A 144,179-nucleotide genomic window follows, 5' to 3' on the forward strand; every position below is an offset into this window, starting at 1 on the left:
AAGCTAATGATTATGGATATGTAAAAATCAGGGGAATTTTAAGAGGATATTGAAAAAGTGAGGAGGACCATCTCTATAGTGGATGGATGGAATCACTTATGATCCATTGGATGGTAGGGACCATCTCTATGCCATCCACTGAATGGGGAGGACCAGCTCTCTACCGTGTTCAACTACTGTCCTGATTGAACTTATGAGTCCTTTCTAAGTAACAATTGTCCAAATTTACCCTATCCTATTTTCAACCAGGAATTGACAGGACATATAAATGCTTTGAAAATATGTTGCAAAATACAACCCGCACAAAATTGGATTAAGATCAATTCCTATAATCAGAAGAAAATTCCATTAATTTTACTGTCGGCAGACAAAATACTGCAGGTGTGCTACATACATCCCATTCATCTTCAAGATGTTTCAATGTGAATGTAGAGCTTGAGGCCTCTGCAATAAAAAATCCTATATGTATTCTTGTAAATTCTTGTTTTCTCTTATCGCAAGGTATATTTACTAATTAGTAAATGAATTGCGAGTTCTCAGCATCCATGCGGTCAAGCACCCGCCGTGCCTCCTCTTCTGTTGCTGGCACAACACTCCGAATCCTCAGTCCATTTTTCATGGCCTCTGGACGCACAGTGAATGTGAAGTGAAATGTATTTGATACCTGTTTATAACATAAAATGCATAAAAACGTAAGCTACTGTTGGAAGAATCTGAAATTTCACATCAAAAGTGTGACAGTTTATAAATAACTACTAAACCAGCTGGATTGTTGTTATACTGCTTCATCTTTCAGGATCTCACCTCACTAGATCGAAGTTCAGGCCTTGTAACATGAGCAACTACTTCAATATTGATGAGTGGCAGCTCCGGGTTGTCAAGTTCTGTGTAGAGCACACATGATTTGAGACGCAGAAAGTCTCCAACGTCCACCTGCATCAGCAGAACATTGTGATCCCTTCTAATATGTACTTGTTCTGAATGACTCCTAAAGCAGAACATGGTAATGTAAACGCTCCCCAAGAAGCTCGCAAAAATGGTAATCAGTAATATCCTTTTGAATAGATATATCAATGCAACATTTTGCTGATCAAGCAAGCTGTGCTAAGGAAATCAACCATGAACTAGCTAAAGTGTAAACAGAAAATCATAAAATGTATGCATTCTTTCAAATGTGTTAATTTTTGGTGTCAATGCCACATGGGTAGAATCCAACAATTTCCTTGTCAAAAAGGGCATTACCCAATGTTGGTCCCAGCTACCTGGGGTCTTGGGAGGGGTACACTGGCTACGGTCCTTGTCACATTGATTAAATTTGATAGCTAGGAGCTTATGACTTCACAACACTTCCTAGTAGAGATTCCAAGTGAAAGTTTCAAAGATAATCTTATGCATTCTTGCCTTTGGACATAATGGAAACATGTGGAGATTGGGGAGAGGAATAACAATTGGCTACTATTATTCTGGAGTTTCTGATTCTTTTTTTTCCCTTCCGAACTTGTGAATAGTTTATACACTGCAATTTGCTGCATGTCCATGGAGGTGGGGGGATGGGGGGTATGGGAAATTTGGTTTCCTCGTGGGAGTAGAAGTTTAGCCAAATCCTAATGATCCGAAGTATGAGAAGTGGATGCAAGAGAATCTCCTATTGGTGTCGTGGTTGGTGAACTCCATCATGGTTTCAAATGTTGCCAAATGTCGTTAATGTCGCTTGACATATGTCGATGTCGAGGCTCACCGACGTGAAAATGGATGGTAATATAAAAATTACATTATGTCGGTTGACATTTCCTATATTTCGGAAGTGTCGACCAAATCGGTCCAAATAACAAAAAAAAATACAGTTTTTCCTATTATGTCGACAAGATGTCGACTAATGTACATTAAAAATATAATATATTAGTATATTATATTAATATAATACAGTATATTAATATAGATTATTCCATTAATAATTTCTATTTAATATTTCAAATAAAATATTTATAAAAAGGAATTAACAAAATATAAAAACAAAAGAATAAATTAATTACTTTATAATATAAAACATAAAATATTTTTCAAGTAATAAAATATTAACTAGTTAGTATTTTTTAAAATATTTATTAAAATCAGAAAATGTTTATTAAATTTTATAATAAACCATATTCTACATTTAATATAAAAAATCAGAATAAATTTAATAAATTTTATACTAAATATTATAAATTTAGTATTAAAAATCACAATAAATTCATTAAGTTTTATAAGAAATCAGAATTTATCATAATCTTAATACTACAAAAAGGAGAATCAGTTTATTAAATTTATAATAAAACATAATGTATTATAATTTTAATATTTAAAAAATCAGAATAAATGTATTCCTATTTACTAGTGTGAAATAAATATATTAGAATTTATAATAAATCAGAATTCAAAATAAGAAAAGAAAATATCAGATAACCTTGTAAAAACATCAAAATGCATAATAAATCAGTAAATCCTCATTTACTACTTTGTTATTGATCTTAGTTTCTTAGCTATATATAATGGTTGGGAATAAGATAATAGTCTAGAAATATGTATTAATGTTTCTTTTATCATTTTACAAAATCCCCCTGCATATTTCTACAATGTCTCTAATTTTTATAATATTTCCCCTCAGCATTTCCGACATATCCGACATATGTCCTATACATCAGCATTTTAAACCTTGAACTCCATACATAAGTAGGAACTATCTGTGATGAGAACTGCCAAAGAAATTTGTGGAGTGTTGTTTGGAGACCATGGAGTGCAAGAGCTCCAAAGAAGCAGCTACCTACAAGAGGGAAGCAGGGTGTTTGGGTTTTAGGCGTCTGAATCCTGAGTACAACATTTTTTTTTTATAGTAAAACAAAAATTTTACAGAAATTACAAAAAAAGGAGAGAAGCAGTCACCCGAGAGAAGAAAGTAATCCTACACCCTACCCCAACCCAGCTCCAATCCCTCAACAAACAACCAACAGAAACACCCCAAAAGACATAAATACCAACACCGAAACAAGCTAAAGCATCAAAAAAATACCCAGGCACACAACCAATATTTTGATAAACAACTTACAAGTTACAACCCAAAAGGCAAACACATACCAACGAAACAAAACTTGACTCCATTACTTAGTTTCACCAATGGCTTGAACAGAAAACTCTTTGCTTCTCTTGGAAAATTTCTTTGATTTCTTCACCATTTTTAAAGGACCAACACCAAATAAACCCCCTTTCAACCTGGCAAAAACTTTTGAAATCTGCACTGTTTGATGAATTTTCTGCCTTCAAAAACGTCTTAGTGCATCACGAGTTTTCTCGGAATGATATATCTCTTTTACAGGCATATAGAGAGTAGAAGGATGATCATGTTACAGTAGTCAACATCTGATAATTCTACTGTTACTCTTGTCACATCTAGACTAAAAGTATGGTCCTTTTTAAGAAAGAGTGGTTCATCAATCCATGAAAACAAATGTGTGCAATTATTATAAAAAGTCCAAGTACAGGAAACTTTACCCACACCTAGTTATTTCCCAGTTTAAAAAGAACAACAGGAGAAGCATAAATGAAGAAACTTAGAAAATGCACACACCTGAGCTGAGGTGCCTGGATTGAAGTAAATGTATGCCTTTGAAAGAGGCTGTGCCTGGATTGAAGTAAGGTGCACGTCTTAAAATGTGCCTCACCTGTGCACCTAGGTGTGCAACTGTGCATTTTAAAACACTGATCCAAATGTTCAACAACATTAACTACACCTTTTTGCATAATAAATGGAAGGACACTTTATTAATAGTGATAGTGTTCCCTTTAGGATACATGGTATGCACAAGTGGTGGAACCAAAATGCCATTTTGATTTTAACCACTCATCCAAAATTCCAATTATCATATGATCATATTTTCTCTAACATGGTTTTAACCACTCATCCAAAAGAATGCAATGGATGGGATAGCTAACAGTATATGTTAGCCGGATATGACAAGGGCATGACTGGAAAAGGAGCCAGATATATAGAATTTACACTAAAAACCAGAAACTGTGAAGTCTGTTTTCTCCGGTGAAGGGTTTCTTGTCTGAAGTTTTGGTGGAGAGTAAAGTCTCTTACAGGTGGAGGTAAGCGAAGATGGGAAGCCTTCAACTGGTACCGTAGATTGGAGAACGAAAGGAGGGCAAGGCGCAATCTTTCTTACAGTGAAGCGGCGGCTGCTGGGGTTTGGCCTGCTTTTGGGGCGTCGGAGGTGAAATGGGTGGATGGTAAAAGGGTGGTAGCTACGGACGCTCAGGGGGTGACTGCAAGAAGAAAATTCTTGAGGAACTGTTTGGTGAGCAGGTTCCGTTGGGGGGAGGAGATTAGGGAGGTAGAGAGATGGGCAAACAGATTTTGGAGGGAGGTAGGGGGTGTGAGAGTGAAGAAAATGGCGGACGGACTTTTCACCTGTCCGTCGAGAGCTGGTGCGGAATGGGTCTTAAGGCAAGGTCCTTGGCAGTTGGGAAGAAACCCCCTTTTACTGTACCGGTGGGGGGCGAGTGCGGGTTGTCATTACCCTAACCCTTTCGCAGTAGGGGAGGACTTAGAGTCGAGTTGGATTAGGGTTTTTGGACTTCCACTTCTGCTCTGGTGCCCAAGTGTAATAAGGGCTATTGGGGATGGGAACCAAATCCCGAACAAGGTTGAAGTGGTGGCGGGGGAAGTGGTCTTCACTGTCCAGATCTGGCAAGAGGTGCTGCCGTCTGCTCGAAGATGGAGAGGTGGAGAAGAGCTGTCTCGTGATGACCAGATAGAAGAAAAGGGGTGTTCAAACTGCTCCAAAACTTTGGTCCTGGAAGACTTGGGCGAAAGCGAGCTCCCCTGTTTTTCTGAAGCAGTGCGTAGCCAGAAGACTGGGACGCGAGTAGCTTCTCCGGCGGCCGGTGATAGAGAAGAAGATGCAGGTTTGAGGGATCCTTTGAACCGTCCGATCTTGGCGACTTCGAATGGTCCGATGGGCACGCCCAGGAATCTGCTGTAAAGGATATTCGAGTTTCAAATTTGGGGGCAGCGGGCAGGCTTTGGGAGTTGAAGCTATTAAAGACTTAATTAGAGAGTGCCTTGTCGAGCTCCAGCTGGCACCTAGGGAGGGCCGCGTGCCAGTGGGTCATCACAAGGTCTACCAGCCCCCCCTCCTCGAGTCTCAGGGGGGCCGTGGCAGTTCGGATGAAGCTACTGGGCCTAGAGTGCTTTACCCAGCCCAGCCGGCTCAACAATCTTTTAACCTGGAAGTTGGGCCTGGGCCCAATGGTTATAATGAGTCCAGTTCCCCCTCTGATCGATGGGCGCATATGTCTCCAGAGCTCAGTCCTCCAGTTGGGTGTGGGTTCTGGGGCTGCTCGGGATTCTCAGGAACGACGGGGGATTGCTTCACGTAGGGAGAAGAAGGGAGGAGGGGGAGCTTTGGACCCCGGCTCTGGGGTTGTGAAGTTTTTGCCTTCCCATTCTACTGCTTTGGAAGGTGAGATACAGTTAAAATCCAACCAGCTAGCGGTGCTGAGAGAGGAAGAGGAGCTGATGGAGGTAGATCCGATAGTGATGGTGGCTGCAGATTCTCAAGTTATAGGCGGTGGAGGTGAACTAGAGGGTGCTGGGTCACAGGTGGAAGGTAGGAAGTTCAGTGAAACCGCTAGGGGTGCTGTTTCGGATGGGCGGCCTTAGAAGTGCAGCAATCTGTTATTGGTTTAGCCGAACCTAGTAAGGGAGCATCTTGAAAGTGCTTTTGATTCTTCTTGGGTTTCTTCTAAGTTGATGGGTTTGGGAAAGTTTCTGGGGATCTTGTTAGAAGGTTTGGAAGAGGAAACAATTAAGTAGTTGGAGGGGGTAGAGAAAAGAATGCATCTAGCCAGGGGGGAAAGCTACAGTAAAGAAGGGGGGTAACAAATCCAAAAGAAGTAGAGAATTGCTACGCTTGACTTGGAACCTTAACGATAAAGCAGGCAGTAGTGGTTGTTTTTTGGTTTTGTTGTTGAGTTCAAGGTATTATCCTGGAATGTTAGGGGATTGGGGTCGGGGAGGAGGCGTGTAGTTTGTGACTCTCTGAAAAATTCAGGTTCAAAAGTGGTTTTGATTCAAGAAACTAAGTTGGAAAGTGTGGAGGCTGCAGTGGTTAGAAGTATCTTGGGGGGAGGGGGAGGTTAGGGCCAGCAGTTGGTAGTGCAGGGGGGTTACTGAGCATGTGAGACCCGACAGTTTGCAGCTTGATTTCTCATCAGTTAGGAAATTTTTCAATTTCCCTTGTCTTGAAATTTGCAGATGGTAATGTGTGTCGAATCACTAATGTGTATGGTCCTAATGACAGAAGTTGGAGGGAGTTTTGGGAGGAATTGGTCGTGGCTAGGGGAAGTCTTGCTTTTCCTTGGGTCATTGGTGGGGACTTTAATGTCACTCTTTTTGCAGATGAGAGAAGCTCGGGTGGGAGAAGATCGAGGGATATGGTGCAGTTTGCTGATCTTATCAACAGATTTGAACTTCAAGATTTACCTCTCCATGGTAACAGGTTTACTTGGACCAACAATCAAGATCTTCCTACCCTAGTGAGGCTGGACAGGTTTCTAGTTACTTCTAATTGGGAAGATATCTTCTCGGAGTTTAAGCAGGCTGCCCTTCCAAGACCAGTGTCAGACCATATTCCTATTCAGCTGGTTTGTGGTGTTAGAGTGAGAGCAAAAATTCCTTTCAAATTAGAGAATGCTCAGTTTGAGGATGATTCTCTTGTTCCTTTGCTGAAGTTTGTTTGGGAGGACCTACAAGTGGGGGGTACCAGTTCATTCATCTTAGTAAAGAAATTGGGGGCCATTAAAGCAAGACTAAAGATTTGGAAATTGGAGAAAAGTTTGAGTTTAGATACTGATAAGAAGGCTCTCCTGAGTACCATAAAGGAGATTGACACAGTTGAAGAGTTAGGTCCTATTACTGAGGAGCTCAGATTAAAAAGATTTCAGGCTAAGTTGAAGTTTGACAAATTGGCAGTGGAAAAATAAATTAAATGGAGGCAAAGAGCCAAATTGGCTTGGCTGAAAGAGGCCCTATTACTGAGGAGTTTAAGTTTGACACATTTTTTTCACAAAATGGCAAATGCTAAAGCTAGAGCTTCTGTAATTACCAAACTGGAGGGAGAGGGCAGGGTAGGTATCACTGAGACTGATATGAAGCTTGTGGCAACTAGCTTTTACAAGAAGTTGTATAAGGAATCTTGGTCCTTCAGACCTTTTCCTAGATCCCTTTCTTTTAACCAGTTGAGTGATGAGCAGTCTTCACTCATTGAGAGACCTTTCTCTAAGGAGGAAATTAAAGAAGCTATCAAGTTGTTGGCTGATGAGAAGTCTCTAGGGCCTAATGGTCTTACAAATCTCTTCCATATTAAATGCTGGGATGCGGTGAGACAGGACATCTTGAATGTTTTCCAGGATTTTTTTGAGAGGGGTTCATTGTAGAGAAGTCTGAACACTACCTTCATTACCCTCATTCCAAAGATTGAAGGTGCAGTGAATATTAAGGATTTCAGGCTGATTAGTCTTCTGCATAGCTTCTATAAAATCCTAGCTAAAGTGCTTGCTGAAAGATTGAAAGCAGTCCTTGGTAGTGTTATCTCAAATAACCAAAGTGCTTTTATTCCGGGTAGGCAGATGCTGGATTCTGTTCTTATTGCCAATGAGCTCATTCATTCCAAGAAAAAAGAAGGTTCCCTAGGGTTGATTTGTAAACTTGATATTGAGAAGGCCTATGATCATGTTAATTAGAGATGTGTGGACCTTGTGCCTCATCAGATGAATTTTGGGCAGAAATGGCGGAATTGGATTAAGGTTTGTATCACTTCCCCAAAGTTCTCAGTTTTGGTAAATGGCCAGTCTGCAGGTTTCTTTGATAGTTCCAGGGGTCTTAGGCAAGGTGACCCTCTATCTCCTCTTCTATTTATATGTGTAATGGAGATCCTCACACTTTTCTATAAGAAGGCTGTTGTGTCAAGAGAATGGGAAGGTTTTGCAATTGTGCCGGGGGGAGAGAAAGTGAATATTCTTCAATTTGCAGATGATACATTGTGTTTTGTGGATGCATCCCCCTCTCAGGTGGAGTTAATCCTTGGGATCCTGTCTTGGTTTGAAGTGATTACAGGCCTAAAATTCAATTGGGATAAGAGCCAAATTATCCCAGTTGGACTTGTTCCCAATTTAGCAGAGTGTGTTGGTGCTTTGGCTTGTTAGATTGAGTCCCTTCCAGTCAAATATTTGGGACTCCCGCTAGGGGTGAGTGGTGGTTCCTCTGCTATTTGAGACCCAGCTATTGAGAGATTGTAAAGGAAGTTGGCTTCTTGGAAGGCAAAATACCTATCATTTGAAGGGAGGGTGACTCTGATTAAGAGTACTCTCTCCAATTTACCTACCTACTTCCTATCTCTATTCTATATTCCTAAGAATGTTGCAAATTAAATTGAAAAGCTTCAAAGGAATTTTCTTTGGAGAGGATGGGAAGAGGAGAAAAAAGTGCACTTGGTGAATTGGGAGCAAGTCTGCCTCCCCAAAATTGAAGGGGGGTTAGGTATAAGGAAGCTGAAGTATTTTAACTCTGCTCTCCTCGGTAAATGGATTTGGAGATTTGCTGTAGAATCTGATGCTTAGTGGAGATCTCTCATTGCCAGCAAATATGGTGTGAGTTGGGGCAATTGGAGAACTAGGGACCCCCCTCTTAACTGGGGTAACTCTCTATGGAAAGGGATAATGAAGAACTTTTCAGATCTGGTCAGGGGGTCTCAATCAGGGTTGGTAATGGTAATAAGACCAAATTCTGGAAGGACCCTTCGTGCTCAGATGTTCCTCTTGCTGAGTCCTTCCCACTTCTTTTCCAGTGTGCTTCAGATCAAGAGGCCTCAGTTGCTGAGTGCTATAGTATTTCTGGTGGTTCAGTTCTTTGGACTCCCTCTTTTCAAAGAAACCTCTTTGGTTGGGAGGTGGAAGAGGCAGTGGATCTCTTGATCTGTCTTCAATATCAAGAGTTGGATTATAGTTCGGAGGATAAGAGGATAAGTGGCATTGGAAGTGGAATTCTGATGGGATGTTTTCAATTAAATCTTTGGCTGCTATGCTTGGTAGGAGGGGGTGTTCCTGATTTTCCAGTTCAGCAAGTGTGGAATCCCATCAGTCCGACTAAAGCCAGCTTCCTAGTTTGGACTATGGCTCTTAATAAATGCCTTTCCAAGGAGAACCTTGTGAAAAGGGGATTTCAGATTTCGGACCTGTCTTGCAGTTTATGTGGGTGCAGTGCTGAATCTACTGATCATTTGTGTATCCACTGCCCGTTTTCTGCTCAGTTGTGGAACCACTTCCTCAATGCTTTGAAGGTTTGTTGGGTGATGCCGAGGTCGGTAAAAGAGCTGTTATGTTGCTGGCAGATATTGGGCTTGAGCAAGAAAAAGAAGACTTTATGGAAGATGATTCCAATTGCTGTAATCTGGTGTATCTGGACTGAGAGGAATAGAAGAGTGTTCGGTAACAAGTTTCTAAGTCTAGAGGACTTAACCCAGAAGTTAGTGGGCAAGCTGATTTCTTGGTTGTCTGTGGCAGCAGATTTTAGAAACTGTAATGTGTCAGATGTATTATTTTCTTTGTCTTGATGGCTTGTGTAATTGCTGATTAGATCGGTCAGCCTGTTCTGGGACTCATCTCAGCCTCTTGTGTGCATTTCATTCTCAATAAATATTACTTTACCTTTTTCAAAAAAAAAAAAAAAATTGATGTATCAGACATGATAGAGATAGACTACCTTTGTCTAGGTATCTAAGTGTAATAGCTCACAGTTGTAGCATAAATGATTAAAATTAAAAGAATTACTTGTCAGCACTAATGCTAGTAAAAGGAATAAGAAATAGCCTTATCACTCACAGGTTTTAGGAAATCAACATGGTCAACTTCTAGAAAGCAGGGCACCATGCCAGCAAAGGCATAAGCTGTTGAGAATGCCAGCTCAAATGCTCTGTTCATCAAGAACCCTCCAAATATTCGACCATGCATGTTCCTTTGCTGTGGCTGACAAATCAAAGAATTCTGAAGGCGGGTATCCCTCATAAGAATGCTATCTCTGTTCGCCAAAGCTGGCATATCACAGAAGATTCGTCCTTCAGCCAACAAAGCTTCAAGCCGATCAACCTCCCCATTTGCAAGGTCCTTTTTATGTTGTCCTCTCTTCAATTTCCTCAACTTATTTCTTGCCTCTGCTTCTTCCCAAAGCTTCTTTTCTTGTTGAGTTTCAGGTGAAATCCGGTTCACTGGAGCAGATTTTCCGGTCTTAGAGTCACGAGCTACAAATGTGAAGTTTGCTGTAAGAGCTATTGAATTTGAAGGATGTGAGCTCTCTGCAAGACAAAAGTCTTCATATTATAATATGGAAAGAAAATACAGACAACACTAAGAAACTTATGAGAAAAAGTATCAAAATACGATAAATTATGGGTAAATACCCTTGGTTATAGTATCATACTATTATATCAGTCACATATTAATAGGATAAGGAAGCATACACATATGTCAACATACTTATTTAAGACAAGGAAATGCATATGTCAAGATGGAGGAACAAGACTCGTATAGCCAACACCAAATAGGTTGGATATGGCTTTGTTGGGTTGATGAACAGACACATGCTTTGCAGTATCACAAGTTGAACTGCATCAGGAAATATGTGAACATCTTAATCAGATTTCTGGAAGAAATAGCATACAATTTACCAGAGTTTGAATTTATTAAGTCCTAGAAATTGGTGTAAACTCTACTAGTACAGATTCTCAGATTTTATTCTGAAAAATATTAGATGCCTGTAAGCCAATTTGAAAGGAATGTAAAATATAAAAAAAAAAAAAAAATTCTAATAATGAGTCCAAGTACCTTCTATAGGTTGAGTCACTTCAAGTTGAATCTCGATGGATGAGCGTCCAACCCATACGACAGAACCCGCTATTTTCAGATCAGTGTCAACACGGATTGGCTTCTTCAGAATTATTTTGTCAACAGATGCAGTGACTAATAAGAGAGGCCTTGTTAAGCTATCATCATTGCAACAGTGCTGATTCAAAAAAAAAAAAAAAAGTAATCAGGAAAAAAGGTCTGTTTCTATAAATTCAGGATTTTCTAATTACACAAAAATCAATTATATTGAAAACAACAAAAGATCAACATGATGGTATAGCAAGCCACAATTGCTGCACCTACTATGTAAAATTGCAAAATGGCCTACATCTTGGGTATTTGAGTTGTGGTATGCGATATAGTCCATTAAAGTGATCTAGGTTCAAATTTGAGTGGACAAGTGAGGTTCAAAATTGGCTCAATAAAATAAGCATAAGCATCTAAAATCTAGAGTTTTAATCCAAACCCAAAACAAAATGTCATTGGTGGGCTAAAGGATCTTATGTCGGTTTCAAGGTCAATCTTCTTCTTTGAATCCACTGAATGGTTGATCTCACTGTTCTAGTTTGTATTAAAAACTTGAAGAGGCGGCAAGGATGTTATGATTGAATCACTTCTAGTTAAAGCTCAATGGATGAGCATCCAACTCATATGACAGAACCAGCTATTTTCAGATCAGTGTCAACACGGATTGGCTTCTTCGGAACTATTTTGTCAACAGATGCATTGGTAAAAAGGGAGGTTTTGTTATGCTATAATCATTGCAATAGTGCTGTTTCACAAAAAAAAAAGTAAATCACGAAAAAAAAAGGATTATTTCTATAATTCAGGGGTCTAATTACACTAGTCAACTATATTGAAATCAACAAAAATAAACATGAAGGCATGGCAAGCTGTAATTCCTTTACCTATCATGTAAAATTGGAAATGGATTCAATGGAATCTAGCATCTAGGTTCAAAATTGAGTAGACAAGTTAGGTTCAAAAATGACTCAATAAAATAAGCATAAGGATCCAAAATCTAGTTGGAGCAAAGAAATGCATATAAAATCTAGAGTATTTTTCAAACCCTAAAACAAAATGTTATTGGTGGGCTGAAGGATCTTTGGTCACAGTTCAATCTTCTTTGTTTGATTCGTTTAAGGGTAGAGCTCATTGCTCCAGTTTGAATTGCAAATTTTGAAGAGGAAGTAAGGATACCATGACTTGAGTATTACTCTTGATCCAAACATACTTCTTCAATACTAGTCAAAGTAAATAGAAAATAAGGAGCAAGAGCTGAATAGGGAAATGATGATATAAGCCATGGACCATGGAAACAAATGGAACTATCAAAAACCAGAAGCTACAACAATGTAATCCAATTTCCAGAAACTGGCTCTACACACTAGCAATTCAGGAAACCATCTTTCCAATTGCCATGCCAAATCAAAAACATTTCACAAATCCACTTTGTTTTTTTCTACTAACAAATTTGAGCCCCAAAATAGCACTTGTGGAATCTAGGGACTTTGACCGTGGTGTCAGCAACCTTATAAGAAACAATTAAGAACCCAACATTTCTGCGGGAAACTACAAAGAAAAACTAGCTTCTTAACTGATTCAATCATTTCATAATAGAAGAGTAGCAAATTGAGCGAAACTGATTCAATCATTTCATAAAATCGTATTTCAAGCACAAACCATTAATATAAATCTTGCAAAACTGCAGTGGAAGAGCTCGCGTTACCTTGACAGATATGGTCCCCGCGAGGGCATCAAGATCCTCCAACAATTTTCCAATCCTGACTTCGTTCCATGGGTCTCTGTACTGCTCTCTCAGGACGTAATCAGTGGAAAAATTGTAGAGAATGCTGGTCCGGCTCTGTGCCGGTGTTTTTGTGAGCAATTCACTCTGTGGAGGAGCGTCTTTGGGCGGGTCGATCAGCCTCTCGAAAATGCTTGATCTTGCTTCCCAAAGAGCATTTGTAACAGGAGAATTATACATTCCGGGCCATAGGCTAAGTGGTTTTCTTATGGAAGAGCTCGCGTCGATTGATGGAGAATGCTCAAAAGGAGAAGTGAAGGTGGAAACAACAGGGATGGTATTGGAAGGGGAGAATTCAGAACCCATTGAACCCTCTGGTTTCTGAGATGGGTCCGATGTTACAGAAGAAAAGGCCTTTATTTGAATTGAGTTGGGTGGTTTTAGTTCAACGCTTTTGATTATCTGAGAAGATGAGGTTGCAGTTTTGGTGAGTTGCTGAACAGGGTTTGGTGATTTCTGCTCGGGCGTAGAAACAGAATCAATTAAAAAGGAAGAATGAATGGGTGTTCGGGTGGTTTTCTGGTGGAGTTTGATGGCGTTAAATGCAGTGGAGACGGGTCTGCAGAAATGGAGAAATGGCTTCACGGATTGTTTCATGGCTGGAGAGTGGAGAGACATTCAAATAATTCTTGGTTCATATGATGTCATGGCAATTGGAGGTTATCAACCATTGTTGATTCCTTCATGGCCGGAATCATTTAAACATGGGTAAATTACAAAGAGCCCCCTATGGAATCCGAGTCCGAGACAAATACCCCCTAACTTTCATTTAGAACAAAAACCCCTAAAGTTTTACTTTACAACAAATACCCCCTCCGTTAAAGTTCCGTCAATTAATTTCCAAAAAGACTCTTATTCAGCTGTTTATTTTTTTTAAAATACCCAATTTAGCTTTTATCTTATTTATTGGAATGATTTATGATTCGATTAGTTTTCTAAATATAACATTGAAGTCTTAGTTGCTCCAGTAGATTTTTTTACAAATTTCTAGTTGGATTCAATAATCAAATGAGATGGCAGAGGTTTCTTTCTTAGATATAATTTTATGGTTTTGTTTGGTTTTTCTTGATTCATTGGAGAAATGAGTGTTTTTTTTTTATATTTTAAGATGAAGAGAGACATTTATGTCAATAAAATGAATCAAGATTTACAAAAGAAAAACATTTTTTCCATGCCAGCAAAATGATTCTTGTTATTTTAACTAGTTTCATTTGAAGAAATAGAGGTATTTAGGGTTTGAGAGAAAATGGCAAGAAAAAGAAAATAAGGAAAATTTAGGTGGGCATTTTGATAATTTAATGGGCTCTGCCATCTGACTTAATGTCTAGGGGTACTTGTGGTAAAGTGAAAGTTGAGGGGAATCTTTTTTGCAAAATAAAGTTGAGAACGTATTTGTCACTAACCCCATAGCACAAGAGAGTCTGTAATTTGCCCTTTAAATATTTAATTCCTTCAAATAAAATAAAATAGGGATAAATACACTGCACTCCACCTCAGAATTGGACCCTACATGTAATGTTGATGTGGCATTAGCCATAGATGTTCATGCCAAATTCCTTGACTGAATAGTTCAGCAATGGAGAGGTTGGATCTACTCCCAAGAATAAAACTATTCCAATACACTCCAACATGATATGTGTCCTCGCATCCCACACATAATGGGTCTCTCAGTCTCATGGTGAGATGTGCAGATCATGTTAGATCCCTCTTGGAACAGTGTGTGCATGAAGAGTTTTCGCTTGAGGCTTGCCGGGAATCCCATGGCAAATGTTGTCATACTCTAAATCTCTAATCGGACAGAAGACCAAAGTAAAAGTGATCCACAGGTTTACCGGTTAATCAGGTGGTTGAATTGTTCAACCCATTAAAAACGTTAAATAACGAGGATTTTGATTTGACATTAGAGTCTGATTACGCCATCTAAGGCATTCAAGGAAAAAAAAAATACCCTTTACAAAATAAATGACATAGTTTTAACAAATAACAAATTCAGTGATGTTTTGAAAATAATGTTGAATTAGGTGAATGAGAGAAAAACTTGAACTGCATTTGGATGAAAACTATAACACAAAAGCAAAATAAAGGAAAGCCAAAACAAAGTTAAACCAGAATTTACATTATTTATTATACATATTCAAATATTAAATTGAAGAATAATAAACATATCACTTAAATATTCAATGGTCAAGTGAGACCAGTCTTTATAACTATGAGTGCTTGGGTTTAAATCTTTACATCCTCAAAATTTTTTGGGATTTATTTCCAAACAAGTTAGACTGGTTCTATTAAGATTAACCAAGGCCAGTACTTTGAGTTCGTTCTTTTTTTTTAAGGCTGTGTTTGGAAACGATGTAAGTAAGTGTGAATAGAAATATGTAGTGTAAAATGGTTCATATAAATTGCAAAATTGGGTTAGCTTTGCACTGACAAATTTACCTTTTTACCAAACAGACTTTTAGTTGCAATGGATGCAAACATGAATTCCAATAAAGCATATGCTTTTTTTTTTTATCAAAAGCCCACTTGAATGCAAATCTACTTCTTTTTTATTGATGTACTTTTACATCTTATTATCAATGTAAATATGCATTGATTTGTCATTTATCAATGCATAAATGTAATGTTGCCAAATACAGGCAAAAGTGAACCATAGTACAAATTTACCCTGAACCGGTATTTACACTCCATTTGCATCGTTTCCAAACGCAGCCTAATGGTTCAAAGGGGTTACACAATGGGGAGTAGCCCATCCCCCAAACCCATAAACCCCCCAACCCAAGTGCAAGCAGAATTCAATCATAAATCTCCACTACAACCAACAAGAGACCTTACCAACCAACCAATTGAAACCTTACCATTCTTTGAATTGATCCAAATAGGATAAACCACTAGACCCTGGAACCAGCCTGAGAGCAATTGGACAGGGTCAGTTCCAGGTCGATTCCATTCAGTTACCAGGATAACCTACCCATTTGATCACCCCTATTATAAGGTCATTTGTTGCTCAGAAAGATTTGCTAAAGGATGCTAAAATGCTGACCTTTGATGGATGGGGAACTGATGTCTATTGTGATCTTTGACTAGTAAACATCCTTACACTACCTCCTAGTTCACCTACTACATTGAAAGATGCTGCCTTGATTGACGGAGGTGGATGTGGCTGGAATTTCAAACATGCTGTCTATAACATTTGAACCTAATGTCATTGGCAGATTAAACAAATTGAACCACCTCTTTAGCCTTTGCAAACTGAAGATAAACTTGTGTGGGCACTTACACCACATTGCCAATTTACATGTCCATCAGCCACGCATTATTATAGAGTGAATGTGGTAGCTCCTCTTCTTCTGTGCATAATTGTTTTCTTGGTTTCACTTGAAACAATTTTTGGCTACAAAGGAGCTTCTCATAGGGTACATGTTTTTATGTGGAGGTGTATCACACATGCCCTCCCTCTTCGAGGCTACCTTGCACGTTTTTCTAAAAGGATTGATCCTTGTGCCCTTTGTGCTGCTGCTACAGAAGATTATGTGGGTGTTTGACATCGACCACATACATGCTACATCAGAGAAAGCAGTGCTTCAAATAACGTCTTTTTGTCTGGTATCGTTTTTCTAGAAAAAAACGTTGTTCCAAATCATGCTTTAGAAATTGGGAAGTGTAGTCTAGAGCAACGCCAAATTCAGTCTGTATTTAGTTCCGTGGTTGTTTATGGGTAGGGTGTTTATTTGTACTTTTTCACTTTAAGCATTTATTTATACTTTTTCACTTTAAACGGTTCATGTTTTTGTTGTTTGGTTGAACTTCACTTTAAAAGTTTTTTTTTCTACTCTCCACCTCAGATTAATATCCATTAAAGTGTGTCACATCAGCATTTAGTTTCATTAAACGTTGTAGTGTTTGGGGAAACATGAATTTGACGTTTCCCCAAATGCCCCATGCACAGAAATCAAAGTGTTTCAATTTTCTACCATTTATTTGATAAACGGCGAAACCAAATAATTGTTTCATTTTGTTTCATCTGCAATAAACGTCAACGCCTATGTGGTATTGATGTGACGATGTTTTTTCAATAAACACCAATAGAACCAAACACCCCCTCAATGTTTTCTGAGAAAACGGTGCATTTCTGCCAGCGGTGCAATAATGTGGCATCATCTTGGACGTTGGATAATATAGACCATGTTGATAACGTTGCTGCCAGCACTAGTACCAAACAAAACCAATGTTGTTTTCTCATAAAACAACATGTGACAGCACCGGTTCCAAACAAAAAATAACTACCATTTAAAAAAAAAAAAAAAAACAATGTTTATAACTCCACATGCCCAGTACTGTTTTTCTCAAAAAACGGTACAATGTTCCCAGCACCAATGCCAAACACCTACTATAATCATTTGTTTTTCTATTGTCCATTCATGAAATCTATTTGGTTCGGGTCCACGACATGGCTCTTTTGCGTTGATGAATATGCTCAGAAGCTTTGACGAATAGCTAACATTATGGTGGAATCACTCCACTGAGACTACTCTTGATGATATTAGTGTGTTCAGTCAATGTTCTATATTTCTTTGGACTATATATGTGTAAGGCTATATATATGTGGCAAGTTTATGGAAGATACTGATGTTTCCCCTGATGAAGTTCTCCATGCAGCACACTCTAAAATAAATGAATTGGTCAGTATGAAACAACTTCAAAGTTCAGCTTCTCAACAACCTTCACCACCAATCCCACAACCCCAAGTCACCTGGACTCTGCCATTCCATCCATTCATTAAAATCAATGTTGACAATGCACACAATTGCACCGCTTCAGGTATGGGCATAATGCTTCGGGACCATCGTAGTGTTCTCTTGTTGGCTACATCTATTCATTCTCATCTGGTTGACTTAGAGCTAGTAGAGGCTTTGGCTTTCCAAGCAGATTTGTCAATGGCTCGAGATCTTCAGCTCAGCCATGTTCACTTGGAAGGAGATGTGCAGAAGTTCGTTTTGATCTTGTTGGATGTTAATTTGGACATCCCATGGCGTTTACACAATGCGTAGTAGCCGATTTCACATCCATTCTGCATTCTTTCCAACAGTCTCTCATCTCCTTCGTCCCCAGTACAGGTAATACTATGTAGTAACTGATTACACAATGTAGTAGCCGATTGCACATGACACTCCAGACTTGGTTACTACTGCTTTCACTGGAAGCGTTTTATTCAGTGGGCGGACAGTTTGTGCTCCCACACAATTCATATTTCTAGGAGGAGGTATATGGCTGGCCTCCTACATACATGTGACCTTTCAAATTCAGATCATGGTTTTTGGAAGGAGTTTACCATGGCAATTGCTATCACCAAAACCTTAGTTGGATTTTCTAGTCTGATGTAGGCGCATGTGGCAAGGCCCAGGATGGCATCACATGGCATTGGCCGGATGCAATCCTGGCTGTCCACTGCCAACCACTCCTAAGGTAAGGTCAAGTATAAATAGGGGTGTCCCTCTCCAGGTAAAGCATCTTGTTCACTCCTGCTCTCTTGCTAGCTCTTGAGTGACTTCGTCTGAACCCTCACCTTGGACAACCCCTCTTACACACTTGACTAGTTTGACCATCGGAGTCTCTTCCCCTAGGATAACACCTGGGGCTTCTGATGTGCGATCTCTTGCTCTCAAGTTGGACACATCAGCCTCAATTAAGCAAACAGATTTACCTTGTTGCCCTCGACCCATCCTTGGCAGAACATGGTCTATTTGAGGGATTCAATGGTTGCTGAACTTATCTCTGTTGGAAGCTGTTTTTTTCCTCTTTGGCATTCCTACATTTTGTATCGCTTGCAGAGGCTTCTCGAGCTAGTTTCTCCTTGTGCTCATAATTAGGTTTTTTTTCTCAGCAAGTTTGGTCTGGTTTATCTTGGAGTTGCATTTTTCACCTTTCTTGCTGCTTGTGCTACTTGCACATTGTATTATGAGCATTTATGAAACGAGTTTTACCTAAAATTAAGAAAAAAAAAAACAAATCTCATGTTTTCTTCTTCGAAATGCTGCTACCATCAGTCTCCGCTGATAGCCATTGCTCTCCAGTGAACAACAGAACATGATGATGATTGAGGTTCTAGTGGGCCTCTACATATAGTTTCAAAGGGTGATAACTGGTTCTAGGTTGGGTTAATAGAGTACATCATCATGTCTGATGATTTTCAACGACTGCCTACTGCGATCATCAGGTCACAGATTGTCTGTTCCGCGGACATGAAGGAAATGGATGAAGTGATGGAGTTTTCGTCTAATAGTGGGTGTGAGTGTGACATAAAGTAACCCGTTTCTGGTCTTCCCAAACTCTTTTGGATATCCATAGACTGTCATCTCTATGTTGTAGGCACGATGTTTATGACTCAACAGCTTCAAACAGTACGTTGGAGAATGGCATACTCGAGGTACATACAGGTAGAGGAGTTGGAAATTCTGAGGAATAATGGAGAACAAAATTGGCACATCATCATTTCCAATAATATTTAACAAGGATGTCGATTGTTAAAAAACTTTGGGGTAATTTAAGGAACTTTTCAAACAGTAGAATAAATTTGTCCATTTCCCAAAACTTAAAATGGGTGGTTCAAGTATTTTACCCAAAATTTATCATCTCCAATTGCATTCAAAACGCCAGCTTTAACAATGAAGATTAATAAAAATTATCAGCTTCAATTTCAGAAACTAATTTTACAGGCATATTTAGTTATTTACATATGAGTACAAAATCAGCATTACATTACAGGCGACTGCCCATCCCTTCGCGTGTTAATCTACCAGTTACATGAAGAAAGAGAAGGGGGGAAAAGAATAGAAACCCATAACTTAAAACGATAAAAAATAAACATAAATCAAGGGGATGGTTGATTTTATGAGGGGAATCGAGCATCAGCCTAGCAGAACTAAAAGGGGCAATTTGTAACTGTCCGTATAACCTTACTCCGCGTGCAAGATCAGAAATCTGACTTCATGAGCTTTACTTTGGGCTTTATATTAATCTTGTCGAAGGGGTTTCCCTGTTCAACATGTATATAATCTCTTGTCTTTAGAACCTGCATGTAACACAAACAGGCCACTAATAAGCTGTTTGATAAATATAAACCAGTATTTGCAGTTTGATTCTGAAATTAGGCTCAGTTTGGGAAGAATACAAATACATACAAAATAACATAAAGTAAAAGGTTCTGCACTCTACATATTTGTATTTGTACTCCTTCCAAATGGAGTCTTAGGCTCAGTTTGGAAGGTGAACAAATACAAATATGTAGACTGCAAAACATTGTATTTTATATCTATTTGGACTGTACATATATTTGCATTTGTACTCCTTCCAAAACTGAGCCTCTTTAAGAATAATAAATGAGTTTGACTATGATAACGGAAGGACATGATACCAGAAATGGTTTCAATTTGTAACATAAAATACTTCAAAAAAAAATTGGTAACATAAAAATGGTAATCAATCAGGTGGTTATTTATCAAATTCATGGAAGTGTTTTGATTGGTCAAAGCCCTTTTGGTATTATGTCTTTTCAGCAGCATAGCTTTTTCTTGAATAAATATAACAGAACGAGCAATTCTCTTATATTGCTTGATAAATTAGATAGAAATAATATAATTCGTGCTTGATAAATTACATGGGTTAGAATGTGAACTGTGATTAGATCTCAGAAGCCCCATTCAGTGGAGTCTGACTTAAAAAAGCTCTATATCAACTATTTGGTGTGAACTACATAAATCCTGTTTCACAATGCACTCCACCAGTAAATGTACCTTTATTAAAATATGTAATTTCTAACATCCTTTTCATTTCAGCCTCCTTTTAGATCTATTTTATGTTCTAACTTGCATGAGATCAGTGGTCTTTCTATGCACATGGATATGTTGTTATCAAGGCAACATGACAGTATTAGGTGATAGGGTACGGGGTACCACCATATTCCCTATGCATTACTTGATGCATGTACAAAGGCACCGGTTATGAAGTATTTTTGAATTTTAAAACCTATAATTTATTAGGTATAATCCAATGCTGACACGTGCACACTCCTTAAGGACCACAAAATTTAGTTTGACTATGACTAGAAAGACATGATACCAGAAAAACTTCCAACCAATCAACCGGTATCATAAAAGTGATAACAAATCAGGTGGTTATTTATCAAATTCACACTTTCACAGGGGGTTTTGATTCATCAAAGCCCTTCCTTTTGATTTGTCAAAATGATAACCAACCAGCAGCACACTTTTTTCCCACAAATTTGTATTAAATTAAGCAAATAATAGAAAACCTGAACCAGTAATCTGGTTCAAAATGACAACAGGAAATAAACCATGCAGGAGATAACTCGTATACCCTCCTTGATAACTATATCCATGTGCCACACTCCAGCAAATATCTAATAAAAACTTCCTATTGTTGTTTGGGGGCTGTAAAGGCCTTGCTGTTAGACAATGTATGCTCTCAGCAATATGATTATGAATAAAAGTTTGTTTTCTTGTTTTATTATAAAACTTCTTAGTATAATAGCCCTTGATCTACATTATAGAGTTATGAAAATCATTAATTTGGTAGGAGACATTCATGATTGATATGTAAACTAAAAGTTCTCAACCAGTGGATAAACTTGGATATTTTATCCTAACAAGGTTGCCATGACTTATACCACCCAAGGATGGAGCAATATGTCTCAACTGTTAGGGTTACCCAAGGTATAAGTATAGGTATTTTTGAAACACTGAACTGGACCAATTCTAATGTACTCTAGACCTCTTGATTGTCGGAGCAATTGGATTGTTGCTTGTGGTCCAAGACTTGATAGTAATACTATGCCAAGCATCAAACTAGTCTGCTTTTGACATACCAACCAATGAGGACCTTCTAGGGTCAATACCTGAACATGTTGGAGCAGAGTAGGATGATATTTTGGAAAGTGATCATTGTGATAGGATCTACCACTTTGTCAGACAGAGAATATCCCCATCCATACTCCCTCTGATAGAAACTAATAAATTGCTAGTATGGGTTTCAAAGTATTTTGTAATCGTTTTTGCAAAATAAATATTATATAAATATATAGTTTATTTTGAAAACTTGTTTGCAAAATATTTTTCCTAGGTTCCATCGTAGAAAAGAGCACGACTCTAGGTATTTTCTAGTAGGGGAAGAAGTCCTTCCCCAATTCCCAGCGTTGGATATTAACGAAAGAGAAAGTATACTGCAAATATTCATTTAGGTCTTTTTACCCATGGTTTTAAAAAACGACCTGAAAATGGAACCGTTCTAGCCACCAGTTTTCGGGTCGACGGTTCAACTGTCTGGTTTGAACGGACGGCCCGTTCTAACGAAAATTTAAAAAAAAATAATTAAAAATAAAAAACGGCCACAAACTGTTGAACGGGTCAATAGATCGACAGTTCGACCGCCCGCGTCAATGGGTCATTGACTGATTCAACAGTTTTTGGCCAGGGACCGGGTTTGGGGTAAAATGGAACAGGTTGCCTGGACGCTTCCCGGGCCGAACGGTGCAACCGTCCGGGTCAACGGCAGTTCGAAAACCATGCTTTTAGAGTTGACCCACTGAAACTTGATTTCCAGTCCTCTGGTTAGCCATTTAATCTCCCTCCTCTCATTAGAAAATTTCCAAAAGTCCACTAACTTCTTGTAACCAACTTAAAAGCAGTTTTGAGTCCCCTTCAATGACTAACTTTTGTATATTCAATTCCTTAGACTTCCTTGTACCCTCCAGTACTGCATAGACCTCAGCTTTAAGAGAGTCTTCAACCCCAATGGGACCACTTGTCTAGTAGAGACTGATCAGTCCTACTCTAGAAGAGAATTCAACAAGAAAAAAAGAGAATAGAAGAGGAAGAAGAGGGAGAGAGAAAGAGAAGGAGAAAGAAGTTGAAGAGAAAGAATTCAGAAAAGGAGTGAGTTATAGCTTATATTGCCACCCCACTCAGCTATTTATATTAAAGATTTAAAAGATAGCTAACTTACAATAATGCCCTTACTAACATAACTTATCAGGAACTAAAGAAGAAACTGAAATAACTAACATACTGACACTACTAACATGCTAACAGCAACATAAAAAGGACATTATTGCCCTCCAACTCTACAGGACCTGAAAACAAAGCAAGCACCTTCCCATCCTCATCTCTGAAAACCCCTCCTACACCTGATGAACCTGGATTTCCCTCACTACTTCCATCAAAGTTCAACTTTATAAGTCCACTTCCTGGTGGTGACCACACAGGACAAACTAAAGAGTGGGCAGGAACAGAATTTGCCACCTCCAGCCAGCTATTCAGCAACCCGTTATCATCATCTCCAGAACATTATCATTTGTTCCTCATCTCCTATCTCATTTTAATCTTCTTTTCTTTTTCTTCTTCTTCACCTTTTAATCTAATTTCAAACAAATAAACTTCCACTGTGTTACTTTAGGGACTTCAATGTAATATCAACACCTTTAGAATTTTTTAGTAATTTTTTTTATAGTTTTAATATATGAAGTTTTTTTTTCTTTTTGATAAGCAACAGATAACCTCATTAAGAAGAAAACCACTGCAAAAACACAGTAGAAAGAAGAGGAAAAATAACAGCCAAACCAGCCCCAAAAGAAATTTACTCGAACAAAAACAACCAAAAAGAAAGAAAAAGGAAAACAGCAAACAAAAGGAAATCAAGTGTTACGAATTGCTGCCAGTCCTGGACATCCCCAATCAAGTTGACTCTTCTGTACCCCAGCCTTGGATAGGGAATCAGCCAGACCATTAGCACTTCTAGGTACCCACTTGAATGAGCTATTCAATAAGGATCCTAAGTGTTGTGCCTGTCTCACCAGATGTCCAACCCTCCAGGGGACCAACTCCTGCTTCTTCAGCCAACTAATTAGAGTTTGACAATCACTTTCCACCTTGAGTAAGGCCTGCAGTTCAACTCTTTGGAAGTAGCCAAAACCAATGGGCCCAAAAAAGCATAGCAAGATACATCCATTATGATCTCTGACTACACCCCCATACCTGAATTACCTGGGTTTCCAAGGCTGCAACCATCAAAATTCAGTTCCATTTTATCTGCTGCTGGAACACCCCAACTGAAAGTCAGCCACAGATTTCCTATCCTTTAACAAATCATTTAGGGAGATACCTTTGAATTCTTTACACACCAAGGCCCAGTGGGCAGCTCTGACCATAGTTAGCTCAATGAACTTCTCCACACTCCTTTCCTTCTCAAAAACTCTGGTGTTCCTTTCTTGCGAAATACTCCACAGCGCAAAACCTCTAACACATTGCCATGAAATCTTATGTCTCTTTGTGCTACAATTCACCCAGTTTGTAATAAACAATTATTTGATTTCTGAAGGAGGCACCCAAACACGCCCCATCAGCAAGAAAAAATGGGCTCACAATAGGGTTGTAAAAGTACAAGGCATCAAGAGGTGGTTAGTTGTTTCCCCATTTCTGAAAAAAAAGGATGCAAATATGGGGCAAGAGAAACCAGTCCTTCCACTTCTTCTGAAGTCTTTCACAGGTGTTAATGATTTGTAAAGCAGCTTCCCAACAAAAAACCCTTACTTTTGGAGGAATAGGACTGCCCATTTTTTCTCTCATTAGAGAGACAGAATTGGTGTGCAGCATTGTTAGACCAACAATTTCTACTATTTTCTCTTCTAAATTCTCTTTCTCATTATTCACAACAAGATGCTACATCAATAAAATCAAAATACTATAACCCTTTTGTTGAAATAATTTAGTTATTTGTGTTAGGGTCTGTTTGGCTAGTTAAAGCCTTTTTTTATTTTCTGTTATTGTACTCACTTACAGCAGGGGAACAAGAGTCTTTTCCCTTCTTATTTATGCCGCCCTATATAATATAATAGAAGCTGGCACCGCCAGTACTGTTCCATTGCTCCAAACCTTTTCTTCTTCCTTTCTTTCTTCTCTTCTCTCTTCTTCCCTTCTCTTCTCTACTTCCTCATATTTCAATCGGATTTATTGCCAAGATGGTATCAGAGCAAGGTTCTTGAATCTGGGCGACCAAGTTCTCTTCAAGTTGCTGAATCTGGGCGGAACAAAGGATTGAATCTGAGCTGATCAAATCAGATCTGCAACTGGTACAACCCTAAAGTTTTCTTTCTTCTTTTATTTCTTTCCTTGGTCGTGTACCAAGTGGAGAACAAATGAATCCAAACCACTGAATGTCGGCAGACTTTTGTGAGGGTTATACCTCTTTTATTTGTTGGATCGTGTGATCCTATACCTGTGAAAAAGTGACTGTAGGTCACAGATGACCTGTTTTCTCTGCTCGTTAGTCTGATTTCATGTGTGGTAGGATCTTTCTTATTGATTAATGCTGTGGTGGAACTTACTGGAAAACCAGTAGGCTGGGACTGTTCTCCATGCAGATCTGAAAATCAGTCTCGTCATAGTTCTTCTTTGGAAATTGGTGCTGTTTTTTGTGCTCAGATTAAGTCCAGAACTGAATTGTTGTGTGTGGAGCTTTTGTCGATATGAGGGATCCTAAGTTGAGAGTTTAGATAAAAAAACTGTGTTTACCATGTCGTCTAAGAATTCTGCTACTTCAAAGATTTCAGGGAGCCACAATTGATGGTCTGAACTACCTTGAGTGGTCTAGGGGAATAAAACTCAAAATCACTGCTAGGGGGAAAATAGGATACATCAATGGGAGAGTGAAGGAACCGAAGAACGGAAGTGCTGAATATGATAGGTGGAACCAAGAGAATAGTATGGTGATGTCATGGCTCTTGGTTTTCATGCTGCCACAGGTAAGGAAGACTTTTATGTGGGCTGAAACTGCTTGTGAGATATGGGAACAAGCAAAGCCCACCTATTCAGAGCAGAGACACTATGCCAAGATATACCAACTGCAAGCTGACTCCTCTACTTGCAAGCAGGGGGAGAGGAGTCTCTCGATGTACTATTCTGATTTGACATCGATATGGAAAGAACTTGATCACTACCAGAACGTGAATTGGAAGTGTGATGAAGATGTAAAGGCGTATAAGTCACTTGTATCTCAGCAACGGGTCTTTGCCTTCCTCCTAGGGCTGAATCCTTCATATGAGTCCATCAGGGTGCAGATCTTGGGTAGTAAAGACTTGCCATCAGTTCAGGAGGTGTATGCCTTAATGCAGTCAGAAGAGAGTAGAAGAAGTGTGATGAATTGTGTAGAGGGAGAGCCAGTTGCCCTATATGTCCAGGGAAATTCAGATACAAATGTCGGAGGTGCTTTTAAGAAAGGTCTCTTAGAAGAGAACAGATGATAAGAGTAAACTTTGGTGCACTCACTGCCAGAAGACAAGACACACCAGAGATACATGTTGGGATCTCCATGGAAAACCTAAATGGGCACAGGATTTTGGTAAGAAGTCAACACCTAATCAAGGCAAGAAACCAAATCAGCAGAATCAGAAAAAGTATAACTCAGCTAATATGGCATCTCCAGAGACTAGCCCATTGGTAACTCAGGAGAGGCATCCCAGTTCTGACCCTAAGGAAGAAATTATCAACTCCTTTCTTGACCATTTGGAATTGTATGGTAGGACTCTCCGCCAGATGGATTCTGGTCCTACTCCCTCTACCTCTTTCGCGTCTACATCAGGTAACGTTGCCACTGCCTTCCATGTGTCATCTCATACCATTGATTCTCCTTGGACTATTGACTCCGGAGCCTCAAACCACATGACCGGTAAGTCAAATTTATTTCAAACATATAACCTTCTCTCTGGAAGAGATAAGGTGAGACTAGCTGATGGTTCTTTCTCTACCATAGCTGGCCAAGGTACCATACCTCTCCCACTCGGCCTTACCCTTTCTAATGTACTACATGTTCCGAAATTACCTATAAATTTGTTGTCTATTAGTAGTATAACTCACTCCTTGAACTATTCAATCACTTTCTTTCCGTCTTCATGTGTGTTTCAGGATTTGGCCTCGGGGAAGACGATTGGTAGAGGAAGCATGGCGGATGGTCTCTACGTGTTGGAGAATAAAGTTGGTCTTGTGGTTACAGAGCCATGAGTTTGTCCAGTGAGAGTCAAGCCTATTTATGGCATAGTCGTCTTGGTCATCTTTCTTTTGAGTCATTAAAAGTTATGTTCCCAAAATTGTTTGAGTCCTTGTCAATGAGTCAGTTACAGTGTCAGACATGTCAATTGAGTAAACATTGTAATTCTTTTCCTTTGAGAAATAAAAGATCTGAATTTCCATTTCATATTGTTTATTCTGATGTTTGGGGCCCTGTTACTCTACCTACTGAGGCTAGATATAAGTACTTCATTACCTTGATTGATGATTACTCTAAATACACTTGGGTTTACCCTATGCGATCTAGAGATGAAGTGCCAAAAATTGTGAAAGACTTTCAACGCATGGTGTTCACTCAGTTCCAAACTGAAATCCATATCTTCCAGTCGGACAATGTGAAGGAATACTTCCATAGTGATCTCATGGAGTTTTTTGCTTTGAGTGGGTCACTTCAACGAAGCTCTTGTGCTAGGACATCCCAACAAAACGGTATTGCTGAACGAAAGAATCGTCACCTTCTCGAAGTAGCTCGTGGCTTACTAATTCATATGAATGTGCCAAAACGTTTTTGGATGGATGCAGTTTTGTGTGCTACATACATCATCAACCGTATACCATCTCGGTTACTAGAGTATAAGGCCCCACATCAGCTTTTGTTTCCTGTAGCTCCGTTGTCCACCATTCCGATGCGTGTTTTTGGGTGTCGTTGCTTTGTCCATAACTTGTCCCCTACTCGAGGTAAGCTTGATCCTCGGGCTATTCCTTGTGTTTTCCTTGATTACCCTTTATCTCAAAAGGGGTATCGTTGCTATGATCCTACCTCTCACAAGTACACTGTCTCCATTGATGTATCCTTCTTTGAGAATCAACCTTTCTTCCCAATTTCTCATCAGGGGGAGAGTAGGGTTGAGGAGAAACAAGTGGCTGAAACTCAACTACCTCCTTTACCTGATCCTCCTTCATTCTGTGTCTTTCATCGTCGCTATAAAAGCCAGTAGAGTTCAAGAGCCGTGGAACCTGACACTATGCAACCAACATCATCAGATTCGCCAGAGGCAGATCCTTCTCATCAGCCAGGTACACTTGCTCCTATTGATATGCCTGTTCCTCTCAATGTTGATTCCCCTGTCATCAATGATCTTGATGCTCCTATTGCTAAGAGAAAGGGTGTTAGATCTTGTACCACTAATCATCCTATCTCCAATTTTGTATCCTATAATCACATTTCACCTTCATTCCGTGCATTCTTCTCTTCTGTGGACAGTGTCCCCATTCCTAAGAATGTGGTAGAAACTTTATCTAAACCTGAATGGACAGATACAATGCAGGAAGAAATTGATGCATTACACAAAAATGGCACTTGGGAGTTGGTGGATCTTCCTGAAGGGAAGGAACCAGTGGGTTGCAAGTGGGTGTTCACAGTGAAACACAAGGCTGATGGAACTGTTGAAAGGTACAAGGCTAGACTGATAGCAAGATGTTTTACACAGGTATATGGAGTGGACTATGCAGAGACTTTTGCTCCAGTAGCCAAGATGAACTCTATTAGGATTCTTCTTTCATTGGCAACAAATCTTGACTGGGAACTTTACCAATTGGACATCAAAAATGCTTTCTTGAATAGTGACTTGGAAGAGGAAGTGTACATGACTCAACCTCTAGGTTTTTGTGCCAAAGGCAATGAACAAAAAGTGTGCAGGTTAAAAAAATATTTATATGGGTTGAAACAATCACCTCGGGCTTGGTTTAGTAAGTTCCACTTAGCAGTTCAACAGATGGGGTTCAAACAATGCCAGTCAGGTCACTCTATTTGTGAAAAAAAGGTGAAGGGAAAATTGTAGCTCTAATTGTGTATGTGGATGACATAGTGATCACAGGAGATTGAGAGGCTGAAATACAGAGACTAAAAATATTCTTAGCCACTCTATTTAAGGTGAAAGATCTAGGACCTTTACGTTATTTCCTTGGAATTGAAGTTGCCCGCTCTCACAAGGGCATCTTTATTTCCCAACGGAAATATGTACTAGATCTACTAGAAGATACAGGCAAGTTGGGGGTAAAACCAATTGACTCACCAATTGAATCTAATCATCAGCTGGGAGACAGTTAGGGAGAGTTTTTGAAAGATGTGAAGAAGTTCTAGAGACTCGTAGGGAGACTCTTGCATTTGTCTATGACCAGGCTTGATCTTGCTTATGCAATGGGTGTCCTTAGTCAGTTCATGCACAATCCTAGGGCAACTCACTTTGAAGCTGCAGAGAGGATCCTTAGATACCTCAAGAAGTTTCCCGGAGCTAGTTTGTTGTTCCAAAAACATTGACACTTAAAAGTGGAAGTATATACTGATGCTGATTGGGCAGGAACAGTTGATGACCGTAAATCTACCAATGGGTGTTGTGCCTTTGTAGGAGGAAACCCGGTCACATGGAGAAGTAAAAAACAAAGTGTGGTGGCTAGATCTAGTGCTAAAGCAGAATATAGAGCGATGTCTCATGAGGTTGCTGAAATCATGTGGATAAGAAATCTGTTAGGTGAATTGGGTTTTGCAATGAGAAACCCTATGTCACTCTACTGTGACAATAAAGCTGCCATCAATATTGCTGCTAATCTAGTCCTGCGTGATAGGACGAAACACATTGAAGTGAACAAGCATTTTATTAGAGAGAAACTTGTAAATGGAGAAGTGTGTACTCCATATGTCAGCTTAGAAGAACAACTTGCAGATATCTTCACCAAAGGTCTTCATCATGTGCAGCACAATGATTTGTGTAACAAGTTGGGCATGATTGACACCTATGCTCCAACTTGAGGGGGAGTGTTGAAATAATTTAGTTATTTGTGTTAGGGTCTGTTTGGCTAGTTAAAGCCTTTTTTTATTTTATGTTATTGTACTCACTTACAGCAGGGGCACAAGAGTCTTTTCCCTTCTTATTTCTGCCGCCCTATATAATATAATAGAAGCTGGCACCGCCAGTACTGCTCCATTGCTCCAAACCTTTTCTTCTTCCTTTCTTCTTCTCTTCTCTTCTTCCCTTCTCTTCTCTACTTCCTCATATTTCAATCGGATTTATTGCCAAGACCTTTCATTCCTTCTTATCAAAGTAAAATTCTCCAAGCAAATAAATCTAAATCAAAATGCAGTTGTTTAGAACTCTACAGAACTGAAACAATATCCCTTTGTCAAAATTAATATGGAAATTCACACACTAACAAAACTGTGTAGAACAAACAAGCAAAGAACGTCCACAAAGAATAACCAAAAATTTACTTTTCCTTATTGAACCATCAGTTCTTTAGCATAATCACAAGTACCTTTAATATGGAATGTTTATGCACAACTGAGATGCTACATAAATGAGTCTAGAAAATATATTACATGTTTTAAACCTAAAGTAAGATTGGATAACTCACCAGTGTCTCAAAAAACATCCTTGATGCTTCCTTTCGTGTTTTACCAGCCAATAGGTTATCCATTGAAAGTTCCCTTCTTCCATGTCCAGCTTCATTATCAAACAAGGTTTGGAGGTACCTTGCAACAGCTCTTCAAGAAACAGAAATCCAAGAAGACAAGATTCAGAAACATATCATGAATTATGAGATGAACAACTAAGAAATCAAATGAGTAATTACAACAGATAAAATATAAAAGATAAAGAAATAACTAAAGAAGCTTTTTCCCCAAAAACAAGGGAAATAACAAAAAGATAATAATTTTTTCACTTGGACAGAAGAGAAAGAAGTCATCAACGAAATCTGCCATAAATTTGGCAACTGCAGATCTACATCAGGACCAACCAACTTGATGGGCAAACCTAGCTTATACTGTCAATCTATTTTTATTTATTTCATTAAAAGATAGAAACAGACTACTGTATGATGAATTACATGGATAAATGTTTCATCTCCTGTATACTCTTGGGTGGTTTGAGGCTATATTTAGCTTGTGTATAAATTTAGAAAAGAGAAAGCTAATGTGAATAAGCTACCTCTCTGCTTCAGGTACAACAAGGTTACTCTTCCAAACAGATATTCAACCCTACCCCTAGGAGCCAACTGTAATTCTAAGGTCATTTGGGACCCATCATAGAGAGATTTGAAAAAAGATAAACAGTCGGGATTACCCACTACCCCATTAAAGGAGGCAAACGTAAACTAATTAGAAATGTTCTCTCTAGCCTCCTTTCCTATTTTCTCTCTCTTTGAGCTTCACTTTTGTGACAGATTCTGGGAGTCTCTAAAAACCCCATTGAATAACCCTGAAATCTAGGTTCTGCTTAAAATTACTTCCCGAGCATCCATTGCCTGCAATTCTTCACAAAAATTATAGAATATACTTAGTAGGACTGATATCAAGCAAAACTTAATCTCCAATCTCACCTTAACAATGAAATCCTAAATTGACAACCCAGTAGCAGTTCTGGGGCAAGAGAAAGTGAACAGAACCTTGCAAATACTCTAGTTGTCCCCATAACAGGTGGTGATCTCTAAGACTTTTAAGCCTTGAGCACCAACTTTAATACAGACTCTAAGCTCCCAATCAGGTTTCAAATCAAATCTCTGGATTTCTCCTCAATTTTTGGACAGGTTCCCTAGAATCTTCTTCCAGGCATCTACCCACTAATCTCTCCAAAAGTCTTCCCAAAAGCCAGGAGATCAATGTTAGGCAGATGAGCAACTCAAAACCCCATACACACTGTTGATCCTAGTGATGTATGGGTGTAGACATAGAAAAGGAAGAAAGAAACCTGCTAAAACTGTTGATCCGGTATTTCTTTTACCATTATTTAGTGGCTGACTGATCATCATCATCATCATCTAAGCCTTGTCTCAATCTAATGCTAAAACTTCAACCCTGCAACTTGAACCAGATCGAAGGGATTCGAAGATGAAATCCGTTTAGGATTTTCCTAGCTTGATCCTTATTAAGGAAACAGCCAAGGCACTTTTCCAAGCACCAAGATGTGGTGCCCTGATGTTCCTTCCCAAGTGGCATTTATAGTCTAGTCAGCAATGTTGGGCGAGTGTTAGCAGATCGGCAAATGCTATGGCTGATTCTTTGGCTAAACAAGGGGTCTCAAGGGTTGAATTATTTTGGGCTACATTATGATTATATCCTGTTAATAGTATGGTTATCATCTCATCTCTAAGGGGAGGTAACATCTTGTGCCTTCTCTTATTAATAAGATCATTATTTATTTATCAAAAAAAAAATGTTGGGCAAGTGTCTTCTATAGATTGTGAGTCCTGTTTTTGCATAACAGAAACTCCATCTATTTTTCCATCCACAGCCAAATCATTGCACTATCTCATCTCACCTTTTGGAAATCATTAAGGCTATGTTTGGTTTGAAGGAAAAAGTAGGGAAAGGAAGGGAAAGGTAGGGAAACCTTTACAAATCTTGTATAGGTTTCCCTACCTTTTCCTTCCTTTCCCTACATTTTCGTTCAAACCAAACATAGCCTAAGTCTAAGCTTCATTGGGTAAAGTCCACTGATCTATACAACCTTTGATGATATGAATGATATAGGGTGAAGGAGCTTTTACATTTCCAACCACAAAACTAGTTCTTAGAGCAAATCCGGTGGAGAGCTGTAGGGGTACCTACATGATGCTTTTCAGTTTGACCTCCTTTTGGTTCTCATTATAACATATATCTACAGCTTAGACAATCTACCTTGTACGGAACCTCATTGCACATGGATTCTGATGTGCAAACAAGAAGACAGCTTTATAAATTACCTTCACAAGCAATTCGATAGATCCGTTTCAAACACAGCTTTATAAATTACCTGGGAAGATCTCCAAGTTGAGACCCCCCCCCTCTGAAATGGGCTAGGAGTGTCCAACACAACTTCCTCTATCTCTGATTGAAAAATCCTAGAGTTGGCAAGGCTATGCCAGGCCAAGGTCTACCAAAAGCTGGTCTGATCTTATATGTGCAGGGTGTAAGCTGGACCTAGGTCGAACTTTAGCAAAAGTCATGTTGCCCAAAATTGGGGGGTGGTCATGGAGTACGTCTGATAGTCTACACAATGGCAATAATTGAATTATAATTAACTTTGTGATTAATAATTTTTGTAAACAATATCATTTTACAATTTTCAAAAACAACCTTTTACATAGAAAGATAATGTACTTAATATTTCTATACATATCCCTAAGGCAGCCCAGGGTCAGTTATAAACCATCCTAAACTCAACTCTGGATCTGGCCCTGATTGGTCATTTCCATATATCTTTAGGCTTTCTAAGCCCTACTTCAAGAGTGGAGCAGGCTGGATGACAGATGCACCCCAAGTTGGGGTCCTAAAAAAATTCCAGCAAAGAATTTGTAATTCCACCTATTGGTAATGAGCTTTCAAGAGATGAACCCACACCTTGTACGGGATGACCATCCACTGTTCTCAAAAAATTGAGCTTCTTCAGCTCTTGGTATGCCATTGTCCTCTTCATCATCCACATCCTCATCATCCACATTCAGAAACTCTGCAACACCAGAAAGAGGGAAGAAAATCATTATACTAACTAGTAAGAAAATAAATGTTGGGAAATTAAGAAAACATTAACACAGTTCTAACTTTTGGTGAAGAACTATTATCCATTCCCTAACAAGCAATGGCCCCAAATTCTCAAAAGAAATTGCTACTAGACATTGAAAACTTCATTGTTGCTTTTCTTTGTTCCCATATAGTAATGTTATGGAAGCACTAGCACGCACTAGATAAAGGCATACAGGAAAAAATAAAATAAGTCAGGTTAAAGAGACGCCACTTGTGTTACATGGACACAGGTATGTGTCAAAATCTGACTTGGATGAAGGTTCCTACTTGGTGAATAAAATTGGATATGGAGAATGTAATGTTTATTAAAAAAAGAAAAAAAAAAGCATGTATCATGCATATACAGGAATACAATCAACACTATAAAATTAAATATACCAAATTATCAAGTACTACAAATTCCCAATTAATGCCAAAACGCTTAATTAAGAGTTGAAGGTTATTCCTAAATGAATTTGCACTTAGTGAAGAGAGAAGACTTCCCAATTGTCAATGACAGTGTCAGTTGCACCACAATTTCAACATGGATACAGGCCCTATTTTCAATTGTGCACATAATAAAGGCCCACTCATATTAAGTGTATACCAAATTTTAGGAAATAAGCTAACTCATTTGAACAACAAATTAACATACAGATCAACAGTTTTTTATCTTCTTCAACCACCAATTCCCCCATTTCCAATATAGGCCCAGATACATGTGACCCAACCCAGATTTCATGATAAGTAGAAGAGGAGTTTTTATCAATCTCTAGTTACAGTGCAATTACTAACAATGCATTAATTAAAATGTATAACCATCAGATATAACACAAGGACATGCAATATCACTTATCAATGAAAACCTGCACACCAAATTTTTATGGATAAGGTTATACATCAAATATATGCATTGTTAACCCAATAAGAGGTCCTTCGGTCCTTCAAACAAGCAACACAGTGCAAAGTACTTGGACCTTCAGAGTGAAAGAATGAGGACCAAAAACTTCTCTACAATTTCTAACATACAGAGCTGAAACATATAAAGCATTGACATCTATCTCTTAGGCCAGTATTAACAGTTATAAAGAAGCAATGACGAAAGGAGGGAAAAAAACCAGAAGACAAATTTCTAACATGCATATTTCTTCCAACCAAAATCGACAAACTTACATGCATTTTAAGGTTGAAAAGAATATAACATTTTCAATCTATAATGTAAGGTTGAAAAGGAAAGGAAAACATGCAAAATAAACACAGAAGATAATTGACTTCTGGCCATAAAATGAAAAGGAAAAGACCCAAACCTGTATCATTCCCACTTATTATATTTCCAAAATCCTGCAAACAAGCATAAGGAATAAAAAAAAATGTCATTTAGTGGCTGTACTGACATGAAAATATAAAGGTAAAGAAAATTGAGCATAACAAGTAATGCATGTAATAATTCTTTCATGTCAGAGATTATACTGGAAAAACATTACCAGAAAAACTCATTTAGCATGTATTTCGATTTTACTTGGACTGGATATCATTTTTGGTTCAATTGTATGCATGTATTACTATAATCCGCCACAAACAATATATTACAGAACAATTGTATACATGTATTAGCATTTAGGTCTTTGCAAGCTGTAACAACTTAAAAAATCCCCACCAGCAGTGTATTTTTATGTCAATGCATGTTACTATAAAAGTATATACTGTGCATTTCAGAAGTTTCTACAGAATAATAGTTTTCATTGGTTAAAAGAACAGCTGGAATGCCAAACCAGAGGAGATAAAATATGTTCCCATAGGAAAACCAAGAAGATAGTCTAAACTCTAAACTATAATAACATAAAAGCTCTCAATACGCTTTATGAACCCACTGTAAAAAGAATAAAAAAGCATAGTTCCTATTATTAAAAATAGTATAATGCCCCTTAGAAATGCATCTACACGGCATATCTAAAATAGTGCAGGACCCAACTGCAATGATACCATGTTTAGACACACCTGAAATGATACCATGTTCCAGTCCAAATGTACAGTGTAGAAGGAATTTGTAAAGGATTGAGGAAAAACAAGATTGTATTCTTGGCATTTCTATTAAGACAAAATATAGGATGCTCTCCCAAAAATGCACCTCTTTTTTTACCTTACAAGGGGACCAAAATCCAACAATATAACCTTCTACAGACCCTAATATAGTTGTCTATCAACCAGGACAAATATGGCTTAGTAATAAAATGCTCTCTATACCCCCTAAATACCACAGATCTCCTAACTATGATGCCCAGATACATATACCAATACAGGTATCCATGTCACATACTTACATCATGCTTTTATATATAGTTTTTCAACCACAGACCCTTTCCTCATGCTTCAGAGTTTACACAACATTTGCTAATGTTGCAAATTCATTCATCCTAATAAAAGATACTTTTAAAAGACACTTACAGTTATAAAACCTTTCTTTTTTACAGGGATTAAGAATTTAAGACCCTAATATGGACTTGTTTGGGCTTGCTTCGAGGGGCTTGGTTGGGGATCCAGGGACAGAGCCCCGGGCCCAGCTGCTAAACACAAAAAAAAAAAAAAAAAAACAGAAAATTGCACAGATTTTCAAAAGGTGCACACCTAGGCGCACCAGGTGCGCTCCTTTTGAAAATACTCCGCCTGGAACCTAGGCGAAGTGCATACCCTAAAATGTGCCTCGTCTGTGTGCCTATGTGCACCTTTTAAATCATTGGACCAGAAGATGAGCTGTGCCTCATATTTTTTTCTCCCCTTTTCTCTGCAAGTTACACACCCATACAATCTTTCCCCTATATTATTGCATTCAAAATAACAAGGGTGTCCCTTCGTATGTTTGTTTTCTTTTGTTTTCATTTAACAGACAACATGCATACACACTCTCTACATCTCCCACTTGCATTAACAGACTAGAGATCCATTCCCTAATTTTTCAAAGGCTGTATGATGTTTTATTTCTACTTTTAGTTGTTGATTATTTTATGTTAAATCACTTTTAATGTTTTCTAATTGCTATACCAACCAAAGAAAAAGTTAAGTCATAAGAGAATAGAGATGCAAGAAATATCCATATTAACAAAACGTAGTTTAACAAATCTCAAAAATACATGCGAGTTACCCCTTGTCACCATGCAAGCAATACCCATATGAACATAACGTAACCAACAAGATACTCCATTGTCACCTAGCCTAAAGTTAGCACCCTAACATAATATGAGTACTGCAACCAATACTCATTAAAGTAACTTAGTTTAATAAATCTCAAAAATAATTGGCTTCCCTTTCATTTAATCTAGATAAATAAAATGTGCTACCCACTAGAAAAAAGCTACTTTCAATGCAAAGAAGAATGAAAGAAAAGCACATCAATCCTTCATGGATACAAAATATAAATAAGGGTTCAACCATGAAAACAGAAGACATGATACCGGAAAAAGCTTGTAACCAATCAACCAGTATCATAAAAGGTGGATTCACCTGGGGGGCGGAGATTGATTAGCCAAAGCCCTTCCTGTATCATGTCTTACCGGGAGCAAAGATTTTCCCTATAAAGAACTATATTAATTACACCAATGATGACCATGATCAGAACATAGAAGAATCCAAATGCCCAACTTACATCAGAACCTCTGACATCAGCAGTTTCAAACGCAGATATTTCAGTTTCAGTGTCCATAGTGCTCTTTGAATTGGCTTCCCAATTGCATGGATTTTCCACTCCATCCAAGGAATCATCTTGAATTGCCATATTGAATTCCTTTTCAGATTCTTCACCAGAAACAGGGTTGAAGGAGGGGTTATCCTCATCGTTACCCATCTTTTCCACCATAACCTCAGACTCCATTCGCTCCACAGTTCCATCACCAGTAGTAATAACAGCACCAGTCTGTTCACCACCCTCTGCAGAAACAATTGGTAAGGAAGGATTTCCATTTTCAAAGGGAGTTGAGGAATCTGATAAATGAGATCTGGTTTCCGGTGAGCTGACTGCATACAAGGTATTTTCCCTTATATCAATGCCGCATTCTTGAGGAACATTTGGTCCCATCATATCAACCAACCTGCAATCTTCACATTCCTCCAGTGGAGACCTATCATTAGATTGTGATACACCTTCAGATAGAACTAAATTCACCTCATTTTCTTTTGAAACATCAAAGGCATCAACTTCCTTAACATCAATTCTATCCATGAGAGATGCTTCATGTTCAAAAGAATGACTACCCGACTCCTGGTTTGCAGATGAACACAACTTATCATTCATAGCTTCTGTCCCGCTGCTTCCATCTAGAGGAGATGATTCAATTATCAAACCAGAGGATACATGGCAATTATCTCCAGCAAGAGGATTGGCTGTTACAATATGATCCACAGCCTCAGAAGTTACACCATCTCTTGTGTCAGCTTCCATTGCAGTTATTTGTCCCAAAAGCCCATCTTTTGAAGATTCAAGTTGAGTGACCTCAGCTGGACCCATAGTTTGGTATTGACCTTCACATCCAACAGAACCAGCTGCATGCCCTTCAAACTGCTGGTTCTCAGACAACACAAACATCTCACCAGGTTGTGCTTCCCCATCATTCACAACTGTTACTGGTTCGGAACTATTTTTGGATTCTTTAGTAAGATTTGTGGTAGGAGAATGTTCTACATCCTTCACTGCTTCCAATTCGGTTAGATCATATGTTTGGTTGTGCAAATCAATTAATTCCAGGGACATACCTGACAAAATAAATCCAAAGTAACTGATTATCATTCATTTCAGATGTTAAGACACCACTACATATGTAATATGTGAAAGCACTTCCAATTTTAATTAAAAATTATAAACGCAGAATGAAAACAAAGAAATAAATGACCCAAACCTCAAACAAGTTTGAAACTATGATACCAGGATACAAGGACACATGCACAAAGCTAGATATACAAAATTTATGATGAAGTTTGAAGTATCTGAAACAATACACCCCCTTTGTACAGGTATCCAGTATTGTAGTCGTAAAAATGAATATTATTTGCAAATACTGAAAGTGTTTTTCATTTCAACAGGAAAAAAATTAAAAGGTTCAATTTGAGTGTAACTTCAGTGTACCAAACTTCACAGAGAAAAATGTTTGTACACACAAGCAATTTAACACACAATATGAATATCAACATCCACAGGGTACACCAGGAGGATGGGACAATATCTAAGCTATGCAACTTTTTGGACATAAAAGGGGAAAATTATCAGCCCAAAGACAGATACCACTCTATTGTTCTATTCATCCAGTGAACTCAACTTTTCTGAACTAGGTCATCTCCCATCCCAAGGGTATACCCATTACCAGTCCTCATATGTACCGATACGAACATCCCGCCCATTATGAATACCTAATTAAACATAAATAGAGATCCAGCTTTTGGTCCTGAAAATCTCCAAAAGATAATACCATAGCCAAAGGCACAATTAATATTAATAGCACAACACCTGGGAAGTAATCTAGGACAAAACTCACCAGTAAATATGGGTTCACCGAAAATCTCAGCTTCTAACAAATTCTTCTGTATCATCCAGATTTCAGAAGGAGTACATGGAGCTTTCCTTCTTACACGGCGTATGTCTTCAGTATTTGTCAACTGTTGTCGTATTGTACTTAAAGGAAAAACAGAAAAGCAAATATGTCAAAATGCAAATATTGATTACAAAATGCAGCAAGAAAACAAACATGCATGTAAAACATAAATATAGTCCACATGCCATGGTAAATAATAAGGTGGTATAGGCACCTATCTTTCGTAGAAACCTTCATGGCTGGGAGCTTGAGGAGGTGACAACACTCTCCCAGAGTTTGAAAGCCTCAAGAAAGAAGATTTTTTTTTTTTATCAGCAAGCCTCAAAAAAGAAGATTTTGGTTTGAATTGTTTGTGTACTTTGTCAGACTAATTGTTGTATGAGATCTTAGTGTGGTTTCTTTTCTTGGAGTTTCTTTAGTAATGTTGGGTGGTGACATCTTGTCACCTAAACCATTTTGTACCTTTTATTTTTAATAAAATTTTCTTTTTCATTTATCATCAAAAAACAATATAATGTTTAGCAATCCACAGGGATATGGATACATACTCGCCATGCAATACCATGGTATCATCCAGAAGAATTTTTCTCTTTGGAACACTGTTCCTGGATGCAACCCGAGGGCGCTTTGAAGATGCTGCTTCATGTAGAGGTGGAGTAGGCCTCAACTTCAAAACAGAAGTTCTTCGTCCAACTGAAGCAACAGTAAGTCAGTTAAAATCAAAATCATGTACCAGTAGAATAGTAATCATTAGCAATGAGGATGCAAGATACTATAACTGGGATTTAAAGGTAAACAAGATCTATAGTATCCCTTAACCACTTCAGGAATATGAAACGCAAGAACCAGTCTGATACCTAAGATCGATGACAATAGATCATCATCGTCAGGAATAGACCCCATAGTTCTTTTAGATCGGGGTACCCCAGAAAGCTTAGCTGAGTTGCCACTCTGCAGAATTGGTGTACTTTCCATAGAATGACGTTTCTTTCCAGAGAGGATTTCAAAATCATCCCCATTTCCTATATTCTCTGTCAGGTCTGCTTTGTCTGGAGTGGATTCCACTACTAAGTTGTTTGGAAGGTCAGTAACTCCTGATGGGGCTGAAAGCATTATTTCAGGTGCAGGCATGCCATTATCCAAATGTTCATCTGATTCATTACGATCAACCTGAAGGTCTTCTTCTGGAGGGGGCCCCAAGGTCTCAGTGGTCTCTAATGTTGTGTCCATAAGATTAGTTGGTTGGCACGCTTCACCTGCAAAATGAGAACATGTTAAAAGGAAAAATAATATTATACATACACATATTGCTATATTACTCAGATCCTGTCAAAATACCTTGAACATCTGTTCCAGAAGCCTGAAGCACTTCCTCCCTTTCTGATATCTCACATGAACAAAGCCCAACTCCTCTGGGTGATAACTCAGGTGTATTTTCTACTAAATTACCATCCATGACAGATAATGAATCAGACTGGTTCTGGTTGGAACTGCAAGCCCGAAGCACATGACAGTTAGGACACACTTTTTCAACAGAATTAACTGTGTCCAAATTCTTAAAATCTTGTGATTCTACACAAGTTTTAGCTTCAACTTTATCGAGCTCATGTCCACCATTTGACTCCAACAGAGAATCAATTCTAGATGATGATGCATGGTCCGGGGAATATGCTTCAGTTAAACTTCCTACAGCTACAGGATTCACCTTCTTAAGAGCTTGTGGCTCAGTCTCCTTTGAAGAACAATCAGTGTTTACACCTAATTCTGACTGATGATCACAAGCAGGAGACACAGTTTCCTCCAATGGTAGCCCTTGAGGAGCTTTAGCCTCACTATGAGATAGATCAATAGAGGAATTGTTCTCTATCTTGTTACTTGTGGCTCCAATCTGTAATTCATCTGCCCTTTCATGACCATGAGGTGCATTTACAACTCTATCTGAGCACTCTGATAAGGGAGAAACAGGTTTTGGTTGCTCCACTAAAACTGAAGTGGGTGAGGAAACAGAACGTGAAACATCTGAAGCCATGTGTTCCATGCCCTCTGCAGCAGATGGAGAATCCCTTTGTTGCTTTACTTGAATTGCCTCTTCCACTAATCCAGGAGTAAATGGGGCATGAGCACACTCAACCAAGTCTTTTGAAGGACTTGAGCATGAACCCTCAACTGGATTACAGTGGAAAACATCATTTTGATCTGGGGTCTGAATGGGATCACCATGAAGAATATTAGAATTATCATCTCTCATTGGATCTTGTAGATCAAAACAAATTTTCTTCCCATTGGCATCCTCCATGACTTCAATATCAGTTGTTCTATCCTCATTGTTTTGGTCATCATCAATATACATGGTAAAAGGTGTCATAGGTTGGCCACATGCCTGAAGATCCACACTGGAACCAGAAAATATTAAATTTTAACAAAATGGTCAAATTAATAACCATCAATGACAAACATGGGGCACTGAAAAGAGTCTTGGATGTTATGTAACATGAATATCAAGGCACTCAAGCTATCAATATTTGCTACCACACACCAAGTGTGAGAAGATCATAAACTATAAAAGATTACAGTTAGCTAGCAAAACCATGATACTTGTTCCCTTAATCTGTTGTAACAGGGAAATCTAATAGACAAAAAAAGTTCTAATTGCTATAAACAGTTGCTGCATTTATATTAAATCTATAAAAAATAATACCAATATGTATGTTATAATCCTGACTTGGAATTTGAGTACAAATATAAAATAGAACACGTGAAATGGCCCAAGAAAAACCTTTGTGCATTAGATGATTACAGTGCAGTTGATATAAAATTTTAGATATTTCAAGTGGTCAAGATCAGCTGAAGAAGGGTAGCAATCTGGGGTAAGATGTCTGCCAATCTTGGTGGCTATTTAACAAGGAGATGAGGTACACATGTTAGGGGATACAGCAAATCTTCATTGCCAGCTATCATCAAACATGGTGTTTGCACATCATTCAACCGTGGTCTTTCATATTTTGGCCAACTGTTTCTCAAAAATAGTAAAATATAGAAACTCTCTGAAGTTGAAACTTGTCAAATGCCAATATCATTTTTGGTACTTTTTTGTCAGTAATGGCATTCATTATGTCGTGAAAGAACAAAAGGCAACCATGTGTACAAAAGGAAAAAAAAAATCAACAAAGACAAGGAGAAAGCCAAATAGGAAACAACATTGCTCTCTATACAGAGATGTACAATTGAGCATCCTGACAATACCAAATACAACTGTTACAGACTGTATAATTAAAATAGGAAGATGTTACAGACTGTATAATTAAAATAGGAAGATGTTACAGACTGTATAATTAAAATAGGAAGTAAATACTAGGGAGATATGATGTTACAAACTGTATAACTAAACTAGGGAGATATGATTTACCTTGATTGTAGGACAGATTTGTAGGAATTTGATTAGTCTTCTTTTCTAATATATTCTTTCCTAACATAGAATTTGTAACTTGTATATATACATACGAGATTGATGAATAATACAACAAATTCTTCTTCTTCCTCTGTTTACTCTTATTTTACATGGTATCAGAGCATCTAGTCTCTGCCTGCCCTTTTTGTTTTAAGTAAACAGTAGGTAGAGGAAAATTTCTGGGTGTTTCGGGTCACCTCCTTGGAGAAGTCAGAGCATCTAGTCTCTACAAAGTCCAACAGTCAGCAGCCCTGCGCGTGTCTCACGCACCGCCTGAAGATTCTGCCACAGTCACACGCGTCGGCATGTGGAGGCGCATCTATCGCCGGAAAATTTTTTTTTCGGTCGTTGTCTTTTGGCTCGCCTCGTCCTGTATAGCACATATTTGTGCTTTGTTACGTGCATATCCATTCCGGTGTTTTCAACAGGTGTGCTCTGTTGATTTTCGGTGTTCAAAATATTCTGTTTATTTGAATTTTGAGATTATGGCAGACAAGAAATCAGTAGTTATGTCGGATGTTATTCCAGTGATGTCAAAAATAACTGAGCATAAGCTTAATGGCTCTAATTATCTGGATTGGAGTAAAACTGTGAGTATTGCTATGGATAACCATTTGACTGATGACCCTCCTAATGATGACTCGAGAAAGTCTTGGTTGAGGGAGGATGCCCGTTTGTTCTTGCAGATACGCAACTCCATTGAAAGTGAGGTGGTTGGTTTAGTCACTCACTGTGGATTTGTTAAGGAATTAATGAACTATCTAGAGTTCTTGTACTCCGGAAAGGGGAATATTTCCCGCATTTATGATGTGTGCAAAGCCTTTTACAGGGCAGACAAAGGCGATAGATCTCTTACAAGCTATTTCAAGGATTTCAAGAAAACATATGATGAACTTAATATGTTGCTTCCGCTTAGTATTGATGTGACTGTTCAACAAGCTCAGCAAGAAAAGATGGCTGTTTTGAGTTTTTTAGCTGGCCTACCTTCTGAATTTGAGATTGCTAAATCTCATATTCTTTCCAGTTCAGAGATCTCTTCTCTACAAGATGCTTTCAGTAGGGTCCTTCGTACAGAATGTTCTCCACCTGTTCAGCCTAGTAGTGCCCTTGTCAACCGCAATAATACATCTGAATCAGGGAGACAACAATACAGGAGTGGTAGTGGTAGGTCAAGTAACTATGACAGGAATACTAATACTCGTGGACAGGAGTTAGGAGAGATAGTGTGCCATTACTGTCATAAGCTAGGACATATAAAGCGGGATTGCAGAAAGTTGCAGAATAAGAAAACTCAATCAGCCCATATTGCATCCACCACGGATACTTCTGAGAAGTCTGTTATGATATCTGCAGATGAATATGCCAAATTTGCTCAGTACCAAGAATCATTGAAACCTCAATCTACTCCTGTTACTGCCATCGTCGAGTCAGGTAAACCCAATACATGTCTTGTTTCCTCCTCTTCAAAATGGGTCATTGATTCTAGAGCTACAGATCATATGACAGGTAATTCAAGTCTGTTTTCTACCTTTCAGTCACATAAATCTACCTCTCCTGTTACTTTAGCAGATGGGTCAACATCTTGTGTTATTGGGTCTGGCACAATTAGTCCAACACCATCACTTCCTTTGTCATATGTTCTTAGTTTACCTCAGTTATCATTTAATTTAATTTCTGTTAGCAAACTCACTCGTACCCTTAATTGTTGTGTCTCATTTTTTCCTGATTATTGTTTATTTCAGGATCTTGCGACGAAGAAGATTATTGGTAAGGGACATGAATCTGGAGGTCTCTACATCCTTGATACACAAGTTCCAAGATCCATAGCCTGTTTTGGAGTTGTAACCCCTTTTGAAGCACATTGTCGGTTGGGCCACCCCTCTCTCCATGTGTTAAAGCAAATTTGTCCTCTAATTTCAGAATTTGTCGTCATTAAATTGTGAATCTTGTCAGTTTGCTAAACACCATCGTCTTAGTTCGAGTCCTAGAGTCAATAAACGAGCTAATGCTCCTTTTGAATTAGTCCATTCAGATGTTTGGGGTCCGTGTCCAGTTGAGTCCAAAACTGGGTTTAAGTATTTTGTTACTTTTGTTGATGATTATTCTCGTATGACATGGTTATATTTAATGAAAAATCGTTCTGAGGTGTTTTCTCATTTTTCTGCTTTCTGTGCTGAAGTTAAAACTCAATTTAATGTTTCTGTACAAATATTGAGAAGTGATAATGCTAAGGAGTACTTGTCAGAATCCTTTCAAACTTACATGCTTCAGCATGGCATTCTTCATCAAACTTCTTGTGTAGATACACCATCTCAAAATGGGGTTGCTGAATGGAAAAATCGACACCTTGAAACTGCAAGAGCTTTGTTATTTCAAATGAAGGTTCCTAAACCTTTCTGGGCTGATGCAGTTTCCACAGCATCTTTTTTGATTAACCGTATGTCTTCATCTGTCCTTCAGAGTAAGACTCCTTATCATGTTCTGTTTCCAAATAAAACACTATTTCCTATTGAGCCTAGGGTATTTGGGTGTACATGCTTTGTTCGGGATGTTCGTCCTCAGGTTATCAAACTAGATCCAAAATCTTTGAAGTGTGTTTTTCTTGGGTATTCTCGTGTTCAAAAAGGGTATAGATGTTATTATCCTACTCTTCACAGATATCTTGTGTCAGGTGATGTTAATATACTAGAAGATACACCTTTCTTTCCATCTACTCCTCATTCAAGTTAGGGGGAGGATGATGATTTGTTAATCTATACTGTCACATCATCTAGTTCACATTCTATTGAATCTGCTCCTGCCAGGCCTAAGCCACCTACAGTACAAGTTTATTCTTGGCGACCAACCCCTCCGGATCCATGTCCTGCACCAGCTCCTTCGTCGGCAGATCCAATCTCAACTGATCCTGTTCCTTCGTCATCAGAACCAGTCTCTAATGATGATCTTCCTATTGCTCTTCGTAAAGGTAAGCGTAAGTGTACTTATCTAGTATCTTCATTTGTGTCTTATAATCATTTGTCGTCCTCTTCTTGTTCTTTTATTGCATCTCTTGATTCTATCTTTGTTCCTAAGACTGTTAAAAAAGCCCTTTCTCACCCTGGATGGCGTAATGCTATGATTGAGGAGATGAATGCTTTAGAGGACAATGGTACTTGGACCTTGGTAAATTTACCTGCAAATAAGAAGGCTATTGGGTGTAAATGGGTGTTTACAGTTAAAGTCAATCCTGATGGGTCCATTGCCCAATTGAAAGCCCGTCTTGTTGCTAAAGGATATGCTCAGACTTATGGAGTGGATTATTCTGATACCTTTTCTCCTATTGCTAAACTTACTTCTGTCAGGTTGTTTATTTCTATGGCAGCTACTTATAGTTGGCCCCTTCATCAGTTAGACATCAAGAATGCTTTTCTTCATGGGGATCTTCAAGAAGAAGTTTATATGGAGCAACCGCCTGGCTTTGTTGCTCAGGGGGAGTATGGGAAAGTTTGCTATCTTCATAAGTCTCTGTACGGGTTGAAACAGAGTCCTCGTGCCTGGTTTGGAAAGTTTAGTAAGGCAGTCGAGAATTTTGGTATGAAGAAAAGTAAGTCTGATCATTTTGTTTTCCTCAAGCACTCTGCTGCTGGCATCATTTTGTTAGTTGTGTATGTGGATGATATTGTCATTACAGGGAGTGATACTACAGGGATTTCATCCCTTAAATCCTTTCTCCACACTCAGTTTCATACCAAAGATTTGGGAATGTTGAAATACTTCTTGGGCGTTGAGGTAACAAGAAGCAAGAACGGAATATTCTTATCTCAAAGGAAATATGTACTTGACTTGTTGTCTGAAACGGGAAAGTTGGGAGCTAAGCCATGTAGCACTCCAATGATTCCTAACTTGCAACTCACAAAAGATGGTGAATTATTTGAAGATCCTGAGAGATATAGAAGATTGGTTGGAAAGTTGAATTATCTTACTGTAACTCATCCAGATATTGCGTATTCAGTTAGTGTGGTGAGTCAGTACATGTCCTCTCCAACAGTTAATCACTGGACAGCTGTAGAACAAATTTTGTGCTACTTAAAAGGAGCACCTGGGCGAGGAATTTTGTATGGCAATCATGGTCATACTAGAATTGAATGTTTTTCAGATGCTGACTGGGCAGGATCCAAGGAAGATCGAAGGTCTACTTCAGGCTATTGTGTATTTGTTGGTGGGAATCTAGTTTCATGGAAAAGCAAGCAGAATGTTGTCTCACGTTCGAGTGCAAAATCAGAATATAGAGCTATGGCCAAGTCTGTGTGTGAAATAATGTGGATATATCAGCTTCTGACTGAAGTAGGTCTTAAAACTTCAGTACCAGCCAAGTTATGGTGTGATAACCAAGCTGCTCTTCACATTGCATCTAATCCTGTTTTTCATGAACGAACTAAGCATATCGACATTGATTGCCATTTCGTTCGTGAAAAGATTCAGCAAGGTTTGATTTTCACAGGTTATGTGAAAACAGGAGAACAACTGGGAGATATCTTCACGAAGGCTCTTAATGGGGTTAGGGTTGATTATCTTTGTAACAAGCTAGGCATGATTAATATCTATGCTCCAGCTTGAGGGGGAGTGTTACAGACTATATAATTAAAATAGGAAGATGTTACAGACTGTATAATTAAAATAGGAAGTAAATACTAGGGAGATATGATGTTACAGACTGTATAACTAAAATAGGAAATAAATACTAGGGAGATATGATTTACCTTGATTGTAGGACAGATTTGTAGGAATTTGATTAGTCTTCTTTCCTAATATATTCTTTCCTAACATAGAATTTGTAACTTGTATATATACATACTAGATTGATGAATAATACAACAAATTCTTCTTCTTCCTCTATTTACTCTTATTTTACAACAACCACTAGACCAAACCCAAAATCCAGCACCACCAATGGATCGAATGTTAATACCATTTTATCATCTATCAGATAGAAGTTTTGACAAAACACCATAGACATGTACAAATGGTACTTGTAATTTTTTATGCTAAAACATTAAGGGCCTGCTCGTTTGCCCTGAAGTCTGACATCTGAAAGTGCAATAATTACCTTAAGAGGTATATTGGTATTGGTGAATTTTTCTTTCCTCTGAACACTGAATGCAGAGAATGTTCTGAATTCTGAATTCTGAATTCTGAAAATGATCAAATATCCATATTGACCCCATATATGAGAGTTTTTGTTTGTCTTTTTGGGGGTATCATTTTTTTTATCAATCTTTTTGGGGGTATCATTGGAAAACAAAAAATTGTATGGTTGCACTTTAAGAGATGAGAGATAAGAGGAAACAAACAACCATTTTTCTCTTAAAGTTAAAAGATTCCTCTTAAGAGATAAGAGTTAAGAGGAAACGAACAGCCCCTAAGTTAATACAGTTAAATTTAATTTAAAAGTTAAATACCACTGTTTGTCATCCCCTAAAGAAACTACACCTTACCAAAACACTTTAGTGTGAATTTAGAGGTTAATACAATTTAAATTAATTACTTAACAGAGAATAATTTGGTCAGTGACTTTTTACTTGGTACCAAAAAAGAAAAATCTTTAACGCTCTTTTGACATTTTACAACATTTTAATTAGAACTAGTAACTGCTTCTGCAACTGGACAGTATTAATGGGGTAATAAGCCTTGTTTATAAGATTTGGATTGAAACCCAATGTCTCAAGCATCTTTAAGGTTGCACTGTAAGTCTCCCCCCCCCCCAACCTCTATTCTGGTTGAACATGTAGCAGACATAAATGATATCCTCTATATTCTACACTGCTTCACCATTTTCTTTAATTCACCATTTCTTCTCAGGCAAATGAAGCAAGTCAAGTGCAGTTAAATGTGTATCAGGAATAGAGAATGCATCTTCTCTTATCAAAAGAATCCTGTGGAACCACATGATTGACAATGAACAAGAACCCTTTAAAACTTTATAACCACAATGGAGTAAGAATGACTCAGAATAAGCAGTCACGCAAAGCCTTCCAAACACAACTACTAAGCTACTACAACCAATCAGAACCATTTTTAATCAAGAAAAAAAACGTCATAGTTTACACGCTAACCAATCTGTCAATGAAAATAAAATAAAAGGGGCATAGTTTAAGCAAAAGGCAAGTGACCATCCAAAAGCAAATTAGAAGATGACTACATATTCAATGTTGGCATGAAGCAAGAGAACTTACTCGTCATCTATATCCAATGTGGCTACAGAATGCCCAGATGCTTTATCTTTGTTTAAAAACAAATCCTGCTTGGCACCAACCAAGAACAAAAACTACTAATAAGTATTAGAATAAGAAAGGTAAATTGATCAAATTTCTTTTTCAAATTACACAAAAGTTAGATAAGGGTTATATTTTCTTTTCCTTGTATATCCAACAAAAAAAATGCAATTGTTTTTTTTGATAATTGACAAAAACAATGCAATTTTCAAGCCATCTTTACGTTCTGTAATAAATCATTAAAAATGCCTTCATATATACAACTTTCACAAGAATTTAGTCATTTTACGCATTTGCAATAATTGTTAATAAAAAGGTCAGACTTGACAGAATACAAGTATTACAATCAGGAAATACCCCAAACTAACCACTTCCAGTACCTTGGCTTAGATCAATCATCCATAATGAGGGAGAAATTAAAGCAAATGTTGCCCATGGAATTAGAGTACAGTAGTTTAAGAGGAGGGGTACATCCAATATGTTGTATGCCTACTGTATACCACTGGACTAAAAGGAAAATTCTGTAAGAGATTACCAACAAAAGAATCTACAAGACTTATAAGACCAGTACTAGAATTTGGAAAAAGTGCAAGCCAATCAAGAAATAACATGTTCAAACATGACTGCAGCTGAGTTAAGGATACTGAGATGGTGAATGGCAAGACTGGAAATTTTGATTGAGATGATTGAGATGATCTGGTTCTGGTCATGTTCACAACAACCAAATGACTGCACCAATGAGGAATAACTTGATGGTTGGTGCAAGTAGAAAGCTTTAAAAGAGAAAGAGGAAGACCAGAGAGGTAATAAATATTCTCAGAAATTACAATTTAACAGAACGCAAATTGTTGATATTATTGTTATTTGACTTCTTATTATCTATCAACCTATTATATATAAAGAACTAGGTGTCTCCAGCTTAGATTTTCAACTCTCCAAAATCCCCCCCCCCTTCACTTCTTCTTTTCTCTTCTCTTCTTCATCTTTCTCCTCTCTTTCTTCTTACTTTCTCTTGAATAATAGTTGGGATTAAGGTTGTTTTGAGTTGATTGAACCCCATCCTAGAACTGGAATCCAATTTCACATGAAGAATACCCGAAATCAATGATGAAAAACTAATTCTTAAACCATTCGCTACATAGCAAAGTGAAGACAAACAAAGGATTCTGTGCACAAACCAGGACAAGACATGGATGGTGCTTTCCTTCCATCTTTCTCAAAGGTTTGATAACATAAGTAGCACCAAAAATTTGGAATTTGAACCATTTGAACCATAAAACTACTCAAACATAGACACATATGCATATGGAGAAGGTTTCCTAATCAGGACAAGCGGGGAATTTCTCTACACAATCATATGAATTTCTGCCAAGTGAAATAATACTGTAGCTAAGCCCAACTATCCATTAGAAAGAAAGAACCCTGGATTGGCCATCTACCCAACCCTGCCTTTCATATCAACCCCTATACCCAACCTTGTATTAGAGTTGTGCAAATTGACACAACTGATACTAGCAATCCAGACTTTTTTTAGTATCAAAAGTTGTCCATACAATTTGAACATGTATTATTTTTGGATAAATAAAAAAGATCAACAACACAGAAATGGCTTCATTAATAATAGAAAAAATAATTATAACAAGAGGTTGTGAAAAAGAAAAAACTGCAGCTTCAGAAAAGCTGACCCAACCAACAATTACAATTGAGCCCAACCCATTTAACTTGGATTGGCATGTCTTTTGATAGCCATTTAAATTGCCTGAATTCATTTCTTAGATGCCATGTCACCCCCTCCCCCTTCTTGAGTTCCTTTCCTACCAAACTGTCCAAAGCACCGCTGCTCTAGTATATCTCCCCAAAATGGCAAAATCCTGCCCCTCCTTTTATGACAGCTAAAAACAAGGCTAAACAATCCTTCCAAACCAAACTACCAGGAAAATACCATCTGCACCCAAAGAGAAAAGAAAACCAATTCCAAATAAAGCTAACAAAAGGATGGGAGATTAAGAGATGAAAAGCAGCCTCACTATTTAACTTACAAAGGAAGCACCAGTTGGGGGACAAACATCAGTTTGGTCTTTTTCTTTGAAGCAAGTCAAAGATAGTACTGAATTTTGGGGGGATGGGAAAACACTGAACTTCCTTGACCGGGAAAGAAGGATAAGGGGAGGTGGCTACCAAGGAATTAAAGAACGACTTACATTAGAACAAACCATCGGGATTAAGGCCCCAAACCCTAGAATCCAAACCACCTTCTCCCAGGACCACTGGATTCAGCAAGCCTAGAAGCTCAGACACACTAGGAATTTCAGATTCTCTAAGGTTCTTCTTGAAACCTAAGTTCTAGTTCATCCCTGAAGGATGAGAGTGCTAGCCAAAAAGTGAAGGAAAGCTTTCACCCAGAGGGGTATCCTTAAGACTGGAAAGAGCAAAAAAGTAAAGGAAAGCTTTCACCCAAAGGGATATTTCCAATCCACACATCCTCCCAAAACCTAACTTCCTGACCCAAAGCCAAGTCATACCTGACATGATTGAGGAAAGCAGGAAGAATATCACGAATGGCCTTCTAAGGAGCGGCCAGAGTAATGAAGAGTTCTAGATGACGAAGGAATCGAAAAAATGGTTGTAGAGTTGTCTGGGTTCCATGTGTACATAACAATTCTCCCTATTCATGGGGCAAGCTAGCCCAACAAATGAAGCCTCTTTCTTGTGCATGGTATTTTAACTAGGATTTGCAAATTAGAACTTTAAAACTAGCATCATATGGAAAGTGATCCAACACATGATGCAGTATAGAGCAGACATCAGTTGACAAATGAACAACAATGCAGAAAATCATTTATCTTATAACAGGTATTGGCTACACTAAGCATCCACATGTCTAAAGTAGGAGAGGTTATCCAGATAACAAATGCAGTAAAGAAGTAACCCATCTAGAAAATCATGTCCATTTATGCAGCAATACATATCATTACCCATAACATAGAGCACAGGCATCTATTAAAAAATTATATTAAATAATCACCTCATCAAGGTCTAAGCCAATCTGAGAAGCATCACCATCGCCAAACCGCTCTGGATGAACGTAGCAATCATGGAATCAGATCTAAGTACTACAATATAACCAACCACATCACCAAGCTAGTCAAATGGAAATATGGAATACCCACCATCCAATCCAAACTGTGATGTCGAATAAACAACACCATCCATGGTATCTTGAAGTGTAATCTGCTCTCTTGTACTAATATGGTGATCAACATAGTTACTGCATAAAGTAGAAAAGTTAATTCAGATCAATTAGGTATTATCCTTAACCCAAGTGTCATAAGCAGTATTTCCAATTTATAAATTAAATATCAAAAAAGTAAAGGCACAGTTGCACACATGCAGGAAGAAAATACTACCCATTGGATTACATAATGGATATTTACCATCTTTCAAATCAAAATGATCACATGAGGATAGCTCTCTCTTTCAAATTTAGCATGTCTGGCAAACAGCCCACAGAAAGTAGAGCAGTTTGGATGAAGTTAAACTTTTAAAGAAATTCAGATTCGACTTACTCAATGGTTAACCCAACACAATTGCATTCAAATTTCAAGTAATAATCAGACTATATCTTCTATTCCAAGGAACAAAATGAACATTAGAACTGACCCCTGAAAGAATGCACTATCTGGCAGCTCAAAATCATCAAGATCAAAAGTTTCTGGCAAGGTGATAGAGTGATACGGTGCAGTAGATTCTTCTGGTGGAAGATCAACTGCAGTTGAGCGAAAAGCTTGCTTCACCTTAAGCAGAGCCTCACTGCAATCATGGAAAAGATAATTGACCTTCCGAGAATAAATCCTCACCACACCAAGTAGAAGATGGCTAGATAATCGCAATGCAATTGGTGCTTCAGGAAAAAGAATTGAATCTGCAACAGATAACCATCAAGTAAAGATCAGAAAAAATGAAGGAAAAAGAAAAGGACAAATAATACATTACAAATTTTGCTTGCATGCCTTGCTTGATTTATTTCCTCCTGCATTGGCAGTTAATAGTTTTTTTTCTTTGAGAGAAGCAACTGTTAACCTACTAATTGGTGATTAAAGAATGAAATGTGTACAATGGAAAATGTGTCAAGCAGACAATAGTCCCAAGAAACCCACTATCCCCCTCCCCCAATTTAAGTATACAGCAAGGGATCCAGCAACCCTATCCCACCCCTTGCTTTGCTAGAGAACCTGTCTGGATCCATTAAAATTGAGCTCTCAGTTCTAGCATCAGTTGCCCCTCATGATATGTCCATGTTTCCATGGTCCTTGATTGTTTTGCAGTAATTTTTTTATCAAAAACTGAACATTTTATTAAAGACTAGTGTAAGGACACATGCTATGCACGTGTTCAAGTAAAGACAGGGTAATCCTTATAGAATAGCATACTTTGATTTAACTTTTATGGCCTGCACCAAAACTAAGGAAAGTATTCACTTATATAGCATAGATAACAAGACAATCCAAAGAGCATTACATTCATTCCTTTGCTAGGGTAGCAATAACTATCCTACCACTGCAGAATCCATACAAATTATAAGCATGCCCAATACATTTGATTTCTGCTAACCCCTTGGTTGGCTAAGGTATCAGCTAAACCATTTGCAGATCTCTGCACCCACTGTATCATAATATTCATGCTCCTTGCCAACCATTTGACCTGTTTCAGTTCATTCCTATAGCCCCATACTGTTTTCTCACTGTTTTTCAGCCACCCAATTACAACATTGGAGCAACCTTCTAAATTAAATTAGTCAACTTCATTTCTCTTGCCCATCTTAGTCCATGAAGTACAGCATAAAGCTTAGCCCTTGTGGAGTTCCCTAGGCCAATTGGACTCTGAAACATAGCAATGATATGTCCTTCCGTGTCCCTAAAGACACCACACATACCTGATAGGCCCAGGTTTCCAACATTGCTCCCATCAAAGTTTAATTTAATAAAGCCTTCCTCAGGTGGTGTCCATTGTTTATGGGCTTTTGGTCTCCTCGAGGAGGATGCAGCCACCTCTCCCCACTTCCTCCACAAATCATAATGGAGTAGGATGAGAATAACTCCAAGGACTTGACCCAGTGTACTACCCTAGCCATGACACATTCAAATATTGCTCCCTGATTCTTTCCTCCTACTTGAAGATTCTTGACTTCCTTTCTTCCCATGCTGTCCACACAATTGCTGCCCTTGTACATCTCTATAACACCCTCCCCCATTTCCTTGGCCATGTGAAATCTTCCACACAAAACAACTTTGCCATATTTGAAGGCACTGTCCACCTACAACTGAAGAAAGAAAAAACCTTTTTCCAAATACAAGTAACAAATGGACAAGAGATTAGTAAATGATAACAAGTCTCACCACTAGCCTTCAAAGTGAGCACCAGTTTGGGGATAAACACAAATGTGATCTTCTCTTTTCTAGCAGGTCCAATGTGTCGATCTTTTCATGATACACCAATTTGGTCTTTCTTTAGGAAGAATAGGCTTACCCCATTCTTCTTTAACAAGTAAAGATAGTTGTGGGGTGAGAGTGGGTCCAAGAGCAATAAGAAAGGAAACACAAGTGAAAAAACCCAAAGGATGAGGAGTCCAAATTCACCCAACTAGTTTTTAAAGGTGCAAACAGGCTTCATCTAGGGCTTTCAACAAATAGGTTACACTAGAAGCTTCTTAATCTTTCAACCCTCTTCAAAAACCCAAGTCCCAATCAAAACCCTTGGGTGAGGAGGAGGATGACAAGGACACAAATTTCAAGATAGGTTATCTTTAAAGTGGAGATAGAATAAAAATATGGAAACATGTCCTTTAGATGAGAGTTTCCCACCCATAAGCATGGTTTAAAGTATCAACACGATACGCTCCGTATTGGGCGTATCATATCGTATCTTTTGAAAAAGATACGGTCTGAAATGCCTGTTTCCAGGTGTTTTGGACCCCCAACTTTTTTTAATCATAAAAAACACGTTCTAGGCTTCCCAAAAAACCAAACTTTGAAAAAAAAACTAAAATAAGGTGTTTCGGCCGTTTCTAAGTACTAATACGATACGGCCGAAATGTGTATCGTATCGATACTTTGAACCTTGCCCATAAGTCTTTCCAAAGTCTAATTGTATTCCTAAACAAGCATAATACCATATAAAATTATGAAATTTTGGATGAATACCATGTGTAGCCTTCAGTGAGGAAGCCAAAGTAGCCCAATGTGATATACCTACATCCCAACCATTACCCAATGTCCCATGAACACTTACCACCACTTTACTCCACAATAACCTTTCACTTTCAATAGGCAACCTCCACAACCATTTACCCCAAGAGCACCAAATTCATAGTTCCAATATTTCCAAGTGGTCCATTTTTCCTTCTCTCAGTTCCCATAAGAAACCCCTCGTCTTTGCAATCTTCTATGGAAACCTAAAGACTGACAAGTAGTAGATTGGAAGGTTTACCAGAGTGGATTTTATTAAGGTTATTCTACCGCCTAAGGAGATGCAGTTTCTTCTTAAATCTCTCTATGAAAGGGTTCCAGAATCTACTCTCTTTTGAATTGGTCCCTAACATTATACCCAAGTAACTCATAGGCCACTAACTAAAAGAACAATTTAGGATTCCAGCAAAAGAAGCTAGGAACACACATAGACCCCAGCTAATGCAGCTTTTAGCAAAGTTTATCTTAAGGTTAGCCACCCTGTCAAAATGCTCCACCACCCACCTCAGAATTCTACTTGCTGCTTATCACTGTCCTCACAAAAATTTATTATAACATCAACACAACTGTCTAGGAATCCCCTTCCACCAATAAGTTTCGATCTTCTTTAATTGCCTAAGCTACTGCCATCAAAATTAAGCTTAACCTGAATTTCATTAGGAAGAAACCAAGAAGATGGATATAAAGTTTTGGTTGAGGAAGATTTAGTCAGCCCCTCAATGTATCATACGAGGAGAAAGCATCAAAAAGTGGCAGAGTATTCATCCAATGTGCTTATGACACAGTTGTCAAAGAGAATTTCTTTTGGCCTTGCACACTTCCTTAAAAATTCTGGCATTTCTTTCCTCCCCTAAAAGTAGCTGCTCTAATTCATTTCCAAAGAATTTCCCCTCTTCTCTTAGAGAGGTTGAAGAAGGATTCTTCAAGCAGACATCCTACATTTCCCAAATGAAACCACTTGGAACCAAAAGGAGAAAAACATGCTCCCAAATATTAGAAGTACAGAGGCAGGAGATAAGTGAGGCATTACCATAGCTATTCATCATTTGCTTTACAAAAAAACAAATGTGAAGAGAGACATCAGTTAGGTCTTCACTTTTCCAAGACCTCACAAGTATTAATTTTTAAGTGCACTACCTCTCAACAAAAAGCTTTTAAGTTGAGGTGGCACAGCTCAAGACCAAATGGCACAAGTTGGAAAAGGCACAGGGGTACGTGAATATCATTCTATATCCACCTTCTATGTCATATATAGGCAATATAGGTGTGCAAGGCTCATTTTGTGATAATTTGTCTATGGTTAGAAATTCTTTTCCATTTCAGGAGTTACTATCTTAATGTTAACATCTTATCTTTCAATGAAATAACTCATGCTACTTTTTCACAATAAAAATAAGACAACTCACCTTAACTCAATAAAGTGTTGGCCCAACCATATAGAGTCGGCTATGTGAATCCTCTTCTGCTATTCTGCTTGTTCAGTGTCATATTCATTGCTAAATTATAGGCCCTCAAACCATTTCACAGTTACTACTTCAACCTATAGCTGTTTTGGCCGGTACTCCTTCTATACCCTTCAACTTGCAATAGGTAACATCTTTTTCATGCTGTAGGTGATCTTTTCTGCACATGACCAAACCATCTTAATCTACTTTCCCTCATTTTTTCACCTATTGAGGCTATTCGTATATTCCTATGAGTATGCTTATTTCTGATTCTAGAATTTATAGCTGTCCCACTCATTTCAACATTGTAGAAAAAGTTGCATTTGGAATGCCCCAAAAGAATCCATTTTCTATGTTGGCAGCAATTTGATAATAGATTTGATTTAAAAACATGTAGATTTTAAAGATGCAATTCTGCCAATTTTAGCAATTTGGAATTCCTCTCTTGAGCAGAATTCTGGAGTTCATCGCATTCCGCTTTATTTTTGCATTTCTATTCAAACATGATTAACAAATCCATAGAGATAAGTAGTGGGTTCAGGATTATTTCTATCAAACTCCCCAGTAAAATCCTTTAAGAAAGTAAATTACGGTCCTCTCATTGCAAAGAGGTATGTCTCTGATTTGTTGAACCACTGGTGTTGTATGACCTCTTTCCACAGATCTGATTGGGAAGCTCTCATTACTTTATCTATCCTAAACTATCCCTTCCTAGTAATTCCATATAATAAATGCTACCAGGAAATACTCAACGAAGCCTGGTGAAAGACGTTTGTTAAGCAACAAAATTTCATTTTGTTTTTAAGTGGCAACAAAAATAAATAATTTGCACGTTTACGTTCACTAGCTAAGAGCAGTCCATCTTATACAAGCTGCACCTAGTTAGGGTCTTCTAAACACATTTTCTGTCCTCATGCAACAGACAACAAATTGAGGTCTTCGCATGTATTTATATCAACACATCCACGGAAACTAAAAATCAATATTTATTGTCAAAAGTTAAAGGATCCGTCCAAAACAGTTCCCTGTAGCCGTTTGGCAACTGAAACTGAATAGCACGAGCACACAATTAAAATATACTAAAATTTTAGTATACAAGTTTGAGAGGAACTCTGTAGATTTGACAGAAAATTAACCTCTGCTTTTAAGCAATTCTACTCCAAGCCTCAAGCTTAAAAGAAGTAAAAGGAAGGGGCAAATAAATTGATAAGCTTCAAAAGCTTCTCATTGCTGATTTTAAAGTAAGACGAAAAAAATCAAAGCTAACAAGCTAAAGCACAAGATTAGAAATGATACTAACCTACTGAAACACCAATATCAGTATCAGCAACCTGATTCTTTCGCAGTTTTCTCTCCAAATGCGCCGCAATCCATATCGTTCCAAGCGGCCCTTTCTTGGCCAAAATAAACTGCGAATAAAACATTTTCTTCGCAGCTCACAGAACAAACCCTAAAAACCCATCCAAAGCACCAAACTCTCAACAACTCCAAATTCCACTCCAACTTCTTCCACCGCCCAAACCTTGAGATCCCAAGCTCAAAAAATGTAGAATTCTCAACAAATGCTAAACCCTAGAGACTCCCAGCTCTCACATCACCTTCAAGCCCAAAAATTCCAGAACTGAGAAAACAAATCAAACCAACTCCAGAAAAAACTCCAAATTCAGCATTGCTACCACGGAATCAAACCTCTACGCAACCATACCCGCGAACACTCGAACCCCCAGTGTTGCAGCGAAGTTGTTGATGAATTCCCTCAATTCTCAGCATTCGAAACCCTAGTATCGGTGCAGAACCTCAATTCCCAGATCACATAGACCCACCGTAGCTCAAAACCAAGGCACAGAAAACAGAACCAGAGTTTTCAGGTGTCCGTACCGAGTCAAGATCGGGAACTTCCAACTGAGTTGAAGTTGCGAAGCTAAATTGCCTGCAAGGAACAGAGAGGGAAGACAGGAGAGAGAGAATCTAGAGAGAGATTTTTCCAAAATGTAAACAGATTTATACCCTCGAAAATCGGAATTTTGAATTTCGATATTTTGTCCGCGAAAGCCCGATATCTCTCTTTGCGAGATATTGCTGCTGAAATTTTGAACGTTGGAACGGTATTGATCGCGCGTCGCAACACTCATTGTATGATACTGTACAACGTGCCACTCTGTGCAAAAAGTACAATCAACACGTAACGGACTTCAGATCGAAATAAATAGTGGGCTCCACGATAGTCAAGTGCATCAAATGGCCAGTCGTTGTCTACAATAGACTCCAGTCCCATTGCACTATCATATGTGAGCCCCACGTTATACTTTTCCACATGGTGGATGGAAAGTGGGAACCGGAAAACCATAACGGGTGGTTTCGACTTTGGACTTTGGAGTGTGTAATACGCAACTCGCGCCCCGCGGGCTGTTTGGTTGCACGAGATTTTATGAGACGAGTGGAAACGTAAAAATCGTCTCCGCCAAAAGTAGTTTGTCCGAAATCTGAATCTCAACAGGAATTTCTCTCTCTCTCTCTCTCTCTCTCAATCTTATCATTAATTTAGGACCTTCCGTCTTCCGTGACCCCGAAAAAACTGTTCGTTGGGCACAGGTTGTCCTGCCCTCACTTTTCATGGACGAAAATATCCTTTCGTATTTTGAAAATGCCAGCTCGGGTGGTGGATAAATGCACGAACCGTTGAAAAACTATGCAGTGGTAATTTTGGACTTTGGTTGTTAACAACCAACGAATGACAATAGTTCGAGCTGCTTATCGTACAGACGCCGCGTGGCGAAAGGAAAAAATCTGAGCAAGTTATCTTAAGCAACTTACCCAGGAGTGACGTCCGCACATGCGGCGCCATTTATTGACCATTTAGGATTGCGTCGGGTGGAGATCAACCCAGGCCCGACCCTAAGGCTGCTTGCATATGTTGGGAGGCCAAACCCGAATTTATCAATCCAGGCCCGAAACGAATTTAACCCAACAGCCAACACCAACGCACATATAATATGGCCCAATTTTGGAGTAGATCCGATGGTTAGACCATAGAACTGGATGGAACCATTCAACAACCCGACCTATTTTTACAACCCACTTGGATCACTAAATCACTACAAATGCTAATAAAAAGACTTTATAACCCCTTTGGCATGTATGTATGCTAACAAAAAAGACTTACATCTCTTTAATGTATATATTGATTAATTAAATGTGTGCATATTTTGAATAAAATGTAAGTTGTTGGACTTGAACTAAGGATTTACACTCATAACCCGGCAAAAAATCCGGCTTTGTGTCTAATATTCATTTTACATCATTGGCATGTATTTATGTAAGTATTTGTGGCTTCAACCTGCTGCCCAAAGATCCATGCCCAACTAGTGAAAAAGCTTAGATTGGACCAAGTTGCAACCCTACGACCATTTTGAATCAAAACATTAGAAAACTAACTTATATTGCACATAAAACAAATTAAAATTTCAAGCACAAGAGCTACCATTATAGGCCACGAATGGTTCTATTGTTCATTCTCTCCAATAATAAAGTTTTTATTGTAGAATGGATAAAAATTGGTGGAATGAGAAAATGTTGTTATGGACCAGATGTCTTTTTTAGAAACAAGAGGATTATTTTTGTCTTAGATTCTTCTTTCTTATTCTTTTATACCCATTAAGTCACGAACAACGCTTCGCATATTTAATTGCCATCATTAGATATTCAAAAAGTTTCGCCACAATTTAATGCAACTGACAGAAAGCCCAAAAGTTTGATGATTAGTTATTGTGTTTGCGATACACATTGAAAATCAAATTTCCAAAATACTCGTAGAAATCCCTCTACTTTTGAAGACCATACCCCCCCACTGTCACGACCACACTCAAAATTACCAAAAAGACCCCCAAGTTCTATGAACCACAAATTTCCCTTTGACCACCCTTAGAATTCTATGCACTATTTTTTTTTTCAAAAATTCCTCAGGATTTTGGGGGTTAATTGGTATTTATAATCAAGCTGATTTTTGCAAAATATTGGGCAAACCCACTCTTGAGCAGGGAGGATATACTTATATAATACTAAAGTATCATTGCGGACTAGCCATAATAACATGACTAGTTACATAGCTAGTAGTACTCACTCTCCTGAACAAAACTGCAAACTCTTCTCATAGAGGCTAGTTGCAGACGTTCTATGAACCACATATGCCTTTCATGATACACAAGACAAAAGCAAAAAAAAAAAAAAAAGTGAAACTATAGCTCAAGGAACAAAATAACTAAAATGTTGATTGGACAACAGATATTGTCTCCCCAAAGATGACACATAGCTAGTAGGAGATTACGGGCATGAGAATCAAAGCGAATATATTCTAAAATTCTAAAATACTTAACTACCTAAAGAATATTCTAAAATTCTCAATCCTTAGAAAGCTCTTGACCACCTAGGGAATATTCTAGAATTCTTGCCCGTGCATGAAGTGAGCCCTCTCCTCATCTATAAATAACATGGTTCATAATGTGAAAAAGAGAGACCTTTTCATTGATTCCACTATTTTGGCCTTCATAATAATTCATTCTACTCATACTTGAGTCATTTTCTAACCTCTCTAACCCTAGTATCACCCTGTCCTTTATTTCCTGAGATTTCCATTTTTATCTCTCTAAACTAGTCTTGTCTCTAACATCATTATCCTTCCCAACATCCTACTCATTATCTCCAAAACTTAGACCATCTTCATAGTGCCAAGCCTACAGGGGAAAATCTTTTTAGTACCCAATTCACCCCCTCTTGAGTTAGGCTATCTGGGCAACAAGTGGTATAAAGCCAACTCACCTGTATATTAGCTTAATAGCTAGGTGGTTAGAATTACCTTCCAAGTTAATTTCTCCTACATTGAAGGATAGTCCATCCTTAGGCCTTTATTCTTTAATGGAGTAGATTTCAATTACTAAAAGCTAGAATGAGAGTCTATCTCATCTCGCTAGACTCTATATATTAAACGTTACCCCAAACTCTTCCAATCTCTTTTCTGAAATTGATTTATTTTCTAAATTGGCTTTACATATCGATATTACTATAATTTATTTCTTCCATGTTTTTTATAGACATAGACTTCGTAAGGGATGAGCTTGTACTACATTCCTTAGGATTATTTCCATTACTAGATCCTAACCTAAACAATCTCCTCATCTTATCCTTCCCCTTAACCGTTAACAGGTAATCAACTTCAATGGCCTTTCACCAAAAGCGACTTCACCCTAGGTGCAAGGGTTCTTCTAGCCTTGGGGGAACTGTTAGGTGACTAGTCTAACAATTTGGGTTCTAGCCAAGTGATCTCTCCGGGGGATGGGGGGCAATACAGCTTTGTGTTCTAGCCAAAGGTTCTAGACAGTATCTAATGATTTAATAATCCTGATTCTTGTAGGGTTTTGGCTCTAATACTAAAATGGAATATAGCAATATGCATATGCAAAAAACAGTAAAGTAGAATAAAAGCTTCGGCAAAAATCTAGACTAAAATGTAACTCTAAACATAGAAAATACTTAAGGTAAAGTACAGTTGTAGAACACTTACAGAGCTTTAGTACAAAGAACTTTAGTAAGCAATATTACTAAAAGGTTACAAAATTCTCACTCAAGGGTTTTCACAACAAAGATTACAAGAAAGACTTAAGAACACTCAAGGAGTTATGACTATTGGACTCTTGAACACTCGGATAACTTCAGCACGCCCTTTTCCTGAGAATTGATCCTTATTTATAGATAGGAGTGCAACTTCGAGATATCTCTTTTTTGGATTCGAACTTATCTTGAGAGCATCCATTTGAGATGCCTGTTGTACTGCTTTTGTCTTTTTTAGACAAAGTGATGAGATAGAGATGCTTCTTTTATCTTCAACGAATCTTTACTATTGAAGATAAGAGCAAACCTTTTAGTGGAAAGCTGTCTGTTAACAATAAGATTCCTTTTATGATTATCCCTTAGTGGGGATTGAGAGACTGGACACTTTCAGTTTCTATATCTTTTGAGATTCCCTTGTTTTTTTCTTCCATTTTTTTCGTGAATTGAAGAGACATCCCTTCGAGCTCAATGGGGTTGAGGTCAGGGAATTTGCTTTTAAGCTTTTCCATGTAGGATTTAAATAGGGCCTGAAAGACGTCATCTTCTTCTACTGCCTTGAGGGAAATTGTGAGATCAAATTTGTCCCACCATTTAATTTCAATAATCATTTCAATTGTCAGGGGCATCAAAGAGGTGTCTAGATGATATTTCCATTTCAAAATCCAAGGGAGGCAATATGTTTTGAACAATTCAAACAGTTTTACATGATCAAATTCTAAGTAACTTCTTCCTTGTCCAAAGTGTGAGTATTTGTCTAGTAATTTCTTTTGGGGAGAAGATGACGTTTGATGCTCCCCACGTAGTCCACCAAACATTGACCCAATCTAGATATGGCCCCTGAAATTCTTCAAAAAATCGAAAGAACCATGAATGCTTGAAGATGGATTTCTGGACCAAGAACACTCTATACCAAGCATCTTATAGTCCTAATAATTAAACATTCTAGGTTATCTATTGGCTTGGGGTTGGATCTTGGTTTGCTGGAATCTCCCCATGATGCCTTTGTCATAAATTTAACAATTACTAGCTTTGAATAAGCTATCTCTGATTTGTTGGGATCTCTGTAGTAGTGTTGGATTCTAGTAGAGCATGTATGAAGGAGAATTTCTTCATAGTATTTTTTGTCTTTGTTAAGACCACATACTTGATTATCGTCGAGGTATTCTAAGGCGAGATGCTAGAAGGCCCCTTCTGGGTTTGCATGAAAGGATACCGCTGATGCTTCTTCTTAAGATATTGTTACTACAAATTCTATTGAATTAGTTATGCATTGGCTAGAATTAGCCTCATCGATTGTCGGAGAAGATTCCTTAATTAAGAGAGAAACGTTAGGGGACTGATTAGTCCTAGAGCTTGACTTGAACTGATAAGTTTGTAGGCTGGACTGATTAGTCCTTCTAGAGTGCCTTTTGATTAGGACTTGGAGGGAGATCTTGTCTCTTGCTAGCCATCTTTTATTAGATGTCCTTGAAGGAACTCCCTGGTCAAGAAATTTGGCAAAGCATTATCAAATCTTTTAATATACTTAATTTTAAAATAAAAAACTGGTAAAATAGTTTGTCATCTTGCAAAAATCTATTTTGAAACCAAGTTTTTAACATCCTTTTTTAGAATTTCTTTCACAGATTTATTAAATCACCTTGAAATTTACTGATGCATAGGACAATGCTAAGCATTTCTTTTTTGATGGTGGAGTATTTCTGTTGGGTTTCATTATAGGTTCCAAAGGTAAATCAGATAATTTCATCCTTACCATTCCTATTTTGTTTTAGGATTCCTCCATATCCTACCTCACTCGCATTCATTTCAACAATTTTAGGAATTTCAGGGTGAGGAATATTGAGGCAAGAAAGGGTTTTTACTCTCTGCTTTACCCTTTTTATTGTTTGAGTGAATTGCTCATTCCATTCTAGAGGGTTTTTCCTGAGTCTTTTTTGTAATAATTGGCGATCTTTGGCTAGGTCCTTATAATAGTCTGCTACATAATTTAAGCCTCCTAAGAATCTCTGGAGTTGGGTTTTCTCCTTAAGCTCATTAGGGAATTTATCAACAAATTCTATTACCCTTTGGATGGGCACTATTTTTCCATTGGATATTTGATATCCTAGAAATCTAATCTCTGTCTGGAACAGGTTCATCTTTCTGGATGATACTACTAAGTCATTCTCTTTCATAATCCTTAAGAAGATATTTAAATGTTTCCAATGTGATTTTAATGATGGAGAGTATACTAAAACATCATCTATGCAGACTATTATGAATTGGGTGTAAGGATTAAATATTTCATTCATAATTCTTTGAAACTCTGAAGAGGCGTTTTTAAGCCAAATGGCATAACATTTCATTCATAATGCCCAAAGGAAACTGTAAAGACAGTCTTGTATCTGTTTTTTTCATGTATCTGTATTTGCCAATATCTTGATTTTAGGTTAAATTTGGAGAATATTTCTGCATCGTATAATCGATTTATTAAATCCTATTTATTAGGAATAGGATACCTAATCCATCTTAGAGCTTTGTTTAATGGCTTATGATGAGGGTGGATTTGGCCCTCCAATGACATTGTGACACATGGCACCTCATAACAACTAGGTGACACCCGAAACCACTCAGGAAACAACTTGCCAAATTGATGGCGCCGACCTGGCAACCTGCGAAACGTGCTCGCCGACAAATTCAGCATGCATACCCCACGATCCTTGGAGGTTGGCCCTCGTTCTAGAAGATGGTCAACGTGCATGACAGTTACCTCCGAGGATCTCGAACCAGTTAGACACAACCTCCCGGAGATCTCGGGGGCGGTACATGAACAAGGCCTATATAAAGGCACCAACCCCAATGACAGAAGCAAGTAAGCAAGTTCTAGCTCTCAGACTTTGTGATCTTTAGCTCGCAGTCTACTATGAGAGAACTGACTTAAGCATTGGAGCGACCTCATCAGGTTAGCCACCCTGGGTCCTCTGACATTTGGTTCCTTGCAGATCTCTAAAGAGCAACGAAGCTCATCAATCCAGCTCGGCACCTCACAAGCAACCCTACACCTGATCAGCCTGGCGCCTCACAGGCAACTCGACACCTCACAGGCAGCCCTGCACCTAGTCAGCCTGGCGCCTCACAGGCAGCTCACCACCTAGGCAGCTTGGCACCTCACAGGCATCTCGACACATCACAGGCAGCTTAACACCTGGTCAGCCCGGCACCTCACAGGCAGTCCGGCCTGGTCAGCTCCGCATCCAGGTCCACATCCAACAAAAGTTCTCCACTTCGACCTCTGAGTCATTGGCCACTTGGAAGAAGACCAAATGACGAGGTACTTAGCCCAAAAAATCGATACATCAGCTTATAGTTTATTACCAACCTTGGTACTCCTCTTCCAATTTTTGTAGCATTTTCTACATAAAATGCTGGGCAACTCCAAGGGGATTTACTTGGCCTAATTAGACCTTTAGATAATAACTCTAGGATTTCTTTTTTACAAATTTCTAATAATCTGCTATTCATTTGAATGGGTCAGGCCTTAGTGGAGATTTTAGCTTCGCTAAATTTTTCTTCATAAGGGAGTTCCACCATGTGCTTCTTTCTATGTGAAAATGCACTAGGAGTTTTGGCACATATTTCTTTTTCTACTTTTGATTGGAAGTTCACAATTTCCAATTGGGTTTTTGGCTCAGTAAGTGATTTAACCAATTGTTTTTCTTTTACCTCTGTCTGTAATTCAGAGATAAATTTGACTTTAAATTTTAAACTCTCTTTTAGAGTATTTATTGTAGTAATTTTGGGTTTCTGATAGAATTTATAGGTGATTAAGATTTCTCCTATGGTAGTGGTAATTCCTATGGATTTTATTTGAGAGGGTGGAATTGACAATAAGAATGGTGCTCCCAAAATGGCATCTTGCTGTAAGTCCCTGACCACGAGAAACATGGTTTTTAGGCAAGTTCCTTGGTTACAGATATGAGCCATAGGGATTTTGTATTTGATCTCCAGTTTTCTTCCATCAGCAGCGTTCACCTGTTAGAAGTTTTCTCAAAGTATTTGGAAGGTCCTTCCCTAATACAATTTATATCTGCTCCTTAATCAATTAAGGTTATGGTTGAAAAGCTAAAATCTTTAATTCGAATGGTTACCTTTGAATACCATTTATTATACTTAACTTCTTCAATAGAGTATATAAATTCTTCTTCCTCCCCTATGAATTCTACAGGTTTGACTTCTAACATCTTCTCGGATTGATCCGTCAAATACCTATAAGATTCTAGTTGTTCAACTCTAGACTTTAGTATCTTGACTTCCTTCTTAATATCATTGACATCTTACTTAAGATCTATTAGAGTGGGAGGTCGTGAGGTATTGGCCCAAGCTTTCTTCATAATTTCATCATATAAGATTATATTTTCTGTTGTAAACAATCTTTTAGATTTTTGTTTTTTATCATTTTCTTTATTTTGCATTGCTATGAGCAAATGCTTTTTTCTCATTTCTTCATAAGAAATTTCTTCTAGGATTTCTAAAAGGTGTTTTTCATCTAATGAAAGCATATTAACACTTTCTGATTCTTCTTCCATACTCGTTTCATTTTTACAAGTGCAGACTATGTCATTGCAACGGGTTTCTGAAGAGGTAAAGATTCTCTTTCTGAAGTTACCTCTTCTTCCCTTTCATATTCTTCTAACTCATGAATTTTCTTTGAGTTTCTAAAACACTTATTAGCATAGTGTCCATTTTTTTCCACATTTGAAGCATGTAGGGGTTTTGTATTCTTTCTTCTTTTAGAATACTTTGATTTCTTTGCTCTTTTTTTATATTTTTTCTTATAGAACTTTGGTTTTTTCTTCCTGTGCATTGGTGTAGAGCTGGTTGGTTTGGGAACTACCCCAAATTGGTAACAAAAAGCTCCTAACTCTTTTTTTGAGTTAGATTTTTCTTTCTTAATTTGCCTTTTTAGGCGCAAATCATTGCATAGGTCTAAGCCTACTTGTTTTACTACTTGTACTAAATACCCAAATGTATAGTGAGGGTATAACAGTCTACCACCACCTAGATGTATAAGGTAATTTCTAACCTTTTTCTATAAACAATGGAGGGAGAGCCGAAATGAGTTGTTCCTTCCAGTAATCTTGTCTAGAGGTGGTTAACCTATGTACTTTGGACAAAAATACATCTTTATACCATCTAAAATCAAATAGTGCTTTACATCTAAGATTAATAAGTTGTTCGCATATTCTCTATCATATCATCAGAGTTTCGTATGAAATGACTCAATATATTTAAGACTAGAGTAGTTGCCGCATCCTGAATAGGTTGGCCTTGACTTAAGATCATTTCACCATCTTCATCTCTTTTGACATAATTAAGGATATAATCCCTTTCTTTTTGAGCTAGGTAATGGAGCCACCATCCTTTAAGTTGTCTGGTGAAAGACTCAGTTATTACTGCGGGAGATTGTTGGTAGAGGGGACGTCCTGATTCAGAAGGTAGCGTCAGCGGAAAATGCCACTATCACAGAAAGTGTTTGAGAAATACGTGGAAAGCATGAGACTCTGGCTTGTACCTGATTGGACCTAAGTGCAAGTGAGAGCTGTTGGACAGTTTTGTATGCCCTTAGCTTCAATCAGAATGATGTACTTTATGAGTTTATTGTAAATGAATAAAAGTGCATATTTGATTCATGTTCCCTTGGTATGTTTCTGTGTAATACCCTTAAACTGGACACTTAATAAGACTCGTGTTAGTTTAGAATGTTCACAGCTAGTGGGTTGGTCTGGGGAGACCTATCCTGATAAGGCTGACACCGTTGTGCTACCAAGTCGGTTGGGGTAGCCTGTCTCAACTGCCAGGGTGAGACCCTAAGCACATATAGTGTAGTATTAATTGAATATTTGAACTGGACCAGATTTCCAATATTGCCCTGGACCTTGGAGATTAATGGGCAAAACTGGAAAGTTACACCCGACCCCTAGACTCGATTATGATACTGCACTGGGTGTCGGATTGGGCTGTCTTTGATGTACCAATCAGTGAGATCCTTAGCGGGGGTCAAAATCTGGGTATGTTGGGACAGTCTGAGAATTCATCTGAGTGGGTGATCATAGTGACATGATTAACCCCTTTGTCGGACAAAGGTAATGATCGGGGATGCACTCTCACTGATGGAAACCAAGACTGCCGGCAGCCGATTTCAATCGTTGAGATTTGTTTTGCAAAGTATATTTTATATGAGATATAAAAAATATATATATATATATATTATGGTTTCTAAAATGTTTGCAAAATGTTTTAATTCCCGGGATCCATATAAGTAGAGAGTGCAACATTGTTCCTTACAGCCGAGTGAGATGTCCTCTCTTGTCAGGCAGTGTATGATCATTATGTGCTGAGAGGTTAAGTGTAAGACCATTGAGGATAATACCTGATGGGCTAATCTTGCATCTGCCCACAGTCCCTGGGTGTTACAAGGTGGCTTGGCCTAGGGACCACTTAGGGTAAGTGTTGGGCCCATAGAGCCCATTTGATGGGTTTCAGGGGGTGCACTGTCCATAACAGTGTATTCGGCCAGGCCTTGTAACAAAGGCTGGGCCGAACCCATGTGGCTGATGTGTAGATCAATGCTTGGGTCCCATGCCATACAAGGAAGCCCAACTGGGCAGCAGTTAGGAAGGTTAAGTGAGCACATAAGCTTAATGGGCTTAAAGCCCATTTCGAACTGGACTTATTTAATAAGTTAAATATGGGCGAATTCTGAGATGGATCAGCAGATAGGATAGGGTCTTAACCCTATCCACTCAGAGAGTCCAGATCTGAATATGATTCAGATCTAGAAACCTCCTGATGAGATTAGGAGAAGGCTAATCTAATTTACAGATAAGATAAGGGTTTATCCTTATCACCTAAATAGAGGTCTGATCCAAATATGATTTGGATCAGCAACTCCTAATTGGTTTAGGAGCTGATCCTTTGGGTTTACAAAAGAAGGAGGGGGCGACAGCCTTTAGAAGAATCATATAATCAGATCCTCTTTAGAGCTGAAATTACAGAAGAAAAATTTCTGCAATCCCTGCAAAGATCTTTCTTGTCGCCTCCTTCCTACAACCGCCAGACATCCAGTTCGATCTCCAGTTGTGGGAGAAGTCAAGATTCGATCTTGGCATCAGCTCTTTGAGAAAGAATTGATAGGAAACTGCGCTCACGTGCCATCTTGCTGTTTCTTGCGAATGACAAAATTCTTGGAGAAGAATACTGCTGATTCTGCTCCATCCTGCACTGCGCCATATTCAGTGGGAACAGTCTTTGGATCCTTCCTTGGGTGTGAACACCTTCATTGGGAGAATGCATTGTTTTCTGCAAATTTTGGGCTACCATACGATGGATCTCTCATCCATTCATTACTATGACATTGTCTAGAATGCATCATCATCCAAGCCTTGTCCCAACTATAAGGAGATAGCTACATGCATGTATTGCCATTCCATTTTGATTAGTGTTATATCCATTGTTGAAATGGGTTACTTTTGAGGACCATCTTAACATACCCTTATCCATTTGACACTACACTAAGGTTAAAGTATAAATTAGAAGGTATGATCATAAGAGTTAGGAAAATGTTTTAGTGTTGGGTGCCAATCGGACACAACCCTCCTCTTTTATCCAGGTTTATCATGAAAAGATAAATCGATATCCATCTAGAATGCATCATGCATATAAATGGTTAGGCCCAACATTGAAAATTCAAAATTAATAAAATAGGATAGATCTATAAATTACTTAAGGGAATGACTTCAAGTAGAACACTGCTTTAAGAAACATTGAAGTTTTTGACCTTCTCAATGGTGCTCCACCATTAGAGTGTCCAACCTTATGATACATTAAGAATGGGTTTGATGAGGAACGGGATAGTAGTAGAAAAACATCAATGCATTGAATAGATCTCCAACATCATTTTAATGGTGACCGTTCAAGGAGTGGAAACTAGACTTAGCAAGGAAAGTCAACCTAGTGAGAATTCAATGGGTAAGTAAACAATGGGGGTACATGGCATGAAGAAAAAGAAAGGTGGCCATCATGCACTAAACAAATTAAAGTGCTACATGACCAACATATTCGACAAGTAGTTAATTAGATGCTATCAACCCCTGGCGCATGTTTTTAAGGGAGATCTAATAGATGTGGTGTAAGCTTTTTGCGTTCTTATTCTAACCGTTGCTGCTATATCATAGATTCATAGTATTTACCACAGAAGTTGAATCAATAAAAATGTTAGGAGAAGATCTGACCAATGGTTACAAAAAGAATGGAAGTATGGAGGTTGAAGTTTTGATATCTATAGATACAATAAGGGAATAAGGGAATAGAAAATTTAAGGGTCTGTTTTCCCTGGAATAGGTGCTAGGAATTGAAATCTCCCCCGTATGGGGGAATGGCCATTTTAGGCAATGGGGTTCTGATTCCCATTCTAGAGTTTGTCAAAAAGTAAACAACTTATGACAAAAAGCCCCCCAAACCCTAAATATTAATAAAAAATAAAGTATTATTAAATTAATAATAAATATATTAATTATAAAATATAATAAGAATAAAATATTACTATAATAATAATATATTAATAATTAAATAATAATAAGATATTAGTTAAATATCAATGAAATAATAGCACTTTAATATAATAATGTTAAAGTAATAAAAAATACTATCATATTAATTAATAATAATAAATTAATTTTAAAATAATGGAATACTAATAAACTAATAAGAAAGTAATGATAAAATATAATAAAATATAGTAATAACAATATTATTAAAGAAATAATAAAATAATAGTATAATAATATGATATTCATAAATCCATGATAAATACTAAAATATTAAATAAAATAACAATAACAAAGTAATAACACAAAGCAAAATATTATTTATGAAATAATAATAATAATTAAAGTACAAATAAAATATTAATATAATATAGTTAAAGTAATAATTAAGTACTAACATATTAATTATTAAATAATAATAAATTAATTTTAAAATATTAACAAAAATAATATAATATTGATAAACTAATAAGAAAATAATAACAACACCTAATAAAATAGTAAATTATTAATAAAATATAATTAAAAATCGTATTAAAATAATAAAATATTGATAAATTAATGATAAATATTAAGATATTAATTACTAAATAATAATAAAATAATAAATAGATTAATAAAAAATTGAAAATTTTCAATTGATTCCGCTTCCAACTCTAAATGAACCAAACATATTAGGAATATGTGATTCTGATTCCGATTTCCCACTAAAAATGAACACAATTTTCAATCAAAATTCAATTCTGATTTCCAAGTAGACAAACAAGTGTTAGAAATAGGTGATTTCAATTTTGATTCCTGGGGATTCTATTTTTTATTCCAATTCTAATCCTGTTCATGAACAAAATGGACCCTAAATTCTTTTATCAAGATAATCCAATGAAAAGAGATTTCTAAACTCTTGATGAAAACCATGCCAGTCCAGATTTCCTACAAATTTCCTCTACTAACCCATTAAAATTATTCCACCTGTCACTAAGTCCTATCTAGTGTAGCGATTGACTAATGCCTTAATTAATTCCTCTGTTAGATACTATTTTAAAGAAATACCTATTTTTATGCATTAATTAAATATTTCTAAAAATAAAAATATAATAATTTTGGGTGGTCTATAACTAGGGGTGCTCACAGTTCGAGCAACCGAACCATGGGACTTTTTTGTGAACTAAATCGGTAGTACCGGTTTTTGGAAAATCGGTTACCAAAACCGAACCGAAACTAGTCAGTTAACCGGTTGACCGGTTTGGTTAACTGATGGTTCGATTCATCGGTTTTTCGGTTTTTTTGACTTTATAATATTTATTATAAAAATATATAAATATATAATAAAAATTATAAATATATATAAAATATTATAAATATATATAATATTATAAATATATATTTTTATATAATGTGTATTTATTAATTTATAATATAATATATATATATATATAATATACATAAATATATAAAAAATATATAGAAAAACATGTATACCAGTTGGTTCGGTTAACTGCCAGTTTTTAAAATTGGTTAACCGAAACCAAACCGGTACCTTCAATTTTTTAAAATCACCGAACCGACCGGTTCGGTTAACCGATTTTTTGGTTCAGTTTCGGTTGGTTTTTTGGTCAGTTCGGTTTTTCAGTTTTTTTTGCTTACCCCTATTTGTAACTCTTTTTCCATGCATGAATTTGCTTTACTAGGCTTAGAAAAGAAATAAAAATAAAAATATTTATTTTAATTATATGCCAATTTCCCATTCTCTCTTTAATTATATGCAAATTAATTCTCTTAACCTAGTAAAGCAAATTCATGCATCGGAAAAGAGTTGCAGACCATCGAAAATTATTATATTTTTATTTTTAAAAATATTTAATTAATGCATAAAAAAAGGTATTTCTTTAAAATAGTATCTAATGGAGGGAATAATTAAGGCTTTGGTCAATCGTTACACTAGATAGGACTTAGTGACAGCTGGAATAATTTTAATGGGTTAGTAGAGGGAAGTTTGTAGGAAATCCGGACACAAACCATGCATGGCATGAGTTGGTTGGTGGAACATTAGGAGAGCTGGAAAATGAAATATTGGACGAATTAAGTTCCCTAGCTAGGTGCCTAGGTTAAATGAGGAACATGGAACTGCATTTGTTGAAATACCAATAAAGCAATAGATTTGGAGGTGGTAAAAAAGATTATCCCACATTAAGCCCTCCACCCGAATATGTTTACATAGTTCATTGTCGATTATGCAACGTCATCTATAAAATATGTAATAAAAAAGAGTGCACCCATTTTTTTTTAATAAGCTCGTAGCTCCAACTCATAAAAGTCTCAAGTAAAAGGAGACACCAAATGACATTATATTAGCAAAAAAAAGATCATCCATCAATATGTCCAAAGCATATGAGAATATGAGGTCGAAATTTTTAATATAAACAATAAAATAAATGGCATTTTTAGAAAAGTGGTGCAATCTCATCAACCAAAGCATTTTTACCTTGTTATAATCAATAAAAATGAATGGAGATACAGATACAAATGATTTTTCAAATTAATAAAAAGGAGTATTGTCGAGGTGATCCATCTTCATATCACTTTATACTATGCATGCAAGTTTTGACAGAAATACAAGTCAAAAAAGCAGTAGTTTTGGAAGATGAGCTACTAGAATAATGCGTTTTCCTTTTCACATGGACTGCATGTTAATTTGCGAAGTACATCCCTACCCACATAGAAAGAAATATTGGGAAAAGATAAACTTCCAAAAATCAAACATACTTTTTAGCAAAAACCATACAATGCAAACATCAAAAAGATGATGGGTATGAAGTATGTCTTAGGATAACAAACATTTAGGAGCAAGATTAAAGATCGGGATGAGAAGGACAAAAAGTTTTCAGCAATGCTATAAAGAGTGCAAAAACATATTGTGACATGGAGGGCAAAACTTTTATATCAATAGATCAAACCAAATTAGTTAAGGCAATAGCTCAAGCTAACCATTTCATATACAATGGAAGTGACAACTAAAACGGATAGAAAAGAAACAAAATCGACCCATACGATCATTTAGAGAAGAAAAAAAAAATATATCCATGCCAAAGTTAGGAGGCTTGGGGTTCAAACAATGCCATGAAATGAATAAGATAGTTTCTTGGTGAGGAATATCAAAGCCTAATACTACCTCAGGAGTACGGTCAAAGATGGACAATAAATAGAAGCCTTCCAAGAACTGTTGGTCCCTACAATACCAGGTAATATTCCAATTAGAAAGCAAACACTAAGCTCTAATACATAAATCCACAAAGTATACGAGTTTTTGAATCAAGATGGAAATTGGAATGAACACTTTCAGACACTTTAAAGACAATAGCTTGAACACTTTGCAAATAATACCCGTCATAGAAACAAGGATAGTTTACTATGGGTTAGATGGGGAAATGTACATCAAATTAGCATATAGAGCATTGAAACATCTAATGCTTAATTCTTTAAACTCTAAAATCAAATGGCTTGGGCCATGGAAATCTCACTGGTCCCTTGTAGAGTTCAAATATTTATGTGAAAGGCCTCTTGAATATGAATCAATTACAGGAGGAATAACTAGAACCTGAGAAACAGAAGTTGACGAGTACCAAAACAACAAAAAAATAAGGCGGATGTGTGCATACACAATTCAATTGTCGTCATAAAAATAAGACTTATTCCAACTTCCTTTCCAATGGGAAAAGCCTTGCACAAGGTCAGTGTATCTAGAACAGGTCTTATTTCTAACCATGTTATTTATATTGGATTTATTGAGAATTTACATGACAAAATGCTTGCTAACCAAGCAGCTCCTTAGGTTATAGCTTTCGTTGGGTCTGATGGTGAACATTTTGAGATGTAAAACCCATCATATTGTATATACACTTGACTATATATGGGTTCGGTTACAAAATAACAGGCCGTCGAGAGGAGGCCTTCGAGATGTTCTTTGCTGCTATCACCTTGCTGACTAATAACTTCCACTTCGCCTCGTCCTTTTTGCTCTGGTGCTGCATCTTTTCTTTGAAATGCCTGAAAGCAGAGAGCATTAACAGTTATAAAATCACCATTGGCACTCCCAGCATTACCCAAAGAAAAGGCATATCCTGTACTTCTCATGACACTATCATCAAAACCCGAAACTACACGTAGCACCCCACTCATTAAGTGTAAAATGAAATGCTTCTTACTAACGAAGAGGCCAGGCATATGCTGCATAACGGTCAGAATCTATGTCCATAAAAATACTGAAATTTTTGTCCAGCCAAGTATATATTGTAATATGTGATATGTCCAGCCAGGTATATATTCAACATATGTTGAATAATGGACATTTTCACATAACCAATTCAATCATATCTATGTAGTGAAGGGAATGGCTATAGTGCAAGGCATTTTGTAAAATAAAATCTAGTTAAATCTCCCTAAATGCGAAAGAGAAACAATCTGTCATGAAACGAGCCAGACACAAGTAGGCTAGTTACAAAGTTACAACCTTTGAAATGTTCTTATGAAAATGTAAAATACTATTTATGTACGCATCTGTCAAATAAATTATGATATAGGTTGGACAGAAAATGCAGCCAAAGGATAGCAAAATAATCTGTGGTCAATGTCAGCAAGGGACTTTATACAAATTTGAAATAGAAGCAACTGTTATAATAGCCATTAAACTGTAGCAATGGTCATTGTAACAGTTACAGAAGTTCACAATAGTCATGATGCAACCAACATCATCCTTTAACTTTTGTTCCTTTCTGAATTTGATTACCTTTTCTTTTGTGAACTTGATCTTTTCTTTTCATGTTCTCCACATTTAAAATGTTGAATGTCCATCGGAATTAGCTCACTTACCTACAGAGAGGAACCTTGCAAAAATCCGGTTCATTGCACATACGAGAATGCAGTTCAAGAAGCTGCCACATGCGCTTGCAGTGAACACATCCACCGGGCACACGTGTCTTGCAACTAGAGAAGTGTCGCACCAATGTCTCAAGACCCTTGCAAGCTGGGAAGCCACAGGCTACCTGGCTTCCTTTCAGGACTTTGTCACGTGGCCCAATAGTCCTACATCCATCTTTGCATATGTGCAGAAGTGCTTCCATGGCTTCATGCAGTTGCAGGTACATCCTCTTCTCTTCCATCTTCTTCATCTTCTCATGTTTATTCTGCACCAAAATGTGTGAAAATAAGAGCAAACAAAACCTAGCAGAAAACAATGCAGATGTGATCATGATGTGCAATGAAAGAAAAACTGATTGAGACTGAATTTACTTTGATGTCAGTATTCAGTAAGTTGTTTCTGCAAATCCAAATTAAACACATTAGATCAAGAGTAAGAGGCCACTGAAGAATATTAGGACATCAAAGTTCCTAAGTTGGGTTCCATGGAGCACAAATGGAAGAAATGCATGTTGACTAGGAATTCCCATTTGGTCATCTCAACCAAGAAAATCAGTTGCCCTCCTATGCACTAAGAAGAGAACTTCCTAATGTTAATATGGAATGTTTAATTACTTAAAATGACTTGACTTTGTTTGAGTGGAATAGGTCTTTGAAAATTGATAATAGAAGCTGCAGAAGTTGCTCTATGGACAAAGAATGACATTTGACTTACAGAATCAGCTTCAACAACTAATTCAAGAATCTCTTGCTCAAGTGCAGGATCAGCTTTCCTCATCACTTTCCATCCTTCAGTTGCAGAAACAGTCTTGAAGTCCTTTAGAATGAGACGGACACAAATGAGGGAAAGGCGTGGTGCATCACACTGCCTTGCCAACTGAAGCACATCAGTTGCATTCTCTATGGTAAGCCATGCCTGCTCTAATAGGTTTGTGCATATCCTTTTTAGTGATGGAACCAAGAAGGAGTGAGACAAAACCAGCAGGTGGAGAACAAACTTCTTCATCTCTTCCTGCTCATAGCTGCAGAGGAAATCAAGTAAAATAAAACTTATGTTCCTTGAATCAAGAATATATTGGACAAAGAGAAAAACATCAAATCAAAAGGACATTGAGTCAATCCCTTGAAGAATGACTGATGGTGCCATTTTTCAAACTCTCTTCATATAAAACAGGTCGCATACATTTAGAGTTGCAAATGGATCAAATTGAATTCAGATAGTGGTATATCTAAAGTCAATTCGACAGAAAACATTTGATATCCAATCCAATTCAACATCCGATGGATATGCAAAACTGAAATTTGAATTTGATTTGATAGATTCTCAGATACTTGGTAAATCTGATTCAAATCAATTCACCAAATCAGACAGAGAAAAGCCCCAAAACAAGGTTTAACAAAATAATTTATAGTAATAAACTCTAATCCCTATCAGTTTATACAAAAATCAAGAATCAACAAAAGATAAATTTATGGTAAAGAAAAAACTTACCAATTTCTATTATTTTGCATTACTCTCACGTCAGACCACAAGTATGGAAGAGTATTTTTTTTTTGAGAAAAAGAGTAACTTTATATAAATAAGGAGAGAGAAAAAAGAGTACATGAGATGATGTACAAAAGGCTAGTCTCACACAGGTTACAAAAGCATTATGCTATTGCTATAAAAGCTTTCCCTGTGAGCACCTGACTGGCTAAATTATCTGCTACAGAGTTTAAATTTCTGGGAATCCAGATTAAAGATGCATTCAAGTGATGTAACAGATCTCTAGCCTCGTCAAGGTAGTGAGCCAGTCTCCAAGGTCCTCCCTCCATTTCCCCAGCCACTTTATTGTGTTGCTAAAATCACCTTTGAACACCAGGTTGGTCAGGCCTAGTATTCTTGTGATACGGAGGCCATTTAGCACTGCTATGACTTCAGCCATTGTAGAGTCTGCAGTCCCTAATGGTCCACTAAAGAACCACAGAGGACTACCATCCCTCCTCATAAGCACACCCCCACAACCAGCTGGACCCGGGTTCCCTAGAGTACTTCCATCAAAGCACAAGGTCACCTCCTCCTGTTCCCTTGACTGAGAAAGATTAGAGGCTCTTTTAGCAATAGGTGAAGAGAACAGCAGCTCCACCAGGTTCTGCTGAAGCATGTTTAGAGAGAAGTCTTTGTACATCTCTGAATTTGGCACCCACAAATTGCAAAGGTGGGAGATATGAGAAGTTAGGTCTTCCAAAGTACATGCCTCATTTTTAACAAGTATGGAAGAGTATTTAGTATCCTTACCTATGTACATGCCTCTCCCAATTGGTAGCAAAGTGAAGAAAATGAATGACCGCCAAGATGTTCTCTCCTTGGTGAAAATAAAGAAGAAATAAAAGAAACCCTAACCCTTCTATAACCACACCCATATGAATGCACCTCTCTAAACTTAACTAATGTGGCTGCAAACAGTGAATGAGCAACATTAATGGGTGTTTAATAAAGCAGCCTTTTGGGCTTAGCATTTTGGTGATGCATGCAGCCCCTGGGAGATTAGACAGGAGTACAATTTGTTGAAGAGGAATTCAAGTAGACAGAGTGAAGATCAGGATATAAAATCCTAACCCTTTGGTAAGAGTGAAGAAGATAGAAAATCAAAAACACTTTATGGAAAGGAGAGTTGTCATTTTGTCTTTTATATGCATTATAAAATTATATAAAATGAATAATATATTTGATGTAATGGATCGAACCGGTGTCTATCCGAATTCGATCCAATAAGGAAATGAATTGTAAATGATGATTCGAATTCAATTTGTTTAAGACTATTGGATATTCAAATTTGTTTTAAACGAATTGGATTCAAATTGGATTGGGTTAAAATCCAATTAATTTGCAGCCCTACATACATTATTCACTAGGTTATAAGTTGATTGCATTCAGCTATGTTGGACCAGAAAATAAGCAATTTGATCTCTAAGTCAGATGCTTTAAATGAAAGATGAGTAGGATGATCCATGAGCCATTTATTCTATCTTTTACTTACCACTCCCTCACAAGAAATAGCTTAAACTTTGAAGAGCTAATATCAATGTAAATAAGGAAGTTAGGCAGATATGCTTGTATTAGTAAATACTTGAAAGGGAATAAGGATTTTTATTTGCTTCAGAAAAACAGGTTGCATATAAAAGTTTGAAATGAATAAAGAAAAATCTGCTTAAAGAGGTGTAGTTGTTTAGGGCTCCCACATTATTTGATGGATTAGGAAAGAGTTCTATATATGGAATATAGGTCCTTCCTCTCACTGGCATGTTTTTTGTAAGGAGCTACAATTCAAACTCTGCACAATGAAGAGGACAGATAGAAAAATGAGAGAAAAACCTAGGTCAAAGATCATGCTTTCAACTCCGGATAACATCAAATAAATAAAATGTACATATTTAATTTTATCCATTTCTTGCTCATCACTGTTATTGGGCAGTCTCAGGTTCTATGCCAGTTACACATGGCAGCAACTTAATGAAGGTACTATGCTAGAATATAGTTAATCATTATTCCTACACTGCTAATACACATGGGATAATGTCAAGTCGCAAATACAGGTATATACTTGAAGCTGCACTGTATTTAGGTGCATATGTGAAGTCCAAGTTAAGCTATAGAATGTATGTAAAGGACCTTACAATCATTGTTTGAAATTAACCTTATAATGTAGATGCAGCCAACAAGAAGCTCATCAATTTGGACTGTTCAATTAGACGTATACATCCTAGAGGGGCACAACCCAAAAGTATGGAGTGACCTCAGGATCTAATAGCATGTTTTATGAACATTTGGATTCCAAGTACAATTGTATCATGGAAGATCAAGAATCAATTCTATTTTCATTCTCCCCCTGTATCCCATAGTTTAACTGGTCTCTATGGACGAATTACTTGGGATTACAGGGGTAAAATTATTGTGAGGGACCTAAGGTTCCTATTTAGCATTAACGCCAATGGCATATACGTTTATGTTAAGGATATGGAGTAATGATATACCAGGAGGAGTAAAGAAAGCGGACAAAGGCATAAACAGCTTCAGAGGGTAACCCTGGGATCATGATATATCTAACACCATTCCTAACTCTCGCTTGCTGCAAAAGGTTTCTCAGCACTGGTGATGCCATACCCTGTCGAAAAAACAAGAGGGAAATAAATCATAAATAAAAATCCTATATCCATATATTCCACTATTTGAGGTATACTCTTGTTTATGTTTGATTAATGCTCAGAATATTATAAACATATGGCAAGGAGCAATCTCCACAGCCCTAACTGCAGGTGCAATGAAATCCCAGGCACATGACAAATCAGCCAATAATAGTTTATACAATCTAAATATTTCATTGTTGACTGGGCTGATCCCAAGTCAGAAGACAAAAATCCAAAAAATAATATAGATTTAAGATCATGATTGATGATAATGTATTTTTTCTTTTTCCCTACATGTGGAGATATGTAATGACTTCTGATTCAGGTCTTAAGATACATCACAACTCCAAAGAAACAGAGATCAGTTAATTGCACAAGCAATCTTTCATAATTCCCAGTATATCTTTACATGTATAATCCATGATAATACCAGAGAAACAATCATTCATGAACGAAATTGGGTAAAGGCAAATTTCCAACTTCTGAGAGACTAATTATACTCAGTTTACTCACCAGAACACTTGAATGTGCAGGAATGATGGCTTTTCCCTCGGTCAAAATATGGACATCTGCTCCATATGCTTCCTTAAAAAGCTTATCCCACATATCTTTAATTTCCTTGGAAACATAACTACAGTCTATGACCCTCTTTGGGAAGTTGACTTTGCCAAAATTTTTACCAGGGAGTGGAGGTGGCTTTGGTATGGTATTCTTTTGGCATAATGATGAAGTGGAAACTTCCAGCACAGGTAAAAAGTCAGCTGGGTTTCCTTCCTCTATCTGTAGATTGAAGGAGTCCTGGAAGGATTCGCCAGTTGAGGGGGCCCAGGAAGAATCAAGTTCTGTCTGTGCCATCACAATTGCTATTCAAGACAAACTGAAGTCTTTTCCTGAAATCAGAAAGAAAGTAGAAAAGAAAAAAATTAGCCATGCAGTCTCCGTAAAATGCAGGATATTTTCGAACCCATCAAATTGTTAAAAAAGAGGAAACTCAGGAATGAACAGAATTTAAAGCAGAGAGAGAGGCATAAAACAAAGCCTATATTTTCAAGCAGGAAGAGCACCGAAAGAAGAACATTCTCGTGATGCCTTGCCCTCAATTTACAGTTTTAAAGCTTAGTTTGGGGTATAAACTCTCTGATTCCTTAATCTACAACAGAAAAGAAACTTCTTAAAAAAAAGCATAAACACAGAGTGTCATTGTACGAAGAACAACTGCATAATGGATAGGAAGAATTTGAACAATCAAACCTTTGGGAATTTAGACAAGGAAGATACCGATTTTTACAAGGAATTACTCCAAAAATTTCACCTTTACTGCAAGATACCTAACTTTACAAGGAATTAGCTAGAATAAGCAAACTTTGCAAAAGAATAAACGAGAGATAACATGAAGTAAGATTAAATTATTAAATCTAAAGATCCTTCAAAAATTATTAAACCTAAAGAATAAACTACTAAAGAACCACCAAACATTTCAAAGGAAACTTTCACAATAAAGAAAGATTAAAAACTAAGGAAATCAAAACCTCCAGGATTTAGGAAGACGAGATCCTATGTTTATTCTTTAAATATTCCAACTTTTGGAAATGATCCTTCAACCGTTCATGTGTCATACGTATAATAACCCATGCATTAAAGTCAGTAAGCACAGTTGCAAACAGAACAGAAGTACCGACTTCATTAGTTTAATGCTAAAATCTGTCTTTAAATCAAAGAGAGACATTGAGATATAAAAATCCTCTGAAAACAATGAACCGTCCAAATAATATAAAATAGAACAAGTTGAAGAAAGAGAATCCTCCACCACATATTTAAATCGAAAATGCGAAAAAAAAAGAAACAAAAATATTAGAGTTTCAGTCAAACCACCATACCTTGCACCAAAACCCGCAAATCCTTCAAGAAAAATAATAAACAAGACTTTCTCAATCTTCGACCGGAATCTCAAAGTAGAACGTCAAGAACTACTTTGAAGCTACAAAATCTGAAGAAGAAAAAACGAAAAAAAAAAAAAAGTAAAATCAGTGGAAAAGTCGAGCTCACTTAGATCATATCGACCTTCTTCGATCGTTCTCAAATCACTATCAATCCGTCACCTTCTCTTAGTAGAAATGTCTCGATGGGACTGCGAAACAGAGCAGAGCAGATTACAAAACTTAATGGAATATGCAAAGAATCTTTCCGCCTGCGCAAAGGGATTAAGAGAACTTTCGAGAAAGATTTCATAATAAAGCGATGAACACTTCGCAGAGGGGAAAGACGGGCAGGTGTCGGACGTGTGAAGGACAGGTGGAAATACGGTCACGAACCCACTATTTATTGGGGGACGACGAAGAGAGAGAGAGAGAGAAATGTCTAAGGATGTAATCAAATGAGATTTTGACGGCTAATTTTGTTAGTTTTCTCGAGATTTCAGTTTCATTTTCTCGAGGGTGATAAAGGTGCTGAGGTTGCAGAGTGCGGCAATAAGAGACGTTCAGAGTTCAGACAACTGCCGGGTCGTGTAGATTCTTCGACATTTGGCATTCTATCCAATAGTGGGCGGCCACGGCCACGTGTACTTAAAAATGCTTGTAGAGCAAAAAGAGAATCCGGATTAACTGAGCGCTTTATTTGTGTAGCACAGTAGCAGGTTGCGGGAATAATAACGAAGCGGGTTCGGGTCGACGACAATGGAGCGGATTCGGGGCCGGGCAACCTCTCTGTCCCCACCACGTAAACTAAATCTCCTACCGTATCTCGGCTCCATCGAAGGTGGTGGGGCAGGTTCGGGTTAGGGCAACAATCCCCGAATTTTTCTCGCATCAAAATAATAACTTAAACATATAACAAATTAATTAGAGATATTTTAGAAATGAGATTATGGAATGAGGGAATTTTAGAAATGAGATTATGGGAATTTGAAGTATTTTAAAAATGTGATTATGGAATTTTAAAGTTTTGGGATTTAAAGAAAAATTTAATGATAAGAAGTTAATAATAAGGGTTGATGTAACCGTTTTTGGTCACGTACCAATTTTTTGAGATCTATAAATTTTTTTTGGTTAAGTACCTCGTTATTTGACCCGGTGGTAACGTGCCTTGGTGATGAGCTACTTGGTGGCGAACTCCCTGGTGGAGAACTGCCTGGTGGCGAGCTCCCTGGTGGAGAGCTACTTGGTGACGAACTGCTTGGTGGCGAACTCCCTGGTGGAGAACTGCCCGGTGGCGAGCTCCCTGGTGGCAAACTGCTTGGTGGTGAGCTCCCTGGTGGCGAGCTCCCTGGTGGAGAGCTACTTGGTGGTGAACTGCCTGGTGGCAAGCTCCCTGGTGGCGAACTGCCTAGTGGCGAACTACTTGGTGGCGAGCTCCCTGGTGGCGAACTCCCTGGTGGACTCGTCATTTGACCTGCTCCTAGGCGGCCTGCAACTCAGAGGATGGTGGAGCTCCCTGGTGCAGCGCAACCCGATTAACCTTTGCATGAGGTGATTTCCTCTCCTTTGTAGGCGGCGGGAGCTGAGGGACCTGCGAGAACTGAATCAGAGGACCCAGGGGTATTTTCCTGGCGGGGACTCTCCGATGCCTAAGTTAGCATTCTGATTACAGAGAGCTTGGAGAGAAAATGAGAGAGCTAGAGGGCAGGGGTTACCATCCTTTTTCTCCTCCCCTTGGCATTGGGGGTCGGAGTCCTTATATAGTGGTGTCCTCGCGGGTTAGGTGGGTGAAAAGCCTTCAAACGGTAAGACTCGTCATATCCTGTTAGAACTGGGGTACGGTGGTGAACTCCTCGAGGTTGTCAGGCTAGCACTTGTGTCAGGCGGCCAGGTCGGCGCCTGGGTCAGGTTGTCAGGTCAGCGCCTGTGTCAGTCGGTGGGTCGGTGTCTGGGCCAGGTTGTTAGGCAGGAGATCTTCCTGCGATACTTGGGGACGAACTTCTTAGTAGCGAGCTGCCTATGCAATGCCAAGTTGTCCAAGTTGCCAGGCTGAGGGTGAGCTGCCTGTGGCGAGTTGCCTATGGCGAGCTGCCTGTGGCTAGCTGCATGTGGGGAGCTGCCTGTGGGGAGCTGCCTGTGGTGAGCCGCCTATGGCGAGCTCGAGCTGCTTAGTGGCGAGCTGCCTAGGGCGAGCTGCCTATGGCGAACTGCCTGTGGCTAGCTGCATGTGGGGAGCTGCCTGTGGGGAGCTGCCTGTGGTGAGCCGCCTATGGCGAGCTCGAGCTGCTTAGTGGCGAGCTGCCTAGGGCGAGCTGCCTATGGCGAACTGCCTATGGCGAGCTGCCTGTAGCAAGCTGCTTATGGCAAGTTGCCTATGGCGAGCTGCCTATGGCGAGCTGCTTATGGCGAGTTGCCTATGGCGAGCTACCTATGGCGAGTTGCTTATGGCGAGTTGCCTATGGCGAGCTGCCTGTGGCAAGTTGCTTATGAAGAATTTCCTATGGCGAGCTGCCTGTGGCAAGCTGCTTATGGCGAGTTGCCTTTGGCGAGCTGCTTATGGCAAGCTGCTTATGGCGAGTTGTCTAGTTGTCAAGAGGCTACACTTAGTTGGCATGAGGTGTCAGGTGTCACAATTCCACTGGAGGGCCAAATCTGCCCTCATCATTTGCCCCCCACTCCCGAGCTGAGAGTAACTCAGCGAAGGGAGTAGATGTTTTTTTTTTTGGCCCGTAAGTCGACGAGCTAGTAAGTGCTGATCCAATTCCTTAGGCTTCGGGAGCTACCTGTATGTGGCGAGTTGCCAGTAAGGCGAGGGGGTCTCCGCCAGTTCAGTAGTGTAGCCTTAGACTCGGGCGATTTATAGTTCACTTTTGCTGATTTTGCTCCTGTTGAGGAAGCGACTGGATATTTAGCAATGGTGTGGCCCGTAGGCTTTGGGAGTGACTTGTAGTCTACTCTTCTTTTGACTTTTGCCCGTGCTGGAGAGGCGATCGGGTCTTAAGTAGTAATGTGGCCCATAGGCTTTGGGAGTGACTCGTAGTCTACTCTTCTTTGACTTTGCCCGTGCTGGAGAGGCGATCGGTCCTTAAGCAGTAATGTGGCCCGTAGGCTTTGCTTGTGAGGTGTCGAGCTATGATTGTGCTGCATCAGTTTCATAATGCCGGTCACCCACTCCTACAAGAAGCTACTAGGAGCTCGACCTTCGGGGGCAGCACTACTAACTTTAGGTCGCCAGCTCACACGGGAGCTTTGGAAGGCTCGACCGGTAAGGGCGCCTATGTAGTCTGTTGGCCGCCAACTCCCGCAGAAGCCACGAAGAGCTCATCTTTGTAGGGGGGACCTTGCGGAGAGGACTGATGAGGCATTATCTGAATTGAAAGTAAGGTTGGTAGAGCTACTTAGTCTGTTAGCTCCCTGCATAGTCTTTGAGTTCATAAAAAATGTAAACTATAAAGCGGTAGCTTCAATTTCTAAAAAGTGAGGACTTAACTTTGGTAAGATGAGAACTTAGCTTTTGTAGGATGAAAACTTAGCTTTTTGTAGCGTGTTCCCACAGACGGCGCCAATTGATGTAAACGTTTCTGGTCACGTACCAATTTTTGTGATGTATAATTTTTTTTTGGCTAAGTACCTCGTTATTTGACCCGGTGGTGATGTGCCTTGGTGATGAGCTACTTGGTGGCGAACTCCGTGGTGGAGAACTGCCTGGTGGCAAGCTCCCTGGTGGAGAGCTACTTGGTGACGAACTGCTTGGTGGCGAACTCCCTGGTGGAGAGCTGCCCGGTGGCGAGCTCCCTGGTGGCAAACTGCTTGGTGGTGAGCTCCCTGGTGGCGAACTGCCTGGTGGCGAGCTCCCTGGTGGAGAGCTACTTGGTGGCGAACTGCCTGGTGACGAGCTCCCTGGTGGCGAACTGCCTAGTGGCGAATTACCTGGTGGCGAGCTCCCTGGTGCCGAACTCCCTGGTGGGCTCGTCATTTGACCTGCTCCTAGGCGGCCTGCAACTCAGAGGATGGTGGAGCTCCCTGGTGCAGCGCAACCCGACTACCCTCTGCATGAGGTGATTTCCTCTCCTTTGTAGGCGGCGGGAGCTGAGGGACCTGCGAGAACTGAATCAGAGGACCCGGGGGTATTTTCCCAGCGGGGACTCTCCGATGCCTAAGTTAGCATTCTAATTACAGAGAGCTTGGAGAGAATGAGAGAGCTAGAGGGTAGGGATTACCATCCTTTTTCTCCTCCCCTTGGCTTTGGGGGTCGGAGTCCTTATATAGTGGTGTCCTCGCGGGTTAGGTGGGTGAAAAGCCTTCAAACGGTAAGACTCGTCATATCCTGTCAGAACCGGGGTACGGTGGTGAACTCCTCGAGGTTGTCAGGTTGGCGCTTGTGTCAGGCGGCCAGGTTGGCGCCTGGGCCAGGTTGTCAGGTCGGCGCCTGTGTCAGTCGGCGGGTCGGTGTCTGGGCCAGGTTGTCAGGTCGGCACCTGTGTCAATTGGCGGGTCGGTGTCTGGGCTAGGTTGTCAGGCAGGAGATCTTCCTGCGATACTTGGGGACGAACTGCTTAGTGGCGAGCTGCCTAGTGGCGAGTTGCCTATGCAATGCCGAGTTGTCCAAGTTGCCAGGTTGAGGGTGAGCTGCCTGTGGCGAGCTGCCTATGGTGAGCTGCCTGTGGCTAACTGCATGTGGCGAGCTGCCTGTGGGGAGTTGCCTGTGGCGAGCTCGAGTTTCTTAGTGGCGAGCTGCCTAGGGTGAGCTGCCTATGGCGAACTGCCTATGGCGAGCTGCTTGTGGCAAGCTGCTTATGGCGAGTTGCCTATGGCGAGCTACCTATGGCAAGTTGCTTATGGCGAGTTGCTTATGGCGAGTTGCCTATGGCGAGCTGCCTATGGCGAGCTGCCTATGGCGAGCTGCTTATGGCGAGTTGCCTATGGCGAGCTGCCTATGACGAGCTTCCTGTGGCAAGTTGCTTATGGCGAGTTGCCTATGGCGAGCTGCCTGTGGCAAGCTGCTTGTGGCGAGTTGCCTATGGCGAGCTGCCTATGGCGAGCTGCTTATGGCGAGTTGTCTAGTTGTCAAGAGGCTACACTTAGTTGGCATGAGGTGCCAGGTGTCACAATTTCAGTGGAGGGCCAAATCTGCCCTCATCAAGGGTAAAATACAAGAGCCTCACCTAAGGTTTCTAACAATCATAAAAACCTCCCATATAGTTTCATTTTAATAAATACCTCCCTTGAACTTTTGAGAAACTCAATAAAACCTTCTTTTCATTTAGGGGTGTAAACGGTATTCAAAAATTCGAGTTCGAATTCGAGATTCAACCTAATCGAATTGAATTCGGATTATTCGAATACCATTGGCGGTTGAATTCAAATGGAGCATTTTTACCGATTAATAATCGAATCAAATTCGAATAGTTTGGGATTTAAAGAAAAATTTAATGATCAGAAGTTAATAATAAGGGTAAAATACAAAAGCCTCCCCTGAGGTTTCTAACAATCATAAAAACCTCCCATATAGTTTCATTTTAATAAATTACTCCCTTGAACTTTTGAGAAACTCAACAAAAACCTTCTTTTCATTTAGGGGTGTAAACAGTATTCAAAAATTCGAGTTTGAATTCGAGATTCAACATAATCGAATCCAATTCGGATTATTCGAATACCATTGGCGGTTGAATTCAAATGGAGCATTTTTTCTGATTAATAATCGAATTGAATTTGAATAAAACAATTGAATCGATGCAAATGTTATGATGATTTTTGGAACAAACAAAGTAATATTTTAGTATTTTTTTTATCAAAAGGCCTGCATCTCATTAATTATTTTGTACTTTTCATTTCAATCACTTTCAATTTACTATTCATCTTTCTTCTTCCTCGCCTCATCGGTTCTTATTTTGCAACATTTTTTCTTCGCAGCTTCTTCTCTTTTGTCCACTGCAACTTGAATATTAGATCGACAGGAAATGAAAAAACTTCAGACCAAGTTTCTTCTTCTTTCCCCTAGTGAAAAGGTTGGTGTTCAAAATGCATTTCAAATTCGAATAAAATTTGAATATTTGATTATTTAGACGAATTCGAATTCGATGTATTGCTTTAAGAAATCGCCAAATATGGAATCAAATTCGAATATTCATATATTTAAATGATTTTGAATTCGAATCAAGCTTGATTCAATTCAAATTTGCTCCGTCTACACCCCTACTTTCATTATTGTCCCAAACGAAAAATGTTAAATTGATGCACCAGTTTTTTTCCAAATATTCATTCTACCCTTTTATAAATTATTTTACATACAAAATTACTGAACTAATCCTATTTTAACTCAACAAAAAAAAACATATTTCAGTAATTTTTATGATCGTTAAAAGAGGTTTTTGTTTCGTTAAAATGGGGTTATTTCAGTAATTTTGTATGTAAAATAATTTATAAAAGGTTATAATGGTTATTTGGAAAAAAACGGTGCATCAATCTAACGTTTTCCGTTTGGGACAGTGATGGAAGGGAGGTTTTTGTTGAGTTTTTCAAAAGTTCATGGGAGGTATTTGTTAAAATGAAACTATAGGGGAGGTTTTTATGATTGTCAAAAACTTTAGGGGAGGTTTTTGTATTTTATCCGGATAATAAATATAGGGTATTTTAATAAATTACCAGTGGATTTGAGGTGGGGTTGGGGAGTCATATGTCAACTCTCTAGTTCGAGGTAAAAAAATGTTTCCCTTGACCCACCTTGTCCCCATTTAAGATTGGGGACGTCCCCACCTTGTCCCCATTTAAGATTGAGGAAAGTCCACCCCATTCGGGGTGAGGTGGGGTGGGGCCTGTATCAAAGGTGAAAATTTCCATCCCTATGTAAAACCAATGATATCTTTCCATGACAATGATAAAATAAATGGAGCCCGCATTGAGAGGTTAGATGATTGTGGGTCTTATGTATTTTATGACTATGTGGAGTGTTATTATTAGTTCTAGAACTTGCTAAATAGCTAAGGCCATGTATGGTTCAATTCTCATTCTTTCTCATTCTTACCCAAGATGAAATTCTAAAATGGGAAAGAATGGGTAAAAATAGGTAGAATGAGAAAATATTGCTGTGAACTGAAACACTCTTTTCCTAAAAAAGAATTATTTTCAAACTGTCAAGTGTCTTATGTTGCTCATTTTCATTCTTCACAAACCACCATCCTAGGTCTCCAATAGTCAATGTTTACCAATTGGCATAGATGTTTTGTAAAAGTACTTTAGTAAAAGTGATTTTATAAAAGTACTTTTGTAAAAGTGCTTTTATAAAAGTACTTTCGTAAAAGTGCTTTTATAAAAGTTCTTTTGCAAAAGTACTTTTGTAAAAGTGCTTTTATAAAAGTGCTTTTGTAAAAGTGCTTTCATAAAAGCACTTCCATAAAAGTGTTTTTATAAAAGTGCTTTCATAAAAGTACTTATGTGAAAGTGCTTTCCTAAAAGTGCTTTCATAAAAGCACTTCCGTAAATGTTTTTATAAAAGTGCTTCTGTAAAAGTAATTCCATAAAAATGCTTTTATAAAAGTACTTTCATTAAAGTGCTTTTATAAAAGTACTTCCCTAAAAGTTCTTTTGTAAAAGTACTTCCATAAAAGTGCTTTTATAAAAGTACTTTTGTAAAAGTACTTCTGTAAAAGTGCTTTTATAAAATTTCTTTTGCAAAAGTGTTTTCATAAAAGTACTTTCGTAAAAGTGCTTTTATAAAAGTACTTTTGTAAAAGTGCTTTAACCTCTATTTGATTTCACTTTTAAGTACTTATTTCTATAAGTAATTCTTTTAAGACATGGGACCACACATTAAGTGGTTTTTTAATACTTGTGGGTGTTTAGTAAAAAAGAGGGTAAGAAGTACTTATTATTAAAAAAAGTACTTCTTAAAAAAGTGACATGGATATGGCTTTTTTTCAGCACTTTTTGAAGAAGTGCTTCTTCATTCGAATGGGATAAACCTGTCCCTATTTTTTTTTCTTTAATGACAAAACTACCCCCACTTGAGTTTATCATCTTCTTCCATTCGAAACCCTACAGCAATAGGCAGCAACGGCGTTTGGTTGCAAGTCCACCGACAACATTTGATGATCAGCAAAAAAACAGCCGGTGGTGTTTGGTGTATAGTTAATACAACATTCTTACATGTCCACCGCTTTTCCCTTCCTACAGTCGTTCTTATAGGTCCTATAAGCAGTGAACAGATCAACACTAACGCAAAAGCTGAAGAATTCAAAACATTAATGAAACCTGAAGATTTCCTTGAACCCAACTGCAAAAAAAAAGAAAAAGAAAATAAAGAAAATATGAAGCTACAATTTATGGAAAAAAACTGAAAGATTGGGAGAGAATTACCCTGAAAATGCCCATTTTCAGATGAGAGGAGGTACGACCACACCCAACACTGTTCTTAGTGTAGGAAGGGAAAAGCAATGGAGGTTGTTACAATACATGTAAGAACGACTGTAGGAAGGGAAGGGAAAAGCATTGTTGGGTTTTTCGAGTGGACCTGTAAGTGGTGGAGGTTCTTACAATACAACAGCCAACACCGCTTTCCCTTCCTACAATGGACGATTTATATGGGTCCTTAAGGATGGGTTTTCTTGAATAATCTGAATTTTCTATTATTGATTTATATGTATAGTTAAAATTATCATATTTTAATTTTTTTATCGATTTATATGTATAGGTAATATTATCCTATTTTATTTTTTCTGAAAAATCTGAATTTAGTCATCCTATTTTATTTTTTTAATTTGATATTGGTGGTGTTTTTTTTATTTTCTTGAATAATCTAAATTTCCTATTATTGATTTATATGTATTGTTAAAATTATCATATTTTAATCTAAATTCCCTATTATTATTATTATTATTATTATTATTATTATTATTATTATTATTAATTGGGTCCACATGGCGATTCATGTATGGGTCCACGTGGGCTCTCAGTTGTCATGATGTGTCGTTTTTTCATTGAAATGTATTACATGTGAAAAGCATTGTATATATGTATGAGTGAAGTGTGGGGTAAAATTGTCATTTGTATCAATATAAGCACTTATGAAGAAAGTAGTTTACCAAACATCGCCACTCCAATAAGTGCTTTAAAACATAATAAGTTATTTGGCAAGTGGATCACCAAACAACCTTAAGTGGTTGTTAAAATAAGTACTTTAAAAAGTACTTGTGCAACAAGTACTTCTTTTAATAACCACTTTATCATCAAATAGGGCCTTAGTAATGTACTTTTATAGAAGTGCTTACTTTCATAAAAGTGCTTTTGCAAAAGTACTTTCATAAAAATACTTTCATAAAAGTACTTTCATAAAAGTACTTCCATAAAAGTGCTTTCGTGTAAAAGTGCTTTCGTAAAAGTACTTTCACCAAAGTACTTTTATAAAAGTACTTTCGCAAAAGTAAACATTTATGGCAACAATTTTATAGGTAGAGTTTCCTCAAAGAATGAATTGGGCAAGATGGGGCATGATTATTTTTCATGTTGCATGCTAGTCAATTTTTGTGCTATGGGGCTGATTTATCATTCTAAAAAGAATGTGGCCCTTGGCAAGAATTTTGTAACCAAACACTCTAATGTTATCCGTTCTTGCCCATTCTTGCCTAGAATGAGCAAGAATTAAGAGAATGAGGCCTAGAGCAATGAACCAAACATGGCCTAAAGCGTTCAACTAATCCTACAGGTGTTCTAGACCCAATAACTTCTCGTGTGTTAGATGTTGTCTATTAATTGGTTTGATTTTAAGGTGGTGTTTTGGGACCATTGCCATTTTTTTTTGGAAAAAAGAGTGTCATTTCAAAGCCACATCAGATTTTGAGAAAATGGCAAAAAATACATCCGCATATGGTATTCTGTTAGCCAATTTATCAAAAACTATAAAAAAAATGTTTTGCCATTTTTTCAAAATATTGTTTATCTTAGAAAACACCATTTTGATGTTTTTTCTTTCGACAAAGCATTTTTTGGTATGGTGGTTGGTATGGTTCCTATGTGGTGCCATTTTCTTTCAAAAAATAATGAAACCAAACAATACGATAAAAAATGTTTTCTCAAAAATTGAAAAAAGGAAAAAAGCAATGGTCCCAATAACCCCCTAAATTATCATTGCTTTTGTATTTAATTGTGTTCACTTTTGATGAAGTTTCATGAAATCTAGAGGAAAACTAAGGTTGTGTTTGGTTTGAAAGAAAAGAAAGGGAAAGGAAGTCAATTTTGGAAGTTCCTTTTCTTTCAAGTTAAACACAACCTAAGGGGCTATTTGATAATAGATGAAGTGGCTGAATTGAAAAGTTTATTGCTTTGTCTAGAAGCAAAAAAAAAAAGGCTTATTACTTTGTCTTTTAGTAAATAAGTTCCAATGTCATATCTTTTCAGTATCATGGTCGCACCCAAGTTTTTAAGAAGGTTGTTGAAGCTGAAGTTGGGTAAATGACTATATACATCCATGAATATTTTATTATTTAATTATTTCATTCATTAAGAAACAAAGCAATAAGTTTCTTGAGCAATTTCAACAATTATTAAATGACACTCTAAGAAGAACATAACACAACATGACTACTAAAGAAGATATCCACTGGGTCAGATTAGATCAGACTAAACCTAATGGTTAGATCATTACTAATCAGTGCTGGGAATTGGCAATGAAACTGGATTTTAAGTTGTCAATTCATAGAAATATTGCATTATAGGGTGTTTGGTTTGTGGTTGTGTATGTGCTTTGATGGAACAATTGTTGTGTCTTTTGAACTAGTAATAAATGGTTTCAAAATTGAGATGGGATTTTTTAAAAGCAAAAAAAATGTGAATATATTAAGAGCACGATATCTAGACACACAAAAAAAATCTCCCCATGAATTTAGCATACAAGTATGGAAGATGTTCTCAATGTGCAGCATGTGCACTAGAATGTTTGCAGACATTTTGCTTTTAGCACATAAGCATTGGAAACATAGAAAATAATTTGTTATGTCTTTCTTAACTACGTAACTTGGTTCGTAATGTAAACATGACATGGTAGTTATATGGTGTCTTTCACATCGGCAATAATGTGTCTACAAAGTAATGACCATATGGAAGTAAAAATAATGAAAGTGTGTATAGACATGAATCATACAATCAATATTCATATAGTTCAACATCTTTTGCATTGTCTTAATTCTAAATAAAGCATTGCCATTTTCATTTTCATTAAAAAATTGATATGGTTCTAAAACCATACTCTTTTTCAAAACTATGAACCAAATATTGGGACTAATGACCTTACCCAAGAGGGGGTGAGTTGGGTAGAGATTTAAAAATTGGATTCTTTGACTATAAATAAGTTAAGCTCAAAACCATTTCTTTAAAACTGAAGCTAAATCTTCTCGATAATCAAAATCAAAATGCAACAGAATAAAAGCTTAGTCAATTTAGTTCAACAGTTATTCAAGATGTTACTCACTGATTAACTTGACTATCGAACAAGTGATCTATAACTATAGAAACATAAACAATATGATAGTAAGAGCTACAATAGTTAGAAATTACATAGATATAAACAATAATAACAATAAATGCTAACAAGATGATAGCAATTAAAAGTAAATAGAATAAATAAATATTGCAACCTACTATCAGGTTAGTGGTTCTACACTTAAGGATGCGTTTGGAAATGATGCAAACAAGTGTGAATGCAAATATATAGTGTAAAATGGTTCATGTAAATTGCAAAGTTGGGTTTGTTTTGCATTGATAAATTTACCTTCTTACCTAATAGACTTTGCAATGGATGCAAACATGAATTTCAATAAAGCATATGTTTTTTTTTATCAAAAGCCCACTTGAATGCAAATTTACATCTTTTTATTGATTTATTTTTACTTCTTATTATCAATGTAAATATGCATGGGTCTGTCATTTGTCAATGCATAAACGTAATGTTGCCAAACACAGGCAAAAATGAACCAGAGTGCAAATTTACCCTAAACCGAAATTTACCCTCTATTTGCATTGTTTCCAAACATAGCCTAAACAAATAAATATAAGCACTAAAAGTAAATTTAACTACAAAAATTAAATGGGAAGCTAAAGGTAAATGAACAATAAAAGTAAATGAAAACTACACCAATAGTGTATGCCTGAATAACAACTAGAGAGACGACCGACCACTAATAGTAGCGAAGAGAAGGACCTATTACAAGATGCTAGTTGGGATAAGAACTAATAGCTATCCAAGTATAATCAACTTGAGATTCAAGCAATTATTAGCTGCTACCAGATTCTCAAGGTTAGATCTAGTTGCACAAATGTAAATATAATTAAATAATAAATATTAGCAACTATAAGTGTAAATGTAAAGCAAAGTAATTAGAATAAATGGTTAGCAATTAAAAGATGTTAGTAAATGAAATCCAAACTACTGAACTAGAGAGTTAGTGCAATCAATAAAGTTAGTGAAGTTAGTTGCTTAATAACTACACTAAAAGACCTTGTATCTTGTAGATGAAAAGAAAGAAAGACAAAATAAAATAATGTTTACAAGATTTCAATGTTTTAAGTTATTATACTTTTTTTTTGAGGATGTTAGTAAAGTTAATAAACTAAACAAACTACAAAACTTGAAGAAAAGAAACAAACACATAAGGTATACATGATTTCTATAGAGGTTGAACCAACTCTACCTATGTCCTCCACCTTAAACCACCACTAAGGAGTTTCACTAACTAGTTGGACTTCTTAAGTGCCAAAAAAGCCTTTTACAGTAGTAGGACTTCATAGGTGTCTACAAGACCTTGTAGTTGGGCTTAATAGAGGTCCTAGAGTTTCTCAACAGATACTTGGCTTAGTGAAGAGACTTCCAATAGATGGGCCTGTACAAGCTTAAAAGTTTCTCAACTTTGTTTATCTTTAACACTATTGAAACTCAAGAGTCTTTTCAATAAAATAACCCTACCTAATTTGATCTCTTTTTGAAAAACAACCACATACAATATGTATAAGGAATGCATAAGTTGTTTTTCACAAGCTTGATTCAATCTTTTGCTTTTTTTTTTTTGAATCAAATAGAACTTCTCTATTTATAGGGGATTTGAGAACAAGCATTCATTTTTTAGCCATTAGAGGGCTTTTCCTTTCTTTAAAACTGATTCAAATTTCCCCCAACATGTTAAAAGGCTTTTTTATAGGTGGCAATACCCATTAGAACCTTCAAACGGTCAAATTTTTTCAAAGTAGTGAAGTGTTAAAATTGTTAACGCCTACTTGATGAAAGAAGAAATATTTTTTTCTCTCATGGTTGACTAGTTCTTCTATATCAATCAATTGGTATCATTTGACTTGATCTATTTGGGTTAGTTGACTATGCTTTTCTAGGTAGTCAAGTGTCTTTTCATATAGGGCATATTTCATGCCTTGGTTTTCTCAGTTAGTTGACTATACTCTTTAAGTTAGTCAACTATATTTCATAGACTTGACATTTTATGCCTTTACTGTTACAATTAGTCAACTATGCTGTTTTGGGTAATCAACTATGTTTCACAATTAGGTTAAACTTGCCTTGTCTATCACAATTAATTGATTGTACATTTTTGAGTAGTCGGCTACTCTATAGAACTTGAGCAATTTTGCCTAACAAATAAGTGAATAACCCAACACTTAAAAACCTTAGAAATTCTTATCAAAAGGTCCAGGTATCTCTTCCATTGGCTTCCAAATTGTATTTTTTTATTTAAATATCTTTTCATCTTGTTTAAGTTTAGGAAAGCTTAAGAACCAAATCCATTATCATTGGTGCTTCCTAAGGTTGATTATATTGAGTTCAGTCTTGTTAAGAATTTAGAAAGTGTATCATGCGGCCGATTACATTAAGATCCTAAAAATAAATACAATTTAAGCTTAACTTGATGTAGTCTTCTCCTTAGTGAGATGTTGTAGCATATGTCCTTTAAGAAGCTCCAAAGTCATTTAAGTTTCCTAGTGGCCTTGATGCACTTGAATTTTTTTGAGCTTCTTTAGTTGGAGAGATGTGGTGATGGCATAGAGATCTTTGAAGCATAGTTGACAATTGAACAAAACTTTCATTCTTCATCCTTGGTAGCTTTCTAGCTCAATACAAATTTGGCATAGAAAAGCTTACTAAAGATTGTTGCATAGTTAATTACATATTACTACTCTTAATGAATTTGTTATGATCAAAACACAAAGGACCATATTGAAAACTATCTTGATTAAATCTACTTTAAATACATGTCTAATTGTCTTTTATAAACTATGATATTTACCATTTTAAGTTTATTTTGATACCACTCTTTTAGAGCTACAAGCCAAATACCACCTCGGTTAAAACCTACTTTAAATACTTTTGTAGATGTCTTATGTAAACTACAACATTTCATAATTTAATCTTATTTTGAAATAAAAAATACAAAACAATTTTATTATTTTTAATTTTTCCATTTTCTTGACTTTTTAATCAAGCAACAATCAAATCTATAATTGGTCTATTTGCCTTGTGATCGAGTATAGAAAATGGTTTTGTGTTGGTCCAAGTTTAAAAACATAGTTGGCAAGTTAAACCTTTAACACAAAATCAGGTGGGGGTTTGATTGATCAAATCCATCATTCTATTGATTTGTATTTTCATATCCACTATCAAGTCTAAAGACACCCTTTTATCTAAAACAGTTTTACAGATTTTACAATTTCCTGTGAGTAACAAAAATGGATAGAAAAATTCATAGAAGTATTGGCTTATAGGAGTCAAAACAAACAAAGTGTCATTTGGTTTGTGGTAAGAATTGGAATGGTCCATTCCCATAGTTTGTTTGGTTCAAATAGGAATGGAAATAGAAATAAGAGTCAATAGGAATGGGATTTCATTCCCAAGGGAGAGGAGGGAATGGCCATTCCCTCAAATGAGGGAATGTCATTCCAGCATTAATGGGAATAAGATTTTGATACCACCAAACTAAACAGTTGAAATCAGAATAGCCCATTCTGACTCTGATTCTAGACCCCTATTCCCATGAACCAAATAGGACCTAAACTTACCCATGTCCAAATCATTTGGGTTGTCCTCTAATCTTATATCTCGTATTGGAATTTGCAATATCTTTTGTACTCTCTGGCCTTCCCTTTTCCTTATCTTTTTATAAAAGAGTGATGGGGACTTTACTCCAACAATGGTGAAAAGAAGAGGGACCAAGAGAGGGGTTCTTTATATAGACCTCCTTACACTCTTAGCCCATCAAGGAGTGTGCATAGCCCTATCCCAAAGTGAATATACCTCTTCACATTTAATCTCCTACTTGGATTATGAGTTTTTCTAAAATCAAAGCATTAAGATATCTTTACAGACCACCTTCAATAAAACTCTAAGGCCCCGTTCGCTTTTCGGTAAGTTACTTACCTTGGTAAATGCAATTACTTGAGTAAGTTTTTGTTGAGAAACACTTACCCAAGTAAGTGCATTTACCCATGTTCTTTTATTTCTTAGGTAAATAAGGCAATGACCATTTTATCCGTAGAAATCCATTATTAAAATGGAGATTTTTGTCCCATTCAAGTGTTGGCAACTTTCCCCCTATGTGGGAAAGTTATTTACCCATCTAGGAGATGGGTATCACTTTCCTAGGCAAGTGATAACCAGGAAAATAAACTTTCCCTAGTCCCCACATAAAGCTGAAAAAAGAAAATGAGAACCAAAAAATCCCATTGACTAACTTTTACCCCTCTCCAAATCCAAAAAAAAAGAACACCCCCTAGCATTCTCCGACTTGGTTAGTAAGTCATTTCATCCCTTTAATTTTATTTTATATTTTAAAATCTTTTTAAAATGATTCTCCTAATTTACTAATTTTAGAGAACAATGCATGGACTTGCATAAAAGCACTTGGAGATTAACTTAACAAGGTTTGACCCAATAAAAACACTACTACCAAATCATTGAAATCGTTACACTCTCTAAGCCAAGTAGAACCATACATAGTTGTAGCAATAATGTTTTCATCAACATAGACCTTAATAGCTAGTGTAGAAACTATAGTATAGAAATGGGAAAGATAGCTTGAAGCCTTGAACTGCTTTTTCTAATTAGTCCACTTTATTGTCTCATGTAGAGACCCATTTGATTCTAATGAAGCCCAAAGCCTTGAACTGCAAGAGATTTTATACCTTATACTATAGCCTTCTGTTGCCTAGTTTATTTAACCCAAGAAGGGGGTGAATTGGGGTTTAAGGCTTTATGACCAACTAATCAAGGTTTGACTCAATATAATTGAATATGCTTAATTCGTACACCCTAGGATAGTGCTCTTTAGAATTTGTTGATATAGGTGATGTCCCCCTGTTGCATCCCCCTGTTTCTATTACTTATTTAAAATGAATACTATGAATTCAATTCAACTTACTTAAAAGCTTGGTTCAATAACTTTTGCACAATGAAAAATAATATTTCAATGAATTTTATTACACACCAAGATTAATCTACTGCTTGAATCAAGTATGATGGAATTCACATCAAATTTTAAAATTTTAATATCTTACAAGTGTTTAATCAACCTCTTGGTGATTAAGAAGGTGTATGATGGGATTCAAGAATTCTCTTGGTCCTCCCCATTGCAGGTACCATCTTTTACTTTTAGGTTATGTTTGGTTTGAAGGAAAAGATAGGGAACCTATATAAGTTTTGCAAAGGTTTTCTTACCTTTCCCTATTTTTTCTTTCAAACCAAACACAACTTTACTGATGAACTTATCTTAAGAATTTTGATTGTGGAAGTTATATTTATCCGATTTGCATGAAGACCTGCTTTGTATCCCAGGTAAACTATACCTCTTCACAGCTAGTCTTCTACTTGAACTAAGAATTTTACCAAAAACTAAACATTAAGAGATAGTGCTTTATATATCTATGGACTCTTTCTTTTCCTTGTTTGTGGGGGAATTGCATGCAAATAGGGTCAGCCTAACTTTTGATTAATTTTAGTTTCAAATTTAATTTTGTCTTATTTATTTGTGAGAATTAAAATAGGAAGTAAAACAAAGTAGCCCCCACTTAGAGATAGAAGGAGACTATTTTTTTTTTATGGAATAGGTAAGAACCAAGACGATGTAATCCCTACTTTATGAGATAATTGAGGAAGGAAGAAACCAATACAAATTTTGCATCAATTTCTCAGATGCAAACTTTATAGAACTGGTAAGTGCAAATGAGACAAAGAAATATAAATTTTATTGAAAGAATGACTGTTCAGCCCACCTCAGAATTCTTATCCACACCGTACAGGTGGGATGAGTCCTGACTGTGGATTGATGCCGAATCCACGGGTAGGATGCGATTTATAGGGGGCTGTAATTTTAAAATTCTACAATAGTGTACTTCTCCCAATTTTATATAAAAAATGTAAATAATAATTGCGAACAAAAGATGTAAAACCAAACTAGATGCAAAATTTTGATAAACCAGGTGCATCAGTAGTGAGAAGAAACATCCCAGAAATTATTGTATCCGTTTCACTGTTCAATTATTCTTGCCTTATCTAACTTTTAGGCTATGTTTGGTTTAAAGAAAAAAATAAAAAAAAAGGAAAAGATACAAAAACTTGTACAAAGTTTATAAAGGTTTTTCTATCTTTTTTTTCCTTTTCCTAAATAGTATAAATGTAAATATGTACAGCATAACATTTGTATTCCTTCCAAGGGTAAATGATATTTGATTTATGGGGAAACGTTACTTAGAGTTAGAAGAAAAGACAAAGCAAATAAAAACCATGGAATGGGGTTTGCCGATTTGGTAGAAGGAAAAGGAGCATGGGCGGCCATCTAACGACCGCTCAGAAAAAAAATTGGACCCAACCAATGAACAATCGACACGGTAATGCAATTCTGTATTGGACAGAAAGGGGGTGATGGGGACTAACAGTACTGGGGCGGCTGCTATAAGCCTATAACGCCAAAAGCAGAAAGGAATAATGAGAGAAAGAAAAGCATAAAAAACATGATGAGCGGTCGCGAGGCGAGATCTGCGCGAAGAAAGATTGACACGTGGGCCCATTCCGTCACACTATGGGCCCTACTTTTCCATCCACTCCATAAAATTTCAATGGAATCATATTAGAAAAAGTTCTGTGGACTGTGGGCCTGAATTAAGGGATGGCAATTTTTGACGCCAATCTAACACACATATATATATAGAGAGAGAGAGAGAGAGGGTTCCTTTACTTGGGCCTTATCACACAATTCAATTTTGAATTCGATTTTCATGGATTTGGATATAATTTTAATATTTTATATTATATATAATTAGCCTTTTTAATTTTTTTTGTCATTTTTAAATACAACAAGATGGTTGCGGATTAAATCCAAACCCAATCCAAAATCTGACATAATAATCAGATGCAGATATAGATCTAGATATTTCATAATCAAATGTGGATGCGGATGCAACTGAATTTGATTCATTTGCAATCTTACAAGACACATTATGTATAGAATTGGTGCAGATCTAAGCTGGACCTTGCTTAGAAGAAAATAGTTGCTTGAGCCTGAAAATGATCATCCCTAAGTAGGAGTTTTAACACATTTTTAATTGGACCACTATTAGTTTTCTTATGTTAATTAATTTTTATAATTTTTTATGAAATGCAAGTGGTTTATTTATTAATTTTAAAAATTTTTACTTTTATTATTAATTCTAATTGTCCTATTAATATTAATTATTTTTAAATAAAACTTAAATGTATTTTAATTTTCAATTTATGAACTACTAATTTTATTAATTTCTTAATTTTAATAGTTGCTACATAAAAACTTGCTAAAATTTAATATTTTTTATTAACTTTAGTAATTTTTTATTAATTTTAGTTATAATGTTTCAAATTATAATTTTTGACAATTAACCAATTAAATAGATTTTGAATATGAAGTAAATAAATTAAATTTGGATGAGAGTAAAATTCTCTGTGTGTTTTCGAACCATCATTGACCTAGACGATCGGACCGTTCAACCCGGGAACCGTACAAGCAATTGGTTTCGTTTCACCCTTAACCTATTCCTTAGCAAAAAACTATTGACTTGGTTAGCAACCCACTAACCCGGGTAGTCGAACTGCCAACTCATTTAACCTGAATAATGATTTTAATGTTGGAACAGGCCGTTTGTCTGAACTAGACAATCAAACCACTGACCCTGAAACCAGTGGCTGAAGTGGTTTCGATTCTAATTGGTTTTTAAAACCTTTCTCTCTCTCTCTCTCTCTATATATATATATATATATACAGGCCTATAAAAATATACTAAAATAGGTTAATAATGGAAATATGCATGGGATTTGTTCACTAAAAGAAATCTACAACCACTATGAGGAAGGAAGATAATTACTTACTATTAACAAAAATAATTACTTACTATTAACAAAAATAATGGAAATATGCATGGGATTTGTTTTCAGCCATTTTTTAACAAAAATAATTACTTACTATTAATTATATTTTATTAATGATTAAATGTTATATTTTTTAATCATTACTTAAATATTAATAAATATAATGATAATCAATTTCTATTAAAGTAATAACTATAAAATTTGAAGGTCTATTTCTGGCATTTAAACACAAAACTTAAGCCAAAACTCGGAATTTCTAGGCCAAGCTTGTCCTGGCCTGGCCAGGTGGACCCCCAAGCCCTAATAGTAGGAATTGCCAATTCCCAATTTAATTTTATTTTTAAATGGAACTTGGATGGACATTTTCTAATTATTTTTAAAATTTTCTTGATACGGGTTTTACATAACCCATTTTGATTGCCTCCTTTGCTTGACTTGGAAATCGGATTTTACAGAACCCGAATCATCCAAGCTTTTTTTTCGCTAAATTTAATGAAAAGAAAATGGGCTAAAAAAGAAACTTCAAAATAAAAAATACATAAGCATTGTTCTATAAATCTTGTTGTTTCATTCTTTTGGGCGTGTAAAATACCCTTTCACCATACAAAACATCCATCATCTACTTTCTTCTATGATGTATCTACTCTTTTCTCCTTCTCTTTCTTCTATTTCTTCTTTCCTTTCTTTCTCTAAAACAGGAAACAAAAATTAAAGTAACAAAGAACAGGAAAAGATAATAATATCAATTAATATTCTCTTAACTCTTTATTGAATGCAAAAGCCCATTTTCTTTCAAACTTGTCATGCTTTCTTGGTGAGATGTTTTACAATTCCACCTCTTGAAAGTTTTATCGATTTGAACTTTGAAGCTGATGTTGCTCGATCCGAGGTAGTGCTTGAATCGAGGTCACGGTTAGATAGTCTTGCCAACTGGGCGGAGCCAAGGTGGAAGGATGAAGCCGCACACCAAGATCTGCGAACAAGAAACAAGTCAGAGGTTCAAGGAGTTATCCCTGTGTAGATACTTCGATGCTCAAGTTAGTTAAAGAAGGTGGGTAGTCAGGCTGAGCAGTTGGAGAACATTGCTGGTTTGAGTAGAGTAATAGTGGGAGTCGAGAGTTAGATCCCTTACCTTGAGTGAGAGGTACCTCTTTTTAACCAAGGATCCATGTCCTGGTTAGAGGAGGCTTCCGGGGTTAGTAGGATAAGGTTAGCTGCTGAGGTTTTCAGGATAAGACCTAATCCTAGGCGGAGTTGTCCCCATCCACTCTCCTGTCTTAGTTGCGATTATCCACATGACGGGGAGTCAACATGGCTGGAAGAATAAGGTAGGGCTACAGAGGTGACGCGGTGGTGACGTAGCCGAAGAGTTAAAGATGGGTCGTGGATATGACATGGCGCTAATGTGGTCGAAGAGATAAGATAGCCACGTAGGCTCCACACAGCGTCCGGAGCCAGTTTAACCATAACCTGAACACCACTCTCCCAGTTCCGAAGTCGAGGAGTGAAGTGCTTGGCCAAGGTGTAGTACGAAAGAGTGTTTGGGTCCTCGGCTAAGGAACTTGAAGTTGAAGTCTGGTTGAGCATTTGGTCTGGCCCGCTTGACCTGACGTTGGACCAGTTTTTCTGGTCTTTCTGGAGGAATCGGTTGGTTTAACGCGGGTCCAATCTCCAAAATGGGCTATCAGAGGTGTTGCTTCACTTCTTGAGGTTTTGCGTGTGCAAAGGGCAGAGGAGCTGATTGGATTTCCCGGGCTTGTCAGAGCGGCGCTTGATCTTCGCTGTCAATCTTGCTTTGATCTAGACCGTTGGGGGTCCTATAAATAGGGGGATAAGAGCATTTCCCCTTCGTCATTTGCGAAAGAAGTCTCTTGGAGAGCTCGGCAAGGAGTAGTCTACGATGCTTGGTGTTTGCTTTAGTTCTACAACCTTAGCCTACAAAACTTGGTAAGATGTCTTCCTTGTCCTTTGGTTCTTCCTCTTCCTTTGGTTTCACTACTTCCCTTTATGAGTCTAAGCTGGGGTCTCTCACTGAGGAGGCTGTGCTCGATGTTCCTGAGGCTGATGGTCAAGGCCCGAGGCTGAAGACTTTGAGGGGGTAGATTCTGAGAGGGTCACCGAGGCAGAGGAGGCTGAGGTGGGACCGTCGAGTGTCGAGGTAGAGCTTCCTATGCAGGCTGGACGCCGATTTGGGACCACCCCTTGTTGTCTGAACCCTGGGGATATAGCCTACATCCGGGCTTTGTACTGTATTCCTGAGGAGTACGAGCTCTGGTGTCTTGGGGCCGGTGATATGCCCACAGATGCTTAGTCGGGTGAGCTCTGCGTGTATGAAAAGAGCCTAGATTCCGAGCTGAGTTTCCCTTTACACGAGGGAGTAGTCGGGGTGTTCGAGTGGTACTGGGTACTGCAAGTGCAACTGATGCTGAACTCCTTTAGTTTTTTGATCGGTCTCATGTCATACTATTTCATCCACGATGTTGAACTTACCCTGGGGATGGTCACCTACTTTTTTCAACTGAAGCATCGCTAGAAGGGGTACTACTACTTCTTGGCTAGGCAATGCATTAAGGTACTGGTCGGGGCCCCGTCCTCGGAGAAGCACTAGAAGGAGAAATTATTCTTTGTGCATTGTCCCGGAGGCTCACCTCTACTGGCTGGGCTTTGGAAGCTGAGGAATAAGGTGCCGCAGGCCCAACTTATTGAGGAGGAGAAGGCGGCGATAGGCATGTTTTAGGAGATCGACATGATGTGCTACACGTCCTTCTTGATGTTGATCTACGTTGGGATGATGAGCAAGGAGGGCGATCTATTTTGTTGCTTTAGTTATTTGTTTGTCAATCTCTTCTTTTCTGAGCTAATGACTTGTTGCTGATTAGGTGCTTATCTCAATGCAAGTGCTAAGATGTCGAGCCAAGAGGAGATTCTTCATCAGATGAGAAAGGGGCAGGACAGATGAAACCGGGGTGATTGGGGGGCCCAACCACGATCTGATGTGGTGCCACCGAGGTCTTCTGAGGGGACTCCTTGGCAGTAGAGGAGAGTTAGGCCGTGGGGCAAGGTGCGTGGATGACCGAGCTTGAGGTGGCGGGTGCGTGGACGGCCGTGCTAGAAGAGGAGGTGGCTGAGCTGATGCTGGGCATTGATGAGTGGACTAACACCATCTGCAATAGGAAGGAGCACATTTTGGAGCTGAAGGCAATGTGGGAGCGACTAAAGGAGGCCGCGGAGAGGGAGGCCCAGGCAGGTGTGGAGGCGGTTGCTTGGTTTAGAAGCTCGATGGAGTACTAGCACGAGATGGATGACTTCGCCTCATGCTCTTTCGAGACGGGGTTCAATCTCTTCCGGAACAGGATTTTATGCCGGTTCCTTGACCTTGTTGAGGCTACGTGGGCCTTGGGCCCTTACGATCTTGACACCCCTCCTGCCGAGGACAATGTGGCCGCCGTTGATGTGTCCAAAGAGGCTGAAGAGGCCAAGGACCGCCCCGTCGAGGATTAAGGTGTCTGTCCACTGCTATTGCTACTACTATCTTGCTGTTGTTCCTGTTCTACTTCTGTGATGTTGATCCTCTACTCTTTAGTTAGGCTTTTTTCTTTTTCTTTTTTGTTAATGATGTAAGCAGCTCGGTACGCCGAGCCTTAAACCTGGTACAAACTTTGATGATTAATGAAAATAATGTTTTTGGTTCTGAGCTTGTGCATTGCTCTCTTTCTCTTTTTATTACTAAGTTGTAGGCCTCAGTCTTACCATGGCCGAGGTCAGAAGTGACTGGGATCTTTATTCTTTGACTTACTTGGCCGAATTGTTTTCCAAGTTCTCATCTCTTGGGGATGCTCAGTTATCAGTCTTGGAAGCTTTCGACTCTTTGTGGGTTGGTCGTTCCTCGGCTAGCTCTATTTTGACAATTCGTCAACAGGGTGTGCGGAGTTCGATGACCGCCCTTTGCCCTTTGGGGGTGGGGGCGTTCTTCTCCATTTCAAGCTCTGGCCGTCAACAGCCAAGTCAGTTGGCTTGGTCGGCTATACGCTGCTGAACTATGCATTGTGGGCTTCGGCCATCAGTGATCAGCCAAGTCGATGTGCAGGCACTCCAAGTGTTGTGATTTCATTTGAGTGAGGTGTGCTACGCATTGTGTGCTATATGCTGTGTAGTGTACATAGTGTGTGTGCGGTGTGTGCTGTGCAATATGTGTTGAACAACCATCTTATAGAACAAAAACCTCTTTATTGATATTGATTACTAATAATACATTCAGAGGTTCCCGATATTCTAACTCCTCGGAATGGGTATTTCATCAAGGTCTTCTAGTCAGGTACCGGGTCTGAGGACTCTAGTGACTCTGTATGGTCCTTCTTGGTTGGGTCCGAACTTTCTTCTTCTGGTGCGAGCACTATGACTTTGCAGAGAACGAGGTCACTGGTTTTGAACTCCCTTCTTCGAACCTTGGAGTCATAGTATTTGGCCATCCTCTATTGTTGCGCTGCCATCTTGCTGTATGCTCGGCCCCATTCTTCCTCCACCAAGTCTAAGTTTGCGCGGAGGTCTTCATCATTCTTCTCCTCACTGTAGAACTCGGTCCAGAGAGTTGGTGAGCCTATCTCTACGGGTATCATGGCTTCGGCCCCGTAGGTTAGGCTGAAAGATGTCTCTCCAGTAGCCTTCCGCGGTGTACTCCTATATGCCTAGAGAATGCTCGATAGCTCCTCGATGCATCTCCCCTTGGCTTGATCGAGTTTGGTTTTTAGGCCGTGCAATAGGGTTCGGTTAGTCACTTTGGTCTGCCCATTACTTTGAAGTCGGTGTATGGATGTAGTCCGTTGATCGATCTTTAGGCCCACGTAGAAAGCTTCGAACTTGTGGTTAGTGAATTGTACTCAATTGTTAGTGGTCAGAATCCGAGGAATACCGAACCAGTAGACAATACCTTACTAGAAGAAGTTCTGGGCATTATGTGGGGTAATGCGTGCCAAGGCTTTAGCTTCCCCCCATTTGGTGAAGTAGTCCACTGCCAGCAGGAGAAACTTCTTCTGTGCAACTGTGGTGGAAAAGGGGCCAAGGATATTCATCCCGCATTACGTGGATGGCCACGGACTAGTGATCGGCCTCAAGGGGACTACTGGCTAATGGTGGAGGTTGGAATGCCTCTAACAACTATCGCACTTTCTGACGAGCTGGACTGCATCCTGCTTCATGGTTGGCCAAAATTACCCTTAACGGAGTGCCTTATGAGCCAGGGTTCGGGCGTCGGGGTGATCTCCGTAAATACCTTCATGTATCTCCTTGAGTATATAGTCGGCCTTGGAGGGTGGAAGACACCTCAAGTAGGGGAGAGTGTGTGAGCGACGGTAGAGCTGTCCTTGGATGAGGTAATATTGGGTTGATCTGTGCACGAGTCTTTTGGCCTCTGTTCAGTCTTCTGGCAGTGTGCCATCTTGGAGGTACTGTACGATGGGGTCCATCCAGGATGTTCCGTGTTAGATAGGAAGGATGAGGAGCATTGTCGGTGCGATGTTCAGCTAGGCCAAGGTGTCCATTTATACCATTGAGTTGAGGTCGGTCTGTGGTGAACTGGCTAGCTTTGAGAGTGCGTTAGCTTGGGGAATTTGTTGAATGTTGAACTGCTCGAGCCGTTGGATGAGCTCTTGCACCTTCTATAGGTAGCTTGCCATAGTTGAGGTCCGCATCTTGAACTGACCATGGATCTGGTTGACCACAAGTTGAGAGTCACTGAAGGGCTTGACTCGCTGAGTTTCAGGGTCTAGGGCAAGCCAAAGTCTAGCTATCAGGGCTTCGTACTCAGCCTTGTCATTAGTGGCTTTAAACTCAAACCTAAGGGCATGTTCCAATATAGTGTTGTTGAGATTGAAGAGGATGAGGTCGCCGGCTCCGTTGCCTTGCTTGTTGGATGAGTCGTCCACATAGAGAGTCCGAATCTACGGTGCCAGGGTCGGGTCTTGCGTGGTGAAGGTGCACTTTGCGAGAAAGTCAGCTAAGGATTGGGCCTTGATGGCGGCCTAAGAAGCATAGTTGATGTCGAATTTGCTCAACTCTACACTCCACTTGATTAGGTGGCCAGATGCTTCTGTGCTCTGAAGAACTTGGTTGAGGGGCTGGTCGGTAAGCACTCGGATGCTATGAGCTTGGAAATATGGTCTGAGCTTTCTCGCCGAGGTGACCAGTGCCAAGGCCACCTTTTTTAGGTTGGTGTACCGGGTTTCTATGCCACTGAGGACTTTGCTGGTGTAGTAGATCAGCCTCTCTACTCAGTCTTCCTCCTTGACCAGTATTGAGCTAACCACCTCGTACCCGGCCAAGAGGTATAGCAGCAGCTCGTCCCTTGTCCTAGGTTTCGTGAGGAGAGGTGGCGAGCTTAGGTACCTCTTCAGCTCCTAAAAGGACTGTTCACATTCCTCAGTCCAGTAGAAGTCTTTTACCTTTTTTAGATCCTTAAAGAAGGGTAGGCATCGGTCCACAGAGTTGGACATGAACCTACTGAGGGCGGCTACTCGTTCGGTGAGGCGCTGCACTTCTTTGTGGGTTCGAGGTAACTGCATGTCGAAGATGGATTGGATTTTTTCTAGGTTGGCTTCAATTCCTCTCTACGTAACCATGGACCCTAGGGATTTGTCAGAGCTGTCTCTGAAAGCACATTTGGTTGGATTCAGCTTCATTCTATACTTCCTAAGGGTGCCGAAGACTTCCTTGAGGTCGGCTAGATGGTGCTTGGCCTTCTTGCTTTTTACAACCATGTCATCGACATAGGCTTCGACGCTATGGCCAAGTTGATCATTGAATACCTTATTCACTAGCCATTGATAAGTGGCATCGACGTTCTTGAGATCGAAGGGCATCACCTTGTAGCAGTATAGTCCACGGTCTTCTCCTAATCGTCAAGATGCATCTAGATCTAGTTGTTACCCGAGAATAAGTCCATGAAGCTCAGGAGTTCGTGCCCTGCCGTTGCATCGGCGAGCTGGTCGATCCTCAATAGGGGGAAGCTGTCCTTTGGGTAGGCTTTATTAAGGTCGGTGAAGTTAATGCAAATCCTCCACTTACCATTGGCCTTTTTCACCATCACCATGTTGGCCAGCCAGTCCGAGTACTTTACTTCCCGGATAAAGCCGGCGTCAAGCAACTTCTAGACCTCATCGTTGATCACATGCCACCGTTCTACGACAAAGCTCCTCTTCTTTTGCTTGATGGGTCAGTAGTGTGGGTCAGCGTTCAAGCGGTGGGTGATGACCTTGGGGTCGTTCCCCGACATATCAACGAATACGTCGGCGTGGTCCCTTAGTAGCTGTATTAAATCCTCCTAAAGACGATCTTCTAGGAGAGAGCTAACCTAGATCGTCTTTTCGAGGTCTTCCTCGGAGAGTGGCACTTGGACGAGGCCTTCAACGGGTTGGCCGTGTTACGTCTTCACATCATCCTGTAGATCTATGCTTTCGGTCATCAGAGTTTCTATGGTAGGGCGTGGTCCTCGGTGGGAAGTCAGGTAACACTACTGTGCAGTCCTTTAGTCTCCATGCACTACTCCCACGCCGTACTGGGTCGGGACATTCATCACGAGGTGGAACGTGGAGACAGAGGACCATAGAGCATTCAAGATCGGGTGGCAAAGGATGACGTTGTACGACGACGGGCAACAAACGATGATGAAATCGACCATGGCTATGGTAGTGGTATTGCCGTCTCCAATCAGAAGAGGGAGGGTGAACCTCCTGGTTGGCATGAGTGACTCCTCAGAGAAGCCCATCAGGGGAGTGTTGACGGGGACGAGACGGTTTGTATCGATGCCAAGCTTATCGAATGCATCTTTGGAGAGGATGTCTACTGAGCTGCCTATGTGAACCAGGATGCGTTGCACTTCGAAGCTGTAAACTTCGGCTGTGATCACTAGGGCGCCGTCATGCTTGGCATGTCCAACCCAGTTCTTAAAAAACTTTGGTTAATGAGAGGCAACAGTCTGTGCTGTTGAAAACATTCGTAGGAATGCCATGTTACCAATGAGAGGGGTAAAATAGTAATTATCCTCTATTTGATCATGTCCAACCCATAAACTCTATCAACAGCATAGGTTAGCCAAAATTTTCCCCTTTGGCCCCCATAGGAGCGGGGTGCTATCCGAAGAGGTACGTATTCGCATCTGCACCCCATGGTCGCCGTCGCCCCACAACGTATCCCAATGAAAACTCTAGGAAATATTCCCAATGCATGCGGGGAGATGTGCACGTGGGGCACCAATGTGAACTCAAGAGATATGCATGTGCACCTTAAAATGATTCTTGGAGTTCTTGTCCTCAGTCATAAATAATTAATAGGGTAAACTTCATATAGGGTGTTTTACTTGATTACTTAAGGCTCAGTTGGGAAAGAGTACAATACAAATATGTTCACTGTCTATACATACAAAATAATACAAATACAAGGCTTTGCACTCTACATGTTGTAGTTGTACTTCTCCCAAATTAAGCCTAAACTTCATTTTATACTATGTTCCCTTTAAGGCTATGTTTGGTTCGAAGGAAAAAGTAGGGAAAGATGTGAAAATCTATATAATGTAAAGGTTTTCTTGTCTTTCCTTTCCTTTCCCTACTTTTTCCTTCAAATCAAACACAGCCTAAACTATCACAAATGAAGAAAATAAGTACCTGGCCATTAGCATTCCATTTCAAGAGAATGGAGGAATAGTACATATCATGTATGTGATACATTAGACATTTTTAAATATCCAAATTACCCTTTTGAATGTTTTTGCTTTTGTCTTCATTCCATATTTTAAAACGAGAAAGGGGCATTTTTACTTATAATCTCATCTAAAAGTCGAAATGTCAAATGTTATGCATTTCGATTCCAGGTAGACGTTCTACCAAAAATGCATGTAGGCAGCTTGGGGAAAAACAAGAACTATGGCTGTTGGGAAAAACAGTCTGTGCGTGGGGAGTGCACAATGAGAGCGGATTAGTTGAACTTGGTAGCTGGCCGTGGGACCATCAGTTTGTTATACACTAAGTAATCATAAAATGCAGATGGCCCACAACAACTCAATTTCTCAAATTTATTCATGGCTTATGTAGAACTAAACAATTGGTTCCATTGTCCATTAAATAATAATAAATTCGAGCCGAGATCTATTCAACAAAAATTGTCCCAATACACTTACTTCTTAGCATGATGTGTCTGCTAGACGTGTAAAGTGGGCATGCGCAGCTCGAGTAAAGTGCGGGCTGTGCTGTGTTGGCTGTTACAAGCTGTGCTGTTCTTTTCGGTGAAAAATTTAAGAATCGATTTGATACGGCCCACGACCCAAGCCCATATGGGCCTGTACTGTGCCATGGGTTGAACTAGCCCAAGGGCCAAGCCTTGGGCTAGGTCGTTCCGTGCATCGAACTACTTTTTTATCATGGATGTTCAAGTCACCTCATTTAATATATTCAAGAATTTTCAACAAAACAAAAGGTGTTGTTGAATCATCCACTTGAAGAAGTGAAAGTGCATATATATCTCCAAAGACGGAGATTTTTTTTTTTTTTTTTAATTTTCTGGGCCGCAATTGATATGGCTGAAATGATCATGTCAATTGGACCATATGATTCCTTTGACCTATTCAATGGGTAGACATTATTGTAATATTTTTATTCTTTTGAAGATTTTTATTTTCATAATGTGGCAGCTAATCAATTCCCCATTCTATAAGGATATGTTTGGTTTAATAGAAAATAAGAGAGAATCAAAAGTTGAGTAAAGTGAATTCCATCAACTTTTTCTTTCTATTTTAGCACCCCACACTTGTTAAGTTTAACAAAATAAGAGCCAACCGAGGGCTGGTTTAGCTGGGTTGTCCTGCAACCAGCACTATGGGGAAAAAGGGTAAAAGGAGAAAGTAATTGCTGACTAACCAAGCTGTGCCCACCATTCTATTTGGTGACACACCAAATAGAACGGTGGCACATCATTTGCAAACCACTGATTGTGGTTTGCTTAATTATGAAGAAAATTTTTAAAAAATCCCATTATACCCCTAAGCTCAAGTATAAATAGGGGTCCTCCTATGTTAGTTGATAACATATTTCATTTCATTTTAGTGTATAGTGTATATAGTGTGTTGAGAGGAGTATTGAGTGTTGGGTACAGGTGAGATTCCGGTGAGACCATTTTGTATTTTTTTCCTGTTTATAATAAGAAGGAAGCTCCGAGTTGCTACCCGTGGACGTAGGCATTTTGGCCGAACCACGTAAATCTGGTGTTCTCTCTTCATTCTTTCTTTATTGCTATCTGCTTTTATTTTCTTTCTGTGCACGTACAAATTACATTATTTCCGCTGTGCAATTCCAACAATTGGTATCAAAGCCACACAGTTCAGTTCCAAGATTCTGCCGAAATCTGTATTTGCTATTCCGGTATTGCACGTGTTGAATATGGCGAGTTCGAGCTCTACCCGGTTCGACATACCGAAATTCAACGGATCCAACTATGCAATTTGGAAGTTGAAGATGCATGCTGTGTTGGTGAAAGAAGATTGTGCAATTGCCTTATAAGAAAAAGAGAAAAAGCCTGCTAATATGAAAGACGAAGATTTTGAGAAGAAAAACCAGATAGCCATGGCTGATATTCTTCTTGCTTTAGAAGATTCGGTTCTATTCAATGTGTCCGAGGAAGCCACTGCCAAATGTTTATGAGACAAGTTGCGGAATCTCTAAGAGGGGAAATCGATGTCCAACAAAATCTTTCTCCGACGACAACTCTACGATTTGAGGATGAAGGACGGAGCCTCTTTGCAAGTACACCTGAATGAGTTCAACACTCTCGTAAGCAAATTAGCAACTATAGAGGTACGTATTGATGACGAAGAAAATGTTGCTCTTTTGCTTTGTTCTATGCCAGACTATTGGGATAATTTGATAATGAATTTGAGCAATACTAAATATTTGTCATTAGAATCTACTATTTCTATGTTGCTTACGGAAGAATCTCATAGAAAAGTTGGTGAGAATTCTTCAGGTGACGCAATGATGGTACGAGGTAGATCGAATGAGAGAAACGACTCTATAAAAAATCAAACGAGATCCAAGTCAAGAAGCAACAAGAAAGGAATCAAGTGTTGGAATTGTGGTAAGAAGGGGCACCTTCGAAAAGATTGTCGGCAACCCAAAGTAGAGCAAAATTGGCCCAACTCTAACAAAGATCCGACTTCAAATAATTCCCAAGGAAACATCGCAGAAGGAAATGATTCATCAGAAGATGGTGAGGTACTGTCTATTGATTCTTGTAAAAATTTAAAGCATAACTGGATATTAGATTCTAGTGCTTCTTTCCATATGACGCCATGCAGAGATTGGTTCTACACATACCAATCGTGCAATGGTGGGATTATTTACATGGGTGACAATAGTACATGCAAAATAGTGGGAATTGGAGACGTTATAATTACTATGTTTGACGACATCACTAGTACAATCTCTGGTGTACGGTATGTTCCTGAACTGTGAAAGAGTCTCCTGTCACTAGGAAAGTTTGATGAAGACGGTTACAAGTTTTCTGGAGAAAAGGGTCAATTGAAGATCAGTAAATGAGCTATGGTAATTGCAAAAGGCAAATTACAAGGGAAGCTATACCACTTGATCGGGGATACCATGGTCGGCGATTTCATCGTTGCAAATGCTATGACCGATTCTGTCATGATTTGGCACAGACGTTTGGGTCATATGAACAAGCAAGGACTTAATGTACTTCTTGATCAAAATCTACTTCCTGGCTTAAAATCTACTGATTTGAATTTCTATGAAGATTGTTTATTTGGGAAACACCACAGAGCTAGTTTTCCCAAGTCTAAAGCTAGGAGTAGAGAGGTATTAGATCTAATACACTCTGATATGTGGGAAGCTACTACGGAATCTCTTGGAGGTTCATTATACTTTGTCTCTTTTATTGGTGATTTTTCCAGAAAAGTATGGGTATATTTACTCCAACGGAAGAGTGATACTTTTTCCTATTTCAAGAAGTGCAAAGCTCTAGTTGAAAATCAAAAGGGGAAAAGAATTAAGTGTCTGAGAACTGACAATAGGAAATAATATACCTCGAAAAAATTTAAAGATTTTTGCAATGAGCACAGCATTCTGAGACAGTATACGGTTTCACGAACTCCACAATAAAACGGAGTTGCTGAACGGATGAATCGTACACTTATGGATCGAGCTAGAAGCATGTTGAGTGCAGATGGGCTGGAGTAGTATTTTTGGGCAGAAGCAGTCAATACAACATGTTACCTAGTAAATCGCTCTCCCACTACGACACTTGATTGCAAAATTCTAGAAGAGGTATGATCAGGAAACCCTGTTGATTATTCTTTTCTACGTACATTTGGTTGTGATGCTTATGTTTGGATTCCTAAGGAGCAAAGGACCAAGCTAGAGGCAATGTCCAAAAAGTATATTTTTCTTGGCTATGCAGAAGGTACAAAGGGATACAGATTGTGGGATCCTACTGCTCACAAGATAGTTGTTAGCCGAGATGTTGTCTTCATGAAGATTCGATGCAGAAAAAATCAAGCTCTAAAACAATAGAGAAAGTTGAAGTGGAATCTTTTCAAAAGATTCAAGAGCAACAAATTGATACAATTGTTGATGTACCTGAAGAGCACATTGAAAATTTTGAAGGAGATACTTACAGTGATCAAGGTTGATCGAGGAGAGCTACAAGACCTTCTGTCTGGCTTCAGGATTATGTAACAGCTTATGCTTGCATTACAGAAGAGTACGAGCCTTGTTCATACCAGGAAGCATGCAAATGTCCAAATGCTCGTCATTGGCAAATGGCAATGGAGAAAAAAATGGAAGCTTTGAAGAAAAATAAAACTTGGGACTTAGTTAAACTACCTAAGAATCGAAAGGCCATTGGTTGTAGATGGGTGTACAAACTCAAAAAGGACACTAATAGGAATATTGAAAGATACAAAGCTCGACTAGTTGTAAAAGGATATGCTCAGAAATCAGGTATCGACTTCAACAAAATATTTTCTCCTGTTGCTCGATTAAGTACTATTCGTATTCTATTGAGTATGGCTACAATATTTGATTCGGAGCTGGAGCAGTTAGATGTTAAAACTGCATTCTTGCATGGTAATCTTGAAGAAGAGATTTATATGACACAACCTAAAGGCTTTGTCGATGACGACAAAAATGATCTAGTTTGTCAGCTGACCAAATCACTTTACGGTCTAAAACAGGCGCCAAGGTGTTGGTATTATCAAATGCGAAGCAGATCTTTATGCCTACACATACTTTGGTAATGATCACTTCATCATTTTGTTGTTATATGTTGATGACATGCTAGTTGCAGGTACTGATAAAGGAAGTATCTCAACATTGAAAGCTCATTTGGCTAGGGAGTTTGACATGAAGGATCTGGGGGTGGTTAATCAGATTCTTGGGATGATGGTATATAGGGACAGAAAGAACATGAAAGTCTGGATAACTCAAAAGAGTTATGTTCAAAGGGTCTTGCGGCACTTCAACATGCAAGATTCCAAACCAGTCAGTATCCCATTTTCTGTCGGTTGCAAGTTGTCTTCGGAACAATCACCTAGCACTGAAGCTGAGAAGACAGAGATGTCCCACATACCATATTCATCATCAGTAGGGAGGCTTATGTTTGCCATGGTGTGCACCAGACCATACATTGCACAAGCAGTGGGAGCAGTCAGTAAGTTTATGGCAAATCTAAGAAGAGATCATTGGATTGCGGTGAAGAGAATCCTTCGGTATTTGAAGGTTACTTCTGAAATCTCCATTTGTTATAGTGGCCAAAGTTTAAAACTAGTTGGTTATGTGGATGCAGATCTCGTTACAGAAGATCCACACTAACAACAGCACTGCTGATATATTGACAAAGCCGGTGATGAGAGAGAAGTTCATTTAGTGCAGGACTTCTCTGGGACTTGAAGCTACATAGCAAGAGATGATCTGTAGCTATTCTCGAGCGAATTTTTCTTCACTATGAAAATTGTCTTCAAGTGGGAGAATGTTGAAAAGAAAAAGGTGGGCCAGTCGGTGGCCCACCGAAATTGCAATCGGTGGCCCACCAAGCTGTGCCCCCCATTCTATTTGGTGGCACACCAAATATAGGTATCAATTCTCCCATACGTCTAACTATTATATACTTTTCATTCATTCACATTTCACAATATGTAAAGACTTGGATATATAGGTAGAGTTTGTGAAATATTATGTATGAAACTGTTGCTTCTCAAGAATTGTAATATAGATATAATTTACCAGATTTCCTTAATGCCATGACAATTAATGCTTGGTTTGTATCGATCCTAACATACGATGACAAATCTCCAAGGTAAGAATTTCCCCCGGTGCATGAATATTAAATATTTTCTGAGGCCTCTAGTACTACAAGAAAGAAAAGATTTAAACAAAACTGCCAAGACATACGAGCAAATCAGGACCTCTTGAGCTTAAACAAGTGATCCAGAAATTCTTCAATGTTCTTGTCTGAACTGCCACCTGCATCAAGTGCTTTCTTAGCTAACTCCTTCCATCTTGTTGTATTCTTCCTAATAGTTTCCCCTCTCACTCCTTCCATCACTTCCTTGAGGCATCGTTCAATTTCTTCCCCCCTCACAATCCCCTTCTCAATATCCACCTTAGCTCGTACTCCCACTTCCCACACACTCTCCACACACTTGGCATTAGTGGGTTGGTCCGACCACTGTGGGATTCCCACCATTGAAACTCCTAAGCTCAATGCCTCCAGCGTCGAATTCCAGCCACAGTGTGTCACAAAGCATCCAACTGCTCGATGATTCAACACCTCCAACTGGGAACACCACGGCACGACCAAACCATATTCTGATGTATCCTCTTCGAACTTCGTTGGCAGCTTGCTTTTCTCCTTTTCTCTCACTACCCATAAGAAATTTCTTTTGCTTTCCCTCAGACCCTTGGCTACTTCCTCCATCTGCTCCTCTCCCAATTTTGCAAGACTTCCGAAGGATATGAACACAACGGACCCTGCTTCTTTTGTGTCCAGCCACCCTAGATAAGCATCAGTGTTCGCCTTCCGGAGACTCAGATCGGTGTCCCCATCAACACTCTTATTTAAATACACTGAAGGTACAGATGGGCCAATCGTCTTTACCCGCCAGAGCCCCACCAGGGTACTCAACACCTACATGGGACCAGAACATCAGTAACTCTTCACAGCTGGTATTGTATTGGAACAGAACAAGTTAAATGGATCAATTGGAACTGAATCACACAATATTCGAAGTCGAATCCAATTAGAATATTGAAAATTATTGTTAGAATTCGATTAAATATTTAAATATTCAATTCGATTTGAATTCCACTGATTAATTATATTTTAAGTAATTAATAAATGTTTTTATTTTTATAAAGTATATAAATATATGATTTTTTTATATAATTTAAATATTATATATATATAGAAATTATATAAAATACTTAAATATTTTATATATATTATATATAAACAGAATTAAATAATTGGTCGAATTCGGATATTTATCGAATCGAATCAGGTTATATCTGACTTCGATTTGATTACTTAAATAATATGAATAGGATATTTAATAAATTTAACCGATTATATGATACTCGAGTTATCCAAATTCGATTTAATTATGTCGAATCTTAAATATTGAGTAGCCAATGAGATTATAACACCTCACGTTTGGAATGGTTTTAGAGCCTTACCTCACTCTCCAGGTCGTGAAAAGTGTTGATGAAGACCCAATCTACTTTATCCAAATTAGAAAATTGACCCAAAAGCATACTGAAGAAGTATGAATTGTTAGACTCTTTGTCCACAATGAAAGATGGGAACTCCGTCACCCCAAGCGGTGGCAGCCCAGGAAGCACTACTGTATCTTGCTCTGCTGAAGGGATGGTGACACACTCCTGTCGGACATGATAGTAGATGGCGAAAACAGCGCAGGATTGAGTGACGAAAGAGGCTCCTTCCAAGCCAAATCTCTTGGCTACGTCCAGGACCCAAGGGAAAAACGAGTCATACACAAGACAAGTGAAAGGATACTCAGAGCCTTCATACTTCTGAATCACCTCGGCTAGAGTTCTCGACCCCACATCCTTGAATCGCTCATTGTAGGCCTCGGCACCGCCGGCGGAGTCAAAGCCACCTTCATCGAAGCCATCGGAGATCGTCTCGATTGGGATTGAGCCAACATCTGATTGCATGGATTTGCTAATGAAGACTGTCACAGCTAGTGTGGATTTGATGCCTTTGAAGATTAGACGCTTAGCAAAATGGAGCAAAGGGTTCATATGGCCTTGGCCTGGACCAACAAAAACCAGGACATGGGGCGTCGGCAATGAATCTCTTCCATTATTCTCCATTTCTTTGGCTACAGAAATCCATGGATTAGGGGGGAGAAGATGTAACATATATAGAAATGAAGGTGAACGTTACGTTCTAATATGGGACAGAATTATACTACCAATAATAAATTTTAGGTAAATTGCTCAAACCTCCCCCTGAGCAAAAACCAAAAAAAAAAAAAAAAAACTCCCTTGAAGATCAATAATTGCAATCACCTTTTCTGAATTTTCTGACACAGTTGCAAGTAGACCTCATATGTTAGAATCTTCTAAAAAGAAGCATGAAAATGTTCAAAATACCCATGTAGTTATTATTGAGTCTGTTTTTTTTAGAGAAAATAACACAAACTTTATGAAAACATATGAGAGAGAGAGAGAAAAAAAAAAGAATTTGAAGTTGTAACTTTACCTTTGAGCGATTGATATGAAGGATAAATTAGAAAAATAAATCAATTTCAGAAAAGAGATTGAAAAGATTTGGGATAGTCGGTTTATATATAGGAAAAACTTTGAAAATAAACTTTTTAGTTAAAGGTAGTGCATGGGTATTTTGGACAATTACATGCCTCTTTTTAGAGGATTCTAGCAGAAGGAATCTATGTGTCAAAAAGTTTGGAGGGAACTGATTACAATTACCATTCTTCAAATATGATTTTTGCAACAACCCACAATTTCAATAAAGGTTTCAGCAATTTATTTACCCAGACTTTTTCCCCCTATAAATTACACTATAGCTAGACAATTGCTTGAGCAAACAAAAATCCGCTTCATGCGCTGTATCTCCCACATTCATTCACTTTGAAAATCTCTACAGTTCAGCACTAAAGGACCTTCCATTTTTGCAATCCCAGAAAATAATCTTTCTTGCATTGGCATCACTGTGCACGTGGATTGACTGTGCTAAATTTAATACTTTGGGTAGATTATAGACGAGCTTGCATTTCCTGCATGCTTCCAATAAATTCTATGCATTACATCAACTGATTTTAATTAATTTTATTTCAAAGGCCGGTGCATTGGCAAGAGACTGAATCATTCTAGATATTATCATTGGTAGAACGTTCCAGAATACATCCCTTCTGTGTATTGGAAACATCTCCTGATCCTTCTAAATATTATTATTGGTAGATGTTTTCAATAAACGGCAGGGATGTGCTGTGGGACGTTGTGGGGGGTAGACTTAAACTCCATTGGCAATTCATTTTTGGCCTGTGGGTCGCATGCAATACGGTTGCGCAGGAAATGCTTTCTCATTAGAAAATGCCACTCTATGCTTTGGCGTATTAGCATTTAATTCCTAGAATTTTCATTTGTGATAAAAACCCGAATTTGGACTGATTGGAGATAAAATCATGCACACCGGGCTAGCTATGTCAGTGTTTAGTACATATGGGGCTTGCAGTGAATACTCGCATGTCCACTCATGATAGGTAGCCCATCCCAATGTACATGATTTTGTCTCCCACTCATCCTGACTACAAAAAACCCACCCTGAACTTTAAGATTTTAGCACTTTGCCCTACTATCAGCATTTTATTAGTTGTGTTTTAAAAACCGACACGGAAGTCAAATCGTTTTTGCCTTTGGGTCGCAAGTCACCAATTCGACCGTTTTGGGTTGAATGGGTTAGACTGTTTTTTATTTATATTTAATTTATTTTTTTAATTCAGTTTTTTTATTTTTTATTTACAAAAATATTAAAAATTGAAACTTATGGCTAAAAAAAGGGGGTTTTAGCAAAAATAGTGGGGCGAGACACATAGTTCTCGAAAAATTACCCAAAATAAAAAGAAATCACCTCAATCGAACATTGGAGTGCAAAGTTATGACCTCCCAAAGTTTATATACATAGTATGCAACCTGTGACCTGACCATTGAATTAACCGGGTCAATGGTCCAACCATCCAGGTCAAACAAATTTTGACCAAATCAACGGGTTTTGACCTTTCTCCGGATTTTACTCAACGACGGGTTGAAAACACTATTTTAGTTAACTTTAGAAAACTTTTTCAAGTGATTACCATATGTGCGAGTAAACATTATTAAAACCCCAAACTGCCCTAATTTTATTTTATGAGTCATTTTTGTAGAAAATTGATAAAATAAACAACAAAAACAAATACAGAGAATAAAGGAAAAGTAGGAAATTGAAAAATACTGGAGTTACAACAAAAAAATGAATAAAAAGATGAGAATTAATCAAAATAAAAAGACAAAATATAAGAAAGAAAAGGCACAAAATATATAAAAAAGGAAAATATAGAAAACACTGAAAATTGCAAAACAAAAACAAAATAAATACAAAAAAGAAGAAGAAAACTGAGAAAATACAATAAAAATATAGATAATTGGAGATAAAAAAAGGAAGGTACAAAAATACGGAAAAATAAAAAACAATAGTAGGCATTTTTAAAATTTTATCACTACGTCAGGCTCGTTAACAGGGGTGAGGGCGAAGTAAGAGAACATGAAAGTTCAAGGTGAGCATTTTGTCACAACCCCCAAAGCGCAAGGTAGCAATCTATAATTTAAGTTTAATATTTTATCAAATTTCATTAATAATTTTGTTTGTGTTTACTTTATCTTTATTTAGGATAAAATAATAATTAGTTATCTATTTTTAATAAACCTTTTTAATCCTTTTTCTTTGTTTGTTCTTTTTAATTCGGAGTATGTCCACATGAGAAAGATTCATTTTACCTTGGTGGTATGAATATTTTGGCAAGTCTCTAACTGTAAGAGTCGTTACTGTTATCTAAGACTATCATTGGAGGTTCAACCATAATCAGCAAGAGGTACAACTCATTTGAGCAATTGATTGTACCCTAAGGTTGTGTTTGGTTTGAAAGAAAAAATAGGGAAAGGTAGGAAAATTTATACAAAGTTTGTAAAGGTTTTCTTACCTTTCCCTTCCTTTCCCTATTTTTTTCTCGAAACCAAACATAGCATAAGAGTCTTAAACACCAAATTCATAAAAAAAAAAAAGTCTTAAACACCAACCAACCCTGGTGCTAAAGAAGATTCAAAAGGGAAGAAAATCATATTAAAGGCCAGTTTGCAACTAAGGTTTTTAAAATCGACCTGAACAACGAACTGGTCAGGGGTCCAGTTCTCGGGTTGAACGATCGGTCCATTCTAACAAAAAAAATAAAAAATAAAAAATGGTCAAAACCGTTGAACGGTTCAACCGCCCGAATCAACGATTTGTTGATCAAATCAACATTTTTTAACAAAAATCTAGTTTTAGAGAAAAATGGAATCGGTCACCTGACCGATTCCCGGTTTTTCTGGTGCAACCATCTGGTCCGGCCCGGTTTTGAAAACCATGTTTGCAACAATGTGCCCTAATATCTTCTAACCCATAAGCTTCTATTCTTTGTTACAGGTTGGTCGTCTCTACTATTACCATTAGACTACTTATTCGTATCTGTGATTTATATATGCAGATTGTGATTATTTTATTAAAACTGAATTGCCTTATACTGCAACAATCTTAGATCTGATTTCCTTCAATTTTCATCACCACTTTGTTGAATTGAAAACTACAAGTTAACATCGTAATAGATCTTTACAGAGTCACAACTCACAACAGTCTTTCGCCGGTAAGCATATTGGGCTTGAATTTATTAGGGGAGAAGCTTCGGTCAAGACTCAAGTGGAGTGAGGTTCATAGATAAGATTTTATTTTTGAATGCGCCTTTCACATAAAGGCCCATTGGACTTGAAGCATGGACAAGTACAAATTCACTTATACTTTGGGTTTCAATTTAATTAATTATAATGAAGACAATAAAGATCAAACACTAAATCACTCGATCAAACAAGGTTTGATACCATCTCAAGAAAGCTTTTCAACCGAAAAGGTTAAACTATTAGATGAGGTCTCTGAATAAGTTTTCATTCTCCAACAAAGGATTGATGCCAGAGCAACATGTGATGAAAAATGTACAAGTTGGGAAGGATTTGAGGGGGCTGCCTTGGATGAGGAAAAGGCATGGAATGTTTTCAATGCGATTTAGTTCTAGACGATACCAATAAAATGGATTTATATCTGGATGATCTATTTGTACTAGAAAAATATAGTGATGCCAACCACTCTGAAAAACAAAATCTACTTGTAGCAATGAATTCATGTGATGTGGTGGAGTAATTTAATGGAAATCTACTTGTGGCTATGAATTCATGCTAAGAGATACCATGAATTAAGTCATCAAGGGGTAAGAATAAGTCACTATGAAGTTTAAATCTTTCCTATAGTGTAAATAATACAGATTACAAATCATAGTAAGGTTGAGCTTATAAACTCTTAAATGAATTGGAATCAGCTGGAATGGGATTTTGTTTCAAAAGAGGGGAGTGATTGATCATTCCCTTAAATGAGAAATGTCATTCCACCTAAAATGGGAATGGGATTCAGATTCCATCCAACCAAACAGTTGAAAATTGGAATCGGAATTCCCCATTTCAAATGAGACCTTAAATCCTAAGGAATAAAGGAAGGAACTCAATGAAGCAGATATGAGTTTCGATTTTGAGTGAGTAGTTAAGATGCCTAATACTTTCTACACTTGTAACCTAATCTCTTATTAGCCTGATCAGAGACCGGTTTTGGAGTCACTTGGATGATTTTAGATTAAATTTCCCTTTTTAAAATGTTTTACAAAATCATCCCTACCCCACCTTCCCTCTTTCTTAATTTTTAGACACAGAAATTAATAGGTGGCAACTCCCCAATGTCCCCACAACCGCAAGGCATTGTTTTGTCTCATACTACTTGTAGGACTCTGGTGCAAGCTTTTGTTTTTTTTCATTCAGACTTGAAACCCTATGGGTCCCATACAAACCGAGATTCACCTATACTATGCACAATATTGATTGGATTTACTTGCAAAAGGATCCAGATTTTTCCTATTTGAAAATGAGCTAAGATTTGGGGAGAAATCCCGATCCTAAATCAACTCTACCCAAGTTAAATTGTGTAGTCTCATACTCAATGTGTATATATTTTAAATTTTATTGTAATATTTTTTAAATTTTTTTATTATTTCATATATAGATAATTGTATAAATCAAAATCCATATGGAATAAAATTAAGGTTTTTAAAACCAACTCAAAGAACGAACCAGCCAGGGGTCTGGTTTCTGAGTCAAATGGTCCAACCATTCGAACTGAACGGTCGGTCCATTCTGACAAAAAAAATTAAAAAATGGTCAAAACAATTGAACGGTTCGAACAGTTCAACTGCCCAAATCAGCAGTTTGCTAACATGCGAGGATCGGGTGATGGTGCAACTATAGGTAATCGAGAATAGAAGACTTTTATCCCCAACGGGGATCGGGGACGGAGACTTGGATTAATTTCAGAATCGGGATCAGGGATGGGAGCTTGGATTAATTTCAGAATATGACCCTTTCCCCGAACCCACCCCATTACCATTCCTATCATAAAGTATTTCCCCTTTTTTCCCGGTGGATGACAAACCTCTTTGTTTTTTGAAAAAAAAATGAATGTTGGATATGAAAAATGAAAATGGATACTTCCAATGAAAGAGCAAAGTAAAGCTCCCTCCAAATAGGTTAGTGGCATCCCTCCGAATTATATAGGAGGATCAGGATTAAACCTATTGAACTGCAGGCTTTCCATATATGGTATAGTAAATGCGCCTCACATGCACCCCCACTTTGTGCCCACCCCTGATTTCCCTACAATTCCAATTAGAGGTGCCCCTGATTTTTCTACAATTCCAATTAGGGGTGAGCATTGTTTGATTAAAGTTAAAAAATCGAATAAAAAATTTTGGTTTTGGTTTTCCAGTTTGATTTTGGTTATTTCGGTTTTACAAAATTTTAGTTTCGGTTTTGGTTTTTGGGTTTGATAATTCGATTAACTGAAAATTCAAATTAATCAAACTTTATTATCTATATAATATATAAGTTAACATATAATATATATATATATATAATATGTACAATATATATTATAATAATATATTGTATTATATACATTTTTTAATATATAATACAATATTGTGATGAAATTTGGTTTTAACCAAAAACCAAACCGGAATTTTTAGTTTTGGTTATTTCGGTTTCAGTTTGATTTTTCATTTAAATTTTTGGTTTTAAATATTTTGATTTATTGGGTTTTATTTTTAACTGAATAAACCGTTTGCTCAACCCTAATTTCATCTATGTAATACCAAAACAACATTACTCTGTTTAGGAAGAGGGCAAATACAAATATTTCCAGTGCAAATGCATATTCACTTCAAACATAAACGCAGACATTGTTTCAAGAAACATCGATTAGGGTTGTTGTTTTGGGAGGCAAAGTCTCAACAATTTGATTGATGTGCCATTGATATGGAGACCAAATCAGCCCCCCACAACGTCCCACAGTACACTCCCGCTATGTATTAGAAATATCTTTCAATGATAATCCCAGAAATAATGATGTCATCATCGGGAAATGATCTCAATACATGGCGGGGATGTGCTGGGGGGGGGCTGATTTGAACTCATTGATATGATGCTGACATGGATGAAAAACACAAATTTCTCAAGTATAAACAAAAGTGTTTGTGTTTCAAATATAAATGACATTTCAATTCAAAACTCAAAACTGTAGGTTAAAACACCAACAGTACCAAAAACAATTTCATGTCAAGGCCTAATCTTGATTCTTGAATTAATGTATTTCCTGAGAAATATTACTACATATAATAACCAAGCACTTATAAGATGTATTTGCAACTGTAAACAAGGGTGTGGCTTACCTAGTTCTGCAAGTGTTAGTGATGGATTATACTATCATAACAACTTGGAAAGAAAGAGAGAGCTCCTTCTTCTCTTCTTATTAATGAAGAATGGATGATGGAGAGAGTATTTTTCTTTTCTTTTTTTTTTTTTTCCTCTCCTTTATTTTCAAAATGAAGATCAACGTCTGAGACCACCCATTACCTTTTATAAACACAGGAGGAACTGACTTGTGATTTTGAATTCTTTTCCTTTTCAAGAGACCGTGGGTCACGCACTTATACTGATGAATACATTCTTTTAGACCACCAACTTTTTAGCTTGTGCATGGTTGTCCAGTGGTTGCCATTGAATGATTCTTATAACTCAAGTTCGTTTTGCTATTGTTATATTTGTGAAATTGGCATCATTCTTGCATCTCGCATTTGATATAAATAGAAGAGATTCATGCAATGTACGAACTGGTCAATGGTGTGAAAAATTTCTTTCTTGAGGCCAAATGGGGCCAAAAGCTTAGAATTAACCTTGATAATGTATTGATATAAGTGGGGAACTTGGAAGCATATCTCGGTCCCCCTGAAAGCACCCTACTAAGATTGGGGTTTTGTGTGTAGTTTGTGAGAGATGATGGACTCTAGCTAGTAATCTCAAACGATTCTTAAAAAAATTTTGGTTGTTGAGGGGCAACAGCCTGTGCTGTTGAAAACATTCCTGGGAATGCCATGTTACCAATGAGAGGGGTAAACTAGTAATTATACTCTATTCGATCATGTCCAGCGCATAGGTTTTTTTTATAATCTCATCTAAAAGTCGAAATGTCAAATGTTATGCATTTCGATTCCAGGTAGACGTTCTACCAAAAATGCATGTAGGCAGCTTGGGGAAAAACAAGAACTATGGCTGTTGGGAAAAACAGTCTGTGCGTGGGGAGTGCACAATGAGAGCGGATTAGTTGAACTTGGTAGCTGGCCGTGGGACCATCAGTTTGTTATACACTAAGTAATCATAAAATGCAGATGGCCCACAACAACTCAATTTCTCAAATTTATTCATGGCTTATGTAGAACTAAACAATTGGTTCCATTGTCCATTAAATAATAATAAATTCGAGCCGAGATCTATTCAACAAAAATTGTCCCAATACACTTACTTCTTAGCATGATGTGTCTGCTAGACGTGTAAAGTGGGCATGCGCAGCTCGAGTAAAGTGCGGGCTGTGCTGTGTTGGCTGTTACAGGCTCTGCCGCCATCTCTAGTGAAAAATTTGAGAGTCAACCTGATATGGCCCACGGCCTAGGCCCATGTGCGCCTGTACTGTATTGTTGGTTGAACTGGCCCAAGGGCCGAGCGTTGGGTTAGGCCGGGCCATGCATCGGGCCAAAATTATTTATTTAAAAAAATAACAAAAAACTTAAAATTTTAATTTTATAAACTATATATTATTATATAAGATATATATAATATGGGACATGCTACGGGCGGCACAGACCGCTTGATCGTGCTGGACTGTCGTGCCTGGCCGGGCCAGGCTGGGTCAGGCTAGTCCAAATTCATGGTGAATCACAGGCGGCACGACTCAATTTACACCCTATGTCTGCACATCTCACCATGAGTGTAGGACTCACCAATAGGATAGGTGTAGGGTAAAAGAGCATGTACAACCAATTTTCCTTTTATCCAAAATGACAAACAAAAAAGAAGATGGAATAGCAAGGGTAGAAAGATCCCAAACAATTAAAGTTCTTCTCTCATACATCAAAAGTTCCACACCTCCTTGGTGGCTTTTGGCAACAAGGTTTGATCCGGCCCAGGAATGGCAACTGATGAGTTTAGAGCAGGAACCATACTCTCCATCTCTAACCCCGACTTTTAAGTAAATTCCCATTCTCGACCCTGATCTCCACCAAAGATGAAAATGACCCTCCATCACTGATCTCCAATAGGGATGGATTCCCCATCAGGAAATCGAATCCCTGAAAATTTTGAATTATATTATTTAAAAAATAGAGTTATTTAAAAGAAGAGTTTTTTAAATATAAAAATATTTTAAATATATTTTAATATATAATATATATAAATAACTTCATAAATAATATAAACAATATATATATATATATATATATATATAGAGGTTCGGAAGGGAAAGAAGGGCAATGGACTTAGGTTAGGACGAAAAAGAAGAGACCGAGGGAAATTTACTCTATTGATGGCCCTTGACCAATGACTAGATCACAATCGATCCAATGTATGTCTCAACCCAGGTTGCGTTATATTGGTATTGTAGTGCACTAGTGCTCTTGCAGATCCAATGGATGATGAGAAAAAGGTTGAAGCAGTGGCTAGGAAAATTAATCTATCATGTTGTATGATGAATGCCACAAAAAAATGTTTGATGTGGTTATCATCCTTAAATGTTGTTTTGGTAGATGATAGTGAACAATGTTTGTAGTTCAAATCATTGAGTAATGGCATTTCTTTTTTATTATCAGTTGTTTATGCTAAATGTGCAGATAGATGGGAATCAAGAATTCTTTGCAAGGAAATTGGGGTCCGTTTGGTTGGAATCAGAATCTAAATCCTTGGGAATCGGAATGGTCCATTCCCATAGTTTGTTTGATTCAGACAAAAATAGGAATGAGAACTAAAATCAGTAGAAATGGAATTTCATTCCCAAAAAAGGGGTAGAGAATGGTCATTCCCTCAAATGGAGAAATACCATACTCTTGGGTGTGAAAGTTAGGGATTTGGAATCAATTCGTGATTTGCTTCTCAATTGGTTTTAGCAGGGCGAATGGAAGGTAAATTGAGGTGTTGTCAGCAGATTTGCTATCATGTTTCGAATCGGTTGCATGAGACTTTTCATTTGAAAAGGTTAAATGGTAGGCTTTCATACAAGTAAAAACTAGCTCTTTGGAGAACGAATCGGTTAGGGGAACGGTTTTGGGGTCGAACGGTCTGATCGTTCAAATCGAACAATTGGCCTGTTCTAACAAAAAATATAAAAATAAAAAAAAATAAAAAATGGTCAAAACCATTTGAACAGTTCGAATAGGTTGAATGGTTAATCGCCCGGATCAGCAGTTTGCTAACCAAAATCAATGATTTTGAAAAAAATCTGGTTTTGAGGAAAAATGGAACAGGTCACCTGACCAATTCCAGTTTTTCCGGTTTGACCGTCCGATCCGATCCGGTTTTGAAAACCATGCTTTAAATCCAATCTCTAATCTAATGGTTTCGTCAAACTAAATGTAGATGGCGCGGTATCTAGGGAAAAACCCTTGCCCCCGTGGGGGAAGTGGAATCATTAGAGATGAGCAGGACTCCTTTATTGGGCGTTCTACAGTTTCTATGGCAGGGATACAAAGCTGATGATCGCTGAAGCTAAGGCTTTACTAGAACTAGGAGGAGTTCGTTCAAATGGTAAGACCTCTCAAGTTATTTGCAACATTGTTAACGGTGTAGTTTCAATCCCAAGGCGATTATGGTACTGGAACAGCTTTCTTTCAGAGTCGAGTACTAGCTAATTGTGAATTTCATTTTGTGCATATTCTCAGGGAGGCTAATCAGGTACCGAATGCTCTAGCTAACTTAGATTGTGATAATCGTCAAAGTTGGTTATTTAATTATGCAAATGAGTTCGTAGACATGTATAGAGGTTGGTACATAGTGGTTGTGCGAGGTAATTTTAGATGATGAAAATAATAATATACATTTAAATATTATGTCCCAAAGAAAGTAATATTATGGGTTAATTTCATGTATAGCAAGACAAAATAAAAGTTTTAATTTCTGTTTTTTAATATTTTTATGATTGTTTATTAATTTTATGTTTTTTTTTTGTGATTTTGTTTAATTAATTTCTATTTTGGTTACTGCAATTTCTATTATTTTTGTGTAATTTTCATTATTTTTTCTAAATGGGTTGGGTTGAGTCAAGGTGGGTTTGGTTGAACCCAACCCATTTAATTCCATCTAACTGGGTCATTAATGGGTTGGTGGGTTGGATGGGTTGGGTTGAAGCTCAATCCAAGCCGAGGCCAACCCAATCTGCCCAATTGCCACCCTAATTAGATTTGTGTCAATATTTTTAATAATACAAATCCATATATTTTAAAATTGACTAAAAAACCGTTTTTAATTAGGGGTGCTCATGGTGGGCTAATTTTTGAAACTGAATCGGGATTACTGATTTATGGAAAACCGGTAACCGAAATCGAATCGAAGACGATCGGTTAACCATCGGTTCGGTTCGTCATTTTTTCGGTGTTTTATTATTTACAATATTATAATATATATAATATTATATTTTAAATAATAAATAAAATATTATATATTATAAATATAATATATATATATATATATATTTATATATAATGCATATTTATTAATTTATAATGCACAAAAAATATAAAATATATATAATATATATAAATATACATAAAATATATGTATACCAGTTGTTTTGGTTAATTGCCGGTTTTCTATTTTGGTTAAACGAAACCGAACTGGTACCTTTGGTTTTTTTAAAATATTGAATCAAAATGAAGCAACCGATTTTTCTAATCGAATTTTCAGTTTGGTTTCGGTCGATTCGTTTTTTTTTTCTCACTCGTATTTTTAATCCAAGTGGTGGCTAAGCAATTCAACCATCCGAATCAAAGTGATCAACCTACAAAGTCATAGTTATGTAATAAAAATTTTAAAATAGAAATAAATATAAAACTTAAAAACATATAGAAAAATTAGACACATTTATGATATTTTTATTAATCAAATTAAAAAATAAGTGTAATAAACAATAATTATTTTTATTGGTAATGAAAATGAAATACATAATTTAGAACTGGTCGGAAATGAAATTATTTTACTATTTGGCAAAGATCAATAGTTTAAAATTTGGCTCAATCATGTTAATCTTTACTGTCATAAATAAATAACAAAAAAATAAAATATAAAAATGAAAAAAAAACATAAAGTTTGCAAAAAAAACATTTAGATACATGAGTAATATCATATATTTATCATATTAAACAAAAAGTAAGTGCCACATACTAGAATTATTTTTATACGGAAAAATACAAAAAAGTTTAGAAAAAAATTGAACACATCTATAATTCTATATTTACACTACTATTAAAAATATGAATAAGATTGTGGAACTTTTTTTTGACTAAAATATTCATTTTTGAATTTAGTCCCTATTTAATTATGAGGTTTAAATTGTAAATTGAACTACAACTTTTTGCCCCATTCAATTCATTCTTTTTAAATCTTACATTTTTTTTTGATAAATGAACAAAAAAAAAGGATACACCAAAAAGATTAAATATTACAAAATGAAGAATCTAGTCAAACAAATAGGCCTATTAATGATACTTGAAACTTCACAACTTAGTTCGATTATCACATATTTTGATGAGGTGTTTATGTAATCAGATTTGGATATATTTTCAATCCGCATTGAATTAATAATAAAAAACAAAATATAAAAAATACATAACATTTATAGAAAAATTTGGATACATTATTAATATCATTATCATCATCTAAAATTATCAAATGTAAAACACATGCACACTTACTATCAACGTGAAACTTTTTTTTTTGTAATAAAATTACACTCTACTTGTTTGTTTGAGAAAAAAAGGGTATAAAAATCATTTTATTATAGTTTTAATGGCTACTAAAATGCCTATATTTGTGTATTTAGTTTATCTCTAATTGTAAGGGTTGAAAATGCAACTTCATCATTACTTTCCACCTCATTTAATCCCCTTTCATTAAGTTTTATACTTAAGGTATTAAATATCATTTTCTCTTATTAAATCTTATATTTTTAGTTATTTTTCACTAATAAATGCTATTAGTTAGATTTATGTCAATATTTTTTAACAATATAAACCTAACTGACTAAAAAACAAAACCATTTTTTATCAAAGTGGTGGATAAGTAATTCGACCATTCAAATCAAATTGATCAACTTACAAAGTCATTTAGTTAGGTAATAAAATTTTTAAAATGGAAATAAATATAAAAAATTACAAAAATGTAGAAAAAGTTAGACACATTTATGATATTTTCACTAATCAAATTATTAAATAAGTATAATAAACAAGGATTATATTTATTGATAATGAAAATAAAATACATAATTTAGAACTAACCAAAAATGAAATATAAAAATTAATAATAAATAGTTTAACTTTTGGGTTAAATGTGTTAACATTTAATGTCACAAATAAATAATAAAACTTAATATAGTATAAAAACACGAATATGAAAATATACATAAATATTGAAAAAAGCATTCGAGCATATGTATAATATCATATATTTATCATATTAAATAAAAAGTAAGTGTGGTATATTAGAATTATTTTTACACACAAAAATATAAAAAAATTGTAGAAAAAATTGAACACATCTATAATTACTTACATTACTATTAAAAATATGAATAAGATTGTGCAATTTTCTTTTGACTAAAATACTTATTTTTGAATTTAGTCTCTATTTAATTGTAAGGTTTAAATTGTAACTTGAACTCCTACTTTTCACCTCATTCAATTACCTCTATTTAAATCTTATTTTTTTTATTCAATGAACAAAGGGAAAAAGATACACCAAAAAGAGAAAACGTAACATTATAAAAAGAAGAGTCTCGTCGGTCAATGATACTTGAAACTTCACAATTCTACCTGATTATCACATATTTAGATGAGGTGTTTATATAATCAGATTTGGATTTTGCAATTTGCATCCAATTAATAATAGAAAAAATAAAAAATATAGAAAATTTATAGAAAATTTTGGATATATTATTACTATATCATTATCACCATCTAGAATTGACATGTGCAAAGCACGTGTACACGCACTAGTGACTTTTAAAAGTAAAAAACATACCTTGTAAATTGGCATAAGGGAGATCATCATGACGTGTGGTAACAATGGTAATGGAGGCATCATATTTAGCATTAAGGCCATGGATTGCATGATGAAGTTGTGAACTGGTGAGAGGTTCACCAATGGCAACAAACTTATTGGCATAAAGTTTTATCTATTGCATATAATCAAGTAAGGTCATATTATTCTTTTGAAGATTTTTGATCTCATTACAGAGGTTAATAGCACTAGTAGTGCCACGAGGAGCAAAGAGTGTTCTAGTGTGTCCAAGACCTCCTTGCTGGTTTTGCAACCAACAACATGAAAGAGAGTAGATATCTATGATAACAGGGCGATTATCCAATTGAATAGGAAGTGATATTGTTTCTTCCATGAGGCAATAGCTATAACTTCCTGAGCAAAGGGACATGGCAAGGAGAGAACAAAGTCCAGGATAATACTGGCTTGTTAGTGCTCTAATACATTCAGGTGGCTTTGATAAATCTGAAAAGTTAAAAAGATATTAAAAGTGTTTGGAATCTCAAAAGAGATATAGTTGCTTTTTGACTTTTTAGAGGCTCTAAATAAAGAAGGTTGTTTGTGCAGCATCTGAAATTCATTAATTTTACTATTTTGCCCCTAAAATAGACTATTTGGTAATTTTGAGTTCAATTTGCATTATTTCATAAAAAATAATTTATTAAATTCAAAATAATATTAAAAAATATGAGTAAATTATAAAAGTAAAAATAATTTATTGAAATAAGAATAAGATTGAATAATACATACCAATTTATAAATAAAAAATAAATTATTAAGAGTTAAAATAATAATGAAAATAGTAATGAAGATCGTGAAGCAATAAAAAAAAAATAATTATCAAATTAATATCTTAAAATTAAGAAAATATTTAATATTTAATAATTAATAAAAAATTAAAATAATTAATAATAATACAAATATAATTTATTAAAGTAGGAATAAAATTGGAAAGATCCATCGCCACCGCTACCGCTGCTAAGAGTTGCAATGGCGGTGGCTGGCAGACAGGGGAGAGAGATCAAAGAACCATTGCTGCTAAGAGTTGTAGCAGTGGTGGCAGGAAGACAAGGGAGAGAGAGAGAGAGAGAGCAAAGAACCACCGTTGCTGAGAGTTGTAGCGACAGTGGTGGGAAGACAGGAGAGAGAGAGAGAGAAGAAGAAGAAGAAGAAGAAGAAGAAGAAGAAGAAGAAGAAGCAACAGCTTGCGCCATACCATAGTGGGGAAGAAGAAGAGAGCAGAACATCATAGTGGCAAATCTCCTTTTCCGAATTAGGGGAGGAGTCGAATGACCTAAATTTTTGGCTTATATGAGGGCATTAGGATTATTTAAAATTTCTATGGGGCTCTTTTGTCTTTTGTTCACGTCTGAAATGCCTCTTAACGCGTTAAGCACCTAGGGAAGCTCTTTTCTATTTAGATATGAAATTGAGTTCCAAATCTGAAAATCAAACCCAACACAAACATAGGCGGCATCTGAAAAGCAACATTTTTAAGACTCCAGAGATCTGAAAAGTGCTATCAAACGCCTAAGAGACACAAAGTAGAGATAAAAAATGGCCGAGTATACCATTGAAGTATATATTTACATTTGATGATCAATTACAAAAGATAAGATACAATTTGAAATAGAGATAATATACAACAAACCATAGTGAATTTCGTGTAGTGCCTTCTCATGCAAGAGCTCTACATGTGCTGGACTTGGTTAGATGGTTGATTACGTTTATCACGCACTCTTATCCTTTTTATCTCTATTTTCTTCAACACTTTTATGTGCCCTAGCTTCTTTGAATAACTTTCAAATGGGATACAATACTAAATTTGTATGAGCAGCTTGGAAAACAAAACAAGCAAGACAAAAAGAAAATGTGCCCAAATTAATATAACCCAAATAATTTCATAGACAAAAAAAGAGAATTTTAGAACACACCCTTTGTTATCAACTAGGGATACAATCTATACTATATTGTAAAGCGATCAGTTCCCATGTCAGCCATCCTCTTCTTCTCCTATTTCCCCTTCTCTTTTCTCTTCTTAAACTTCTCTACTTTCTCCCTTGCCCATTTCTATTTCTCTCATTCACTCACTCTCTTTCCTCCCATTTCCCTACCTAGGCTTCCCGCTAGGCCACATGGCAAAGCTCTATTTATCATTGACAATAAATCGTGTGAAAGTGGGAAACTCTCCATTATTTATGCTGAAATCTCTGTTTCTATACAATCGATCTATTTAAATGTTTAGTCTTTCCCTCTATAACTCTATTTAATATTCTATACAATTAATTTGTTTGATGAATTTTATTCATCAAACTGATGAAAATGACCTAACTAAAATTAATTATTGTTATTTTTGTATTATAAAAATTTTATTAAAAATAGTATATAAAATATGAATAATTAATAGTTATTTAAAAAATAAAAAATATAAAACAATTGTATACTCTTATGTGTTTCTATTAGGGTCATTTACTAGAACACACCTTTTGGGATGACAATTTTCCCCATCTCCAATGGGGACTCAACTTCCTCGACCCGATGGGGCTAGGGATGGGGATTGTTTTGGTAGGGCAGGATGGAGATGGGGATTAATAGGAATCCCCAGTTGGGAGTGGGGTTGGGGATGCTGATTGAGGTCACCGCCTCGACCTGACCTTGATTATATATATTAAATGTTATTTATATTAAATATACTATTATATTATTTATTTTATATATATACATATCAAAACACATTTAAAACATTATTTATAATTTAAATTTTTTATTTATTTTAAAATTCTATTATCTAAAAACATTTTGGGGATTTGAGTCCCCATGGGGAACCCATCTCCGTCGAGGATTGGGGATGGGGGCTAATTTTAGAATTGGGGTCAGTGATGGGGAATATGACCTCCTTCCTATTGACATTCCTACACACCTTATAGTTTTACATATTTATTTAAACCTACCTTATAGTTTTCATTTTACTAAAACATCCCATATATTTTACAACTTAATTACTTAATCAACCTTTCATTAAAGAGTGTTTGTTTTGCCCTTAGGCCCATGATTTTTTATTCAAAAATTATCCTTAACACTTTTTTTTGTATAAAAAAACAAAAATGACCAAATATAGCCAATAGAGTGGTTGCCTTTGTCTTATTAAGGGTAAAAATGGTATTTTTATTTTTATTTTCTTTCAGTTAAATTTATTTAAATGAACATTAGGGTCAACAATGTCATTTTCCACTATCATGTAATGGAAGATTGGTTAAATCCATTGCAAATTATAAGTGGTGTTTTAGTAAAATGCTAACAATAGGGTAGATTTTAGCATATCCATGAAACTTGAAGGGGTATTTTAGTAAATGGCCTTTTCTACTATTTAGCTTGTGCTTAATAAATCCCGTGCATTGCACGGGTCCCCGCTAGTATATATATATATATATATATTAAAACAAAGCGGTCAAGAAATTTTCTCATTTTTCTGAATTTTTATTTTTTTTATTCCATGTCATTTTTTGAAACAACCAATGAGATGCACTTCCCAATAACCTAAATAATCTCTTCTCCTAAAATTACTCTTAAACTACCTCCCCACTAGACCTATTCATGGGCCAGGCCGGGCCGGGCCGGGCTCGGGCTGGGCTTTCACTTGTCACTAATGAAAATATACTAGGCCCGAGCCCGAGCCCGGCCCGACCAACGGGCCTATAACTGGGGCCCGAGCCCGGCCCTGGTAAAAAGCCCGAAACCCGAGTTCGAGCCCGAAGCCCGACCTAATTGAAAAAAAAATAATTTTCCCTATTCAAATTAGAATTAAAAATTAAGATAGTATTTTTTTTTCTATTTAAATGAACAATGGGCCTACAAGATGGTATTTTTCCCTTTCTTTTATATTTTAAAACACAATTTTAGATTCTTAAATCAAAAAAGTTATTCAAATGGACATAATCACATAACTAATTTTAAGTTTAATATTAGGTTGGGCTGGGCCAGGCTCGGGCTAGGCTATTTTGACAAAACCCGAGCCCGATTCGAATTTATTGCGGGCTGGGCTTTTTGGCCCGAATTTAAGCCCGCGGGCCTATAAGCATGTTCAAGCCCGTCCGGGGGTCGGGCCGGCCCGTCAGGCCACCCGGCCCATGAACAGGTCTACTCCCCACTTTCTCCAAAATTATCTCTAATTCCTATTTATCTCCAAAATTATCTCTAATTTACTAGAGAGTTTCTCTCCTAAATTATCTCTAATTCCTATTTATTCTCTCCCCTAATATTTATCTATATCTATCTAAAAAAAGTTTGGATTAAAAAATTTAAGAATTATTTAAATATTCTAACAAAATTATATAATAACTTTAAAATATTTATTAAAAACACAAAATAATTTTATATTTTTATAAAATATATCATGAAATTATGTACTAACAATTTAAATTATATTTTTCAGGATTATCAATTTAAATAATTTAAATGTTTTCTGGATTATCAATTTAAATAACTAATTATTTGTCATAACTAGATTTTAAATAGTTAAAATAACGAAATCATGTAATAACTTAAAAAAATTCTACAAAGTAGAAAAATAATTATAACACAATATTGAAATTAATAATAATTAATATATAACAAAATTAATAATAAAATTATGTAGTAATAGTATAGCTTATGTTTTATGGATAAATAAATTCAATAAATAATTAATATTTTAAAACTTAAGTATTTTACATATTATTTAAGTATTTAAGTAACTAAATATTTTAAATAATAAAACATTTAACATAATTATATTTAAATAGTTAAAATAAAGAAATTATGTAATAAATTTTAAAAAGATCTAAAAAGTAGAAAAATAATTATAACATAATATTGAAATTAGTAATAATTTAATATTTTTAAATAATATTGTAAATAATTAATTTCACATATATCAAGTAATAATTCTAGAAAATAACTTAAAAAAATTAATATTTGTTAATAATAATTTTAAACTCTTTATCTGTATTTTTTATAAAATTATATATAATAAAATTAATATTTATTGTCTGTTGTGATAAATGTATTTTCAATGATTATGAATAAATTTATTTTGTTTTGTTATTTAACAGAAAACGTTGAATAATTATTGAAGATTAAATTACTATTATTGAAAATTTTTAATTTAATTTGTTGTACCTATTATATTTATTGTATTTTTGTTATAAGTTATTGATTAATATTAATTAGAGATTAAACTATTATTTGAGATTATACTATTTATTGACTAAGTTAATATTTTTTTTTGTACTTATTGTACTTTTGTAATTTTTGTATTTTTCATTATCAATATATGTTTAGTAATTGTGTATTTTTGCTATAAATTTTCAATAATTATTGGAGATTAAACTATTGTTATTTTTCAGAAAAAAGACTATTAATTTAGCTAGAATTATGAATGTTCATGAATTTGTTCGATTCAGTCATAGGCTATTTGGCTAACCAAATTTACTTGGCCAGGTTAAGGAGTTGGTCAGCTAAAATCAACTAACCTTTTGTGAAAATTGACCCACTCAAGTTGCATTAGCTTGGGCCAATTTTTTGGTTTGGTCAGTCTGTTCAAAAGATTTAAACTTAAAAAATTTAGTTTAAATGTAAAAATTACAGTGCAATTATTAAAAAGTTAGATTTATGATATAAAACATTTTAAACTAAGAATTGTGGAAAAATTCCCACTTTTCCACAATAAAAATTATATTTAAAATATAAAATATTAATATATATCCATGGTTAGGTCGTTTGATTTTGGTCGGTTTACAAATGGCCAAAGTGAAATTGATCCAACTTGGTTGAATTGGAAAAATTTTGAACCAAAGCCAACATAAAATATTAGAAAACTGACCAACTCGGGTCACATTAATCGGGTTGGTCGGTTTCATTAGTTTGATAAATAAAACTAACTGAAATTAATTATTGTTATTTTTGTATCATAAAAAATTTATTAAAAGTAGTGTATAAAATATGAATAATTATTAATTATTTTAAAAATTGAAAATATAAAAAGTTGTATACTCCTATGTGTTGGTCATTTATTAGAATACACTTTTAGGGATGACAATTTCCCCATCCCCGATGGGGACTCGACTTCCCCGACCTAATGGGGCTAGGGATGGGGATTTCTTTGGCGGGGCGGGGACGGGGATTAATAGGAATCCTTGGTCGAGGTCGGGGTCGGGGATGGGGATTGAGGTCCCCGCCTCACCCCAACCCCGGTATATATATATATATATATATATATATATATATATATTAAATATTATTTATATTAAATATACTATTATGTTATTTATATTATATATGTATATATCAAAACATATTTAAAACATTATTTATAATTTAAAATTTTATTTATTTTAAATAAATTTATTTAAAAAATACTATTATCTGAAAACATTTTAGGGATTCCGGTCCCCATGGGGAACCCATCCTCGTTGGGGATCAGGGATGGGGTTAATTTCAGAATCGGGGTCGGGGACGGGGAATATGATCCCCGCCCCGTTGTCATTCCTACACACCTTATAGTTTTACATATTTACTTAAATCTACCTTATAGTTTTCATTTTACTAAAACATCCCATATATTTTACAACTTATTTACTTAATTAACCTTTCATTAAGAAGTGTTTGTTTTGCCATTAGGCCCGTGATGTTTTATTCCAAAAATACTCTTAACACTTTTTTGTATAAAGAACAAAATTGATCAAATATTGCCAATAGAGTGGTTGCTTTGTGTCTTATTAAGGGCAAAAATGGTATTTTTACTTTTATTTTGTTTTCATTAAATTTATTTAAATGAACATTAGGGTCAACACTGTCATTTTCCACCATCATCTAATGGAAGATTGATTAAATCCATTACAAATTATAAGTGATGTTTTAGTAAAGTGCGAACTATATGGTAGATTTCAGTAAACCCATGAAACTATAAGGGGTATTTTATTATATGACCATTTCTATTATTTAGCTTTCTCTTAATAAATCCCGTGTATCATACCGCTCCCCGCTAGTATAGAATAAAATACAATAGTCTAGAAATTTTCTCTATTTTTTTTGAATTTTGAATTTTTCTAATCTACGTTATATGGTCTCTAACAAATCAAATTTCTCACGTCAAAACCCAAGTAATGAATAAAACTTATTTATTTCTCTTCGTTGGCCAGGCAAGATGGCTCTTTCTCTGTTCTGGCCACGTCTGATGGCCTCTCCAAGAATCATGATAAACTATGATAAACTAGCTATACCACGTCAGGTGCTCATGTCCAATGGACTCTCCTAAGTTGTGTTCAACCAAGGAACCAGCTTGGTTTACTTTCTTTTCATTTCCATCTCTTCTTTCCTCCTCATCTTTCTCTATTTTGGACGAAAATCAGGGCTTGAAGGTCCAAAATGCATCAGCGGAATAAGTAATATCCCCTTCCCCAATTCCTTTCTCCTTTCTCTGTTCTTTATCCTCTCTTTCTCTCTCTTTCCTTTACTCTAAATCCACTATTAATCTCTTTGTTTTGGACAAAAAAGCAGGGGCTGAAAAGCAAGGGCAGAAGGACACGGCTGTTCATTGTTTTTCTCTCATTTGTTGGGCGGAAGATCACCATAAAGCAAGGGGCGGAAGGTTCTTTCTTCTCTCACTTATTTTCTCTCTTGGATTGTTTTGAAAGGTATATCTACTCCAACCAACCATCTATTTCATTTTTTGATCATTTTAGAAACATAGATTCTATTTGAAAACATTTAGAATGAAAACAGAGAAATTTGAAACAAAAATAAAGAGCTTATTGGTCGAATCTTCCTTTTCTTGTCTGGTTTTGATGCAAAGATTGGCCAACAACATCTTTGCTTCAGTTTTGGATGCCTAAACTAAGTGAAAAAAGGACTCCATTCCACTGTAGCTCGACCCGGGTTAAGAAGATGAGATATATGGGTTGGGTTTTCATATCCGACCAAGTTCCAATTCGAATCTGTGTTGGCATTAATCGGTCTGGATCATCTTTTTGATCCGGTCGGAGCCGATCTAATGCTTTAATTAATATTACTGTTTAAGTATTTAAATTATATTTAAATATAAAATTAAATTACATTTAATTGTAATTATATTTAAACTGTAATTAACAGTAATTATATTTAAATCATATATTTAATATATAAATTATATAAGTATCATAAATTAGTAGAAATGTCCAAAAATGACCAAAAATCCGCACAAAAATTACTAGAGATTATTAATAATTATATGATAAATAACCAATAAATTAGTATAAATTTCAAGTCATCGTTATTTACCATAAATTATCATAAATTACCAATAAATACCAAAAATTATCATGAAATAGTAAGATTTTATTAGAAATTAGCACGAAATTACCAATAGTCTATTAATAAATTTACAAAAATTAGTAGGAATTTCAATTCATTGGAAACTATCACTAGTTACCATAAATTACCATTAATTTTTACCAGAAATTCATCATAAATTAGTAGAAATTACTTGAAATTATCAAATAATATAACCAAAATAAATTACCATAAATTATGTATAATTATTAAAAATTATCATAAAATAGTAGAAATGTCAAAAAATTACCACAAATTAGTACAAAATTATCTAGACTTATAAATAAATTATCATAAATCTATACTATATTATAAAGCAATTAGGCCCCATGTTAGCACCCCTCTCCTTCTCTCCTTCTCTCCTTCTCTCATTTCTCCCTTACCCCATCCTTGCTCTCTCTTTCCTCCCTTTCCTCAACCCAGACCTCTTATTTAGCCACATGGCAAGACTCTATCTATTACTAATCCAAATCATTTTAAAGTGGGAAACTGTCTCCTTAAATCTCTTTCTCTTTCATTTATCATTCCCAACTACCTCCTTAACCCACGTCATTATCCTCTCCTTGCTCCTTGTATCTCACCTCAACTTTCAAAGGCAATATTCTTATGATAACTATTCCATTTTTCTAAGGCATGCTGGGAATTCAGTTATCTTCTTTAAAAGACATGCTAAATCTGGAATATTTGGTTTTCAATAAATGGATAGGTGTTCATCAATAACTCAATTAATTATATTATAATTTTAATTGAACATTATACAATCTAATTAAATCATATGATCATTTTATTTAATGAAAAATTTCACCACGAAACTAAAATTAAGTAGAATTTCAAAATATAATTAGTAAAATGTAAAAAATAAAATTAATGGAATAACCTTGAGGATAAATAAACCTTAATTAAATTAAATTAATTAACTAAAGTTAATTAATTAATTATTAGTTTCTTAATTACATTAATTAACTAAACAAATTTAGTTCACTTAGAAAATGATTATATAATTAAAAATATTAACTAAATAATAAGATAATTATATAATTAGTTAACTAATTATAACTTAATTACTAAAGCTTTTTTAATTAGTTAACTAATTAATTAATAACATAATAAATTAGTTAACTAATTAAGTTAATAATGTTATAAAAATATAGATAAGAATAATATAAATTAGTAAAAAAACAAAATTATTAGTCTTAAACTTAATTATTATTAATGTAAAATCCCCCAATCCACTAAATAAAAATTTAGTAAAAGTCCAAACAATTTAATAAAAGAATAAAAACTAATACAATTAGGAAAATCACAATGCTACTTCTTGTGGTGCAACTTGGGTAAGTTGGGTTGGGTTGAGGGTCAACCCAAGGCCAACTCTAATTCTCAAACCTCGAGCTTAGGCTTGGCCCAACTCAAGGTTAAGCTTGAGTGTACCAACCTAGGCCTAACTTGAGATTAACCCAAATCTTAGGTTGGGCTTGGGTTTGGGTGTGTGTAGCCCTATTTTTAGGTAGAATAAATTGATGACATGTAGATATGTATATCGTAAAATGTTGGGTGGGCTCAAATTGGGTCAGGTTGGATTGGGCGACCCAAGGCCTCTATCTAAGCCCAACCTGAGTTTATGTTAGTTTTTCTTTGTTTTCTTTTTTTTTTTTTTTTTAACCAAGACCAGCTTAATGTTTGAAAACTCAAGTCCAACCTGTACAAAATCTTTGGTTGAATTGGGTAGGGCTTGGGTTGGGCTTACCCAAGTTGCACCCCTATCTCCTTTTACTTTAAATTCTTTTAACAAAGCCCATGCATTAGGGGTTGCAAATGGGTGGGTTGGGTTGGGTGTGGGTTGAGTACTAACCCACCCATATTGACCCGCTAACCGATTTGGCACCCATGTCTGTGGGTCAAAGTGGGTCACAACCTACTCTGACCTTGACCCACCCTAACCCACCCATTTGACCCTCTAATTTAAAGTAGTTTTTTTTTCTCTATTTTAATTGCATAAAAACATAGAATAAACGAATATAAAAAAATTTAATTTTTCAAATAAAAAATAAAAACCTATAAAAACACAGGAAATGGTAAATAATATATATTTCATGGAAAACACCGGAAATTGCAAAAAATACATGAAAACTATAAAAAAATCAGAAAATATAAAACTTTTCAAAAAAAATTAAATAAAAATGTAAATACACAAACATATACATTTCAACTAAAAGGATATGAAAAAAGATAAAAAGTTCAAAAGTATTTTAAAATATAAAATACATAAAAACACATAAAACTGACAAACATTAGAAATTGCAAAAATATACAAGTAAATAGGAAAAAGACAAAAAACTCAGAAAAATATAAAATTTGGATAAAACCAGAAACTACAAAATACTCAAAATGATAGAATATTCAAAAATCTATATATTATAACATAAAAGTAAAAGAAATACAGAAAAACAAGAAAATGATAAATTTTTCAAAAAAATATTTTGGAAAAAAACAGAAGCTGCAAAAAAAATCATAAGTTTTTTCATGGAATTTTGTAATTGGATAAGATTCATATTAGATTGCGCCAATGTAAAAAATCATTTTTTTTCATGTAAGATGAAAATTTTACATTGTTTCCTCTTTGGTAATTGATTTTTATCATAATACCCTAAAATTATGACAATATCAGGCTAAAGCACGATGTATTACTCCAAAAGCCAAGCTCCGAGATTTGAATCTTCAATATGGAGATTTGAGTGAGGAAGAAAGAGTGGCAATGTGTTTGCTAATTCAAATTGGAGATTTGAGTGAGGAAGAAAGAGTGGCAATGTGTTTGCTAATTCAAATTGGAGATTTGTGTGGTAAAGAGAGAGGGTGATGGTGGTGGTGCGACTACCAACTTCAACATCTGAGATAGAGAGAGGGGTGGTGCCTGGTGTGACGTCTACCTTCCATAGATCTGAGGAGCCGGTGCAGCAGCCATCTTCAAGATCTGAGAGAGAGTGATGGTGTGATGTCCACCTTCCATAGATCTGAGAAATCGGTGCGACAATGGGATTTAATCAAAGATCTGGGTGAATAGATTTGAGAATTCAGTGTGGCAATTGGCTTTAATCAAAGATTTGGGTGAGAGAAGCAGAAAAGGGTGATCGATGACATGAGAAAGAGAGGCAGAGGGAGGGTTTCAGGAGAATAAATTCAACCCAAAGAGAAGGTCAATGGGTAATCCTTGACCCAATCCACCCTAACCCTTTTTTCCTGACCCTTGTGAGTATTTGACCCATCTTGACCCACTATTTAAATGGGTGGGTTATCAAGTGGGTGGGTTGGGTGAGTGAAATATATATATATATATATATATTCTTTTAACCAGTAAGGCATAGGTTCTGGGTTCAGTTGAGAATCACATTTTTTGTAGTAGGCAATGTTCATTTTCATAGTGCAAAAGTAAACTGTATGCGTGAGCCCCTACCTTAGTTTATTATTTACTATTCATTGGCTTGAAAACCTAGACTCTTAAAAAAGGAAAATTGTGATGTATAAGCTTTAATTTTCAAAACTTAGACCAATGATTAAAACGATGATCACCTCTGAGGATCACTCGCAAGTCCTAAAACGACTCATATGTTGTTCGCACACTTTTATCATGAGTCTCATATACTCAATTAGGTGGGTTGGTAGGTAGGCTTAAGAGGGAAATTAAGAGTGAAGAGAACTCAAAATTTTCCACCCAAGAGCTCAAGAAATGAAACCCACCTACTTTGACACCATATCCCCCCTTGAATTGGCATCAAATCCCCTACTGTCACTATTTCCAAATATACAGTGAAGTTAAACTTTATTAGATTAGGATAAATGAAGGTTCCCTAATACGAGCCCTGATCTTCTGCCCATAAGAACTCTGCCCACATTTACCCACATAATATCGTAACCATACATGAGGGGCATCTCATCCTTCTATATAGTATTATGCACTAGGAGATGTTCCCAATGCAAGGAAGGAAGTAATATGTTGTGGGTACATGTGGGTAAAGTTCTTATGGGCAGGAGATCTAAATCTCCCTAACACACACCCACGAGAGAGAGAGAAGAATAAGGTTGTTGTGTTGAATGACCCCGTGGATGTCTTTGTGTAGGGCTCTTGGCATGTGAAGCAATAAGAACGTGCCCACTAGGTAGGTGGGATAGGGGTCCCTATGTAATTGTTCAAATTTTCAAAACATGGATCAATCCCTCATATGGCTGCCTATGGGTGTTGAATTGTTTTGTCTTCTCTCTTCTATGCTGTCGCGACTTCTCTGAGCTCTTTGGCCTGCTTATAGCCCCCCACCAATAATCATACACCATATGGCCTTTGGAAGAAATCCATAGGCAAAGTTAAAACAAAATAAAAATATCAAATCAAACCTACCAAGTTCAATCAGTTGACAAAAATTCAACTGATATTATACTTGGTAGGTTTAATTATATCTATATCTATATATATATATATATATATTTAATTTTTCCTATTAGTTTATATTATTTCATTCTTTCTAAACAATTAAAAGGTGGGTTAAATCTCTAAGCCCGGAAATTCTTTTTCTTTTTTGAAATAAAAATGAATGATGAAGAAGCCTCTAAGTATAGTAAAAATCTTGGCTACTACAATTTCAGAACGGTGAGCTCCAAAGGCTCAAGTGGAGGACTTCTTTGTGCATGGAAGGATGACCTCTTAATCAATGTCTCTGATGCCACACAATGTTATATTGAGCTGTCTATATACACAATCAACCCCATTGAACACTAACTGGTCAATTCTGTTCCTCTATGGTCATCCAAGTCGCGATGACAGGACTTGTTTCTCTGTTAAACTCAATGGTTCTACTCATGAAATTTTCACTATTAAAAGAGGCTTAAGGCAAGGAGATCCTCTCTCGC

General features: G+C 37.1%; 4 protein-coding genes and 2 long non-coding RNA genes across 22 annotated transcripts in view; 2 read left to right on the forward strand and 4 right to left on the reverse strand.

Annotated features, from left to right (window-relative positions):
* Positions 1-329: 329 nt before the first annotated feature.
* LOC104586819 (acyl-coenzyme A thioesterase 2, chloroplastic-like) lies at positions 330-13,416 on the reverse strand. 3 transcript variants are annotated; one of them, XM_010244183.3, is made up of 6 exons: positions 12,668-13,415; positions 10,918-11,095; positions 9,919-10,388; positions 3,605-3,658; positions 805-933; positions 330-664 (listed from the first exon to the last, which is right to left on the reverse strand). In XM_010244183.3, the coding sequence occupies exons 1-6, from the start codon at positions 13,361-13,363 to the stop codon at positions 515-517; spliced, it is 1,677 nt and encodes a 558-aa protein (XP_010242485.1). In that variant the 5' UTR covers positions 13,364-13,415; the 3' UTR covers positions 330-514. The 3 variants fall into 3 exon arrangements, with proteins under 3 accessions (XP_010242485.1, XP_010242486.1, XP_010242488.1); XM_010244184.3 differs by lacking the exon at positions 3,605-3,658 and having other exon boundaries at positions 12,668-13,414; XM_010244186.3 differs by lacking the exons at positions 330-664; positions 805-933; positions 3,605-3,658 and adding an exon at positions 2,543-2,803 and having other exon boundaries at positions 12,668-13,416.
* Positions 13,417-19,414: 5,998 nt separating this feature from the next.
* LOC104586818 (sister chromatid cohesion 1 protein 4) lies at positions 19,415-58,292 on the reverse strand. Of its 2 annotated transcripts, none has more exons than XM_010244182.3 (14): positions 57,621-58,292; positions 52,291-52,552; positions 51,801-51,898; positions 51,656-51,705; positions 48,592-48,656; positions 40,270-41,324; positions 39,789-40,187; positions 39,480-39,624; positions 38,875-39,011; positions 36,996-38,098; positions 34,663-34,696; positions 33,194-33,302; positions 30,229-30,358; positions 19,415-19,814 (listed from the first exon to the last, which is right to left on the reverse strand). In XM_010244182.3, the coding sequence occupies exons 1-14, from the start codon at positions 57,742-57,744 to the stop codon at positions 19,716-19,718; spliced, it is 3,810 nt and encodes a 1,269-aa protein (XP_010242484.1). In that variant the 5' UTR covers positions 57,745-58,292; the 3' UTR covers positions 19,415-19,715. The 2 variants fall into 2 exon arrangements, 1 of the variants encoding a protein (XP_010242484.1); XR_016084645.1 differs by lacking the exon at positions 19,415-19,814 and adding an exon at positions 36,854-36,921 and having other exon boundaries at positions 30,328-30,358.
* A 15,882-nt stretch (positions 58,293-74,174) lies between these two features.
* LOC104586816 (BTB/POZ and TAZ domain-containing protein 3-like) lies at positions 74,175-81,956 on the reverse strand. 14 transcript variants are annotated; one of them, XM_088902198.1, is made up of 9 exons: positions 81,690-81,880; positions 81,468-81,577; positions 80,842-80,918; positions 80,655-80,740; positions 80,104-80,480; positions 79,438-79,568; positions 76,139-76,445; positions 75,376-75,689; positions 74,175-74,553 (listed from the first exon to the last, which is right to left on the reverse strand). In XM_088902198.1, exons 5-9 carry the CDS (start codon positions 80,443-80,445, stop codon positions 74,427-74,429), a joined length of 1,221 nt encoding a protein of 406 aa, XP_088758324.1. In that variant the 5' UTR covers positions 80,446-80,480; positions 80,655-80,740; positions 80,842-80,918; positions 81,468-81,577; positions 81,690-81,880; the 3' UTR covers positions 74,175-74,426. The 14 variants fall into 14 exon arrangements, with proteins under 14 accessions (XP_088758324.1, XP_088758331.1, XP_019051459.1 ...); XM_088902205.1 differs by having other exon boundaries at positions 80,869-80,922; XM_019195914.2 differs by having other exon boundaries at positions 81,468-81,489; positions 81,637-81,764.
* Positions 81,957-111,007: 29,051 nt separating this feature from the next.
* On the forward strand, positions 111,008-115,904 carry LOC148802874 (uncharacterized). The gene is made up of 2 exons (XR_016081362.1): positions 111,008-111,722; positions 111,892-115,904. It is a non-coding gene; the product is annotated as an uncharacterized LOC148802874 (long non-coding RNA).
* Positions 115,132-124,237, reverse strand: LOC104586843 (UDP-glycosyltransferase 74G1-like). Its single transcript, XM_010244207.2, has 3 exons — positions 124,034-124,237; positions 116,616-117,283; positions 115,132-116,067 (listed from the first exon to the last, which is right to left on the reverse strand). Exons 2-3 carry the CDS (start codon positions 117,273-117,275, stop codon positions 115,339-115,341), a joined length of 1,389 nt encoding a protein of 462 aa, XP_010242509.1. The 5' UTR covers positions 117,276-117,283; positions 124,034-124,237; the 3' UTR covers positions 115,132-115,338.
* A 13,882-nt stretch (positions 124,238-138,119) lies between these two features.
* LOC148802875 (uncharacterized) overlaps positions 138,120-144,179 on the forward strand; it is a 14,665-nt gene continuing 8,605 nt past the window's right edge. Inside the window, exons 1-2 of the long non-coding RNA XR_016084320.1 lie at positions 138,120-138,358; positions 138,474-138,564. This is a non-coding gene — a long non-coding RNA (uncharacterized LOC148802875). The remainder of the gene's footprint in view (positions 138,359-138,473; positions 138,565-144,179) is intronic.

Source organism: Nelumbo nucifera, chromosome 1 (assembly GCF_055504915.1).
Source record: "Nelumbo nucifera cultivar China Antique chromosome 1, China Antique-T2T, whole genome shotgun sequence".
Taxonomy (NCBI): domain Eukaryota; kingdom Viridiplantae; phylum Streptophyta; class Magnoliopsida; order Proteales; family Nelumbonaceae; genus Nelumbo; species Nelumbo nucifera.

What these genes read in the sequence shown, in the direction of transcription:
- LOC104586819 (XM_010244183.3), bottom strand. Translation starts at nt 13,363, where the DNA reads ATGTCTCTCCACTCTCCAGCCATGAAACAATCCGTGAAGCCATTTCTC. An exon ending in CGGGGACCATATCTGTCAAG is followed by an intron (nt 11,096 to 12,667) that starts GTAACGCGAGCT and finishes TTTTTGAATCAG; the next exon opens with CACTGTTGCAATGATGATAG. An exon ending in CTGAACTTCGATCTAGTGAG is followed by an intron (nt 665 to 804) that starts GTGAGATCCTGA and finishes TGTTATAAACAG; the next exon opens with GTATCAAATACATTTCACTT.
- LOC104586818 (XM_010244182.3), bottom strand. Translation starts at nt 57,744, where the DNA reads ATGTTTTATTCGCAGTTTATTTTGGCCAAGAAAGGGCCGCTTGGAACG. An exon ending in GGATGGTCATCCCGTACAAG is followed by an intron (nt 30,359 to 33,193) that starts GTGTGGGTTCAT and finishes TGTTTCTTGAAG; the next exon opens with AGCTGTTGCAAGGTACCTCC. An exon ending in GGATGTTTTTTGAGACACTG is followed by an intron (nt 19,815 to 30,228) that starts GTGAGTTATCCA and finishes TGTTACATGCAG; the next exon opens with GTTCTAAAGACAAGAGATTA.
- LOC104586816 (XM_010244178.3), bottom strand. Translation starts at nt 80,445, where the DNA reads ATGGCACAGACAGAACTTGATTCTTCCTGGGCCCCCTCAACTGGCGAA. An exon ending in CTGCACATTCAAGTGTTCTG is followed by an intron (nt 79,569 to 80,103) that starts GTGAGTAAACTG and finishes TTTTTTCGACAG; the next exon opens with GGTATGGCATCACCAGTGCT. An exon ending in TAGTTGTTGAAGCTGATTCT is followed by an intron (nt 75,690 to 76,138) that starts GTAAGTCAAATG and finishes ATTTTGGTGCAG; the next exon opens with AATAAACATGAGAAGATGAA.
- LOC104586843 (XM_010244207.2), bottom strand. Translation starts at nt 117,275, where the DNA reads ATGGAGAATAATGGAAGAGATTCATTGCCGACGCCCCATGTCCTGGTT. An exon ending in TTCACGACCTGGAGAGTGAG is followed by an intron (nt 116,068 to 116,615) that starts GTAAGGCTCTAA and finishes GGTCCCATGTAG; the next exon opens with GTGTTGAGTACCCTGGTGGG.